The 144,179-nt window shown below is 41.5% G+C and overlaps 4 protein-coding genes across 7 annotated transcripts; 3 read left to right on the top strand and 1 right to left on the bottom strand.

The window, feature by feature from the left end:
• The first annotated feature begins 41,956 nt into the window (after positions 1-41,956).
• dab1b (DAB adaptor protein 1b) lies at positions 41,957-92,443 on the top strand. Of its 3 annotated transcripts, none has more exons than XM_063461421.1 (15): positions 41,958-42,394; positions 64,022-64,646; positions 74,177-74,316; positions 78,057-78,155; positions 79,928-80,059; positions 80,415-80,534; positions 81,050-81,088; positions 83,671-83,736; positions 84,890-84,949; positions 86,931-86,978; positions 87,197-87,305; positions 88,254-88,892; positions 89,763-89,890; positions 90,316-90,400; positions 90,750-92,443. In XM_063461421.1, exons 2-14 carry the CDS (start codon positions 64,577-64,579, stop codon positions 90,385-90,387), a joined length of 1,722 nt encoding a protein of 573 aa, XP_063317491.1. In that variant the 5' UTR covers positions 41,958-42,394; positions 64,022-64,576; the 3' UTR covers positions 90,388-90,400; positions 90,750-92,443. The 3 variants fall into 3 exon arrangements, with proteins under 3 accessions (XP_063317494.1, XP_063317491.1, XP_063317493.1); XM_063461423.1 differs by lacking the exon at positions 41,958-42,394 and adding an exon at positions 43,015-43,304; XM_063461424.1 differs by lacking the exons at positions 83,671-83,736; positions 84,890-84,949 and having other exon boundaries at positions 41,957-42,394.
• A 1,762-nt stretch (positions 92,444-94,205) lies between these two features.
• c8b (complement component 8, beta polypeptide) lies at positions 94,206-101,192 on the top strand. The gene is made up of 12 exons (XM_065469552.1): positions 94,206-94,288; positions 94,570-94,717; positions 95,811-95,958; positions 96,756-96,897; positions 97,042-97,174; positions 98,519-98,716; positions 98,878-99,118; positions 99,327-99,455; positions 99,541-99,704; positions 100,373-100,526; positions 100,810-100,881; positions 101,005-101,192. Exons 1-12 carry the CDS (start codon positions 94,206-94,208, stop codon positions 101,157-101,159), a joined length of 1,767 nt encoding a protein of 588 aa, XP_065325624.1. The 3' UTR covers positions 101,160-101,192.
• Positions 101,193-102,530: 1,338 nt separating this feature from the next.
• c8a (complement component 8, alpha polypeptide) lies at positions 102,531-109,773 on the bottom strand. Its single transcript, XM_063462710.1, has 11 exons — positions 109,664-109,773; positions 109,447-109,540; positions 108,965-109,112; positions 108,670-108,817; positions 106,896-107,085; positions 106,641-106,823; positions 104,870-105,110; positions 104,641-104,772; positions 104,338-104,495; positions 103,934-104,159; positions 102,531-102,682 (listed from the first exon to the last, which is right to left on the bottom strand). The coding sequence occupies exons 1-11, from the start codon at positions 109,771-109,773 to the stop codon at positions 102,531-102,533; spliced, it is 1,782 nt and encodes a 593-aa protein (XP_063318780.1).
• Positions 109,774-120,424: 10,651 nt separating this feature from the next.
• LOC134616680 (phospholipid phosphatase 3-like) lies at positions 120,425-133,094 on the top strand. Of its 2 annotated transcripts, none has more exons than XM_063461620.1 (6): positions 120,425-120,762; positions 126,551-126,708; positions 129,941-130,221; positions 130,331-130,388; positions 130,481-130,657; positions 131,502-133,094. In XM_063461620.1, exons 1-6 carry the CDS (start codon positions 120,624-120,626, stop codon positions 131,628-131,630), a joined length of 942 nt encoding a protein of 313 aa, XP_063317690.1. In that variant the 5' UTR covers positions 120,425-120,623; the 3' UTR covers positions 131,631-133,094. The 2 variants fall into 2 exon arrangements, with proteins under 2 accessions (XP_063317690.1, XP_063317691.1); XM_063461621.1 differs by lacking the exon at positions 126,551-126,708 and adding an exon at positions 125,554-125,708.
• Positions 133,095-144,179: the final 11,085 nt, after the last annotated feature.

The following is a 144,179-nucleotide window of genomic DNA, read 5'->3' as shown; positions in this document are numbered from 1 at the left end:
TTGTCCCGGACTTCAACTACAATGAAAAAGACACAAAGCTGGATTTGTTCTGTCGTTACGCTGCACAGCTGCCTCTTCTTCTCTCATTCTCCCCCCCTCCATCTCATGTTGCTACTTCAATCATGAAACGATCAATGATCAGCTGATCGGCTTTTCTCTCTTGTTTATTTATCGCCCACTTTGCGCCAGAAAGAGGAAACCAGCGGATGTCGCGTTAAACAACAGCAGCACGTTTAAGCTTGATCAGCTGTTGTTAGAATTTATTTAATATTAATTTCTAGTATCAGCTGATGTTTGCTGGAGCCACAGCTGTAAAGCTGCTGGTCATGATGGTTTGTATATCTGGTGAGAAGGAAACATGAAGATGAAACCAGGAGATGTCCTTACTGAATCATCAGAGCTGAACAGGTGATGGAGAAACAGGTTTACCTTTTAGGTGACATGAATGAGTTGAAGGGAAGTTATGAACTGTTTCTGAGAGACAAATAACACCACGATCCTTTTCTAAGTAGCTGACAGCTGGTAACTGTGCAGGGGCGGGTCTAGCAAAGTTTTGCCAGGGGGCCAGGTGGGGCATTAACAGGGAAAGGGGGGCACAAAGAAATACTTTCTTATTCTCATTTAAAATCACTGGCTGTTTTATCTGACATAAAATGTATAGAAATCATACATATAACATCGAAGTAGCTGGAATCCACAGCTGTGCGTGTTCATGGAGCTTGCATTGTCACCTGCTGGACATCACTACCTGACAAATTTAACTGTCTTCAGAACATTGCAGAGGCCTTATTGACAGTGTTTGGCTCTACATATCTGTGTGAGCAGATTTTCTATCACATGAGTGTCCTCGGGTAGCCTCTGAATGCTGGACACTCGGAGAACTGTGTCTCTGAGTGGGAGACCAGAGATCATATTAACATGTGTATCTCTGTATTAACAAACATGCCATATTGGCCCAGTTTATTTTTCTTATCATTGTTGTGAGGAGACCATAAATAGCATTTTTATTTTCTGTATTTGCTGTTATGGAGTTCTTGTTATGGATAAAAAGTGTCTTTTTTTTGTTTCAAAATAGCTGATAACTATTTGCTGATAGCTGCCAACATCTGTGAACAAATATAATTCTATAAAGTGGTTCTATATAGTGTGTAACTGTTAGTATAGAGCGTTATTAAATTTATTGCTAATGCAATCATATGGCACACTGACTTCTGAGGAAATTTTAAATGGCACTCGCCATCAGAAAGGTTGCCTACCCCTGTACTAGACTATTTTGGTAAATGTAGCATTTCTGATGTGTTTCGGCCTTTCAGGCCATACTGCAGAATGAGCTTCTAAAAGTGTCCTTCCAGGGTCAAGATGATCTGCATTTAAATGTGGACAAGGAAAACATCTGAGGCGTGCACCTTTATCTGCTTTTCTGATGTCAGACTGTGCACCGTGTTGTTATTAGTTGGTTTTTTATGGGTCAACATTTCTAAATAGTTATATTCATAGCGCCACCTGTCGCTTTGGCATGCTCTTGACAGCAATTTTTTTTTTGAAGAATAAAATTCTCTGACCCACACTCACACAGCTCAGCTCAATGTCTTGTTTATTGCATCCAAAAATGAGGCTACGAGATGTTCACGGATCGAGCCCGAATCAGTGCTCAGCACATGGCTTATTTAGCAAATCACAAATGCGCAAACAGGAGCACAGATTACAAGTTTTACAGTTTTACCACTTTTGTCCTGCACTTCCACCATCTTGGATGGTTAAGTCAGGGTTAGCGGGGGTGCCTCAACTTTCCGATTTGGAAATCTGACTTGATGGGATGTTCTGGTGGAATAGGCTGACTTGGAAGTTGAGATTTCTGATTTTTGAGTATAAATGGTGTGAAGAATTAGTCATGCCCCTACAGCTACCTGTTAAAATTCCCAGCTTTGCAGCACAAATGTATGGAAGCTTGTTTACGCCACAGATTTTTCTCTTTTTTTCCATCCATAAGTCAGAATTACTTAAATTTATTAAGTACATTTTTGAGGTACAAACTTTAAGAATTAATTAAAAAATAAATTAAAAATTCAGTTGAGGATGCAAAGTTCTGCTTCACATAACTAAACGCCCCCTTCATATTGATATAGGGGATGCACTTGACTAATTCAAGTCACTGAATCACACTTCTTGGTCTGGCTAGTGCCTTCTGTTAGCATTTTAAAAGCATTAACATTTTCCTTTTTAATCAAACAGACCAACCAGTTCATCCATGTTAGTACTTTCTTACCATTCATTTTGTAAATATGTGTGTATGCACTGGACACATCTTGTTTATGGATTCATTATCCTGGCTCCTGCTTCTGTAAACTTGTGTAGACCCTGGGTGTCAAACGTTAGGCCTGGGGGCCAGAATCAGGCTGGTATGCTGGATGGCTCGGAAAAAATATGAAGGAGGGCATACATTTGGGACTTTTAACTGTATTTTTACATTTTTACAGCTTTTCTTGCTAATAACCTACATACACACACACACCCACCCACACCATTCATACTACACATAGTCAATGAATAGATAAACACCTCATTTACAGAAAACCTCTTGGTTTGTTTTGGGTTGTTTCTTTTTTGGCGGCGTGGGGAGGTCTTTTACTACTATAAAAATTTTGGCAAAAAATTGAATTTTTTTTTTTAAATCAACAAAAACTTTGACACTGAGTTTCACTCGTATTGCCTACAGTTGTCACAGTTGGCTGACACTTCTGTTTTCAGCTGTATTTTCCAAGATGCATTTACAGAAAAAGTGAACTAGCGCCAAAGAGAACTAAAGTGTCAGAAAAAAAAGCAGCAGTGTAGGTTTCAGTATCCTCAGGTGTGGTTTTAGTGCCTTATTTTAATCTTTGGAGGCTTATGGTTGTCTAAACTAGCCTTAATTTTTATTCATAAAGGGAAGTGAGAGCGTGTGCAGGTGCATGTCTGGTCTCTGTGCGCTCTCATTTCTATTAATTCCTTCTGCCAGCCCGCAATCACACCTGGGCTGGGTTTAGTTACTCATCCATCTGTGGACGAAGAGGATACAAGATCCCACACGCGTCAACGTGACTATATGGGTGTGACATTAGGAAATTCAGTTCAATTCAGTCCAATTTTATCTATATACTGCCAAAAAGCAAAGGCCCTCTGAATGAATAGATTGAGAGAAAGACGGGATAAAGACACACCTTGAACGAGAGCCAGACACCGGCTTCATGGACAGATGAAGTTGGGTGTCATCTGCATAGAAGTGAAAATATATGCTTTGCCTTCTAATTATACTGCCTAAGGAAGGCACGTATAATGTAAACAGCATTGGTCCTAGCATGGAACCCTGTGGAACTCCATAATTAACCTTAGTGTGTGAAGAGAACTCTCCATTTACATGAAGACTTTGGAGTCTGTTAGATTTAATTCAAGCCACTGCAGCGCAGTACCTTAAATAGCTACAGCATGCTCTAATCGTTGTAAGAAATTATTATGGTCAACAGTATCAAATGCTGCACTGAAGTCTAGCAGGACAAACACAGAGATAAGTCCACTGTCAGAGGACATAACAAGATCATTTGTAACCTTCACTACAGCTGTTTCTGTGCTGTGATGAGCTCTGTAACCTGACAGAAACTCTTCAAATTAGCCATTCCTCTGCAAATGATAAGTTACCAGTTTTACAGCTACTCTTTCAGGAATTTTGAGATAAAAGGTTGGAGATTGGCCTATAATTAGCTAAGTCAGCCTGGTCAAGTGATGGCCTACTGCCAGCTTGAAGGCCCGTGGTACATAGCCGATTAATAGAGATAGGTGGATTGTATTTAAGATTAATGAACAGAATATAGAAAGGTGTTTGGCGGTTAGACTCCAATGGCCCATCTCGGCAGAACGGAACCCCAGCTGTGAAAGGCATTAGAGCAGGACCCCCTGGAGCCTAGACGCTGGTGGTGGAGATGAAGGTAGCTTGAATGGAGCTTGAGTGATAAGAGGTGGAGATGGGGAGGAGGTTGGTTGCACAAAGGCGCCTGCGAAGGAGAATGACAGATGCGCAGTGAGATTTAGTACGCGACATTACTGCTTATTGGCCTGGAGAAGGGTGGGAGAAGGTGATTGGACTAGACCTGTCATGACACAAAGAGCTTGACAGCGTGGAAAAGTGGGAGTGATATAGCTTAGATTTAGCAGGCAACACCTGGGAGCGGACAGATGTGAGGCCATAGATCTTCCCAGCCTGTTGCCCTACGATGACAAAGGACTCCTTTCCACATGCTAACAGATCAATATGGTTGAGCACTGGTTTTACGCAGAGCTTTGAAGGGTTCATTCGCCAGGTGACTATCAGTGTGCCAGTGACAGTAATGTGGAGCAACTGGTCTCTTAGCTAGTTAATAGAGAAAGAACTTTTTTGTAGTGAAATTATACAGTCTTAAAAACAGTGTAACTTGTCCACTATCTAAGAATCCCATGCTGCTTTTTTGGTTTTCATTACTGTTGCTTCTTCCTCTTCGTAGTGAACACCCCATCCCCAATCCCCATTCACTTACAAACAACTGTATGAATAATTTTAGCTCATTGTATAGATCATATATTTATATACCAGTCAGTCTTCAGAGCCAACCATAGTCCTACAACAGCTCTCATAACTGTAATGAATGCCTTTAAGATCAAAAGTGACTCACAGAGAACTTTAATTTTAGCGTCTCTTGATCTCACGGCTGCCATCGACACTGTTGTTCATGACATTTTAATTCAAAGGCTTCATGTTTCAGTTGGCTTAGCAGTTCCTGTTAGCTGGTTTTCATTCTAATTAATGAAGAGTTGCTTTTATGTTTCAGTAGGTAGCTTTAAATGTGTCGTAACAAAGATTCTCTCTGGGGTTCCACAAAGGTTAGTCCTTGCTCCACTGCTGTTCAACCTACACGTGCTTCCGCTTGGTATCATCGACATGCACACGGCACAGGGCTGTTCATCTGTGTTTCCCCCGATGATCTTAGTTGTGTTAACGTACAGCTTAGCCTCTTGTTGTTGGTCAGATGAAATGTACCATTATTGTGAGGTGAAACTGAAAAATTTATTGCAAAGCAAAGCAAGTATTGTGAGGTAAGGCAAAAGTAGTGTTTAAAACATTTCTCTAATTTTTTTTTCTTTTTGGGGGGGAGGCTCAGTAACTCAGAAATCAGAGAGTGTGTTGAGCATCCTCCTTGTCTGTGCCCTAAGAATGATAAATAATGGCTAACCTACAATAATCACATTAACTGGCATCCACGGGAAAATAATGCACATTGCAGATAATGAAAACTATAAGAAAACCCACATAAGCAAAGCGAAGAATCTGGATTTTCACTTCAGCTCAAAATGTGTGCCAGAATCCAATAACATGCACACTGGAACTCTACATGACACCTGTCAAGTCCGGGAAATGGCTCTTTTCTGTTTTCCAGTCCCCCCGCTCCTTCAGGATGGCCTTGTTCGTTTTCTCACTGTAGAGACAGACGATCACAGGCGCTTCTTCTTCTTACATCTCTCTTTCATTTTCACCCTCTCTTATTTCTGCACTTTTCCTCTTTCTCTTGCACTCTCACGTCTCTCTTTCATTCGCCACGCTTCTGTCTTGACTCCTAGCTCTTTCCTCCGTCTTGCACTCCGTTGCTTCTGGTCTCTTTTTTGTTTTCTGAGCTTACTCTTTGTCTTTCAGGCCTTCCCCTCCTTCCTCGCAGCTGAGCTGCTGCTCTGGGATTATCCCAGATCATTTGACATCAAAATATCTTCTCCTCAGTGTTGCCCTGTGTTCCCCTCATCTAGACCATGTAATATTAAAGTCAGAGGGGACACCCTTGCTGCTTTCAGTGAGAGCTTGTTTGCAGCAGAGGAAAAGAGACCAGGAGCAGGAGTGAGGAAAGCGATGTCACCCACAGCAGAGCCAGCGAGATGAATGCACTTTGACTAAATCTTCCCTTTAGCCACTTATTATTATTCAGAGAGTCCAAACCCTGCTCTACTGCAGCTCTAAAAATGCATATAAAATATGAAGGATGCATTTGTCCACAGTCAACACACAATGCTTTTTAAGGCAAGGTTGAGACTGAGAACACGCCTTCCTGACTGATTATGCACATAGATTAGTGCTGTACAGCTGCCACAAAAGTCATTGATCAGTCATTGAATTTAATGCTTCTCCTTGACGGGTGGCCAACTGTTTTGGAACTAAATGAACCATAAACATTCACCTATCAAGAAAGCCGTAGGGGACTTTTACTGTGGGCCCCGCTGTTGTGCAGCCCGCCAATGAGGCTACATAGCAGCACATGTGCAATTAACACAGGACAGATGGTCCAAGTTCACATCAAATCAATGCCGAAGATGAAGTGAAGGGGAGGGAAGCCCGACTAGCCTCATGGGGCCCCCACGGCTTCACTGTCACTGATGCGTGGTTCAAATTGACATGTTTGATCAGGTGACTCCATGAGAGCGTGTTCACTTTGAAAGTAAAATGTTTGCCAGAGAATATTTACAGTACCCCTCTGTGTTTTGTAACACAGGTGGATCCGCTTTACGGAATCTGTCATTTCAGATTACTGTCATACATTATGCATGTGACGTGCCATTAGTAAAGACAGTTAGGGGCAGAGCAGAGCCAGGGGGGTCTTAATGAATTTTTCAGATTATGATGATAGGAGGATTTGCATTTGCGGTGGGCGACATTGCGTTTATTCTGGAAAATTGGCTGAGATTAAGGTTCATGGTTACGGTGTCCCTGGTACCTGCTTAATACTATTACAAAGAGCAGCGAATAACAGGCCGTGTGTTTTGTGTGTTCCTTGTATTTGGTTAAATGAATTAATCTCTGTAGTAATCCTGACCTTGTTATGTTAATTTCCATGTAATACAGTTTACCATTGATTAAATCCAAGGGTGACAGTGTTTGCCACACAGCACCGTTCACATTATGTTTGACCATATTATCAGGTTGTTGGTTATTGCATTTCACTTGTTATTTTCATGGTATTATATGATCATCATACATTTCAAGGTTAAACACACTGTTAAAAGCCATTTCAAATCTCATCTCAGTATTACATGAAATATGGTCAGCTGTCAGGAACACAGTTTTCTTAAGCTTGGTGATATTGAAATCTTTGAAAATGGGGTCTAGGAACCACTGCAAAATTTGACAATTCATATGGGAACAAAATTAAAGTGAAGCAGTAATTTGGTGTGGGTTATATGCACACCCCATAGTTGCAAAACTCATATTGTATCACATCCCAACGGTGAGATGATCTGAGTTTTGAGGAATGCTGCTTTATCTACCTGGAAGCAACCATCAGAAGATGGGGTGGTTGTAAAGGGATAGACATGGTCAGCAATAATACATTTAATCAAGGATCAGTTGGGGCTGAAAGTGTGCCGAGAAAATATTCCTCACTCCATTACACTACCACCAGTGGATCCATGCTTTCATGTAGGTTACAACAATTTAATTCTACCATCCAAATGTTACCAGATCAGACAACATTTTGTTGTCTGATCGTTGTAAACTATAGCCTCCGTTCCCTGTTCTTAGATGGCAGGAGTGACACCCACTGTGGTCTGCTGCTGCTGCTTCATCTGTTTTAAGGTTCAACTTGACACCCATGTGTGCTCTTCTGCAAACCTTGGCTGTAGCAGGTAATTATTTGAGTTATTATTGGCTTCCCATTTTTCTGAGATTTTGATCTGTGCTGACATGACACATCACACAGTTGCTCCAGGTTTGTTGGCAGATTTGTTGGCTCCTGTGCTATCACATCTCGACAGGTGCCCAAAGCAGGCTGGCCATTCTTCTCTGACCTCTGGCATCAACAAGGCACGTTCACCAAGAGAACTGCTGCTCACTGCATCATTTCTCTTGTTCAGACTATTCTCTATAAACCCTAAACATGGTTGTGTGGGGAAAAATCCCAGTAAATCAGCAGCTTCTGAAATGTTCAGACCTGGTTTATGGTTGAACAATGCTTATGATAGTACTTATAGGGAAAAGGAAAACAATCCTCATCACATTTTTAAATGTAAGATAAGAGGACAGTTGAATAGTGTATCATACATGATCTGCACCAATATAATACAAATAAAAATATAAAAAGGCAAGATAAAGCCACTATATAGCACTTTTCTACTCTGAGCACTCAAAGCCCTTTGCACAACTTGCCTCATTCACACAAGTACTTTTTCTATGCTCTTTCTACGTAAGTGCTTTCTATCTAACATGCATACGCATTCATACTATGATGAATGCATTGGAGAGCAACTTGGGATTAGTATTTTGCCCAAGGATATTGGGCATGCAGATAGGAGGGATCGAACCACTAACCTTTAGATTAGCAGATAACCTTTTCTACCACCTTATATCTACCACTAAAGCCTCTTTTCCATTAGTACCTACTCGGTTTGACTTGACTCGACTCTACTGGGTTTTGGTCATTTTCCATTACAACTGTGTACCACCAATGTACACATGGTATCTATACCGACTTGACCAAAAGTCCCAGGATGTCATTTGTATGCAACACAAATACAGCAGAACAATGGAGGACGCTGAGGCAATTGTATACCTGCTGCTTGGTGTATGGCTTTCTGTCAGACTCGGGGATCACGGTGTTGGTTTGCGTGTAGCCATTTCCCTGCTTGCAAGGTTTCAACAATGGCGGTTTTGATTTTTGTGAAGGAGTCACTCATGACTCATCGAGCGATGCCACTGACTGGCCAATCAGTGGCATGCAGGCTGACGTCACATTCTCAGATCGCTTGGAACCCTGGTGTACTAGGTACTCACCTAATTAAAACCCTAAAAACTGAGTCGAGCCAAGCCGAGTAGGTACTAGTGGGGAAAAGGGCTATAAGCATTTGTAAATAAATAAATATAATTCCAGTGTAATTTCAGACAAAATACATGGAAGTTCCATTTAATACAGGATAATTACACCCTTCCTCACATTTTATATTATAAAGTGTTACCACATTTGATAATTAGCACTAAGATACAGCTGAGGGTAGTTGAGATGTCACTGGTTTTGCATATATTTGTTTGGGTTAAGAGGTCAAAAGAATTTATTTAGAGAGCATGAATTTCCTTGCAGTGAAGTCAGTAATTGTTCAAATGACATCCCAAGAACCACACTGCCCGACTAAAATGTTAATATCTGATTTATTTGACACAACATAGATTTTATTTAGACATAATAAAGAGGAGGCACATTTTGTAAGTTGATTTATTATTATGCTTCTTTAAGTTCAGCGATTTATAACTGCAAATTAATTTAAAACCTAAACTAGGATGCTAAATATTTCAGACTGACTTTAAATTTCAGCCTCTGTCGGTCAAAGATTTGTTGATGATAATGATGTAGTTTTTTTGTTTTTTTTTTGCTTCAACTCTGAAAAAGACAGGTCATAAACTGTTTTCTCCATTTGCTGTGGTCTGTTAATATTGTACCAGAGGCTGTGGTTTAAACTCAAACAGTCTTCACCAAGCAGAACAGAATATTTATATTTCACGCTCTGGCTCTACAACATCAATGCAGAGCAGCCGTGATTATAACTGAAGTGTTGCGATAATGACCTTGCTTCGGGCACATAACAAAATATTAATTAGACTTTGCTGTGTTTATGAGTCAGCTGTGGTCGTTATGCAACCCAGGGAAGCAAAACAGCGAACAGTTTTTGATGTAAATTCAAACACAAATCCGCGCCTTGTCTTTGTGAGCGAAATGAAGCTGCAACAGAAACAGTGGCACTATTACCCAGAGCAACGATTTCTTGACACATATTCATCAATAATGAAGGCTATGCAATGAAAAATCAATACGGCATAAATAAAGTGGCAGTTTTAATAGAAAGCTTCTTGCACGATTTCCTTCAGCACCTGCAGAAGAAAAAGGAAGCTGTTTGCAGGGGAGGGGAGGCACAGCACAGATAGCATTATAAGCATCCTTGCTAATTAACTGCTTCTATTTCCCTAACCAAAGCCTGCAGTCTCTCTCCTTTGCTCTATCATTCCCTCCCGTCCTCTTGTTTGACAGCCCAGTCTGATTTGTATTCAGGTGGCTGCCTCTCCTGCTTGTGTGTGACTCTGCAGAGCAGGTGTCCATGGCTGTGGCTCAGACAATGATAGCCCACTGATAAGCTGCCTCACACAGGCTCAAAGACAGGCAGAGACCCTGTGTTTTCCTCTAACAAGACAGATATGCTTTCAACTGATATTTTGTTGAAGATTATAGAGATTATATACCTTTTGGGGGAACAAAAGCTAAGCCTAAATAAATGTATTAAGGCAGTTTCTGTTTCTATCTGTATAGTCTACAGGACTTTTTAATTCAAACCTGAGCTAAATTGACGCAAATGTCTCATTGCAGGCCTGCGTGGAATGGCTAGCAGCCTGTTAGCTTACCTTAGCTTATCCTAAAAAGGGTAAAACAGTTAGCCTGGCTCTGTCAGAAGGTAAGAGAAGTGCTTCTAAACAGAGATGCAAACTCTCATTTAGACTATGTGTGGATTTTTTTTACACTGTTTTCATTGCTGCTCAGCTTTACTGAAGAGTTTATAATGTTAATGATATTAATACTATTTAACCGTGTGACTACAGTCATCACAAAGTTGTACTTTTATTGATGTCACAAGCTGTAATAAATGTGAAGTTGTAGAAAAATATAAATGAGGCTAAGCTTAACAAGCATAATTGAGTGTTTTGCTATTTTTGGAGGAGCCTTAATCAACTGTTTGTAGACACGTGGTAGTACTTAAATGTACTTATGTATTCTTCTAAAACATAATTATTAATCAATAATTAATTTATATTAAACCCGTACTACTAAGATATGAGCAAGAAACATAGGCCTAGCATATAGCATATTCCTTTCTGAGCATATTAGTTTATCTATAGTTGCCTGTGAGTAATCGTATCACTATTAGCAGCTGTATCCAATTCCTTCTCCTGGTTTTGTGGTGTTTTGATTCATGACAATGTGTGTGCATCACAAAATGCACCTTCAAGCCCTCTGAAACCATGCATGGCCGGAGGTGCATTGTTATCTTTTAACGATTGTTCGACATATGGCAAGATCCCACAGGTCGAAGCCGTCTAGTATTCCCCAGGAGAACTCTTTTGTATGATGATATTGTGCTGCCTGACCCCAGCATCCGGCATGATACCACAACGATTATCTCCTGTAATCTTTAATAACATTCCAGGAAGGAAGGAAGGAGGAAGAGGGAGTGCAATAAACTGCATCTGCTGCTACAGGCCCTGGACAAGCAAAGCAAGAGAGAGAGGGGGGGAGAGAGAGATGTAGTGTGAAGCACTGACCTGCATAGTTTGGCCTCAGCTCAAGTTTAAACTACTTGCACACAGTAATGGAAATTTTGCCTAGAAGCTGGGCATCCAAATTCGTTTCTGTCCAGCAATTAAACTGGTACAAAAGTCATTTAGTGTTGCTAAATGTCATGTTTAAAAGTTCAGTTGGAGTTAATATTAAAGTCTTCTTTTAAAAATTGATTTGTAATAAACAAAGTAACTTTGTGACTTTGCTCACAGGAGCAATGTTTATGCTTAAGTTTCCTTAACAAATGGGGCCTAAGGGTATTTCACTCCCCGCTGAGCTGCAGCGTTAATGTCAGTGTGTGCATCTGGGTGTATAATTGAAAAATAAATACATATAAATTAAGGATGCCAAAGTAACAACATGGTAATGCGATGTAAATGGAAAGCGAAATAAAAGGAGCAAAAGACTGAAATACTAACAAACTGAGCCTAAATTACATCAGCCAACTATCTTTGGAGAAGTTTATTGATGAAACTGATTGAGAGAAGATGCTGAGCAGCTGATCTAACTGAGGCTTCTTGTTCAAAACGCAGACTATAGAGTAAATATTCTAAAGGGAACTAAATATAGTTTTCCATTAGTCATGTATCAAATGTCAGTGACTGGTATTGTGACGAGTGCCACTCAAGGGTTAAAGTGGGTGGGAATGATCCAGAACAGCGTTTCAGCACCTTCAGTTAATGAGCAATTAAATCAGATAGGCAAGTTAATGCATATGACTGTGGAATAAGTTCATTTTTCTTGTGCTGCAGCCTGGGATTGCTTCCAGTGACATCACGGACATACTTGCTCAGTAACAAGAAAATAATGACACCACATGAACCACTTACACCTTCATTACATCTGTATTTATGGTGCAGATTAAGTAAAGCTGTGGTCAGGGTACTTCAGGAGGAGAGGCGTACACTACGTTTGAGTCATTTAAAGGTTGCATGAAAACATTAGGCAGTTTAGCAAAGGTAAAACTACTTAGCTTGCGGTACTGTGTTGCATTATGTTACACTGATGCTAAGTGATCAATGTTAGGTTCCATCAAGGGTAGCAAGCATCCGTTTTAGGTGATGGTGCTGATCATATTCTCTCACTGAATTCCACCTTTTATACAAGCTTTATAATGTCTAGTGGTTGGAGCTCAGCCATGTCGGGTTTGAAACATCTGCCCGTATCTTGTTGAATTCAGCAGGCGAAAATTGAAGTAAGAGCATGAAGAAAATGAACTGGAGCTCACAAAATAAGATCCTATGTGAATTATATTTGTGTGTTTTTTGGGGGGGGGTTTTTGGGGGCGGGGGGGGGGGGGGGGGGGGGTTCCCCCACACTGCATCACTTTAACCAATCCTGACAAATCATTCATTTTGTATGAATCATGGAGGATTCATACAAAATTATTACCCAACCTTCCTTATCCCTGATACATTTCAGAGTGTTTTTGTAGGCCTCTACCTCACTGTTAAGACACACTCTCTCCACTTTTGTCAATTTTGTTTGTTCCTGATGTAGCAAAAAGCATTTCTTCCTGTAAAAACAACTGAACAGAGCAGTTGAGCAACTTTGTGAACACAGTTGATCACTTAGCAGCTAAAGAGCTAGATATTTCATCAGAATTTGGTGACGATCAAATCAAAAGTTGACAGAATAATAGAGCTAAAGTTGTATGTGGACATAATGACATTTTTTATTCATCATCTCAATTTTTTTATCTAACTTTTGCACTTGTATATGTGTGTGTAAACCCCCAGAGGACTTGGTAATAACAGCAGGCCTTGTGCACTGGCTATCAACCTGTGCAGTGGGGGGGAAAAGATGGTCCGACAATCAAGGACAAGCACTAAACTGACCGTATCAATCGTACATTTCGTGGAGGGGTACGAAGCTCAAGGTGGCATTTTCGGGTGATGGCGATGTTTGCCGCCTGTGATCATGGCTGAAGATTCATGGTGGCCGCGGATGCTCCATGTCTGCCTGAATCCAGGAAGGATATTTATGTTGACAGCGCTCCTTCTCCCACCAAGCCCAGGAGGAGGATCACACAACCCGTCACTCAGATTGATGTCTCCCCTGACGGCATAAGTTAAAAGGAAAAGGGGGAGAAGGTAATGAAGAGAGGATAGGGGGAGCTGAATGCTCCTAGGGTTAGAAATGGATGGATATGATCTCTTGCTGCTTCATCATCGGTATTCAATTCACTGCATTGACATTCACACATGTACACAAATTATATGTACTGGGAGTTGTACCCAGAGCAGCGTTATGTAGAGCAAAGCTGCTCTGTTTCACAGAGGATTTGTTGAATATGCCTTTGATGTGTTGCCTGTTGGTGAGAGGAGGAGAAAAAGCGTGTAAAAGGGAGATACTGTATCAAATAAAAAGGAAATAAAAAGACAAAATGAAATATCCTCCATGTGATCTTATTGTATATCGCCGTAATATTTATTTGGGATATAGCACTGCGTATCTAGCCACATCGTCTTTGAAATGGGATGTTTTGTGTGTGTGTGTGTGTGTGTGTGTGTGTGTGTTTTTTCCAGGTATGTTATTCAGCCATAGCCAAGAATGAATTTTTCAATCTCTGCATTCTTTGATATTAGAGGCGATTTGTTTTCGTATCATAGCCGCGCATTGTGCAACAGAGAATTTTCTTTGCACGGTGAGTGCCTCTACATAATGATGAGAGGAAACATAATCTAATTTCAACTTTCATTTACAGGACAGATTGTTCAAATAGAGTAATAACCATCTCCTCTGCCCCGCGCTGCCTCTGCTCCTCTCTCTCTCATCCTCGCCCTCGTTCTCTTGCTCTCTGCCTATTTCGGGCCCTATTCATTCCTTGAAGAATGCATTTGAAACCGTGCAAATGAGAACAAGTGAACAAATGAATGTTTCATGAATGTTTTCATGATGAGAAAATGCAAATGAGGATGGGTGAATGAATGAATGTTTAATGAACGCTTGTTTAATGAAAAGGACTTATTAACTAGAGTGCTGACTTAGCACTGTGCCACAGCCCCAACCAACCATGCATGAAAGGCTGATACATTTAGATGAATAAGCGCTGCCTATCAGTTGGACCTGATTGACAGGACAGAGACGTACTGAATAAGTGTTTAACTGTCACTTTCCCTTGCCCACCCCTATGTGTTTTAAACAGTGCTGCACAAATATACAATATGATGTGGTAAAACTGGGCTGTGCCAGTTGAGCTATATTTCTGGCTCAACTGGCACAACCCAGTTTTGGTTGAACCTTGGATATCGGCCCACACAGATACCCAGTTTACTTCCCTTATTAGTCCACGGCACAGGAAGAAGGTTCCTGGTTTCTTTGTGGAGCTTGTATGTTTTCCCTGTGCCAGTGTGGGTTTCCTCCCGGTCACAATCCAAAGGTATGTGTGTTAACTGATGTTTCTGTAATTGCGATGTGAGGTGGGTAAAGTGGTTCAAGTCAATAAAGCATACTAATGTCAGTTGTCTAGAGTGCGTTGGGGGGGTCAGTGCTGAGGTTAGGGTGGGTGTATATACAGGTATTTTTTTGCTCCTTTACACCACAGTGGATTCTAATCCGAACAATCAAGCTTTGATTGAAGTGTAGACTCCCAGCTTTAATTCAAAATGTTGCATTAACTGTTTAGAAATTACAGATCTTTGTTTACTCAGGACACATTTTTTGAAGCTCAAAGTTAAACAAATTTTTTAAATACAAGGATTGTATTCAATATGTCTCAACCCATTAATATCTACAAATACTGCATTCCCCCCTTTAAATGTTTGCCTTCAGTTTAGGACCCAGTAACTTAAAAGTGTGCTCTGTTGGGTTGAGACAGGGAGACTGATTTGGCCATTGAAGAATTTTGTGAAAGATTTATTTTGCCTTGAAGTGCTTGGATTGCACAGCTGAAAATGCATCTATTCAGACAGACGTTTGGATAATGGTTCTGTGTATTATGTTGTTTTTGTGTGATAGTTTCATTTAACTGTATTTTTAAAATCATTGTAAAGGACTTTGTAATGGTGTCCTGTCTTGAAAATTGCTATAGAAATAAATTAGACTTACTTACATTATCAGTTTGTACTATGAAGTCTGTACAGTCTGAACAGTCTTGCAGCTTTTGTCTGAATCTGATAAGAGAATATGGCCCTGTTAACTCCATAATTCATTCTGGTACTTCTATCAGCAGTCACATCATCAATAAACACTAAAGGCCTTGATTGTAGACAGACACCTAGCTCAAGAGTATTCTTGACTTGATGTTCAGAGGTTGTTTTTCTTAACCATGGAAATATTTCTTTCATCATCCACTTTGTGGACTTTGTGATGTCTTCTGCAGTCTTTGGGGACTGTTGCTGTTTCTGAGCTGGCTAGTGGATTCCTTCTATTTAACTTCTATTTAACTGGACTGTTAATTTGATCACTCAGGGGTTTTGCCATCAAGCAAAAATTGTGCCTTGGTCCAAAAAATTGTGGACGTAACTGCTCCTGTGAGTTCATTTCAAATCCATGTCAGCCTGTGTGTCTATGAAAGCTAGTGCAAAAGAAAATAAAATGTCAGGAATTACAAGGAAAGTGACCCAAATGAAGGATTTCGAAAATAGTCAAGAATAACCCCCCAAAAAAACAAAAACACCAAAAAAGATTGAGTTCCAGAATATGTCCACAGGCAAAGTCTAGATGACAGCAGGGTAGATAAACATCACAGTCTCAAAACTGAAGAAGAAGGTGATCAAGGAACGGCAGAACATAATCAAGGAAGAGGACAGACAGGAAGTCAGTTTCAGATAAGAAACAGGAAGTAGCTAACCGCAGAGGCAAAAATGCATAGTATACACCGGGGGTGTCGAACTCCAGGCCTCGAGGGCCGGTGTCCTGCAGGTTTTAGATCTCACCCTGGGTCAACACACCTGAATCAAATGATTAGTTCATTATCAGGCCTCTGGAGAACTTCAAGACATGTTGAGGAGGTAATGTAGCCATTTAAATCAGCTGTGTTGGATCAAGGACACATCTAAAACACTGGCACTTGAGGGCTGGAGTTGGTTACCCCTGCTCTAAGCCCTAATCAGAATACTAATGGAACTAAACAGGAAACACTCAACCAAGCAATTATGACAACAAAGCTCAAGAGCCTCAAAACAACTGACAGAAAATCTCCAAATTATCTGAAAACTCAACAAAAGCACAGAATCCACAGACCAAGACACCAAATTCTTGTTTGTACGTGATGAATGTATGCCGTTGTTTGTTTCCAAGTTTGTTTGTGCATTTGGCTCTATTTAAAAGTGTCTTTATGGGATCTCCCTGCTGCCACCATTATGCTGCCAACCAACCACCATGGCAAACCTGGAAGAAATGACTGTCCTGCAAATTGGAACTAAAAAGGTAAGACCACAAGATATTTGTGCAGCTTGGCTTTAATATTAAAATGAGCACCTGAGATGTTATATCAGTAGTACATTGCATTTTAATTCACAAACACATTGAATTTAATGTAACCTAGCACACACAAATGCCTATAAAATGAGAAACTTTCATTCAGACATTCTGATCTTGCTATTTGATAATTGAGTAATCTGTGTCTGGTGTTGATTTTAAAACAGGTTTTCTTTCCATTAAAAATAAAATGGCACTGAATTTTGCGTCATCGATGCTAATAGACTTTTTTGAGAAGGTTTTTAAGCTCAGAGCTTCTAATTTGTTTGAGGGGTGTTTTGTTGCTTTACACCAAAAACAAACAACGAAAAAAAAAACTAAATAAATTAAAAACCACCAGCCTAATACTGTTCAGGTTCTTGTAGTAACTCAGCACCAGACGCTGATCGTTTCAGTTCTGTGGTTTGCAGGGTGGGGCATAGTAGGCAGGGTATTTGCAAAGTACATAATAATTATAAGAAACACTTTTGGTTCAGATGACTGTCATGGTGTAAACAAACATGTTTACACCATGACAAAATGGTGAAGCAAACATCGCCATTATCAGTGTTGGGTGTTGTTAAAACAAATAATGCAACCAGTAGTTAAGTGTTTTATTTACTTTTGCAAATCTGCATGACCACAGTTCAATTTTTCTCATGTTTCTCATGCCAAAAAATAAATAAAATAAAAAAATCCCAGTGTCTTTACACTCCGCGTCACAAAGCCATTTACTAGTTGAAAGTATTGCACCTTTGTAGTAAATATGAACCCTACCCCTCATTAAATCCAAGTTGTAAAACATCCATGAAGAAACGCTAATGTCATTCATACTTTAGGTTTAATCTGTCTGATGATTCTTTCTGAATGTATTTACCTCCACCAAGGTGGTCGTGTTTTTGGTAGTATTTGGGTGCGTGCATTTCATTCTGTCTGTCAGTAAATACAACAGCTCAAAAAGTTTTGAATGAATTTTGATAAGACTCTGTAGGGGTGTAGAGTTGGGTCATGCTAACAATCCATTAAAATCTGGCTTACATTCACCAAGGTTTTCAAGGTCAACTCAATGATTTATTGGTAGAAAATTGACAAAAAGCCTTATAACTTAGAAACTATGATTCTTACAAATGTGGTGTGTATTGAAAGATTTAAGCTATCGTGTTGCATTTGACATAAAAAGTAATAAAAATTAATTATACTTAAAATGATATCAAGTATATTGAAATGGGTTTCAACAGTCCGAATAAACTACTACTACTTATTTTTAGAAACTTCTTAAAAACTTCTTAGTTACAGTTAAAAAGAACAAAAGGAACAAAATGAAAATATATAAAACACAGAACTATTTCCTTAAAAGTGGGGGAAAAAAGTGAGTTGGCTGCCTTGGCTGCGCTCTCAGAGTGCTTCTTGTTATGAATGATTCTGTGTTAATATTCTTGAAGCAGTCAGGCAGTTCATCAGCTGACAGGCCAGTATGTCACTTCCTTCAGGCCAGCCAGCAGATGTAAAAAACAAACAAACAAACAAAAAAAAACCCCCAAAACAACAACAAAAAAACAGGGCTCATCATGTCGTGGCAGAGTGGCACAGTTTTATAATCCCTAAATGAATTCAAGTATTTCAGCTCTAAACCGAACCATATTATTCCAGTAACTGTCATCGTATTAACTTGGCAGAGAAAACATGCCAAATGGCATGGGCCACTCAGTCTCCTGTTTGACCTTCTACACCCACACTCCCTGCATATGCTGCTTCACTCTCTGTCTCTTTCCCCTCCATCCCCAAGCCCTTGCCTCTATCTCGCCATCTCCTCTCTCTCTCCCCCGTTGCTACAGTTGTGTTAGAGGGAAATGGGGCTTAACAAAAATATTGTCAAACTGCCTGGAAAGCCGAGGGGAGGAAGCTGGGCGAGCATATCCAAATAGCCTTCATTTGAATTGCTAATTTGAGCTCCAAAACATAAAAAAGTGTTGACAGAGAGAGCAGAGCAGAGGAGAGTAGGTCCTTAATCAAGCAACAGTTTTAACTCTTGGGTGAGCAGCTTCAGAGTGATCAAAGCATTTTAAAACAGGGCAGACTTAAGCTTCTTCAAGGGACCTTTCTCACACATAGGCACCTCTCTCTCAGTTTCCCACTAATTCTGTCCCTTCGGTCGCTAGCCTCAACAATCCCCTTTTTTCACAGCTTGGGCTTTTGGATGAGAACTGCTTCTTCCTCAAAGAGCATGCAAATGTGCAAATGTATGTGCAACAGAGACAGAGCGCTGCAGAGAGGAGAGGGAGGAAGAAGGCAAGCTTTGTTAGAAATGTCTAAATTTGGTTGCCTTTGTGCAAATCCACTGATCTCTTTCAAATGAAAAGCAAAGAGCGCTTTTGTCCCACTAATAGGCTGTCCACATACCATGAAAACGCTTGCGTTGCGTCTGCACGCACACATGTGTGTGTCAGTGACGAGGACTCTACACGTGGGTTTACATGTGCAGCCCAGTCTGCGGTCTGCAGATGCATGCAGGTCAGACAGGAGGGAGCTGCACATCAAATCACATAGTTACTCATGTGTAAGAGGATTCAGTCACTAGAGGAGACACACAAACGCGACTGATTTTAAAAACACACCTTTAACACACATCTTTAACTTGAGGTTTCTTGCTCAAAGAAATTGATGTTAAGTGAGCAGTTTTGAATTCTGTTTCATGTTAATTATTGCATCATGGATGTAATAGAGATGAAAACATTTTCCCCACCTGGTCCTTGCTTCACGTGTCGGTTTTCTTCGGTTACTCTGGTTTCCTCCCACAGCCCAAAAAATGCATGTTGGGTTAATTGGTGATTGTAAACTGGCCATGGTTGTGAATGTGAACATGACATCAATCGCTACGCGTTTCTCTGTTAGCTCTGTTCTGAGCTGACAACCTGTCCAGGCTGTGCCCTTCCTCTCCCAGTGCCACTTGAGATTAGGTAGGTATAGCTAAATGGATGGATAGCTGGAGGGGCCATTCTTCACCAGAAGAGTGGGGATAGTGTAAGAGTATGCTTACACCATGCCAATGTAAGCACGGATAAAAAAATAAGCAGTGTTGAGCGTCGCATGTCACTGTAATCACGTTCCATTTTTCAGTAACGCGTTGCTTTACTTAATTCAGTAATTACCTTATTGTTACATTTATGTTGTGACTCACGCTACAATGGCTCTTCAGTTATCTGCACGCTTGGTAGATGAGTGATGAGTGCAGATATGGACATAAGTAATTTTCATATCAACAGTAAAGTGCAAACTGCATCCAGGATAGGAAGACCACATTATACTGCTAACTAAACTTCTGCTCTTTGTGAGCATCTGCACAGACAGCATGGTAACACAAAGATAGCCAAGAACCCAGTGTGATGATAAAGTTGAGTGCATGCTAACCCGAGCACAGCAGCCAGAGTCTGAAGTTAGTGATGAGCCGTCAGGTATGCAGCCTCTGTTTCTATCTATTCATGTTTCTGCAGTAGAATCTCTGTGGTGTCTCTTTGGGCTGGTTTTCAACTTTGCATTGTGCTGCTGGCTTTGTGCTCATATGTAAACACTAACAGAAAGATTGTACATCATTAGGATGGGGATCTGTGTCAGGGTGTGGGACTCTAGCCTCAGGATTATATTCTTAAATGGGTCATTATGTGACAATGCGGTTCAGATCATTTTATGGAATAACAAGAGAATGGGAATAAAGAGCAGTGTAACAAATGACTTTCTCTGGCAAGTAATTACATAGCGTACTACATTACTACTTACTTTTCTTAAAAGTAATGTAATGCATTACTTTTTGAAAATACGAGCCCTCAAACATATTTTTCATATTAATTTCAAGTCAGTTTGAGTAATTGGAAACTGCTGTATAATAAACCTTGCACACTTATTTAGGACAACTACGATTAAGATGGACAACCAACAGAAAGTAGCAACAGTGGTTGCGATGTCAGTTTGACATAAGCTTTTTCATACACTTAGCAAGCCGCTGGACGGCGTGTATAATGGGGTCCTTACCTTCTATCTTTATTGGCTTACCTCCTCCTCATTCCACTTTTCCAGTGCATCCTACAATTTAGTCTTTTGTACTAACTGTGACACCAGTCTTAGATACTTTAGGTAGGAGCAGGGGCCAGTGTTATTTAGATCATCTGTCATGTATGGAGGCCCTACAAGAGCAAGATGAGATATCTGAAGGTTAACTTTGTGTTATCTCTCAAAAACATCGACAATACTTCACAATACTTCTGCTACTAAATCTGTTAAAGGTGTCAAAATGTCTCTACTACTGAAATTACAAAAGGAGTGTAACACACAAACACACACAGAGATCTTCTGGAGGCATCAAACTGAATAAACACTGTATTTCATTTTCAGCAATGTCATAAAAGTTTGTGCAGTTGACTATATAAAATGTGTAAATAAAGGTGCTAAATTAAAGGACTAGTTCACACATACATGTGTGAAACAAGATTTTGCAGACATCTCGACCAAAATGAGCCAAATATTCCACACATGATCCATCTATCCATCCGTCTTTTTCCACTTATCCAATTCAGGGTCACTGGGAATAATTCAACCATGCATATTTCTTTCTGTTGTAACAAACTGAAACCCGCAACCATTTCTTCACTCTGTCTTCCCCCTTTCAGAGCCACATATTACAACCAAAAGAAACTGCTGTCGGATCAAACAGAATACACTGCGTTTAACCACAACACGACTTGAGATTAGACCGATCTTTGCTCTATGAATAAGTAAGGCTGCTCACATTTCACTCTGCGGCTGTAGGAAACCCATGAGTTTGGATCGTGGCCATGGCAAGGATGAAAATATTTTACAGGGTTCAGTCAGAGAAAGAACAAAGAGGCTTGTGACGTTTTCTTTTTAAAAAAATTTTTTAAATCACTTAATTTTTCTTTTTTTGGAAATGTATTCTTTTTTATAGCGTGAATGAAAGTCCCCCACCTCTTCCACTTGAGTAGTAGTTCAGTGATCCCAAGCACAGCAGCAGAATGTCTGAAAAAGAAAAGAATCGAGGTGTTGCAATGACCCAGTCAGTGTTCACACCTCAACTGGACTGAAATGCTGTGGCTGTGCATAAATGAATGGCTGCAAACCTCAATAAACTGAAGCAATGTTACAAAGAAGAATGGAATTAAGTTGCTCCACAGCAAAATCATAAAGAAAATGCTTACTTCAAGTTATTGTTGGTAGATATATCTACAAGCTACAGAATTATGGGGTGTACCTTCTTTTCCACATGACTGTGTTCCACACCTTTTTCTGCCATTTATCTTGATCCGTGTTGTGGGTACAGCAGTCGTAACGGACCTCTGCGACCTCTGTCTCTCCAGCCACCTGCCCCAGCTCCTATTGGGGGATACAGAGTCATTCCCAGGCCAGCCAAGAGACATAATCTCTCCCTCATGTCCTAGGTCTGCTATGACATCTCCTCCCAGTTGGACATGCCCAAAATCGAGTCCAAAACAAAATGGTCTCAAAAGACACAGGAGCACAGAGAACAGTCTAAAGCAAGTCAGGTGTCAGGAGTTCAAAACATAGGGCCAACAGCTCAATAGTCCATCACAGAGCACCGGAGCCCAGAGAACAGGCCTAAACAGAACAGTGAGCGCAGTGAGTCCAAAAATCGGCTGCGCGGAAGGCAGCAGCGGTGTGGAAGCAGGTCCGGAGGCTGGCCGCGCGGAAGGCAGCGGCAGCGGCAGCAACAGCAACAGCAACAGCGACAGAGCAGATCAGGAGGCCGACCGCGAAGCCAGCGGTGGCAACGGGGTTCAGAAAGCCGTCCACGACAACGAAGAAGTCCAGCCAATGGCCTGGAAAGTGGCCGGTGAAAGCAAGGTGGTTCAGGCCGAGCTGGATCAGATCGTGGTGTACCAACGGCAGGACCAGACGGTGGCGTGACAGCTGCAGGCGACGGAGCAGGTGGTGGCTCTGCAGGCAACGGCGTGGAAGCCGCTGATGGTGGCTGAACAGACTCACCAGAACCCCCAGCTGACGTGGCATGATGCTGGCCGGGTTCTCCAGAACCCCCAGCTGACGTGGCGTGATGCTGGCCGGGCTCCTCGGACCCTCCAGCTAACTTGACATGATGGTGGCTGGGTTCTCCTGAACCCCAAGCTGGAACAGATGCAAGGCCAGGGAAACCCCTGGCTGAGGCGAAGCTAGCTTGAGCTGCGTGAGACAGCCAGTTCGGGTTTGCTTTCAGGCTGCAGCAACACATAGTCCATTGTGGGCTGGATAAGCTTGCCTGAGCCCTCAGTGAAGGCTGCTGCAGACTGTGGGGACAGCTCGCACGAGCTCTCAGCAGAGACAGGAGGCTGAGACAACCCGGCAGAGCTCTGAGTGGAAGCTACTGTGGACCGCTGGGAAGGGTCGCACAGGCGCTCGGCAGAGACGGAACACTGAGACGGCCCGGCAGAGCTCCCAGGGGAAGCAGCTGAGGGAGGCGGAGAGAGTTCAAACCTCTCAGCTGATGAACACAGTGACAGAACAGGTGGTTTAACACAAGACAGAGCTATTGACAAAACGGTAGCCTGAACTGAAGACTGAGCTAACAGTTGAGCTGATGGTTAAGTTAATAGCTGAACCATACACTGGGGAGAAGGCTGAACTGCAACCTGAGCTGATGGCTGCTGGGCGGCTAACTGGGCTACCGGTCGGGCGGCTAACTGGGCTACAGGCTGGGCGGCTAACTGGGCTACAGGCTGGGCGGCTAACTGGGCTACAGGCCGGGCGGCTAACTGGGCTACAGGCCGGGTGGCTAAGAAATTTGAAAATTAGACCTAATGAGACAGAGGAAACTAGAAACACTGACATAAGACATAAACCTTCAAATAAAACAGGAAACAATTCACAAAGACGCAGACTTGACACTGAACTAAACACGAGGGCACAAGAACTAAACCTAAGAACTAAACCCTTAATCAGAATAAAGTGAAACAGAGATTTATAATAATGATCAACAAAGCACAACAAGGGAATCAGAATACAACCCATAAACCAAAACGTAAGAACTCTAAATGCTGGGTCAAAATGACCAAGAACCGTGACAGTATTTATGATAAAGTAACAGGAATTAATGGGATTACATGAAATCTTATTAGAAGTATTTGTTACTGAAATTGTGATATACAAGTTATTATTTCTGTACACAAATTTAAAATATACAGGTGCATTAAATGTGCATTCAAACTACAAAAAGAAGAGAAAAGAAGCTCAGATTTGTATTTTTTTTTCACTAGCGATAAGTGCATTACCAAAAGAAGTCAGCATTCCTCATCAGTTATTTGGAGTACAAGAGTGCTGCAGCTCATGGATGTGCTTTTTAAAACTCTGTCTAGAGACTGCTGTGTACTGAAGTGTAGCTCATCCCGGCTATGTGGAGTATAATGTAGGTCAGATGTGTGAGCTGCAGTGCCAGTTCACAGCGATGACCCAGTAACGAGCCCTCTGTCCTGCTTGCTGTCAGCCCACCTTACCTGGCACAGAAGGTTAGGCTAGTCCCTCTGTGTCATGCAGGAACATCCAGCTGTCTGATCATCTGCTGGATCAGCAGATGAAGGCATCCAGGATGTCATCGTGTTGACAGCTGGTTTACCAGTGTAAGGTCCAAAAGGAGGGGGAGAACAGCAGCCGTTGATGATTTTCATTAAATCAAATAATTATTCATTAAAGACTTTTTTTTTTTTTAGGGTTGAGGCTGTGGCTGTGGTGATATTTTACCCGACATAAGCAAGTTGCGGGAGCTTTTAATTATTATGATAAACCAGTGAAGCAAAAACAAAACAAACAAAAAATCTGGACTAATCAAAACCATAGTCTGTACATAAAAGATGGACATAGCTACTGTGGTGTGACACATTCTGAATCACTCTTTCAGTGTTTCAGCTAGGTCTGCAAATAATTGATATGTAATTTATAAACAGATTTGCCAGCATGTTGCAATCAGTCTGAGTCATTCTGCACCAGTTAGCTCAACTTGTCTCTTTGCAATAGGGAACTTGACTTAACTGGTTGTCAGCTGGTTGTATTCTGGTTATATTAGTAAATAAAAGCAAGGTTGCAGAGTGCTCATGGAGTTAAATCACAACTATGCCAATATGTGTGGAGGAATTTCTGAATTTCTGTTACAGGTCTATGAAGTCTGTGGATGTAGATAGCAGTAGATTTGCAGTTTTCACCAGTTTATCATAAGATCCGCTCTTGCCTTTTTATCGCCATCTTGACACACTAAAGTCGCTTTGAATACAGCAGTATTTCTGTCCCCGAGTTCGAAGCAAAGACAGTCACATGACTGCAATAATTTTAGTCATGCTGTGGCCTCCAACCAAAGACAATAATTATTTAATTATTTTCCCAAAGCCAATCAGAAGCTTCCTTTAGTAATAGAAGTGTAGCTAGAAAGTTGTGGTTCAGTTCAGTTGAAAAAAAAAATTAAACTCCTATCAAGAGAAAAATCCACTGACTGATTTCTCACAAAGGCTGAAAACAGCTTGGTCCTTTAATTAATTAAAGCTGCAGCTACAACAGTGTAATATAACCGCTCCGATCAAACTATTTGAGCCAGGGTTGCACTAGTCAAACCTGTCCCAATTTTCAGAAGGAACATAAAAAAAGAGAGGCTTCTTCTGTCGCACACGTATCTGCTGCTTTGATTTCACAGGAGGACCTTAGTTGCTTTAATTAAGTGCAAGAATAAACAAATTCGTACGTAGACCAGTTCATAAGGTTTACATATGAATTTGTGTATGATATAAGGTCTACAGTGTAGCTTAAGCTGGTGACTCAGATGAATTTATCCTCAGCGGCACAGAAATCCAGGGCCGATATGCGCAGCTGTGAAACCTAATGTCTCGAAAAAGGTCATCCTCCGAACATTGCAGTAAAAAATGTAGATGTGGGGGGTCTGTGTGTCCTTTTCGTCACACCTGTTTTTTCTCCTGTGATAAATTGAATTAGCAGGTGGTACATTAAGCATCTTATGTTTAGTTTATGATGATAACACTCCCCCCCTCAGTCTTCAGTCCCACTTTTTCTAGAGGATGTTTAGTCTCTTCCCTTTGCTCCACCTTACTCCTGTACCTGCCTACAAGGCTCCACGGTGGCTCTGTGTGTCTGTCGACTTAACACTGAAGCAAGGCTCTAATCTGCCATTAAAACGGGGGTGGTGGGGCGGGGGGCTTACTGGTGTTTCTCTTACAAATCCACTTCCAGAAAACCCTGGCAGAAATGCTGCACCGCATCCCAATGGATTAGCAGTGGGGCTACTGCGGGAAAGAGAGGAGAGGAGACAGGATATAAGAGAGAGAGAGAGGAAGGAAGACAGAAGAGGTGTGGAAAGAAGAAGAAGGAAAGAGAGGAGAGGAAATGGTTTGAGAGAAGGAACTTAGAGGACAGGAAAACGAGGGGATGGGAGATTAAAGGAGGAACAAAGGTCAAAATGGAATGATGTGATGGAGGAAAGGTGAAAATAAAAAGACAGGTGGACAGGTAGACAGCTGCAAGGACAGCTGAAAGACAGACGGAGGACCAGGAGAACCTGAGTGTGAAAATGAAAGTGTGGGGTTTTTTTGTTGTTTTTTGTCCAAACGCATCATTTGTGTGCGTGCTTACGTGGGAATGCTCAAGAGGGAGAAGTGAAAAGGAAAATGACACAGAAGGGTGTAAGAGCACAACACGGAGGACAAAAGGTAGAACAGGGAGTGAGAGAGATGGTGGTGCTGCGTGGGTGTGCTGGTTGTACAATGACAGTTGTGAGCTGTAACGTTTAATATCTGGTATCCACACAGCGTTTACTTAATGTTGTGGGCAAATATCAGTTACCGAGAGCTCCCTGCTCTGCGTCTTAACCCCTCTCAACCTGTTCAAATATAAAACACATTTACTCTTGCGTTACTCCTCCGCTCTACCTTTTTTCTTCACTCTGCTTTTGGTTTAGCGACGGTCAGGCTGCCCGGCCCTCCCGGTGTCACAGCCTAGGCATGGGTGACACCTTTCTGAAGGTTGTCCATCTGTGGTGGGAACACCGGAGATCCAGAGCAGGGGGCTGAAATGAAGCGCTCCTGACAGGCAGATGGCTCAGCTCCTCTGTGCCAGGACTGTGCCCAGTTTCCTCCAACCTCACCCCACCCCACTCCCATAAGTCACCCCCTCTTGGCTCAGCCCATCTGTGGATTGGAGTTGAGGGGGCAGGAAGGTGTCCTTACCTGGGCTGACCACCCAATATGCACGGTGCTCATTTTGTTCTGGTTCTTTTTAATATGTTAGAGGTCGGTCGCAGCCTAAATCACACGCAAAACCACCCACGCACATCCAAGTAGCTGCCCTTCTAAAGGTAAGCGAAAGGTCTTTCTTTTTTTTCTTTTTTTTTTCTTTTCTACCCAACACTCTTGGCTTTCCGTGGGCAGTTGCCATGGCTACGCCAAAGTAAGCGACCACCTGTGGGCTCGCTTCTGATGTAAAACGACGGGAAAAAAAGGCAAAAAGAGACAAATCACCAGACTGCAGACTGATTGACCGAGAGTACCCTGGAATGAATCCAACATCTTCTCTGATGTTTCAGTACATTCAAGCAGGCAGATTTAAAAAAAAAAAAAACACACAAAAAACAAAAACAACCCAAACATCTTGATTCAGCAGACAGCAGAGTCCGCCGATCAATCAGATAGGAGCTCAGACACAGTGGGCACGGCCAGCAGATTTTTCAGCCCGGGTCAAAGCAGCCCGAACCCCCCAGAGCAACTCACTCCACAGATTCTTCTCCTGCTGGACATCAATCTTCAGAGCTGCTGTCTTGGCAAAGAGCAGATTTGATTTCTCCACTGAACAGTACTCAACCCTTGACCTCCCTCCCCTCAAAGGCATGGTACTTCCAAGTAGTTGCTATGGTTACTGTAAATCGGGTGGTGGTAACGGTTGCAGCCCTGCAGGATGCAGAGCCACTGTGAACATTACAGGAATGGATATAAATTTGTACAAACCCCTTGCGAAGTGTAATTGAATGTAGTCAGTGAACCCACCCCCTGCCAATAAATTACCTGTTTATTTCTGGCCTTGAACAAGGTGACTGCCTGCAATATGTGCCAGTGTTCTGTGCAGCACGATGCTCCCAGCCTGGTCAGGGGTTGGATCCTGTTTAAAAACTCAGTCATGTCTGAGTGCTCTGCAGTCCCGTGCAGACGCAGCGTGTTTTTCTGTGCACGCGTGTCCACGGGAGCGTGTGCTCTGTGTGTACGTACATGTGTCCAGGCGTGCGAGTATGTGTTGACTTGGTGCCAGTGGGTTCCTCGTGCCAGCACCGCAGTCTGGTGAGGTAGAGCGGCATGTCGGCTGCACAGCTGTGCGCGGCCAGCTCCCATTGGTTGAGGTTAACGAGGTAGAGAGCACATCTGCATCGGAGCAGGCCACGGATGAGTGAGAATGCAGCGAAGGCTGTTTTAGTCTCTCGCTCTAACTAGACTGTGTGGTTTTTTGTTTTTTTTGTTTTTTATGTGCGTGAGAACGTGCATGACTGTGGATTTATTTTTATACCAGGAAGGGTGGAAATGTGTGAATGGAGTGAAAATATATTTTATTCCAGTACAGGATTCAAAACATTCACTGCATGTGCAAACAGATATTCTGTAACAGCGTGTCATGTCACGTAAAGACCTTATAGCAGGAATAGATCAAAAGTTTCCATCATATAAAAACTTGAATTAGTTTGGCTGATACACGTTGAATGTGTGTACACTTTCCTTACAGGATGGGAACTTCCAGCAAGTTGGGTCACTGCACCATTTTCTGTGATCTGTGGCGCTGCATCGTCTGGTCAGGTTATACACCAATAATGCATAATATTATGGTGGGTGTTCATGGATCGGACTTGATTGTCGAGCACATCTTGTTGCTGTGCTCCTCAAACCATTCCTGAACCACTTTTGCTTTTGGCAGGGAGAATTATCCTGCTGAAAGAGGCCATATACCTGCAGGGAATAAATGGCCTGCAACAATGCTTAGGCACATGGTACGTGTCAAAGTAACATCCACCATATTGTAAAAGAAAAGGAGCTTCATCAGACCAGGCCACCTTTGCGTATTGCTCATTGGTCCAGTTCTCATGCTGAAATTCTCATTTTTTATGCTTTGGTAGTGCACAGGGGTCAGCATAGGGACCCTGACTAGTTTGCAGCCATGCAGCCCTATTAGCAGCAAACTGTGATGCTCTGTGTATTCTGACATTCTATCAGATCCAACCATACGGGCCAGCCTTCCCTCCCCATGTGCATCAGTGGGCCCTGGGCGCCCTTGACTCTGTCCTTGGTTCACCACTGTTCCTTCCTTGGCCCACTTTTCATAGATACTGACTGCTGCAGATAGGGAACACCCCACAACTGCTGCAATTTTGGAGATGCTCTAGCCATCACAGCGTGGCCCTTGTTAAACGTGCTCAAATCTTTATGCCCATTTTTCCTGCTTGAAAAAAGTCAACTTTGAAGACAAATGTTCACTTGCTCTCTAATGTTTCCCACCGACTAACAGGGGCAACAATGAAGAGATAACCAGTGTTACTCACTTCACTGGCAGTGCTCATAATGTTATGCCTGATCAGTATATATCAGCAGTTTTTAAAAAGTCACTTGCAATATGAGTTGCAATCAAAAAGTTCAGGGGCTTACTAGTAAAAATCAAAAACCTTACCTTATTTAAATTTCCTTATACCTTCTGGTATACCTTCCTTTTGGCCTGGTTTTGCTTATATTTCTTCATGAAAGTCCTCTTCTGATCAGTAGTGCGTATCCAATTTCACCCAGGAACTCAAAGTTCAGCAGAGAACAAGCAACCTCTGTCTCAATGTGACCCAGGTTTCACCTGCAGGATCGTCAGCATAGTTCAGCTGCTGTTAGGTGTTCTTCTGCAACCCAGCAGGTGTCATTAGATTTCAGTTTGAGACTGAAAGTAGCCCAGCCCTTTTTTTACCTGGAGTGGCACATCAGGTCAGAAACATTGTTCTTTTCCAGCATGATGGTTGTATACTGTGAATTTGTCACCCAAGGTCAGACTAAGTTCTAGTTTAATGCCCCCAAGGCATACGAGCGAGTACATTCATCAAAAGAAGCTGAACTGTGGTATTATCATGTGCTGGTACACTATATAATTTTGAGGTCAAACCAACAAAATCATGAAAGGAGATCCAGCACACATCACAGAAGCACAACAATACAAATGAGGACTTTCACAGTCCTTATCCTTAAAACAAAGAGGGATGGGATGTAAAAGAGCCAAAAACACATACTGTATGTAAACCGTAAGGAGCCCCAATAATGTGGAATTTAAGTTATAACTGTATCATATATATAAAAATTGGCCCTGATCGAATTCAAAATCACACTGAAAAACTTTTGTGCAAGAATTTTAAACACAAGAAGTCACTCCTGGAATTACATGTGCATCAGACAACTCAGCTTATCACAGCAAGAGGTGCAGTCATGCAAAGGGAATCGTTTAAGTGAGCAATGACTGCTCGACAAACATGACGAAGAACTCCTTGCATTGTTACTGAACATTTTTGGGAAGCTTCAGCTTAAAGATGAAACTTTTGCAGAGCCATTGCCCCGTATCCCGCAACTATTGACGCAAAAAAAGTGGGTTGAATGACTGTACTCTGGCGTGCCCCTCCTCATCTGTGAACTGATCTGCATGAGAGTTCACGCTTGTTTCTGCATGTGCTGTCCTGTGCACTCACTACTACGTGCAAGCATGATTGTGAGTGCACTCGGTCATGAATAAATATGCTTTTGTGCTTAATGGTGCTGCAGCACACAGTAGTATCTATCTAGGACAGTAGCATGTCGTGATTGTTGTTTACACAGCCTATTTACATTAGAAAGCCCCGTAACAATAAGCAGTCTCACCATGTAGAGCCGATAGCCGGGGGTTTTCACGTTGAAGCCCATCGTCCTTATTGTCTGCCTCACCCAGGGAGTGTAGAATTAACAGATTAGCCAACTGGAGGGGTGGGGTGGGGGGGCTGGTGGAGGAGAAGAAAATGCCTGCATCTGCTGTTTGATTTCGAAAAGGAAAGGCAGCAGTGATTGTTTGAGCGTGCATGTATGAATTCATATGTCTATTTGAGGATAATGACTGAAATCGTATGCGCACGGCACCTGATGAATGTAAGCAGGCCTTGATAATGTGCTAAGCCAAGTGTCTTCCGATCTGTCTTGACTATTTGGGATTTATTTTTCAGTCTGTGTGTGTGTATTTGTGAACTGACACACTATGAAGTGACGTGTGTGTGTATGAGACGGGGAATTAGATGGAGAGAGCAAGCATGGAGATGTGAAGAGAGAGGGCAAACATATTCTTCTTTACCTTGGATCCACTGGCTGAGTCACTGCAGATGGAGGGCATTTTTCATGCTGCATTGCTACACAGTTCCCTTTACTGCGTTATTTTTTATGACAATCCTCCCCAAGGATGCTGGAGTCTTAAGGAGGCCTCTGACTGTGATTAATATAACAGCCTTCCGTTGCTGCCTGACATTTGAGATCTTCTCGTACATCAATGCACATCTGTCTCATTCTTCACCGGGCGGGTGATGGCGACAGCCTCGCGTCATGCTAGGGGAGGCACGGTGGTTAGCAGAATATTCAAACCTCCATCTGGCTCTTTTTGTCTTTCTTCCATTTTACCTCCACTGTCTTATTCTTTTGCCTCTCTTCCTGTCATTCACTGCTTCCCTCAGATTCGGTTTATCTCACTTCCTTTAAACACACAGGTAGTGTCTCTCCCGCTCCTGCTGATTTTTCACGTGCTTCTGATGCTTCTGTTCCCAGGGGGTTCTAGGTATCACTCTTGGTTGGCCAGCTTAAATAAAACTCAGCCATCAATTATCAAACAACACTTGTTTGTCCCGGGAAACTTGCTGGCGTAATTATATAGCAGGCGTTGGAATCCAAGGGGTATTTTACTGCAATGTATCACAGGAACACCCCCCCGTAGAAGAAATCAAAACTGGGTCAGAGCTTCAAAATATCAAAAGAGGAGCCTTATTATCATTTCTGTGTATTGTTAAGCTTCGTATTCTGCCAGAGAAGAACTCTCTAAACAATAGGATAGCACATCTAGGATGGAAATTAGGATACAGTGGGAGGAGAGGGATACCAAGACTCCAGATGTCAGGGAAGAAGGCTCTGTCGTGGTGTGTGTGCGTGTGTCCAAAGCAGCCTATCGCTTTTAACACACATTCAACGTTTCAGTGGCTCCTGCATGACGTTTAAAGCCTTCAAACCTCGGTCCCTGCACCGTTTACCTCCAGAATCTTCAGGGAATATCTTGGACCTGTGTACGTGCAACAGATCTATGAGGGTAACACATATCTCTGTGTGTATATGTGTATCATGTAAAGTGCACGTTGGTGGTTAAATATATATGTCAGTTAGACACAAGCAATGTGCAGCAGCTGCACCCATTTGACTGCTTGTGCTGAGGAGTGTGATGATGCAAAGATGTGTATAGTGCCTGTCAGTGCAGTGAAAGGGATGTCTGAAGGCATTTGGATTGTCTTGATGGAAAATCAAATGTTCCCCCGTCTCTCTCCTCCTTCACCTCTACTTTCTGCAGTTTTCTTAAAAGGCAGGAAAATTGACCAATCCCAGGGCCTCACTTATCTGGGATCGAGTCTTTTTAAGTTTGATGTTTAGTCAAAAACAATGTATATAAATATACAGTGACTTATTTATTTATCAGTAAAAAACATGGATGTAGCTTCCAGGTTCCAAAAATGAAGCCAATCCACAAGTTGCTTACAGCTGCATTCTATTTGAAGGCCAGGAGATGGCAACACCTGTGGTTGCAAAAAGACCTCTGGTCCTAAAGAGTCTATGGAAAAACAGCTTTCTGTCTTGACCTGTGTACACACTTTCCTTTTGAGTTTATAGGCTCAGTCACTCACTTTAGGACATACTGAACAAAAATTAAGTCTATTTTGAAAATTTCGGTCATGCTGCGTTTCAGAATGTAAAATTGTCCTTGGTATGAAACCACAAGCTCACTGGCTAGTAATCACAAGTCAGTAGCCAATGAGTGTGTGGTTTCACAATCAGACTATATCTTTTTTGCAATCAAGATGGCAGAAATGCCCATCCTAAGGCTTCAAAACAGAACTTCAGAAACCAGTGGGTGATGTCGCCATAGCTACATCCATCTTTTACACTGTCTGTGATGCTGAGTCATTGGCTACACTAACAGGCTTGACTGGCAGAGTGCATCCCTAGACTGTATGGAGGAAAGGGAGAGACACAGATACCTATAAACTACACATGAGTATTAAATTACTACAATTTGGAGGTCACACTTCTCAGCACAGATGCTAACAGACCAATTATACAGGAAGACATGAGTGAGGTATAATTATTAATAATGCTCTAAAAAGTACCAAAACCACAAACAAGATTGAAGCTGTCAATCAAAGCAACCATGCTGCTAATAGTGCATAAACTAAGGCCTTACTAGAAGTCTACTGCACCACCAGGTTAGCACTGTTGCCTCACAGCAAGAAGGTTGGAATCCATTGGCCAGCTCTGACCTTTCTGTGTGGTGTTTGCATGTTTTCTCCAGGAACTCTGCCTTCCTCCCAAGACCCTGCATTTTAACCTGTGTTGGGGAGTAACGGAATACAAGTATTGACATTACGTATTTAACCTCCTAGGACCTGGTGTCCACATGTGTGGACATCACATTTTGGGTTGTCTAGACCAAAATACTACATTTTGCTCTACAAGGGCCTGACATCCACTTACGAGGACATTATATTGCCACTGTTCTATTGAAATTTTAAACAAATATCCTCATATGTGAATATCATTTTTCTCAGAAACAAAAATTAGGTAAAAATATCTGGTAGTTCTTTGGCACCTGATGAATGTAAAAACAATCGGCCCAAATATCAAAGATAAATTTAAAATACATACCATGGAAGAGTTCGGGTCTTAGGAGGTTAAAATACAAAATATGAGTTACTGTTACAGTTACTGTTTAAAACGGTGATAATTAGAATACAGTTACTTTCTTGGAATTATTGGATTATACTGCGGTCTTTCCGTGTCATATGTTAGGCTATCCCCTCTCTAATTTTGGTAATTCCACGCATTGCCAGAAACCCAAACAAAACACAAAATAAGAGGCTTTAATGTAAGCGTCCTGTTAATGTTGGTGGCGTCAATTACACAATGGACCCGGAACCGGCACAAAAGATCCAGCAGTGCACGGGCAGGAATGCATTTCTTGGAAATTCCGACACCACTTCACATTTAAAGAAAGGAATGGGCAAAATCTGACCGTGCAATGCAAACTCTGTTTGCCAGCAACCAAGTTGCTCTCAGCGTCAAAAGACTCCACCTCCAACCTAAAGAAACATCTGGAAGTAAGTTCTTTTAAAAACTAACATTAGCCTACTGCAACTACCTTGTTTTAGTTGTGGTAGCTACCTGGGTTATGTACCACTTCAGTATCTTCGATGTACTATTGCTGTGTGATTTATTACTGTTACTGAAGGCTACTCGCCACCGAGCTAACATTGTTAGCTGGCGTTAGCTGAGGTTAGTTCATAGACTGCAGACTGTTAGACTTGATGGATAACATTAAAAACCTGCTAGCTGCAAATAATCATGTGCAGTTGTGAAAGCAGTCTAACCCCAGCTAACGCCAGCTAACAATGTTAGCTCAGTGGCGAGTAGCCTTCAGTAATAGTAATAAATCACACAGCGATAGTACATTCATGTAGTTGGAAAAAGCATGACAATATAGTAAGTGATCCAAAGTATTTAGAATACGTTACAAACTAAATTTTGGGGCATGTATTCTGTAATCTGTAGTGGAATACATTTTAAAAGGTTACTTTTAAAATGTCAACATTAGCATAGTCTTCATTTTTCAGCCAAAACTTCATGTCATGAACCAAATCACATTTAAGACAAAAAAGGAACGTCATACAGGGAATTGTATTGTGAGGTTAACTATTCAGTGTAGATTTAATTCTATTTGAACACCTATATCAGTATTGCAGTGAGAGTGTGGATGCAGATAAGTGGAAATGCCTGCCAAAAAAAGGTCAATCAAAGAAAACAAAAGCCTAACTACACACCAATCAAACACCTGCCTGCTGGAGAGGATGGAGTGAGTCATATTTTGTTAGCAATATTTGATCTTTTAAGTATCACTGTGATCACTGTGGAATCCATGTCCCGAACAAGGATTGTCTGAATCAAAAACAAGTCAAATCTCCAAACTACAGACACTTTTTTCCCTTCCCACTGGCTTCAAAGACCAAAGGTCTCATCAAGGTGGACATTTTTGCTGTGAAGTAATGGCACACGCGGCAGGCAGTGTGGGAGGTTTATTTCCAAAAGGGGAAAGGCACAAGTTTATCTGTGGTTCCCTTTGGTCCTGTAATTGCTGTCTGCAGTTAGTCCTTCTCTGATGCATTGCTTTAAAAGGCATCAGGGAAACCTCTCTCTCTCTCTCTCTCTCTCTCTCTCTCTCTCTCTCTCTCTCTCTCTCTCTCTCTCTCTCTCTCTCTCTCTCTCTCTCTCTCTCTCTCTCTCTCTCTCTCTCTCTCTCTCTCTCTCTGTGGATTCAATTGACACTAGTTTGTGTGTCTTGGGATTTTCGGCATGTGCAATACACACAAACCCACATACACACGACCTAAAAAAGCGTATCCGCGCACACTCTGAGCCACACGAGGTGGAACACACATATACAAACACACCCCCTCTATGCAGCGCAGTAAACACAGTGATTTTGGCTCCATTTTCTCCAGGGTGGTGACAAGTCTCTTCCCCCCCCCCTCTCACATGGTTGAAATGAAATCCAATTATATCCGTAATGCCTCTTCAACTGTTCTTCTGCTTTGAAGGAGTCAGCTTCCTTGAGTCACCACTGCTGGACCCGAATGTGCTCGGCAAACCAGTGATGCAAATGTGCAGTGGAGACAGATGTATTGCGTGTGTGTGAAACAGCGGCAGAATTCTTCTGTTTAAGTCAACTATCATTCAGAAGTGGCTTAACTCCCCGTCAAACTTTGTTACTCTGGTAAGTGTGTCGCGTTGTTAGTGGGAATGGCTGTCTATTTGCATATTTTAATTAAATAGCAGGAATTTAGAATTAATCACTTTCTAAATTTATGGGCTAATTATATGGTTTTTGTCCTTGACATGTCAGCGTCACCCACCCGTGAATAAATTCATCACGGCCAAAGTTACGCTGACACCTGCAAACTTTGCTTCCTTCACTTACCCCTCAATTAGCCTCTTTTATGCTCTCTTCTGACACAATAAATCACATACTGTCACATTGTCTCTGTCATAGCGCCCCTGTGACAGCCCGATCGCGGAGATGAGTGGGCGGAAAATGCACATACGGTGTGTGCGCATGTGCCCACGCATGTGCACGTAAAGCGACTTCTGAACACCCAGTGCACTCGCTAAAACAAAAGCAAATAAATAAAATCAAATACAGGCCTTCTTTGATGAACTGGACATGGACGAGGTCTCGCGTGTTTCCATGCCCCCCTCCCCGAAGGAGATGCTGTGTGCTTGGGGTTGCCGATTGAGCAAAGAGCGCGTTGTGTTACTTTTTCACAAATAGCGCTTAAAATGACATGAAAGGGAGATCACCCTTTTTGTCAGTTTAAAGAGAAAAGTGATCAAACTTGTGCAGATGAGGCTATTAAACGTGCACAGCTTAGTTTGTATGTAAACACGTGACATCTGCAGTGTCTGCGCTTCATTTACACATCATTTGCACACAGCAAACAACCAAATTGGTGCTTGATGTGCACGTCTCCCCGCGCTGTATAATGCCGTGAAACAACAAGAACTCGGCGGGGGATGCAGAAGCAAGAAAAAGGAATGCAAATGGCCCAGAGTGGAGCCAAATTTCTGCTACAGTCAAGATGTTCACCGCAAATAAGTGACATAAGATGTGTCTGCACGCTAGCCTGTATCCGAGCAGTGTACAGAGGCAATGTATCCACATTGCGCTTTTAATTAAGAATGCGAGTTTGGCAGATGGGTGTAAATCCAAGTTCCTTTTCCAACCCAAAATGCAAACTGGCACTTGTCATTGTCCATCTGCTTTATTTCCTGTTCTTGGGATTTAATATCAGCGGCTAATAAACCCTCACACCTTGAGCTTGAGCTCCGACCATGTGTATCCTGAAGCTAGACTAACTGCTTCCATGCTGCCACTTGTTATTCTGCATACAGTATGCTCCAGTGTTTTTCAAGTGATGGCTGGATATAAATTCCAGCAGCATCACAAAAATCCTCAAATCCCCCCTACCACCCCACCCATCCACTTCACTGCTGATAGTTTAAAATTCAATATTCATGCACGGTGGGAAAAAAATAAAAAATCCAAGGTTAGTTAGAAAACACAGACGCCTTGTTACACTGACACTAATATAAAGCTACGATATGTAGAGCTTCTTTCGACCTAGATAGAAATCGAAGACGGGGTTTCATCCTCACAAATTAGTGCGTGCATCTGGATTTGCATGGTCTGATTATTTCAAGATTTATCAGCAAGATTTTCTCCAGACCTCTTTGACCTTGAAAAGACAGCTGCTCCGACTGCACGAGATTAACAAGCCGGTGTTGTGGTGTTCTTGGTTGAGAAACAAAAATGGCAAGACAACAAGGGTAAAGGTGTGGCACGATACTGAAACAAAGTTAAAGCCCCCCTGAGCATCGGCACTGCATCTGTTCAGTTGCATGAATCCTAATGCTGATTCACTACCTTTTTGTGGCTTTTCATTTCTTGACTGCTGCTTCAAGGTCACAACACTTAATCCTTTGAGACTGAAAGATCCGGTAATACTAAAGCAGTATTAACTGATTTTTTTTTTTCCTGTTTGTTTTGAGCAATATAGGGCAGTGGAGCAAGCTGTTTTCAGCAATGACATAAAACGTGGATATGTCACAGATGTTAGCAAACAGCTGCCTTTTGAAAGCACACAAAATTTAATTTGGAGACATGCTGGCATGCAAATGTTTCCGCTCAAGCCAAAGAAGAAGTGCTTAAAGAGCGTTTCCTGCCTCCCATTTCCCCTTGTGGTCTCAGTATGATTGTGTTGAATAGGACCATACTCAGTATAATCTCAGTCAATAAGTTATGATTTTTAAAAGTTTCTGGGTCTACATTGATGGAAAGTTGTGGACTTGAACAAATAGTTGACTTGCATGCAATTCCATACTATACTTCCCAACAGAAGCACTACTTCCAAAGACATGCTAACTACCACAAAACAAAAAAAAAAAAACCCAAAACACTATTATAAAATGGTATTAGAGGATGGATGAGTCCATTTAATACAGCCATTTTTATGCACACTTTCTCACGTACTTATGCATTCAGTCTTGTATTTAATAACTCTATCGGGTTGAGATCCAGTGACGGACTTGGCCATTGAAGAATATCCCACGTCCTTCCTTTGAGAAACTCCTGGGTTGCTTTTTTCCATATGCTTTGGCTCATTATCCACTTTTGTGACATGCTGTCTGATCACTTTTGAATCTGAGCAGAGAGTGCAGAACTGTACACTTCACATTTCATCCTGCTACTTCTATCAGCAATCACATCATTAGCAGCCATATATTCCCATGCCATATTACTGCCTCCACCATGTTTGACAGATGATGCGCTATACTTAAAGTCATGAGTTGTTTCTCACCGTCTCCATGCTTTTGTCTTCCTATCATTTTGGTTATGCATAAATAAAAGTATGGTTTCATCTTTCCAGAACTGTGTCAGCTCTTTGGATGTTTCTTTTAGATTTTGCTTTTCATTTCAAAAATGTACCAAATTCTTGATTTGACAGTCTGTGTATAAAAATGGCTGTAATTCCTAAACAGTTAATTCACTATTTTTATAAATCCACTTCAATTAAAGTTGAAAGTCTCGCCTTCAATCACACCATGGTTTTTTGATTCAAAATCCACCGTGAAAGCGTGCAGAGGCAAAACTAGAAAAAAATGTGCCTTTGAGCAAAAAGCTATTGACCTAACTACAGTAGCAGTGCAGTCCCAGCTCATATACACAATAAATGATAGTCACATTGAACAACTTGTTCATTTCCTTCAATAATAAATATGAGCACTACCACAGGTGTTCTGTCTCAGTCCCCTGAGAAGTGTGCCCCCTAGACCCACAGCCGATGGAGTACATCATGATTACCCGTGGTACCGGAAATGAAGTGGCCCGGGGTGAGAGCGATAAAAGGAGTGGAACTTCTCAGCAGCCGGAGTAGTCAGAGTCAGGGGTCACATGTCATTTATCGATGTCAGGCTTTGCCCCGCCGTGCCTCTCTGAATGCTAATCGCTCACGCTCTGCTGTGACAATACGATTAGACTTGATTAAAACAGTCTATTAGCATAGAACCCACAGGCTGGGCAAACATCCTTCTTTCCTGGAAAACATGCTCACTCTGAGTGTCGAAACTGCAACTGACTGGATGTGCACTTACTGTTCGTGTTTTTGGCAACCTTCATGCGCAGAATCAGAGGCAAATCAGCACTGAGTTTGTACAATAACCTCTTTCTTTGTCCTTGAAGTACACATCGTGACCCTGAAGCTGCCGCTCTGACTCAAACCGGGAACTAATTATTGATCAGCTTTCATGCAGAGGTTTTGCAAGGTAGCCACCAGTTACCCATCTCCCCTTAGGGAGCTGACTAATCATTTGCCAGGGTGCGGCGATGAGAATTTGACTTAACTACTCTCTGGATTGAATGGAGATTAACCACCACGTGGGGTGACGGCTCTCCTCTTTGTCTTTTTTGTCTGGACGGGGATCTGTTCTTCTTATCTTATCACCCTGCCTCATTTCTCCGGGGCAGTTCCCTGCCGTTATCAATGTGGCTCCATCTACATGGAAATCAAAGCCTTTCCAGAAGTGGAATACGATTAGGGAGGGGGAGAAAAGTCTAATCTTTCCCCTTTTGGTTTATGCCACCAAAAAACCTACGATGAGCCAAGCAAATGAACGACAACAAACACTTCCTGTTATTCTTAATTTAGGGACTGTGTGCGTATTTGCCTAAAGAGAGCCTGTGGAGAGGGGTTTGTTAATGCTGACTGGTTGACAATGGTTGGGAACAGGGAATTGGGGAATTGACAATGGCTGCAGTGGACCCTCTAATCATTTGTAACTCTCAGTTTCACTTCAGCTCTTTATATAACTTCACTCTTCTCTGTGAATGACTGACGGGCCATCAATAACACAAACAATAGTTGCCCACAGACCAGTTGTACCACATATTTTTGACATTTCCCCCATCTGATAACATGTGCTCGCTGCAGGTGGACATTCAACCCACAGCTGCCAATGCGCTGAACCATAATTTCCCCTTTACAGTGGAGGTGGATGGATGGGTGAACAAGGTGGCACAAAAGTGACGAGTTCCTGCGTAACTCGCGAAGCATTTCATCTGCGAGGCTCCTTTTTGTCTCTGGGCCTTGGAAATGAGGATTAACTCTCGCCTCACAGGACACAGCTGCCTGATTCCACTCCTGACACTGACCTCCTTTGTTTCTTTTTAATGACCAAAGAGTAGATGAGTGTGTGTGTGTGTGTGTGTGTGTGTGTGTGTGTGTGTGTGTATTTGTGTGCTTGTTTGTGTGTGTGTGTGTGTCCAGTAGCAGGGGTGTCCGATAAAGAGGGAGGTTTACAGAGGGGATTAGAACCCAAACAGCAGCTTCTCTCCCTGGTAAACAAAAGTACATGGGGATGTGCAGTGTGTGTGTGTGTGTGTGTGTGTGTGTGTGTGTGTGTGTGTGTGTGTGTGTGTGTGTGTGTGTGTGTGCCACCAGACAAAAAGAGGAAGACTGAGTCCATCTGTGAAAGCAGCAGGATTAAGCTGTGCTCAAGCCAGGAGCTACACGTCAATCAACTGCTAAGTGTTTGTGCGTGTTCTTGTGCCAATGTGTGTTTGTGTGTGTGTGTGTGTGTGTGTGTCTGTGTCACATGCACAACTGTACACCCACATACATGTGCTCTTCTGATCCCACAGCAAGGACCCCAACTTTGCTGAATTCGTTCGTAATCTGTGGGATGGAGCGAAGCCAGCGATACGTCAGTCACCCAACATAAAAAAAGAGAAAAACTTTATTTTTTGTGAAATGTGTGAACTCAGTTGGCACCCGAGCATGAATCGTATGTGGCTGACATCTCCTTCAAACTGTAATGTGGGATGAAGACGATGCTTTAAAGTGCTTCAAAAACAAGTTTGACAACAAGAGGGCTGACAAAGTAACTAAATAATAATAATAAAATAACATAAATTCATTCTGCAGGAATGTTCTACATCATGAGTGTGCAGTCAGTCCCCCCAACACAGGTCACCCCCTCTCAATGGTCGCTGGTGCTCTGTCTCTCTTTGAGAAGCTTGTTGTCTCCCTGTCAGGACCCCCGACTGTTTGCCCATAATGCACCAGCACTCCTGCATGGCACCCTGTGAGGGGTGGTGGTGGAGGGCAAGTCAGAAACCTTCAATGCGCGGGCCACAAAGACCAAAGGTAGGCGTGTGCTTGGAGAGGTGGGGGGGCTTGACCTGGATGTTCCTCAATAAAAGGACCTTGAAGGCAGGGGGTCATTACGTCTGCATGAGCTGGTGAGCGAACCTGGCTTTCTCCCCTTGACAATCTGAAGGGGTAAATTAAAATCAATACAGCCTATGATGAGGCGACTGCGGTGAGACAGGGGTGAGGGAAGGTAGGAGGTGGGAGAGAGAGAGAGAGAGAGCTTGGACTTGATGGATGGCTGGTTAAAGGGGGATGATCAATTACCCTGATGGATTGCTTTTTGGGGATCTCTGAAATGAGACGGATCTCTGCTCTTTAAAGGCAAATTCAGAAGGAATGGAAGCTCCACTCTAGTTTGCATGAGAGCCCTGCAAGGCAGGAATATTATTCACTTACATCTTTGTTGTTGTGAGAAGTGGCAACTGGTCCCTCCTCCTCTCCAGAATCCTTTATTTTTCGAAAATGTTTAATCCCCTTCGTCCCCTCCCCCCTCCACACATTCTCCCTCCAACGGATCCCCTCTCTACATTATTCTCTGTGCATTTTAATTTTTTTTCCCCTTCTTCTGTCACCGGGGGCCCAGTTTTTCCCCGCCTACTCTCCTCATTTAAGCTTGAAACTAGAATACTGGAGCCAAGAAATAGTTAATCTCTCCGGCTGCTGCTATGATTGGCCGCTGTATGCAGCGCTTCAGCCTCCTTGAATGAGAAATAGGGGTAACCAAGCAACTTCAGTGCTGGAGAGAAGAAGATAAAAAAAGCAAAAAGATGATAGGGCTTTACGGGATTTTCACAATGATGGAAGAATTTTGAAGCTGTTAACAGAAGAAAGAAAAAAAGAGGCAGAGGCAATGTGATTTCACCTTGAGTGTCCGGCAAATGGAATTAACAAATGGATTTTCTTAAACGCGCTTCCTCCCTCTCTCTCCCTCTCTCGCTCATTGAGGGGGGGAAATAGAGCGCTCAAATGAAGGAGACACAGATGTGGATTAAAACGCACAAATGGGACACTTCAGAAAAGCATCCACTGAGAAAAGGTGAGTAACATCTCAGCTTTTCTTTCTTTCTTTTTTTTTTTGAGGGGTGTGGGGTGAAGAGGTGCTTCAGCATTAAACTGTGAAACTACAGAGCTGTTTAAGGATGCAAGGCAGCTCAGCGACATGTCAAGATTTATGGATAGGATGCGTTGAATGAAAATGGGTTGTGAACCAGTCCGCTGTGGATGACCGGGATACAAACACATACAGAGTGGAAAAAAATAAAGAAAAAGGGAAAGAGAAACAAATGTGATCATGAAGCTGTGAACCTGATCGTCGGTGCTGCTTTGATGGATTTGAATGTGGAGTCCTCTGAAGCGCAAACGCCGGTCGCCTGTCACATAACCCGCTGTCCCACGTCAAATTGCGCATAAATTACAAAGTGACGTTTGGGTTTTGATCGTTTTTAAACGATTTCAGCGCGTTAGCTGCTCATAGGGGCTTTTGGCTGTAGGATTTCGTGTAAAGGAACAAGTGTGAGAACAGGCGAAATCTTTTTTTTCTCCCCACCACGTCTGTTGCTCTCCCTCTCTCCACAATATTCAAATGAAGAGATGTTCTGCTGCAACAGCAGTAAGTCATCCTCAAACGAGTGCGTGTTAGCCCGCTCCGATGCTGAGCGAATGGATGAATGATGACGCATATGTTGATAAATGTATTGATTTCTGTGCGGAAGCGGTCAGGGAATGCTCGGCGGGCTGCAGTAGTAGGGGCTGAGTACCTGTGGATGAACGGTTGGATGGGAGCGCACAGCGCACAACGGCACCGGTCTGTCCGGCAGCGGTGAGCAAAAATGTGCCAGAAAAACCAGTGCGTGGGCCTTCAGTGTGAGTCCCCCGGTCAGCAGCGACGTTCGTGGGTCAGTGTGGAGGTGGAAGCATTCCAGTTAGTCTTGGAAGACGTGGATGAGGTGGGTGGGTGGGGGTGGGGGGTAGCGTGAGACACGACTTCCATTTGCGTCATTTTTTTTTTTTTTTTTTTTATGTTGATTTTTAATATACGTCTGGATTTGTAGGACTTACTTGCGTTGTATAAGCATGGCTAAACTTTGGTTATTTTATTTTTTTTAAAGTCTGTTATCATTCTTGGTTCTATATTTAAAGATATCCCTAGACAACAAGGTGCATCCCTAGTCCAGAGGCATTTCCTTATTAATTAAAAAGAGCCAAATATTGACAAAAATATAGTTTTTTCTGTTAAATCATTCAATAGAACAGGCTACTGTCCTGGCTGTTTATTATTTTGTTTTTCCCAATCATAACCTCTCAAACCCAACCCCCCTCCCCCTTTCGGTAAAATTGAATTGGAGCCAGTGTTACCAGTTCAAATGCAAAGTTCATTACTGGACCATATGTCAGTCATGATGCTCTGTGTTTTCTACATGGGTGCTTGTATGAGAGCAGCTGTAAATGATGGGAAATGAGCACTGTAGTGGAAATGTAGTAACACAGCAGCCATCAGCTACAGATCAGGGTGCTGCTGAAGCACTGTGGCTCACCTGCATCTTGTTCATGCTGTGGTTTGGTGGGATAAAAGCGAAGGTCTGGGGCTAGGATTCTCATGCTGGTGCCAAAGTTCACTGGCGATTTCTGCAAGTCGCCCAAACTATCCTTCGTAATCTCCTTAGTGAGGATGCTCTGCAACAGAGCCTAAGCTGTGCTCAGTAGCTCGATCGTGGGATGGATGTGTTACCACTCTCACACACACATGCTATAATTTCCGGTTGTCACCCCCAGACATTTCTTTGCAGCCCAGTGTGAATTGTGGGGCTTAAGATAGAGCTCAACAAAACACTAGAGAGCATTAACTTCTCCAGTAAGGCCTTCTTTGTTGGGTCTCCCAGTGGAATCAAGGCGCTTCATTTAGCTCCTGAAAGCGAAAGCAGCCGGTGCATATGGTGGATATAGCTTATCCAATTAAGACCATAATGAATTTTCCCCTTTTGCATTTGGAGGAAAGGTGGTTTGGGTATTTCTTCTCTGTGTTAACTCTTCACGATTGCATTGCAGCAGTGTTGGAGCATTTTCAGCCTGTTGTTGTTTTGCACTTCTTAAATCTTTGGGCTTTTTCACCCCCTTGCTGTACCGTGCACACTCTGCTTCACTTCTTTTGTTTCTGCTGAAAGCCTGGTGGATTATCGCATTTGTAGTTTCTCTTCGTCTCGCAGCGGCATTACCTCAACATGAACTACCAAGTGTTCTGAGGTAATGCATCTAACGAACAGGGCCTCGCACTGACACTAATGCAGAGTTTCAGACTCAGACACACGACTCCTGGAGTGGCCTGAATCTTTTATAAAAAAGTAGCTTTAATGAGCAAGATTGTGCCTAAGTTCTGATTTTTGCTGGCGGCCTTATCACATTTAGTCTGTTCATTAATAAAGATGTGGCCCCTGGCAGAGGCAGGTCAGAGGTGACCTCGCTTGCCGGAGTTGAACAAAAGCGGGGAGATTGCTCCGATAGCGGTGTATTGTAGAAAGCTGAATGATGCACACGTTCGCCCCCCCACCCGCCACCCTCCTGGGAGTGTAATCACCATGACAGGTGCAGGGAGGGTTGGGGCAACTTAATGTGTCAGAAGCAAGAACTCAGGCTACATGGTGTGAAATCAAAGAGCAAAAAAACAGCTTTCCATTTTACAGGGTGCCATGTGCTGCACTAGGTTTTGGGATGAGTAACTTTGTTGAGTTTACATCAGCAAACTGGCACCATCTTCAAGTAGTCCAACACAACCCCCCATTAAATTGTTTTGTTTTCTGCTATTTTGATGAACAAACAAAGTGCTTAATACTAAACTTACTAAATACTAAAGGTATTGGAAGGAATAGCAAGTATAAGTTGGTTGTCACATTACACCGTGGAATCTGTCAGTATCACACATCTGACCTGACAATATGTCCATTTTTGCTGTGGTCAGTTTGTGGAAAACACAAACTTTGAGGGGAGGACACATTTTGTGATTTTCTTGGGTCAGAGTTTTCATGTTGTTGTTTCTGTATTAAAAAATCATACAATATTAGGCATTTAAACTGGACTTTTATTAAAAAGTTGAAGGTAATAGCTTTGATTTGATTTCTTCACTACCCAACCAAAACCATTTGGTAGCTAGGTCTCACTGTTACTCTGTGGTTGATTCTTTGTTGACAGAATGGTTTTTGTTGAGCCATAAACCAAAGGAAGTATGGCTTTGTTGTGTTGTCTGCTAAAACTGATCTCACAAAGACTTTATCCCTGAAAAACAGAGGTATATGTTTGTCATGACTGACTTGTGTGATGCTGAGTGATGTATAGGCTTGCTAAATCACAACAAGCAACCTTAAAATGGAGATCCCAGAAACTTTCCTTACCTGGTTGATCGAGCATGCATAAGGACTTAAATGGAGAGCAGTCAGTTTGATATTGATGCAGTTCATTTTTCTTCTCACGTTTACACCACCTTGCTCACTATTGCTCTGTTCAATTCATGCAAGAGCAAAAAGTGTAACAACAAACCCTGGTCTACCCTACTAGCTGTTTGGCTAATGAGGAACTTGGATAGCACCACAAAGTAGTGCCTTCCTTTTTTGTTTTATAGTTGCAGAGTTGAGAGTTGCATATGGTCACTAATAGAGATTCATTCCATCCATCATTGTGACTAACAAAGAGCAAAGCATGAGTTTTTAAGTCTTCATTCCCGCGCCGGATAAACTTCTGTGCTAACAAGCTAGTGTGCAGCCAGTGGAGCCAAGCTAAAGCTAGCTGTTGCTGTTTGGTTTGAGTCTTTATGCTAAGCTGAGCTCACAGGCTGCTGGCTCCAGCGTCTCATGCAGTTTAAGGTCATGTTGCCCTTATTGATTTTTTCATCTAACTCTCAGCATGAAAGCTGTTTTTAAAGTCCTCTAGGACAGCCATCCTGCTAAGAACCAAAATATCCAGCTTGGACAGACTTCACATCAGCAATATCATGGTAACAGGACTCGCTTATTGAACAATCTCTCAGTAGCATCAGCAAGCAGTCATGCAGAATATAAAATGCGAAACTGGAAAATGTTCAAATGAAAATACTCTTTTTGGACCTGTTTCAGTATAAAAATTGGAAATAGTCCACACTTTACATCCTCCACAGGACAGAGGCTGTACTGCCTTGCAAGTTTCTGTCTTTCGCTTCATGAAGAGTATCTGAATGGAAAATCTAATTCTGTTTATGCCTTATTAATACATATGTTAAGTTGTTTCCAATTAAGCTATTATATCCAAAATTAAACAAAGGCTGAAGATATTAAGCAAATAAAACCACTCACATTTACAAACAATCAAACTTATAAACTTCTCCATCCAAAATGATCTCATTGTGATTTAGACAATTGTAGATAAATATGTACATTCTGCAAAAACAGCAATCGAGTACTGCTTTCCTAACCTCATGTCACTTATCGCACTGATCCTGTTGAGCTGACAATGAGGCAGTGACCCTAACGCTATAAACAGTTTCACTGGAGTCAGATGGGGAAGTGAATTACCAGTCAGTCATACAGTTATTTCCATTGTGCAGAGGCGGGTGGCTAGTAATCCCTGTGCCTTGGCCTGTAACATCTGGTGAGTGAGTGAAGTGTTCAATGTGAAGCCAGCAGTGTCAGCCTGCCTCCTCTGTTCAACCGGGGCAGCCATCACTGCCCGCTTCACTTCCAGAGGACTGGGCAACTTCAATGCATCAATGACACCAGCCATCACAAGGGACATGTAGCATGCCAAACCAATGATTCATTAGGACTCAATTAGCTGGGAGGCATGGGGCGCCCTGCCATATGCCTCGAGGTTCAACAGCAATCTGTACCCACTCCCCGTTACTATAATCTCAACTGTATTTTGGTACTGTACAGTCTGTACATGTGTGCTGTATCAGTGGTGTACAGTAGCAGCACAAGGGCTGCAGTCTGCTCCTTTCCGCAGAGGCATCGTCTTTGTGCTATTAAAACAAGTCAGTAGCAGAGTTTTAGCAGCTCTGTTTCCAGCCGCCCAGCTTTTGAGCTGGAAATGAGTCACAATGACCTTCAGCTCAACTCATGTTGCGCCAGTTGGCACCGTATGAAATACTCATCCATCTACTGAAGTATGAGACTGTGGAGCTCCAGATACTGTAAATCTTAGGAGGTAAGAAAGGCCCTCGCTCAGTATCGACTTCTCTTCCCTTGCCAAGAGGCGGCATGCGCTGCAGACAAGATCTATCCGCCCTCAAATCTAGTTTGTCTTCTTATCTGTGCCAAGGTAAAGGACCCCCTCACCTCATTCCACATGCCCCCGCCACCTAATCAAAGTCTTCCATAAACAGAAATAAATGAAATCAGATAGGAGCAGGAGGCAACCCCTTCAGGGTAAAAAAATCCATTAATCATCAACACTTTTGAGATTTGAAAAGCAAATGCTCATAATTTGCTCTATTTTACACTGATTTGTAGAAATTTTAGGTCAGACGTCCTTGAAGGAATGGCTGAAGCAGGTGTAGGGTTTTCTTTAGCATATATATTTAAAGTGAAACCTCCCGTGCACATAGGGAAATTAATATTGGCCACACGCCTCCCTCCCTCTATATCTCCAGTGTTTTCCGGCATATGATGGGACAGCTTAGCTGCTCATCCAAATCACATTTGATTGGATAAATTTATATGTAGGGCAGTGAAAGCAGGATGAGTCACTGAAAACACTTAACAAGAAAGGGATTTTGGTAAGGCAGTGTTCTCCACACAAACAGGTTTGCATCTCATGTGAACATCTTTAGCGGAAACCGGCCATCGTTCAGGAGGTTCTGTTGGTTTAGCTTTTGAATTTTCACATTTTAATTTGTGAAGCCTTTTTTTGAAGCAAGAAGTAGAAAATGAATGCACTTTTTTGCTCATTAAAGGCCTAACATTTCAATAATGCCAGCAATGAGTGAGGATACAGGCAAAGGAAGTCAAGTCGGAGCCACTCTGCCCCAGTTGTAAGCACGTGCAGCCACCCAACTGCACTCCTCCAGCGTTTTCACCGCATTACCCAGAAACGCTGCTTTCGCGTGACCCAATTTATCAGTCTCTCCTCCCCATTCATCTGCTCTCACAGATGCACTACAGGAGGCTCCATAAGAACATCCATCACCTCAGAGTAGTGAGATCCTTCAGTTTCATCCCGCTGGCCCGTTCTACAACCCTGTTCCCAACAGGCAGGACAGCGGGTCCATATGTGGCTGACGATTATAACAGAGTGCCAGGCTGGCAGCAGCAGCCTCGTGTTTCAGTTTGTAAAATATGTAATCAAATATAAGCTTAGCCGTGTTTTTCTTCCACTGACAGTCAATTTAAATATTGTCTCTGCCACATCTCCTTACTGCTGTACTTCTTCAGCCCCCTGGAGATAATTGGGATGTTTAGTTCAGCCCGGAGGAGCTATCAGATTAAGTTTTCATGTGATTTCATCTCCCCCAGATTCATGTCTTTTTTTTGTTGTTTTCCTAAGTGCTGCCATTTCAATCATTTACAATTTTGGAGTATCCGAGAAGCTAATTTTTTTCAATTCACAAAAAGGAGAACTTTATGCCTCTTATGGGAGGCTGTAGTTTGTGTTTCCAATACTCGGGATGCCCTCATTGGTATAAAAAAGGGAATCCTCACTCATCTAAAGAAGTTTCAGCAGCAAAGGCTACGTTACAGCATAACCTTCAGGATTCACCGGAAAGCTGGTGTATTAGACTGCATTAGTATCTTTTTGTAGCGGATAAACTGACTAGTGAGTGTAGAATGTCTTTCATGTGGCCAAGCTGGAGGAGAAGCAGAAAAAAAAATAGAAAAAACATAATTTTTTTTTCTATTTGCTACACCGTAAAGATGTAGAAAAGCATAAACAGCATAAATAGATGCTGTAAAACTGCTGTAGCTCTTGCTGAGATCAAAAGAGAAATCTTCAAAAACCCAAAGTTCTCATTCTACCCTTAAAAAACAAAAAAGAAAGAAAGACAGAATTTATATTCATGCGATCGAAAGTGCGGGGAATGAGAGTACCACCTGAGTTATGCTTTTATTTTATCAGCGTACCGCGTGTTTTAATAACCAAGTCTGCTAAATTAAAAGATGCTGGTGCAGAACGTCTCGTAGCAGCGCCTGCAGGGAAGAGCCTCTGTATTTTTTAAAAAATTTTTTTGATGTGGAGTTGCAGCGAGCAGCGAGCATCTGGCACAGCAGCGGCGGTCAGCATGACGCCTTCTGACGAGACCCTTTAGATCACTTCTCATCAGAGCGTCGCAGTTGGAGACCACCCTGATACTTTGCTCTAATCAGCCGTCAAGTGTCATATTCAGAAGGCTTCACTCAGGCTTGTATCCAGCCTCCACTTTTGGTTTATACAAAACAACACCAAACACCGAAGGAGCAGCTCCTTAGAGAGAGAGACGACACTGGTGTTGCTTGTGTGTGCATGATGTTTTTTTGGGGAGGGGGGTGTTTTCGCGATCTGTGCGAGATCCTGACCTTGCGACGCCATTGTAATGAGAGGCAGTGGAATATTTCACTTATCATTAGCAGCATGATTAGCTGCCAATGGGCTGTGCCTGACGTGGTTTAATCCTCCCAGTCTCCAGAGTGCGATAACATATGAGATGACAACAGTTTCACACCCAGTTTCACACCTCCCGTGGTTCCATACGTCGCAGCAGCCTAATCACTCATGTGAGATTAATGAGAGACGTTGAGGTGTGGTGGGAGATTCACTAATTACACCCGCGCATGCTGTAATGTAGTCGGGGGACTGGAGAGTTTGTGTGTCGAGTGTATGTGTGTGGGTTTCTTAAGCTCCTTTTAATGTACAGTTTTATGAGATACCTGTTACTCCTTAGTGGGCGAGGGTGAGCTACAACAAAGGTGACCTCGAGAGGAAAGAAGAAATAGCTGTGTGGAGAAGTGGAGTAACAAAGTCAAATCACTGCAAAATATCTTTAAACCTGGAATGTTAACAAGTTGTAGTGTAGAGTTATTAAAGGTGCAGTTAGTAATTTGGGGTGGGGGTGATTTCAAAGAAAAAAGATTGTTGCACTGATGAATATGTGTGTAATTACGCCTTCAACAATTTGATGCATTCACATAGAAAATGCACAGGAGCGAGTGCAGGTTTGAGGAAGCTGCTAAGTTCCTAGCATATTTCAATACAGTGGCTAGGAGGGCATCTACCTTCTGATTAATCACATTTCACATATGTGGTTGTTAGAAACATATGTAGTACGCAAAGGAGAAGAAAAGTTGTGTAGCCACTTGTAGGGACATAAAATTCATGTCTGCGTGAAGGTTCATAGCTACGTTTTATTGTTAGAGACAGGGTCCCCTTTAGCAAAGAAGCAAAAAATGAAAAGAAAATGCAAAGAAAAAGAGACAACACCACTAGCATCACACACTCACATGTGCATAAACATGTTTGTTTATTCCCATACTGTCGCACTTACTTATTGTCAGCAGATTAGATTAGATTAGACACGTGACTGTTCAGGCTCTGGACTAGATTATAAATAATAAACTGATTATAAGTTAACATTATGCCAGCTAATTTTATGCTCAAATGTCCTAAAATCACACTTTCACTCTGATAAACTTTATTTACTAACCATTAGATTCCAATCTTAGATCTACTTCAAAGGCAGTTTTGCTAATGCTGGCTAACAGCAGCAAAAACAGCAACGCTTACCAACAGAAAAGTTCAACATATCCTCATCAACTCACCTCAGTATTGCTGTTATTGGTCAGAACTGAGCTTCACTGACTAATCAACTCATGTATGACTCTTTTACAAAGGTTCATAACCTCTTTCAGTGTAAATAAAGGTGGCTGTTTCCCACCCAGCATTGATAGTGGACTGACAGCCTACATAACAGGAAAAACCTCAAAGGCAAATCTGGTTGGTCACTTTGCTATCTCAGTACACACATTACAGACAAATGGCAGCCACAGTTTTTAATTTAACTGGTTTGATTTAAGCGTTGATATTATTTAAATAAACTCATTACAAAAGTAAGGGAATTTGTGCGTTGTTACAGCAATTATTTTGTTGCTGTAATGATTGTTCAGCAGAGTTGAGTATGTGGGCTGAATAACTGACCTGGAAAACTTCTCCGTTATCCAGGTCATGATTGTTTAAGGAGCTTGGAAAGACAGAGTATGGACTACTTTAAGTTTCTTGAAGATGTTTTTTTACCTCTCATCCAAGAGACTATGTCAGTTCTAAAACCAAATGGTGGAGCTTCCGAGATCTTTAAATCCTGGGACTGTCCACCATTTGGTTTTAGAACTGAGGAAGCCCCTCGAGTGAGAGGTGAAACATCTTCAGGACAACTTAAAGAGATCTAGACGCTTTCTTTCCAAGCTCCTCAATCTGCTATTGAACCCACAGATGCATTAAAAATGTGGCACAATTTAAGTGGAAATAAACAGGCATTCCAACACAGTAAGATTTATTGCCAACAAATACTGGTGGATTATTTCTTTGTTGTAACAAACTCAATTTCCTTACTTTTTGTGCTAAGTTAAAGTAAAAATATGGTGTGTACAAAATGTATTTTTATACCAACAGAAAGAAACACACCAGCTGGTTGCAGTCATTATGGAGAAGTCGTAATTTAACGTTTTTGATCTCTCTTGGCTGACTAAACCACACCATAGCTAGGATTATGCATTTGAATTAGGAAGAAGAAAATAAAACTTAGTTGACTGCAATCTGCAATCTACTGACATATATTGGTGAAACTTTACATACTGTAATCACAGGAATCTTTTGGGCAGGAAATTTGGAGATTCACCCAAATTAATTGCGACACTTTTAAAGCAGAAGAAGGAATGTTTCAGAATCAGAATTCAGTTCCACCAGCTTGATATGCCATAAAAGTGACGCGTTCGTGTGGAAGTGATTCATAGTATTTGCGTTGGTAAGAAATACCAGACCCTCAAACTCAATACTAATACACAAGAAAACACTCAACACTGCTTTTCAGACCACAAAGTGGAAAATGACACAACCAATGACATCAATGATAAAATCTAATCTAATTATTAAAAAATCAAATCAATCCCAGACTTAAGGAGAAATCACTTTTTAGACACAAATAATTGTGTTATCCTGTTAAATCACACTTTCTGTTAATGTTATAGACAGGCAGGACTGATACGATTTACTGCCCAGCTCTCATTTTAGCATTGCTCTTTTATTATTAGCCAAAGCTGCTAGCGTCTATCTGAATGATAACCTAACTGGCAGCTAATAAGGCTATGCTAATAGCACTGGTCTTTTGTTTGCTACTGGGAATTTCAGACCAGCTTAGTTTTTCTTTTCTACATTGATTTCTGCTATGAAATTCAATTTAAGCTTGCATGACATGTTTTTGAGATACATATCAACAACATTTTGACACTTTTGAATATTAACATATATGGAATTTTAGCAATTTCCCACCGAAATTGTTGAAATGTGTTTAATCTAAAAACAGAGCAGAAGATGACACTAGAGATCCGTTAAAACATATTTCTGTCTATTTAACTTAAAGTAAAATTAGGTCAGCGTGCTAAAAAATGTTTGAGGCACTTGCTTTTGTCCTTGTACTGCACATCCATCTCTCGTTGCAAGCACCAGCGGTAGCCACCTCATCATACTCGGATCAAATGTTCACTGATATCGGTTTTTCGTCGTGTTTATATCTGAATGAGATCTTTCCCTGCGTTCATTGCTGACATCGCCCAGATTTGGTGAAAAAAAGTTGAGATGAGAATGTAAAAAGTGGCATTCTGGGACTCATTAGCTGGTACACGTTCAGCATGCTATCACAAGCTCAGCGTAACTCTCTGCTCTGTGATTGCCAAGAAAATTCTGGGCAACCTGCACAAATGTTTCCCATGCTTCTTTTCTTTTGAACTCATCATGAAGAATCAGTTCAGATTTCAGTAAAAACAAACACCTTCCTTAATTTTGATGTCACTCTTCTCGAGATCAAAGTTTTTTTCTTAAATGCTGAAACGGATCGCCGTTTCTGTCCAGTCATCCTAGCTGTCTAACACTTGGATTATCATAACAGTTACTGAACTTTCCAGGAAGAGAAGACGGCTCTGTTGGTCAGATGATTACTATCTGATTACCTAATCAGATGCTAATTTTTAGAATCAGCTAGAATCTGAGTAACATTTTTTTACCACCCTGGTTTGCATATAAAAATTGTCTTTCACTTGCTTCGCTTTCAGCAGCTTAGATAAGCCAAATCAGAATTTAGATTGAGATTTCATCTCGCATCCAGCAAATGAAAGTCCAACAAATACTCTTTTCTAGCTCTAATTCAGTTCTCCACCACTCGAAATGGCAAGTTGCTACCTGTTTCTTTCTTTTTTTTGGTCTGCTTGATGCTGAGACATTAGAGTATAGTGGGATTTTCCAAGCACACTTCTGTGCTGTAACTAAAAATTGCACTATGGCTGTTTTCACACATGAACTTCGGAGGTCAAGATATTGTTTGGAGTAGTCCTTTCTCAAATCTAAGATACCTTCTCACTTCTGAACATACCTCCTTTTGTTGTGGCTCCTGGTTGACTATTCAGACATGTTCTCACATAAAACTCCTTCTGGTAATATAAAATTTGGGGCTATGGCGCATGTGTGAAAATGGCTTGTGAGAATGGTGAGAGTGGAGCAAAAAGATAAACCGTTTAAATCTCAGTAAAGCTGACAGAGCTGCAGGTTTAGCTCATAATTCTCTGCAGGCAGATCTCTATGAGAAACCCACCTTCACAATATTATTTTATGGTATTTTTGAAATGTAGACAATACTACTTTGTGACTAATATTATTAATCTACACCTGTTAGAGATCTGAAGAAACTTTCAACAAATCTTTCACACATCTGTTGCTAATTTATTTAGATCTATACAAGGATGTGCAAATAATATTCCACATTACTACGAATCACTTCCACACGAATGCGTCACTTTTATGGCCGAACACGAAGATGGTGAAAAGGAATTCTGGTTAAACATTTCTTTCTTCTTTAAAAGAAAGTGCCACAATTTATTTTGGTGCCCCTCCAAATTTCCTGCCCAATAGATTCCTGTGATTGAAGTGTGTAAAGCTTTCACCGCTATTGCAGTCAACTAATTTCCGTTTTCTTACCCCTCCTAATTCAAATGCATAATCCTAGCTATGGTGTCTTCTATAGGACACCCAGTGTTGGGAAGGTTACTTTTAAAATGTATTCCACTACAGATTACAGAATACATGGCCCAAAATGTATTTTGTAACGTATTCCGTTACGTTACTCAATGAGAGTAACATATTCTATATAAAAGTATATAATATATAATATAAAGCGCCTTGAGGCGACTTTTGTTGTGATTTGGCACTATATAAATAAAATTGAATTGAATATTCTGAATACTTTGGATTACTTAATATGTTATCATGCTTTTTACAACTACATGAATGTACGATTGCTGTGTGATGTATTGCTATTATTGAAGGTTATTCGAAATACGAATACCAACTAGATTTTTAAATCTTAATATAAAATGAGTAACAGTATAATGGACATTAGGTAAGGCTGCACTTTTTGCAGCGATCTCGTATATAAAGCAGGTCCACGGCTCCAAACCGTAGTAAAGGGACCTATGGCTAATACGCCGGGTTCGTGTCGGGCTCGTAGCCGAAAACTAGCTTTACTTTGTTGTCTGGGTCAACTTTGCTTGCGAGAGACAGAGAGAGGCGTTGAAAGGCTGCTTCAACAGAACTTATTGTTTCAGAGGAAAACACGAACACAGTGTACAGTCGAGTCTTAATAGCTTACTTACAACTGGACTACACTGCCCATGAGGTTACATTCTTCAGGGCTATGCCTGTAACACTCTGCCTATTGCCTTCATATTAAATAATTTTTTGAACAATAATTTTAAAAAATATTTCTTCACATCATTATGCGGGCTGCAAGTAGAGTTGACATGGGCCGTGAGATTGAGACACAGGCATTAGAGCCTCTGCGTGTTTTGTTTGGGTTTCCACCGGCGTGGAATTCCCAAAAATACAGAGGGGACAGACTAACATATGAAACAGGAAAAGACCGCAGTGTAATCATTTATTTCAAGAAAGTAGCTGTATTCTGAATACCACCTTTTTAAACGGTAACTGTAACGGAATACAGTTACGGAATATTTTGTATTTTAAATACGTAATGGCGGTACATGTATTCTGTTACTCCCCAACACTGAGGACAAGCAAGTTTAAGTTAGCCAAGGGAGCTTAAAAACATTAAATTAATGCTACTCTATAATGACTGAGGTCAGCCGGTGTGTTCCTATTACTGCTGGTGTAAAAATACATTTGATTCATGTTTTTTTTGCCATTTCAATCTTCCCCGCAAAAGTCTCAAAAATGGTGTTGAATATTTTCTTGGGTATTCGTATTGACTTTGAAGTTCTGTTACTGTGCCAATCCTAATGGAGCCAGAACTATTGTTTTCTATGTGCCCATCTCAACATAGGCTTTAGCAAAATGGTGTGACAACAAGTAGAAACACTAAAAACTTTCATTTCAAGATGGATGTTTTGGGTTTCCCCCCAAGTTCATTAATGTTTTCTGGCAGACCACAGGTAAGGCTTTTGTGCTTGATCATAAGCACTTTAATCTCTGCTACACAGGACTGTTGTTGGGAGTACTCCTCATATACCTGTCAATGATTCTGCATTAAACGTGCATCTTTTAAGATGCGAATAGTTGGAACAACAAACCGTGAAACTGTAATTCACTGTCAAGTTTCATGAAGAAGCTGCTTGTGTATCTTAATTATACCCATGACCCGTGTGTAATTAAAGAGGACACCTTTTGGCTATTTATTTAGTTCAAAGAGAACACAGAGGGAAGAGGGGGAAAAAGCCCTAATTGTCTCATTAATTACTCTCCACATGAAATAATGACCAAACCAAGGTATCCACAGCTCTTTTGTAACTGACAAAAGAGAGCAGAGGAGGGGTGGCAGCAAAATAAAACATGCTTTAACTTCTTTTCACAAACAGGCATTGTGTTGGAAGAGAGGGAGACAAAGAAAAGGAGGGCAAATGAGATCAGGGGCAGGAGGGAGGGGGGAAAAGAGGTAAATACGCAATTGAAAGAATAAAAAAGGCTGAGATTGAAAATTATAAATACAGAGCAAATCAAAGAGAGGGAAGCGAGACAGAAGGAGAAAATATTGGCTGTGAGGTATCGTGGTGTTTGTCCAGGCTTTCTGGACTCTGCCCAGTTCTCTCTCCCACCGAACATGGTAAATAGGCTGTTTTAACACACTGTTCAGGCACTGAGACACAAACAAACCAAATCAACACTAAATTAAAGACTCCTCGGGGAGACCACAGACTAACATCAGAGGGGGTGCTTTGGAAAGCCAGATTCAGCAATTAAGTGTTCCAAGAGAGGTCCTGGAGTCTCGCGCCAGTTTCCAGACCTGCTATATTGCCATGGCTGTAATTAGATGAATAAGAGAGGAAATGTAGTGTAGCTTGTTTTCTTGCTTTTGTTTACTGCTACCATTGGGAGCAAGTGACACTTTACTAGCCTGAATATGTCTTTTATTGAGGCAGTAGAGGCCTAAGAAATGAAAACTTCCCAAATAAACCCCATTAATATTTGCATCTTGAGACCTATGCTGTGAGTGTATTTCTTTATTTATGTCATGAGATAGACACAGAGACACACACACTCACCCCCTCCTCATACTTGTTTGATCTAAAATGGGCCCAATATCCTCCAGCTAAGCTGGTCAAAAGGATAATGCAGGGGCACTTTGAAGGGCAGCTTCTCACTGCCCTTTGCTTGCCAGCCACGAACGTGCTGGAGCCACGCCTTACTGAGTGCACAGCTCAGAGCCCTTTACGGGCAAACTTTAAATCTGCACAGCCAAGCAGCTGCGTGACAACGCTTATTTATACCCTCAACTGAATTTTTTGTATGTATTTTCTTCCCCCTACTTCACAGCTCACACACTTCACTATTTTATCATCAGAGGCCCTCAGTCTTGTCAGAGAGAGGTGAACTAATGGGCCGCGGCTGAGCAGCCTGAGCTCAGAGGCTATCAGTTCCCCCTGGAAGGCCAGGAAGGCAGAGAAAAGGAGAAAGGGGAGGTCCTTCTGTTCTTTAGCCACTATATTTCTTCTTCTTTTCTTCTTCTCCTTGGGATCACCAACTGACCTCAGTCTGTTGGTTATCCCTTCCACCACACTGGGCCTTGCTGTCTTTAGAGCAGGGAAATTGGGACCGTTTGGGGAGGTTAGCTTATAAAGACATAAAATTAATATTGATCAGAATTGTAACTATGGTTAAGGAAGTGATTCCTCCACTTGTATCTTCTGTAATGCTATGTCCCAACACGATGCAAAGCAGGTTTCTCAACTCTACTCCCACAGAGGTCCATTATCTTGTGACTAGTGTTATATCCTCATAATACTGTGGCTTATCTGAAAAAGAAGGCAAGCAATAACAGTTGCTTAAGCAGCTGATAACATGAAAGTTAGAGGAAATGGTCTTGCACTCATTTAGAAGGTCTTATTTTGGCCTCTATTAAAGAAGCCCTCTGTAAAGCTGGAACATCTTTATATTTGTCACCGACTGAGAAAAACGGTAGCTGTTCAGCACTGTAAATAGAGCTCTGTTGAACCAAGTATTCCTTTAACCTTAACTAGAAATGGCTTTATGAATTTCTGCACAGGTAAAATTTTAACCATTAGAGATAAAATATTAACAGCCGTCCCACAGATGTGCCTTTAGGTACAGCAAGTCTAATAACTACTGATTCTACTTGGATTCTTTCGCTCTGATCAGTCTGCATTATTTTCAATAATGTCTTCCTTTAAATCATTAATATGCATTTTAGACCCCATTCCTAAAAGACTGGTCAGGTTTCACCATTAATTAATGCTTCAAATGCATCTATCTTTATTAACAGACTACATAGCAGGCTTTTAAGGTGGCAGTAATTATACAAATACTTAAAAAGGCATCACTTGATTTAGCTGCCTTACCTAATTATAGACAGATTTCTAACCCTTCCATTTATTTCAAAAAAATGCTGAACGAGTAGGTGTAAAACAGTTAACTGATCATTTATAGAGGATTTGATTATTCAGTCAGGATTTCGAGTCTTCTTTACACACAAAGGTTTATTATGGAGTTCCACAGGGTTCTGTGCTAGGACCAATTCATTTTACATTATGCATGCTTTCTTAGGCAATATTTTTAGAAAACACTGTATACATTTTGATTGCTGAACAGATAACACCCAGCTTTATTTATCCGAAGCCAGATGAGACAAATTAACTAGTTAAACTACAGGCATGTCCTAAAGACATCAAGGCCTGGATGACCTCTGATTTCTAAATTCAGATGTAATACTCAATCCTAGCTGGGACTAGAAAATGAGAGCATATTTCTCCCCTATTAGCTCATCTTTAATGACTCACTGTTAAATTCAGAAATGAATTTAAAACCCTTCTCTTTATATGCAAAATCTTGAATAATCAATCATATCTTAAAGACCTCGTAATCCTACCTCATTACCTTAACAGTTCAATATCCTAACATAGAACTTCACTCACAGACAGCATGCTTACTTGTGGTTCCTAAAGTTATCAGAAGTAGAATGGGAGGCAAAGCCTTCAGCTATCAGGACAGACGTAGGCTTAAAACTTGCCTTTTTGTTAAAGGGTCTTGATGCATTCTCAATCATCCAGGAAAGTAAATCTCCAAAAGTTGATTCTGTTCATCTGGACGTAGCGTTTTGTAGGAGAAACGTTCCGTCACTCATCCAAGTGACTTCTTCAGTCTCAGCTGACTGCAGGTTTCCCCAATCTTATAAACAGTACATTTGCATAATGACTGAAACCAGCCCAGTGAAGGAACAATGGGCTGGGAGGTCAGTTCCTTAATCATAATTATGCAAATTCTCATGACCATTGATCAACAACCACTGACCAAAACCCACTGATCAAAGACCACTGATCAATGGCCATGAGCACCATTCACAGAGAGTTGGGGAATGGCTGCAATCACAGCATTGTAAGATGGCGAAAGATGTACCCTTAGGCCCCCTCCTCGATTCAGAGATGGGCTGAGATGGGCTTCAGTGGGCTGGTTTCAGTCATTATGCAAATATACTGTTTATAAGATTGGGGAAACCTGCAGTCAGCTGAGACTGAAGAAGTCACTTGGATGAGTGACGAAACGTTTCTCCCACAAAACGCTACGTCCAGATGAACAGAATCAACTTTTGGAGACTTTTTGTTAAAGCTTATAGCTAGGGCTGGATCAGGTGACCCTGAACCATCCCTTAGTTATGGCCTAGGCTGCTGGAGGGCTTCCCATAATGCACTGAGCATTGTTTTTTTTCAGTCACTACTTCTCGTTGTCTATGTGTTTATACAGCACTCTGCATTTAATGATTAGTAATTATTAAACTCTGGCTTTCCCTCCTGTAGTCTGCCTTTTTTCCTCTCTCTATAAAGTCCTTAAAGTACAGCATTGTAGAACTATTTCTATGGTGGACCATTACTCTGAAATGCTAACTTTGAAATCTTTAAACATTTTCTCAGTGGCCTTACAGCCATAACTAAGTTCAATGTGATTAACCCTATGAAACCCCTGAAACACATGGTCAGAAATGTTAATAGATGCCATGCTACCATGAAGACCCACGTACCAATGAACCACTCGCTAATCAGGAATCTAATTTGTCCAACAAATTCAAATTAACGTTATCATAGATTAAAGGGCCATCAGACTAGGATGACCTTATTGTTGATTGTGAACCTGTGATAAGGCCTCTTTCAGAATAGAATAAAACGTCCAAATAAAAATTTTCCAGCAGAAACAGTCGGTCGGTCTGTACGACCGTAGATAACACAAGTTAGCACAGCAAGGCTATTCTGAGAGGAGCTTTCCTAGGCCAGGTTGTGACAGTTGTGTCCCACTCCATAAGCTGGAGGCCATTTAGTAACAAAGATGACCAGCGCGAGGTGCCAGAGCCGGTCTGTCGAACAAATGCTCCACAAGCCCCGGGCCATGCTAGGCTCAGCTAAGAACAGACAGAGATGGTCCTGGGGACGGGGCCTCCCCGCTCCTCAGCTTCAACGTGCAAGCTGGAGTGCAGGCTGCACCTTCCGTCGGGACCACTGTGAATAGAGGTGTAATTGGCCATATCCAGTGATAGATGGGTGTTCAACCTTTGTTGCTCATCAGTGGCAGGATACACAGAGGCTTGTCTCACAATATGAGGTTGATTGTGCAGTCTATTAAATACCAGTCTCAGGAGGAAGTGTTTGTCCTTGGAATGCTGGAGCTTAGAAGAATCTCCAGAAAGATCTGATTTAAAAATCGGCTCATGCTCAGTGATTGCCTATTATATCCCAGAGACAGTAAACATGATTTAAAAATTGATCACGCTTAATTAATTGCTTTCCTCAGCAGAGACGACTAAAGAACTAGACTCAGTAAAATTGTTAGAAAATCACAACCTTTTGTTTCTCAGAAGCATAAATCAAAGCTGTAAATTATAGTTTTTATTTCATTCCAAACCAATTATCATGTTATGCAAATTTCTGGTTGTATGATACATGCAATAATTATGTAATTATGGAAAGCATTTCATCCTAATACAAAGAGTCTGCATGACAAGATACAGACACCTGCATGTCGCCCAGAGGGTCTTTTTGAAGAGAAGGTAAATGTTCATATTCCTGTTGAAACTAGAAGGGCTGAATACATTGTGAGCGTCGTGTTAAAGAAGAGTCAACCACACAGTAGGTTTGTGATGTTGATTTCTATAAACCATTTCTATAAACCAACAGGGTGAAAATTGAGACACAAACAGGTGATGCACATTTCAAGAACAGAGTTTTGAAATTCAGGCAGATAGAAAAAATGCCAGCAGTGGGTTAGTGGAGGAAAATAAAGACATGCATGAAGAAATGAAATTGACTTTGCTCAAGGAAGTTTCCCTTTACACGTGAGAGCAGCAGAACAAAAATGAACAAATTAATAAATAAGTGGTGGCTTTTGTCGAGGGCTTTTAACATCCCCTAACAGTTGAGAGAAGCAGGAAAAATGAGCGATGCTCGTTAACTCTGACCCAAATCCTAAGAGACAGTGGGAGCTGTTAAAACACGGAGCAGATTGGGGAGTCTGCGTGACCTAGATAGCATTGGTTTTGAAAAGCAGCCGTACTTCACATTAAATCGCTCCTACGTCTAATATAATGAGGCATATCTCCCTGGTCGGTAATGAAAATTACATTCTGATAAGGTTCTTTGTGACATAGAAAATACCTCTCCCACCACTGACACTCCGAGGCTCTGTCTGAGAGGCAGTTGGTAAAGTGCGCCTTCGTCTGGACTTGGGTGGCATTATCTGGCTCATAAGCGCACATGAATTGTGACACATGGGCTAGACATCCAGAAGAGAAGCGGTAGTGATGAGACAGCCAGTGGCCAACTGTTGTTTAAAGACATTATGTGTCTACAACTGACTTTGGAGACTAGTGGATTAATGCTACACTCACACTGGGAAAAACAGTGATTGGAAGCCATGGTATGACCAAAAGTATTACAGCTGTGTGCAGTGAACTTGTGTAAAGTTGCATATCAAGGGACTATATGTGACCAGTCGCAGTCACCTACCATCTTCAAAGCATCTTTGGCGTGATGGTAGTAACACAGGAATAAGACAGAGTCAGTCTGCTCTCAGTTTGTGGTCAGATCAGGTCAAGTTGGTAAATGGACTGGTTCTTATATAGCGCTTTTCTACTCTTTCTGAGCACTCAAAGCGCTTTATACAACTAACTCATTCACCCAAGCACTTTTTTCTGACTCTTAAGTGCTAAGTATCTACCATTCATACACATTCACACTCCGATGAACGCATCGGAGAGCAACATGGGGTTAGTATCTTGCCCAAGGATATTTGGCATGCAGACACGAGCAGCCTGGGATCGAACCACCAACCTTCTGGTTAGTAGCTGACCTGCTCTGCCACCTGAGCTACAGCCACCAAGTTGGTGATTATATACAATCTATTTGTGATAATATGGTAACTGACTGTAACAAAGTCCAGCCAAATAGTGATAGATAGTGATGTGGTTGCTGCAGGGCAGCAATTTAACTACAAAATGACATAGGTTTTTACTTTTACATAGGAATATAATCATAATACAACCTCTTAGCAACCAATAGAGCCAGGTCCCATGCTGCAAAGAGATGTGTTGCAAATGAGTTGTGCTTGTCAATGTAGACTGACTCAATTCAGTTCATTTCAGTTCAATTTTATGTATGTAGCCCCAAATCACAACAACAACCACCTCAATGTGCTTTATATTGTACGAAGAACCCCAACAATCAGACAACCCCCAATGAGAAAGCACTTGGTGACAGTGGGGAGGAGAAACTCCCTTTTAACAGGAAAAAACCTCTGGCAGAATCAGGTAGCCATCTGCCATGACCAGCTGGGGGTGAGGGGAGGAAGACTTATACTGATTTGCAATGTGTGGGCAATCTGTCTGTGTTTATGAATAAGAAGGTAATTATTTGCAAACCTTAGCCAGTCTGTCTGAAAGTGTTTGCATTTGAACTGTTGCAGTACTAGAGATGTATTTCATAGATAAAGCTGTTTTATTGAGCTTGTGGGCAGACAGGAAACACCTCTAGGCTCAGACAGCACTTATATAAAACAAATTTAAATATTTATTTTCTAGATTGGACATGAAAGATGGACACTGTGACTGTGCCACTCATGCGGCAGTATTGCATATATTAGAAGGCAAAATTTGTCCACTGGATACATTGTCTATCCAGGTATGATGATTAATAAATAGTATGAAATGTTTTGAAGTTAATCATAAAATGACTCACTGATCACACTCCTACTACACAGACTCACAATGTCACACAATGTCACGCGGGACAATGTGTGGCCGGTGCTCGATGGGCTGCATCTCTTTTCAGGACAGCGTAGGCTCAAGGCCTCTTTCTCCAACAATGGCACGTCACCATGCCAACAGAAGCGGTGCCAGCCACAGCGTCAGCTTGGCACAGCCACCGTGTTAGCAGTGGATGATTCAAGGGCATTAAAGCACAGTGTGTGTGTGTGTGTGGGGGGGGGGGGGGGGGGGGTGTTCTAGTGTATTGGTGGCTGTGCCAGGATTCCCACCACAGTTTGCTCTGAAACAGCCTGTCATTCATTGCTTTCCACTACTTCCCCTCCTCTCGTGCTGTTGGCCCGAGCTGGGAGCATTACCAATCCATCTTCTTGAAATTTGTTTTGCATGCACAGAAGCACCGGTCATGCTCTAATGTACTATATTTACTCAGAAGCAGAACATAAAAACAAGAACATCAAATATTTCCCCACAGGTCTTCTTCAAGGGTGGGCGCCGAACAGCAAGCATTTGCTGCACTCTCATTACGGACTGATGATCCAGAAGAGATAATAACATCTTTGTTGATTTGTTAAATTAGTTCCTGCCATTTCATATCTTAAATTAATGTTTTAATGAGTGATCAAGGGGCATGTGTCTTTTTAAGTTCTTACCACCTCCATCTTAAAATTAACCATCACCCCCTGTCTCCTTGTCTTGCAGCGCTCAGTGCAAGTGACTGTGATGGGCTGTCAAACCACATCTAAAGTACTCTACCAAAGAATAATATCCACTCCTGACCTACTCTGAAGAAAAATATTTCATTCGATCAATGTCGCAGTCTCCCCCGCAGGGGAATTACTCTTGAACAATAGGTGAACCCTAAGAAAAGAGCAACACTGGACCATGTGATACTTGACCTTCAAAGAAAGAACTCAGGTGCACTCCAGAAGATGTCAAATCGGATCTGAAGCAGCTCTCGGGAGGATCGCCCAGCTCATAATTCAAGCACTTTTTCATGTTTTGTTTTATCATTACTCAAACACCATGGGCCAAAAGTGACAGAACGTAGTTATTTTTGCTGGATCTTCATCTAATGAGGAGTACCAGACATCTCACCATGGATTTGAAGGAGATTTTCTTCACCAAAGAGCAACAGTGAGAAACATCAGAGTGGGGGGGGGGGGATTGGACACTGGAGGCTTGGAGGATTAGCTAGAGTGCTGCTAACCCATGGTGGATCTGCTGTGAGTGGGGAAAGGGACTCAGCGGTGGAGGATGTCAGCAGAGGCCGAACTCCAGCCGGGTGTCAAAACCAGCCAGCGAAAGGAGTCCAGGAGGATCAAAGGTATGTTCTTACCTTTGCAACACCAGACAGTCTGTAACATAGATGCTTGTAATATATCAGGCTTTATTATGTTTGTTTGTCAAATGAGATAAAGGTCTGAGATATAAAGTTAAGGGAAAAGTACTCAAAAGACACGAAACGTGACAGGACGAAATGGGAACCTGAAAGCTTTCTTATCTTCATCAGGTGGTGAACGTAACTTTTCACCTCATCTTGGATAGAGTTAAATAACACTGGGCTGCACGGAAAAGGCTTCACTCAGTCAGGTTTGCCGAGAGGCTCCCTGTCTCATCCCGGGGATCCAGATGTAGTAACAGCTATTCCATGTAGCCCCAGGCTTCGGTAGCGACGTGATTTAGGTGTCATGGACAGGGTAATTCGCACTCTGTCGCTTTGATGAACAGCATAAGTGAAGTAATAGGACGAGGCATTCTCAGAATGTTCACTGGGAGATTGAAATGGGATTGAAAAGGCTGAGAGGGGGGAGGAACGAGGAGATAGAGGGGCAGAGAGAGTGGGATTCACAGGGAGGGAGAGGAAAGTGAGGAAGAAAAGGATGCTTTCTCTTTCTTCTTCCCCCATCTTCATTTTGGCTTTTTTGTTCTCATTTCTCTGTCCACAAATAAAGCCACTCCCAGCTAGTCCAGTAAATCTGGCTTCTGCGGGCTCGCTGTAACGAGGCCACGGGGCCGGGTCCTCTGCGGCTGTTTCACTGGCTCTGTCGACTTGCTCAGATAAATGGCCCGCTGGAGGAGGGCCCATCGATTTGAGTTAAGTGGAGGGGGTGAGCAGAGCGAGGGGGCAGTTGCACACGTGGCCATGTGGCTTATTGGTGGGAACTATCAGCACAGGCTATCAGCCCCTGACTTTACCATGCTAATCACATGTTAGGGACTATTATCACAATCAGCAAACATGCTATTTAGATCCATATAAATGGAAATCAGGCAACATGAATACAAGCAGACTGTCAAGCAGCATGGTGACTTTGAGCCAGCTGGGGCGAGGTGAAGGGCACTATCAAGAATCAGGCTGATGACATACAGAGGAGGGGAGAATTATTGGCCACCATGTACGTGTCATTTTTTTAATAAGTATTTCCGAAGTGCTGTTAAACAGAGCAAGGAATTTTTAACACAGCTTGTCCAAACATCATGGTTTTATTTTGGATGCTTGCATTATTTAGTTTACACACAAACAGAATAATGTCACAAAACCCCCAAACTACAGGTCAACAGGTCAAAATAATTAGCCCTCTTCATGCTAAAAGTCAGTTATGTGGCCTACTTGCTGGATAACAACCTCCAGTCATTTGTTGTAATTTTCTTACAAGTCTTTCATACGCCTCCTGATCAGCCTATTCCTCTTTGGTGAATTTCTCTAAGTTGTCCAGATTTTAAGGGTCTTCTGCCACAGACCGTAGTCTTCAGTTCATCCTGCAGATTTTTAAGTCAGAGCTTTGTGCGGGCCAGTCAACAACTTTCTCTTTGGTCTTCTGTTTTGGGTTGTTGTCACGTTGGAAGACAAAGTGATGACCCGGACCCAATTTTGGTGCTGACTGCTGGAGGTTTTCTTTCAAAATCCTTACCTATCCTTTATTTTTCCGGTGCCTTTTTAGTGTGTGAGCAGGCAGCCACATGCCAAATGGTTAGCACGCAGCGGTCCGGGTTTGAGTCTCCCCCCGTGGCCCTTTGCTGCATGTCTTGCTCTCTCTTTTCCCCTCATTTCCTGTCTATTTCAATTTACTATCCAATAAAAAAGGCCAAAATTAAAACTATTTATCCTTCTTTCTTTATGATTCCTTCCACCTTGACAAGATTCCCAGTTCCTGACGCACTGAAGCATACCCACAGCATTATACTCCCACCACCGTGTTTCAGTGTGAGGATAATGTTCTTTAGGTGTAACTGATCTCCCATCTTTCTCCAAGAGTCTCTGTGACCAAAGATCTCTAGTTTCATCCCATCTGACCAAAGGACGTGCTCCCAGTATGCATAATCTCTCTCCAGGTTGTCCTTCCTGTAGTTGTTCTGGGTCTTTAGAAACATCTCTCTCAAGTTTTCTTTCCAGAGTCTTTGAAATCTTTTGTTTCCTAGCTCTGTATATACTCTGTATCTGGAAAATAACACAGGGGAATAATAATATTGACCCTGGTTATTTTGGAGTTTTATCTGAAATAATTTTGTTATTGTGTGTAAATAGAAATAATGAATGTTTTCTAAAGAAAAGTAGAAATACTGTGTTGAAAATCCGTTGCTCTTTTAAAAAAAAACACATGGGAAACTTTTGACAAAAACTTTCAATTTCATAGGGTGGCTAATAATTTAGATTTTATCTGTATATTGATTGATGCATTGTTTATATCCAAGGGAATATGTAATGAAATTTATGAGTTTAAAGCAGATGGCTGTGATTATTTCATGTTTCTTTTTTGCAAAAAAGTTCACTTTAAAAGACAAGTTCAAAAAACACTACAAAAACATTAGGATACTGAACGAAGAATTCATTCATGGTGGTTTAGCATTTGTCCCACCTGTACAGCACCTGACCAGCGGCGAATGAAAAGAAGTAAATGATTCAATGTCAATGTTACAGGAACAATATTGTAAAATAACGTAAAACTGCAGTTCTATCAGTTAATGAGTCTGGTACCTAAATGTATTCTCATAACAACAAACTTAAATGAATAGATTTGAATTTCAAAAGATAAACTTATTTGCCTTTTTTTCTATGAGTTAATTAGAAAGGGTTGTTTGTTTGTTGTTTTAATGAGCCTACTCTTAAGGGCTATATACACTCACCAACCAGGTACACCTGTTCAGCTGCTCATTAACACAAATATCTGAATAGTCATTCACATGTAGACAACTCAATGCATTTAGGCATGTAGTCATGCGCAAAATGACCTGCTGAAGTTCAAACTGACATCAGAATATAGAAGAAAGGTGAATTAAGTTACTTTCAGCGTGGCATGGTTGTTGGTGCCAGACACGCTGATCTGAGCATTTCACACAGTGTCGATCTCCTACTCACACAACCGGCTGTACGGTTCACCTAGATTGAACTGAAAAAGAGATGATATCTAGTGAGCAGCAGTTCTCTGTGTGAAAATGCTTTGATAATGTCAGAGGTCAGAAGAGAATGGCCAGACTGTTTCCAATAGGAAGGAGAAGCTAACTCAAATACTCACTTGTTACTACCAAGCTATGCAGAAGAGCATCTCTGAACAGAAGACCTCATCACATGTCATGGGTTACAGTTTATTCGGACTCAACAAAATTGGACAACAGAAGACTGGAAAATGTTGCCTGCTCTGATGAGTCTCAATTTTGGCTGCAATATTGAAATAGGCTCAGAATTTTGGGTAAAACAACATGAAAGCATGGATCCATCCTGTCTTGTATCAATGATTTTGGCTGGTGGTGGTGCAATAATTGTGTAGGGAAAATTTTCCTGTGACACTCTGGGGCCTTTGTGCCAACTGAGCATTGTTTAAGCACCACGGCTTACCTGAGTGTTGTTGCTGACCATCTCTTTTTGACCACAGTGTACCCATCTTCTGATTGTTGCTTCCAGCAGGATAACCCGCCATGTCACAAAGCTTAGATCAAATTGGTTTCTCGAACATGACAGTGAGTTCAATGTACTCAAATGGCCTCCAGATCTTGATCCAATACAGCACCTTTGGGGTGTGGTGGAAGGTGTGATTCACATCATGGATGTGCAGCAAACTTATCTGCAGCAGCTGTGTGAGATTCTATCATGTCAATATGGACCGAAATCCCTGAGGAATGTTTCCAGCAACTTGTTGAATCTATGCCACGAATAGCAAATAGTAATAGTTGTACCTAATAAAGTTTGTGGTGAGTGTCTGTTTATGTTGATATTGGATAAAATATCTAATCCAGCTTCATTCTGGACCTGGAACCACAAGAGGGCATGACAGTGACAGCCTCATTTGTATTTACTGCTCCCCTTCTGCTTTCCCATTCCCATCAAGTTAAGCTTATTTGCAGACTGTTGGACAGATGGACAACGTCTTGCTTTCTTTTCAAGATTGTAAGTAGAACTTTAGAAGTGAATTTAATGAAAGGAAATGACAGAAAAGTAACGTTTTGGTCAGTAAGAGCAAGAGCTGCAAGCCATGGGCAGAAAGACAGACAAAATATTGTGTTTTTAGTTAATGACCTTGATGATGTTGTTGTTTTTTAGCAGCTTTGAATTCATTTTATTATTTTTCCTCATCTAGCACCTATGTTCCAAGTGCTATTTCCCTGAATTGTGCAAGGACAGGTTTAATAGGCTGTTAGCTTTAACACTAGGTTAAAAAAAAAGGAAAGAAAGAAATATTTTGCTATGAAACAAGAGAATAAATGTTCCTATTTAGCCTTTCAGAGACATGATTCATTCCAAAAAAGTCTCATGGCAGTTTATGACATCTCATCTGCAGAATTACGTTCCTACTGCCCGACCATTCGGTGGTGACCTGGCAAACTACTAGGGGTGCAACAATACACAAAATTCACGGTTCGGTTCGATACTTTGGTGTCATGGTTCGATATTTTTTCGATACAAAAAAATGTTCATGCCTTTTTAATTTGTCATTTATTAAAATTACAAATATATATTTTAACTCAAAAGTGCAGTTTTTAAATTTAATGTTGCTGAAACAACAAAGTAATAAAATAAATAAATCTATCTGATCGAGGAATCACTCATCTTTGGAAAAGAGAGTTTATTACAGAGAAATGGCTCTTTCCAAAATAAAAGCTATACTATACGCTTCTTCTGGGGTATATTCTCAGAAGCATATTAAACATATCAGGTCCCCATAAGGAGAATCATGTGCTAACGGCTGTCTAAATGACTCGGGTAAAGTCTGTAGCATGCGTGCTTGTTGTTTTTGTCTGCTTCCACTTGTCTTTGCACTAGGATGATGTCGGCGTAAATGTGCAGTCATATTCGTTGTGTTCCCACTAGTGCTGTCAGCGTTAATCTCGTTAAAATGACATTAATGCCATAATGCGGCAAATCTCCGTTAACGAGTTACCGCGGATCGCCCTGTGCATGGGGCTGGACGGCGTCAACACGTTAACAAGCTAACTGCGCTAACGCACTAGTTCCCACCAATTGAGCATTGCGTGGCACATCCGACATACTGTTTTACTTTTGTCCATGACGCGCTTACCATCAGGGTCATGCTTCACATGAAAACCAAGATAGTTCCAAACGCCAGATCTGAATGAGGGTGGGGGAGGTTCAATTTCGGGTAGCGTTGAGGCAGTTGCCATGTTGCAACGAGCTTAGCTTCTGTCTTGCTAGCTTGCGCTGCGCTCAGTGGATCTGCACTGACAGTGCAGCCTAGGCGGAGTAGTCGAACGCAGATCCACTGAGCGCTCAACACAGACAGCATCGTCAGAAGAAAAGTTGATAAAATAAATAAAAAAATTTGTATTGTTCGATACATATGCGTACCGAACCGAAAGCACTGTATCGAACGGTTCAATATCGATACGAGTATCGTTGCACCCCTACAAACTACATCAAGTCGTATATTATGGATGCAAAAATAGGGAAAATTTTTGAATCCTTTCAAAATGCCACAAGATTGCCACTCACAGAATAGAAATAAATTGGAGATAAGCTGCCCATTACAACATAAAAAGATTTGCCCCCTTAGTCATGTCCTGGTTCATCCTCTAATGCATCATCGGCCACTTATTATTTAATTGCTTCTGTATCATTTTCATAAAATTCTGATGCATTTGTGATGAATGCAAAACAATTTAGGGTGAACTTGGTTTTTTGCTTGTCGGTTTTGGTTTTGGCATGCACTCATATCACTCTTCATTCTTCTCAAAACGGTGAGGAAAAATTCAAACCTGATTGCAGCAAAGTCTGCCGTCATAAAAACCAAAGCTCCCCTCTACCCATCGTCAGAATTGCTTTACATGCGTGACTTTACTCTATCTCCATAGCAACTGTTGCTCTTCCAGTGTAATCTGTGCACCAAAAAAGAGAAAGAAAGCAAAAAAGATTCATTTCAAAAAGAAAAGCATGGAGTTGAGGACATGGAAGACACTGAGAGCAGGGGAGAAAAGGGCAGAGAGCAGCTAGTAGACAAGCAGAGTAAATCACTGGTCGCCTCCCATGCTCTAAGAGGCAATACAAATACTACCCATTCAAATCTATTCAAAAACTATTTGCCAAGTCATTTGCAGGTATGCTTTTTCCTAACTGTGTCTTGATGTTGCGTCCCCATCAGCTTGGTAATAGTATCATGGAGCCCCCCCTTCCTAAAGTATAATCCCCACAAAATGCCAGCCAGCACACACCGTCTCCTGTGTGTGACTCCACAGCTAGTCACTGATCTATCCAGTGCATTGACAATTTGCACAATAGCCTTCATTAACTCTGAAACTGCTTTATTGATCAGCCGTTTAACCAAACCCTCAATGCTGCGTTTAGTGCCAAAGTTTGGTCGAGGAATTTTCAATGTATTTGTTTATTTTTACATCAGTGAGGGCTGGACGGGGAGAGCACGCACCGCTGTTGAGATTTGTAAATGTGCTTCTGTGTGTTTGCTGAGGCTTGTGAAATTTCTTTTGCGCACATGGGGGGAGGCAGATGGCGCGGACAGATTTTGCTTTTCTCAGACGAGCATTCTCTTCGCTGCTACTTCAGCCTCCTGCGCTAACAGGAAATACCTGTCTTTTCATTTCAGAGAAAATATCGGCTGCTATTGCATATTTCATTATAGCTCGGAGGATGGTGTGTGTGCGTGTGGATGTGTGTGTGGCTACTGGCAAACAGCGACTTTAAAGGAAAAGGACAGGAAGGCACAGATACACACCCAGAGAGGTTCAAAGGTTAAGCTGCCTCTATGCCCAGATCCCCAACAAAAAGTTTCTTGTTGCCAAGTCCTTATATCTGGAGGGGCACTTCTGACTCTCCATCTGCCGCCATCTGTCCCTTTGCTGTCCCCATTCTAGTGTGGCAAGAAGACGGATGCAACACTGTGATCAGAGATGAGCCCTGAAACAGTATGGAGCAGGGCGAACAGTAATTGTTCTCTCCATGGTCCTGGTGCAGAGCCTGCGTGTCACGTGGGAGGATTGGAGCGTTTGATTTAAAGCCTCTGACATCCTGGATTTTAATGCCCGACTCAGTTTTTAAAAAAAATAAAATCTTTGTAAGACTACTGAGAAGCAAGGGATTTGGGAAATATTGGGAAGCAGGAGACGAGGTCTAAATTTTAACCCTGGACACATGCACTTCAGACCACCAGGCAGCAGGACCGCCCCCTTCCCGCTACCCATAAATGGTAGGACTGTTGTGCCAGGATACATAGAGACAAACAATACACAATACTTCAGGCAATCCACTGTCAGAAAAATTATGAGCATCAGCCTTACGGGCCAGAATCATTGTGAGGACCATTCAACCTTGGGTAATTGTAAATCCAGAAAGCCAGAGGAATATGTGTCACCTCCCGTCACGAACCCATACACACACACGCACACACACCTTCTCGCTTCTCCTCTCTTACAGTGTGTAACAACATGAAACGGCATGCCCCTCAGCTCTTTAGTTTTCAAATACAGCACACTCGCTCATCTGGATCTGAACCCAGAGCACGTAGTGAACAAGTTATGCCACTGACTCAAGACTCTCATTTGGTATGCAAGGCCTATTTTTTGGGGGGGAGGGATCTGTGCATAAATCTCTAAATCCTTCCTGAAGTGTGAGGAGGGCCGTATGCGGTGTATAAAGAAACAAATGGCACAAAACATCTGGTTACAGCTCATCTGAGAGAGTTGCACTGAATTGGACCGATTGTATTTAAAATGCATCTGGAGCAGCATGTATTTTACATTACATTACAGAGTATATGAGTCAGTAAAATCAGGGTGGAATGCATAATACTGTGTGAACAACCTGCGGTCGCTTTGTGAGGAACGATAATTACCTTCCGGGATTTAGCAAATAGCACATGTGTGGCTACAGTTTGTATTTTTAGGGAGTTCGTCACTAAATCTGAGCGTCCGTTTCTTCATGCGCTGCGGTTGATGTTCAGATGTGCCCATTAGCTGTATAACTCCTCTGGCAATGAAATAAGTCTAAATTAGACCCAGATTTGACAGTCGCTTGCTTAGAGACTTTAATGACTTTAGCATCCTCAAGCCCTTCCCCCTTTTAGAGAATTGTGCCCTCATGAATTAGTGAAGGAGTGTGCACAGCCAAGACAAGCACTTACATTTCACTAAGATGGGGTGGTGGTGGTGGTGGTGGTGGGGAAACGCTTTTTAATCTGCCCTTTTCCGTTGTTTCCAATTTTTTCTTTATGGTTTTGACTTGGAAATTGCAGAAACGGAAGACGGGAATTTGGTTAGATGTGGCAGGCAATGGCATTTCTGGGTGGAATAAGCTGATTTTGGCATAAATGTGACTTTGGAGCACAGCCTGACAGCCTCTGTTAAGGATGTTACACCTTGTCTCGTTGTCGCCCACAGCTTAGCCAGCCCCTTTAATGTGCTGCTAACTGATGTACTGCATGGTCTCCTGACCTAGATTTGAATGAGGAAGAGACTTGAAACTGTTAAATTCTCCAAGGTGCCGGTGACCTTGATTCGAAATCCCTACTATCTCTTTGTGCGACTGCTGCAGGGAGCCGGTGTTTTGCGAGTCACAAAGACCGCACAGGTTATACAATGTAGACCTACGAGATGACGCTTGAGGCTTGAACCCACATAATCAAAACAGCGAGCGATGAGACAAAATGAGAAAGGTGTTGGTATCAAGGAGATGTCAGGGTGGCTGGAGAGACAGAATAATCAGGAACAAGGAGGGGAGGGGATGACAGTATAAAGCCTGAGGCCATCCAGACACACACGTGAACACCCCCCACTGGCCCCAGCGGCTCACACCATCAGCCCGCCACCTTCTTGCCACCACCCTACATCCATCACACAGAGAGGGCTTGGGTGGATTGTGGGTGAGCGCTGGACCGAGAAGATTCCTCTCAATAGGAGCCATTCAGGCTGCTTTGTCGCTACCAATAGCACCCATGGGAACTCCAACCATGGGTAGCAACACTGGAGTAAGCACCCCCTCCCTTCAGTCCTGCCTTTGTGTGTGAATGCCCTACAATGCTCTGCGACAGGTGACTGTGGCGCTGACTGTTTTTGATGTTCCAGTTGTTTTCTCATTTAGTGCACCGGCTTTATCCAACTTCATTTTCAATTTCAAGTTCAATTTTCTTTCCATTTTTGCTCGCCGCTGCTAATTTTCTATTCTTTCTGCGTTTCCTATTCCATAAATATTAATACCGGAGCAGAGAGACACACACGCGCGCAAATACGCACGCACCTACGCACAGACACCGCACGCAGAAGCCCACGTACCCTCGAGACGGGCACGATACCAAACGTGTTCAATTCAGTTGAGCTCACACGTCCTCATTTCCTGTAATCACTCTCTCGTTCTTATTTCTCCGACTCTTGTCTGTTTCTCTTTCTCTTCCTCTGCAGGTCAGGACCGCAGTGAGGCGGGGCTTATTAAGCGTTTCCGCGGAGATGGCGTGCGCTACAAGGCCAAGCTGATTGGGATTGATGAGGTGACAGCCGCACGCGGGGACAAGCTGTGCCAGGACTCCATGATGAAGCTGAAGGTGCAGACTTCTTTGTGTGTGTGTCTGAGTCTGTGTGGACATCACTGAGCATCTTCAATCATCTCAGTCAGATTTGGAAAAAGCATGCTCAGACATGGCTGTATTGTCTGTTGTTGAATGAATCACGGGAGCTTGTCTTATCCTGTGTATGACTCACTGAAGGTCTGTTTGAACTGACCAGATGGAACAAATGAAAGTCCAGCCTTATTATTCCACAGCTCTGTGTCCTATAGAAAGCTACTGTAAGGTTGGCTTGTGCAAAATGGAAGCAGCTTTGTACTTTATTTTAATAGCCTGCTTTATTTTTAGTGTTGCTCAAAGCTCTTCGCATTTATTCATGCCCCTTTTTTTTTCTTTACCTCCGGGGCAAACTGGCTCCCTATTCTGAGAAATACTTAAATCAGTATATCAGTTAAATAAGAGAATTTTCACTTTTCCGCATGTGCGAGGAGAGTACCCATCCCATCCCCCCACCCTGATCTGTCTCCTGTATGTTTTCTCGTGTCACTCACACTCTATTTTTACAACCAATTTCATGATGTTACACTTGTGGCACATATGCAAACTGCGATAACATGACCCAGATAATACTTCAGCCAGTTTTCCTTGCGAAATATTGAAAGTAAACTAGATCAAATTCAGCCCCAGAGACAGAGAGAAAATGCCTGCATAAAAAGTGGTGGATGAACGAGTTGGGTATTCTTAAACTTACTACATCATCTGTGAGTTGTTTCCATTGTTTTTAAATGGGAAAAAGTGTCAGAGAAGTAAGGTAAATGGTGGGGCTGTGGAGAAGGCTTTATTGGGGATCAGGGGCAGCTTCTGGGCTGAAATCCCCCCCACCTACAAGCAAGAGGAGAGCGCAGCAGGAGTGAGGCAAATGAAGGGGAGGGTGTGGGACACAAGAAGCAACAACAAACAGGTATGAAGGGCAGCGAGGATTATGATAGGAAGGAGACAGTTTGATGTATGAACTTCTACTTAAAAGGAATTACCTCTATTAAGTCACCTTTCATGAGCTTCTCTCCTCTAAGTGACTGAGCCTGCACATACTGGATAGACAGATTGGTGAAAATGCTGCCTCTGTTTAGGTTTGTCGATTTAATTTCATGTAAAAGACATAGTAATAAAGACAGAGTACAGAGTAATTCATGTCTATCATTATAATCAGATGCTTAAATCAGGTCTATTTTATTTTTCAGCTTTGTTTTGAATTTTTAGACCGTGGACAGCTTTAGCTTTTGTGGCTCCTGTTGTTGTTGTTTTTTGTTTATTTATTTGTTTGCAGCCAGAAAAAGTGATTATAATCACATGAGTTGTAGTGGCTATTAGCTGACGCTAGCTTGGTTATCAAAGTCTATGTGCATCACACAGACTTGGGTATCTGCCAATGATAATAAGGTTCAATAAAAAAATTATAATTTTACTCAGTAAAAGTGTAACAAAGACTCTTCGGATGGGCTCTTAGTACTCTTAACATTTCAGCGAGCCATCTTTTTTGGTCAGATAATTAGATTGAAAAATATCTCAGAAAGCATCAACACCACAAATGCAGTTAAGAGGTCCAGTTCAGTGTTGTATATTAGCTGAGCTGAAGCCTGGCAGACAGCTTGCAGCAGCAGCTGTCTGTCCACCTGCCATTCAAAATGGCCACAAATTAGAAGAGTTATTTACAATTCTTCCCATGCCCAATAACTATACCGGGTGAAATAAGGTAATAAGATATTTGAAAGAGACAAAAGGAAATCTTATAGAAGGCTGGAAATGCAGTATTATTTTGCTTTAAAGTGTGGCATTTTTGGACAATATTAATGTCTTTGGGGACTGATTCACTATCGAGCCATTGAGTTCTGTTTGAAGAAGTTTAGTTTTTGGTATCATTTCATTGGCTTCTTGTCTGTTTTTAGCGCTGAAAGTTGCTGTTTCTTTGAATTTGGCAATTACAGTGATCTGTTTTGGGGGAAACTGCAGCAATTAAACATTTTGAACTGCCTGATGATTTTAAGATTCACACCTCTGATGTGATTCTTATCTTTGGTAATGGTCTTATACAAAATTGATGAATAAAACCTGGCTTCTCAGAGACAAAGACAATGTACTCTATTGAGGGTGTACTGCAAATAGACCGTTTTAATGTAAACCTGTATCATAAAGGCTCTAGTTTTACATTTAAAAGAATAAGACAAATGAATGGCAAGTGATATTTATCAGTTGTGCAAAGAAGCGGCGCACAAGCATCACTGCAGTAATTGGCTACAGGATAATGCAGATGAACTGTAAATGCATATTCTCAATGACTTTCCTAGAGCTTAAATGTGTGGGAAGCCCCACTGGAAAAGCAGTATAGCCAGAAGGCAAAACCTCTCATTGCTCATACCCTTTTCAAATGATACAGTACTTCTAATAAAGCAACTTTTTCACTGCTTTGATCAGACATTTCTGCAGTGCCCTCCATATGACTCCGGTAGTCACCAGCTCCCAGCCAGTTACAGTCAATGGAGCAGTCGATACAGAACTGCTATTATCTGGACAGGGGATAGAGAGGGGGTACAGGTCTCTATTGAGCTGCTGTGCGGACTAATCCGCCAAATGGGGATGCCGATGACTGATTGACAACATCCATTGACTCTCCTGCCCACCTGCCTCTTTCTCATTTGCTTTATCTCTTGCCTGCTCCTGTTGCTGTTCTGCTCTTTATCCTTCTCCCTCCTCCTTTATGTACTGTTATTCCTTCAGCTTTTTACTGTATAGTTATTTAAAGCTAGCTCGAAGGTGATTACTGCGAGTCAGGGTTTGTGGTTGTGTTATCAGGTAGGCTTTCAAAGAACTTCTCCTCCCCCTCACATGCCCCACCAGTCGTAGCAGATGGCTCCCCTACCCCGAGCCTGGTTCTGCCGAAGGTTTCTTCCTGTTAAAAGGGAGTTTTTCCTTCCCACTGTTGCCAAGTGCTTACTCATAGGGGCCCATCTGATTGGGGTTTTCTCTGTGTTATTGTAGAGTCTTTACCTTGCAATTGCCATTGTGATTTGGTGCTATATAAATGAACCTGAACTGAATTGAATTGAATAGCATTGATGCAGTTTTTCCAGACATACTGAGCTCAAAAGGCAAGCTTTTTCTACCCTTATCTCATCTTCCCTTTTCTCCTCTCTTCTATTTTCTCCCAGGCGTTGTTCTGTGAAAGACATGTCAAGCACACAGGTCGCATCAAAGTGAACACGGTGGAAATTTTAATTGTTTTCTTTATCAGAGCTGAGAATATGAGGAAAAAGGAGCTGGTGAGATCCATGGGAAAAAACATACTTCAAAGGCTGGATTGGGTGTTCAGTCAGCACTATGTGAAGTTGCCGAAGCGAGCTGACGTCGGTCAGTGGCGCGATCCGTTCTGTCAGCAGATCTCACCTTATTGTTGTTAGCTAGCACTTGTGTATTGCCACGTTGAGGTGCAGCACACTTACTTCAAAAAAAAGGGAGAGAAAAATGGTTCTAAAGGGGGAAATGGCAATAATAATATAACTCGCTGCACAAGGCGATGTGTGAATTCCTCTGAGAGTGAAGCTTCAAGAAAAAAAGAGCGCATGAAAGAACATCCTGTCCTATCACACTTTATGTAACTCCTGTCACCCTGCCCCCAATCTCTACCCCACATCTCCCACTGCCACACTCACCTGAGTCGGAATAGAGGAAGGCTTCATCATCTCCTTTTATCTCCTCATGTCGTTCCCTTTAATCTCCTGCAGGGAATGGCTTCCTCGGCACGTTCCAAAGGGGAGCACAAGCAGAGAGTCTTCTTGACGGTCTCTTTCGGCGGGATCAAGATTTACTGTGAAAGATCAGGGGTGAGTAGCACATTAGCAAATAGGCCCGGCTTGGCAGGGCTGCACTGCCAACCTCTGTGCCAGTTGCTGTACCGTGAACCTACAGTGCAGGACATCCAGAGGGCAGACGCTCGTACGGCTCAGTTCACAACGGCTGCTCGGGCCGCCATCTTATAAGCCTGACTCCCACAGTTGACATATTCTTGCAGCTGGATTACCTGTAACACATCTTTCAGTGCGTTGACCATATTTCAATCTCTTCTCCAAATGTCAACAGAAATCACAAAATAGCATGATTCATACAGGACAGTTTGCCCTTTAGCCCCTAAAAGTTAAACTTGACAGAACTGGATTGTGGGCCTTGCATTTGCTATACAACCCAAAGCCAAGTGGTTTACTCCAGTGCGATTAGGGGAGTGCTGCAGGACCTACTTAAGATCACTCAGGCCCTGTCTGTGTGCTAATGATAGTGCAGTGAGCAGTGTTATGGCGATGATATGAAATGGGCTGTTTCCGCCTGCATCCTGGCTTCCACCCCCACCCGGCGGACTCAGAGGCCTGCTGTTCCATTACAGGATGATCAAGGGGCTCGCTTCTCCCCCGTCCCGCGGCGTAGTGTTGGCTAGATAGGCCCACTCTGCTCATCAGCGCTAACCGATAATTAGCACTCAGTTCCACCCCTTAATGATCATTGCCGCTAATGCTAATTACACCGCCGGCTCCACCTCAGCTGTCATTAGAGCTAAACTGATAATTATGCAACAGCGCTTGTCCCGTGGCTGCCAGCTCCCGCCCGACCACCAACAGCCTACCCCTCACCCCACCAAACAAAAAAACCCCTCATCTTTTTGATAATATCTCTTTTCAATGTGACTGGTGGTGATAGTAGTGCGTCTTTCGCCTCTAATGAAAAAGAGCATTAAGCCTCCTGCCACGACCCGCGCAGCTCACCAGCTTTTTGACATGCTCATTTGTTGCTCGGAAATCATGCCCCCTAATGCTCCTCTTTTTATTTACTGATTACTGGCAGTAAATAACACTCCACACTTAATACCCCTCTTGACTTATTTAGGTGGAAATGGGGATCGCCAGAGCACAGGCTGTGTCAGCGAGCATTTAGATGGAAATGCTTCACGTAAAGCTGATGTGATTCGCCACTGAATTGAGTGCCCGAGTCGTATTAGTTTTGTATTTTACATTAATCTGAGGCATTACCGGCGACACACGGCGCCGAATATCGGCTAATATTCAAACAAACGCTCCTCCCTGGTGTCTAAGCACATATCTTCTAAGAGAGGAGGAAGCAGATGGGTGTGAAGAGCTGAGTTACTCCTATATACTTACAACCCAAAGTATAGTTTTGCAACTGCTAATATCTCTTGCTTGCTAATTTGGTGTTTTTTCGTCGAACGGCAACTCGAGTCTTGCTGACATCACAAAACAGCACAAAGCTAAAATCATGCCACTGGTTTATATCTTTAATGAATGCTAGTTCTGTAGCTACATTATCCATAAAGTTATATGCAGAGATGAGAGCGCTCTTTGAAGCACACTCTGTGTTGTGTTGCATTTGGCTCAACAATATGCAAAGATGTTTTAAGTAGCTTTGACCTACTTTGTCTCCCAGCACAGTTTACAGTACTCTGGTCTTTTTTTTAAGGGAGGGTTTTAAATCATACATCAGGCTTTCATTTCTGCATCTTAAAGTAGAAGAAGACAAATAGGACACGTGGCACAGAAGACCTTTTTTTGTTTAGTTTTAGCTAACACTTTCATCTTCTTTTGCCATCAAGGTGCTCCTTCATCACCACTCGGTCCATGAGATCAGCTACATTGCCAAGGATACCCGGGATCATCGCGCCTTTGGCTATGTCTGTGGGAAGGAGGGCCACCACAGGTTTGTGGCCATCAAGACCGCGCAGTCTGTGAGTACTTTTCCCCATTTGACGAATATTTTAATTCTGAGTTATATTCTTTACATTTGGCAGAAAAGAGAATAAGGTTGACTTTGACTCTGACATGTTAGTTGATTAACTTGCCTACAACTCTGTTTAAGTTCTCAGATTATGAACAGTGTAAAGTTTGATTTCTTTCATATTTTAAGTACTCCATCATCCATAACAATTTCTTCTAGTTATGGATGATGGAGTACTATTAGTACTATAGTATATATATATATATATATATAATACTATAGGTGAGACTTTGATTATATACCATCTATTGCTAACCTTTTCTTAATTCAGTCCTTCACCATCATATTCCAATGCTCTCATCCAGGCGGAGCCTCTCATCATTGACCTGCGTGACCTCTTCACACTCATCTACGATATAAAACAGCGGGAGGAGATGGAGAAGAAGGCCCAGAAGGACAAACAGTGTGAGCAGGCAGTGTACCAGGTAGGATTTCCTGCGTGAAGTCTTTGCGGGGTTTTTTTGGTGTTGTTTTCCCCTCAGTTTCATTTCTAATTCGGAGGTGAGATCACACGTTATAACTCCGCCTGCAATTCATTCACACAACAAATATCTTAACACATTGGAGCTTCCTTTAAAGTGCGATGGTGTTTTGTGTGTTTGTCTGGACCATTGATTTCTGTTCTGAATATCTAACTACAATGGAAAAGCAACAGGTTTTGCTGGTTTGATTTTATCATTATTATTATTATTATTAATGTCACTTCTAGGAAATATGTGTTGTTTTGTCTGTGATGTGCCAAATTACTGTTTGATTAAAAAGCAACGTGCTGTCAGTCTATAATTGTGCCTGCTTGCAGGAAATGTCACGCTGCGATGAGTGTATTTTTTTGTTGTTGTTGCTGGTGGTGATGGGTTTTTTTTATCATCTTCTCTCAATTTATTCTCTAATGAGACTGAAAAACAAAATGTGTCATCTGCCTTCTGTTCCGCACACACAGACTATCCTGGAAGATGAAGTGGATGATCCAGTTTACCAGGTAGGTCCGCAGGCACTCAAAGCGGGAGCAAAACACTGCTGACTTTGATGCTTTCTAGCTGTTTTCACTTTTTAAGCTTGGAATAAATATATAAACAAATAATCCTTAATTTATATCAGCCACTGACATGCTTGAATTAATGATTCATAAATATTGCACCATTCCAGTAATACACAGTAGACCATCTAGTGGACAGTTTTGTTCAACCATTCAACACCCATTTGCCAGTGCAGTGTTGTAAAACCATATTTTTTCAGTTGATCTGTGTCAATGTTCTGATTTCTTCCAAAGACATGCCCCCCTCCCCTTGACTGGTTGTTATTCCCGTCCCTTTTGCCCTGTGCATTTATTTGGCTCAACATTTTTTTTCTCTGTGTTTGCTCACACTGAATACAGACAACACTAACTCTTACTCTGAATGCTATGTTCAGTGATACGTCCAACCACCTCCCAGTTCACCTCTGTTCTTTGCTCTTCAAGTATGTTTTCACGTATGATCATTCCATTTGCAGCTTTCAATTTATGTTGATGTTGGTTGACAAAACTCCAGCCTGCTCCCAGAAGGAACTGTTTGACATCTGGGGAAACGTGCTTAATTGATTTCTTGCGAAGAGTTAGATAAGTGGACCAGTGCAACTCTCATGTCTGTATCACAGACAGTGTAAAAGCTAGACTTAGCAAACATGACTTCATTCATTGGTTCCTAAAGCCTTAGGATCAGTTTTACGAATGCGTTGTGCCAGCACAAATTGGGTTTAGGTGTAAAAACAAAAGGTACTGTTGGCATTTACAAAGACATCACAGTGACAAGATTGCATGCAAGAGGTGGGAACTATACTTGTTGCACATGTAGTTCTCAAGATGCAAAATATAGGGACACAAATATTTAAATCAAGTGCACAAAATTATGTATTAATGTTTGTGACATGCAAATTATTGCTAAGTGTGCTAATATTTATGGGTTTAGAGAGCAGCGCAACTTTTGTAATTCCCCTGAACAACTAAGCACACCTATAAATGCTATTTGGGCATTGTGCTCATGAGCTACTTTACCCCATTTAGTTAATCTGGCCCTTGGTTTTGAAGCCTTGAGGTTGGTGTTCTCACCATCACGATATTGGTTTAAAAAAACCCACTAACAACGATATGACGAGAGGGGCAGGTCTCATTGTGAACCTGCTCACTCACTGGCTAAAAAAACTTGTAAGTCATTAGCCAATAAGCACAATACTGATAGTCCTCCATTCTGAAACACAGTATAACCAATATGACCTGAAATGAGCGACTCAGCCCATAATGTCATCAGGAAAGACTTTGCAGGCGCATAACAGCTAAAGACTTAACTTGTTGGCCCTTTTGGTCACACTGTAGGGTTACTGTTTATAAGAGGAAAACCTGGTAGCTGGGGTTTGATGTTGCGTTTGTTGAGGTTGCTTATTCTCTCACGACCAATGGTTTCATGTCCTGTAGTTTCAACATCACTTTTGAGCATTGTGGGCTTCAAATCACACGAGAAGCCAATATAGGCTCTGTAGTCTTTTTGCAACCACAGCCATCTGGTGGCCTTCTGATAGAATGTAGCTTTAAAGCACTTCCACTGCCTTCTCAGATTCAGAGGATACATCCATGTGTTATCCTGCCTATGGTCTGAAAACGGTACCCAAACATGGAACTACAAGCCAGTTAGCTTAGCATAAATAACTAATAGCTAGCCTAACAACCTGGCTGGGTCTAAAGAAAATAAATTAAGCTTACTAGCACCTCTTAAGCTCCCTTTTAAAAAGTAAATTTTGTGTTTTTAGCCCTTGGAAAAATCAAAGGGTAAAAATGACATTTTTGCTCATTTTTCCTCTTCGCTAACTTTGCTAACTTTCTTGAGGTGCTGTCCACCAAAAAACATCCTAGATTTTTTTTTATTATTCAGTAATTGATATAATACATACTACATAACTTACATCATTAATTAATGTGCTTGTTGCTTAGCTAGCTCTTTTCTGGTCTATATGATAAGCTAATTAGCTGGTTTCAGCTAAGTATTTACAATTGCCAGTGTGATAAAGTAGCAGTTCTCTCATCTTACTCTACACGCAAGATGACTAAGCACATGTCCCAAGACGTGAAACACTTCTTAAACGTTAAAGGAATTAATGACAGATTTTAAGACTTCATTAAAGGATCTCAAAGAAAATATTCAGACCAGTAGGTCTGTTTTCTCTGGAAGAGGTGGAGCATTTCTGAGGTTGAAGTAAGACCTCAAGCTAAAACCTCTACATTGCCTTGAACTATTGCCTGACCTGTTATACTTGTGCTCTTTCCTCTTCACACCTCACTCTTTTTTTCTTCCTCCTTTCATCTTCCCCATTCCTTTTTCCTATGCCCTATTTTTATACACTTCATATTCCTATCTCATTTCATTTCCCACTTGACGCCATCCTCACTCCTGTGTGCTTTCATGTATTCTTGTCATGTTTCACTACCTCTATCTTTCTGTTTTATATACCAATCTGTCTCTCTCTGCTCTCTCTCTTCCATCTCATTATTCTCTGCACCTATACACCTTGCCCACTACTTCTGTTCTTTAGTACATAGTGTTTGAGGCTGGACACGAACCCCTCCGTGGCCCCCAGTCAGAGGAGAGCGTTTATCAGGTACAAAGACAAACATTGCCCCCCATTCTTCCTCCCTCTTCATACCCTGTGATAGATAATACAAACAGTGCTAATATTATAACTTCGTAGCACATCTTAAAGAATTAAAAAATGCCAAACTTTCATAAGTACATCAAGCTAATGTTCCTGACGAGGAAATTCTGTAGTAAAATTTCATGCAAACAAAAAAAAACTTTCATGCTGAATATCATTACACAATGAGCACCAGCAGATCATATTAAAGATGGTTACCTTGCAAACAATGATATCTACTAAATGGTAAAGGCTAACGCTGAAAAGTATCATAAAGATGATGAATAATGTTGAAAATCTCGAGGGTGGCATTGAAAAGGCATCAGCTCTACGTTAAAAAAATGATGTCAGAGTCAAGGTCAGTTGTTTAGTCTGAATAGTTCACCCACAGCCTGTATAACATTCTGCTTTTATATATCCAATACGATGACCTTTTGGTTTTAGACCATTTGAAGCTCCAACTAGGACTCCAGGGAGCTGTCGTATGGTTTAATCCAACCCCCCAGCCTCCCTTCTCTTTCGCCCTCTCTTCTCTTCCTCCTCCTCTTTTTGCCTCTCTGTATCTTGCCTTCTTCTGAAGATGAAAGATGCAGAGAGAGTGAGAGATTAATCACTTGCCATGCCATTTGATCTCAGAGTGAAACAAGATCAATAGACTCGGGGAAAAAACGTAACCAAAAGTTAACCAGTCGAAGGAGCGTGGAGGAGTGGGGGGGTGTGACAGATGAGTTTAAGAGCAACAGATAGTTTGGATAATTGTGAACGAAATAAACAGAACAGGCCAGAGCTCAGGAGGTTTTTTTCTTTATATATAGCCAGATAAACTAGTTGAGATGTGCTGTTGCCGATTAACAAATACTCACGAGCCCAGCACACACCTTTCTCAGGCACTGTTTGCAATCGATATTGATTTAAGTAGAATTGATTCGGTGCCGCAACTTTAAAATCTGCATAATCCTATTGCGCTAAACGATGAAAACGCATCTAAATAAATGGCCCAGATAGAAATTGATTCAGACATGTTTCAGCTCTTGTAAGTTCTTGTTCTTAAAAACTCAGCCAAGAAAAAAAAAGGTGTTGAATGTGACTTACGTTTGACTCGACCTCCAATCCAATGCAGGTCCCAACCAGTCAGCAGAAGGAAGGGATCTATGATGTCCCAAAACGCCATTTCATGACTGTAGGTGTTTTGTTTTTTTGAATTATTATTTACTTTTCCTATTTTTCTACTTGCAAACCTCTCCTTAAGATCCTCTTGAAGGAAGTGCCTTAAGCCACCATCCATTTCTAGTAATTTAATCTGCTGTTATCTAATGGTTTCAGTTATGAATTACAGCCGACAGGCTTTTAAAAACAAACTTCTCGAGACAAGGACGAGTCACACAGGGGTGTATGTGTGTGTCTGCGTCTGGTTTTTTTCTGTGACAACAAAGCTACTGATCATGATAAGCATGCTTAAAGAATCGAAACTAATTGATTTGTCAACCAAAAGCATGCATGTCAGCAATTTCACACAACATTAGAGGATGGGTCTCTTAGCCAAAACCTGAATCTTTGCACAATCTGATTCATGTCAAGACAAAGAGTCTGTTTGCTGGTCCCAACTGACTGGTGCAGGGGGCTGATTAGATAAACAAAGGAGTGGCTGCTTCATCTTCCTCAGAGGTCGAGGACGAGAGGTTTGTAGGTGGGGGTGGGTGTCGGGTTGAGCTGCATGAGGTGTAGTCACAGTTACATACAATCCAAGGCCGCCAAACACTCATAAAAGCTTTACTTTAACAAATAGCATCTGACCAGAGAACGGCATTAAAAAAAAGAAATGCACTTTTGACCCCCATCCCCTTGCCATGTCATCTAACTGAAAATATATTTCATCTCATCTTGCTAGGCTTTATGAGTTCCTCACCGCCATGCAGTGACTACGCTGTTACATCTCTCAAGTCGCTTGTAAAGAATAAAAAACATTTATTCAAACCAATTTTGTCAAGCATTAACCCAGTAAGAACCTCCATGTAACCTCTGAAAACAGCTGCGGCAAAGTGCTCTTCTTCTCCTCCTTCTCCTCGCTGTTTCTGTGCTTGTTGCTCAGCCTATCAGATAGATAAACTGTCCCAGCCCCTGTTGCTATCTCACCTGAACAGCCCATGCCAGTATATTAAGTAGCAGCGCTTCCATATCTCTAAGTGTTACTGCTTGTCTGTTCATTCAGTTGGAGCTTTCTGAGAGCCTCGAGCTCCCCTGATGTGTGTCGGTGCCGGCGGGCAGAGATCTCTGTGTACAGTGTTTACCTCGCTCCAAATTCTGACTCATTCTGTCCCCCTCGATGGTTTCGAAATGCAGTTACAATCGGTTATGTCCCAGCTTATCGGAGGAGGACATAAACGCCCTGTCCGCAGCAACGTGGATTGCTGTGATTCCTCCCCCTTTTCCTTTCTTTTGTTTGACCACGTTGTGTTTGTGTGTTTGTCTGTTTCTTTTACAGCATGTAAATCCTGTGTGTTTCTGTGCATTTTATGGTGAATCATTGTCTGCTTGTGCATGGCCCCCCCTCCCCTCAGAGACATTTCACGCAACTTAGCTATCTCATAGTCTCTCCCATAGCTAGGTCTCCTCTCCTTTAAGTAGTGTGAGTGCAGGACAGAGGGGACTAGAGCAGAGGTCACATCTGCCTATAGGGTGAGGTGGCCTCATTGCCTCGGTCGGGTGGTTCCAGGAGCTTCTTCCTTCATTCATTTGATGATATAAACACAGTCCCCCCGTGTATGTGCTCACAGAGGGAAATCAGCATGATAAAGCAGCCCGAGCTCTCATGGGAGGGGTGGGAGTGGGGGGGCTCTTGATTGGCGCACATAAGAATATCTAATCAGAGTCTGCTTTACAGGGCTGAATAGCCTTTTACCCACTCAATTATAGCGAGCTACGAAAGATTCATTTTAGATCCATTTTCTGATAATGAATCGAGGGGACAGTTGTTTCTTGCCATCCGCGGCACAAACTGCCTTTGTGAGTAACATTCACTTCCCCGCACCTACCCACCCATGCAACCACCGTACCCTATCCGGAGATGAATTTAAGGCTTCATGGTTGTGCAAGTCTCATATGCGTGATGTTTCACTGGCCTTTGTCTTTCTCTCTACCTCATTCCTCGGTTCGACTGACAGAATATCAACCACTTTGATCTTTTCGGCGACATGTCAACTCCTCCTTCGGTGAGTACTATAACACAAACCCTCTTCTTTCTTTTTTTAGCTCCAACATGTAATGTCATTTAATTTCATTAGGTTATTCATTGAGATCTAAATGACCTGAATATGTGGCAGACACTGCAGCCAAAGATATTGTGACTTTTAGGTGACTTTGATAGCACGGTGACATCTGTGCGTGTGTGTGTGTGTGTGTGTGTGTGTGTGTATGCATTTCCTCCCAGATGCCCCCATCACCTGCCAACACACTGGACCCTAGCAGGAGCAGCCGCCAGCAACAACACACTCCTGCTGAGCTGTACGCCCCCTTCAGCCCCACCTCTGTGCCATCAGGTATCCATACCCAGGCTGAAACGCTTCATCGTTTTCCACAATGCGAGAAAAAATAAAGAACGCCGGTGGCAACGTGGGTCTTTGATGTTCAGTTCATGAAAAATCTTGCCAAGATTTAGCAGCGAGCGAATTTAGGGACCGCACACTGAGATGCAGTTTAATTAGGCTGTAAACCTGTGACGAGATACAGCAAAGTGGTGTTACTTGAAGGACCGCTACAGTGATTTTGCATACTTTACTGAAACAACTGGCATTGTAAAAAACTGAAGAAAAAAAGATATATCATTTAAAACAGCAGCTCGCTGAAGAGCAAACATCCTTTTAGATGCAAGAAACAACAACCTTCACAATCATTCTTTTCAGTGTGTCTGTCTATGATAACAGCGCGTATAATATGAAGTCAGCAGGCCTCATGCAGGAACATTGTTGTAGTTCTTATTTATACTACATGTGCAGCACTGGTTTCCAACTGGATTGTACATTGATTGTACCCCTGTATGTTCCCTAATATCCATTTATAGCCAGCCATCTGTCCGACTTTGACTTGGTTTCATTCACAGTAAGATTTAAAGAGTAAGAAGGAAAAATGAAATTTAAGTCATTCTGATGACTTGGAGCACTACAGCAGTAAACCATTTTCAAACAAGTTTGTGACTGTACTATCACAAATAATAGCATAAATGTGACAAAAATATGATTTGGAAAGATTATAGTGTCAAAATGAGGTCGACAAGAAAAGTCCCTGTGCTGAATCTAAGACTGTAAAAAGAATGATCTCCTCAAGTGCATCTCTTCTGCTTATGTTCAGAATTAAATAGCTCATTTTTAAAGATTGGAAGTATTTATAGATGAGTATCTGTCATTTTAATAATGTGCACTGAATTGGTAACCACGGAGACCTTTAATCGCTTCCTTTTCTTTTCTCTGTCACTCTTGTTGCTGTTTCAGGTTATATGACCATGGGCCCTGTGCAGGCAGCACAGTGGGCTCAGCAGCCATTTCCCGCCCAGGCTCAGACTCTGGCCTTCCCTGTGCAGGCACCTCTGCAGGTGGCTCAGGTCCTCCCCAGTGGTCAGCCGGTCATCTGGAGCCAGGCCAACATTTTCCCTGCTACACAGCAGCAGTGGGCAGCTATGGCAGCCTACATGCCGGCCCAGACAGTGGGCGTGGGGGGCCACGCCATCCCGGCCGCCATGCTCCAGGGCTTAGTACCCATAACCACAATGTGCCCCCAGGCCTGCGACCTATCAGCCCCGTCCTCAGCCATCACCAGCCCCCAGCATACGGCCGACCCCACCCTGCTCCAGAAGCAACTCAGCCTGGGTAAAGAAGGCTTCGACTCAGATGCAGGTGAGGGTCCTTCCACATCAGGAGCAGCTGTATCAGTAGAACCTGGTGCTGTATCAGCAGGGGTGAGCAGGTGCGGCACCCCAGGCCTCATGAGTGTACCGGACACACTGGCCTGCAGTCAGCTCCTGCCACCTCCAGCTGCTGCGACCCAGGAAGAAGAAGGGAGCTGTAGCGACCTTGATCTCTCTAGGATGACTCTGAGCCCAGGTACATCGACTTCACCGTCTACTGAGTCTCGTAAGTGTTTTTTATTATTTACCTTCTATATAATTACTCAAACCAGCATCTGTGCCACTTTATATGACTAGCTCAACGCATTTTTTCATCTTCTCAATCCCCTTTTGAAAAAGGTCAACACTTTGGACAACAGTGGGCTTACAAATGTTTGATTTAGTTCTGTGCAGATATTCCTCCATAGAGAGTGACTGAATAGAAGTATTGTCTAAATCCACCAGGCGTGTGCAACGACTTGGCTAACATTAGCTAAGGACTTGTCATTCGCAAGTCATTAATCAATGAAAATACCACATATAATTGCACATTTTGTAACTTAGTATGACCAAAATTTACAAAACACTTGTACATGTTTTATATTCACTGTGGTACAAATCAACACCCAGGCTAATTAGCAATTAGCTACTTAGTTAGCTAATTAATTAGCAATTAGCAACTGGGCTAATGAGCAAATGTTAGCACACTAACATTGCTGTACACCTACTAAAAATCAAAAAGCTAATATATTAGCATGCAGACATTAGCATTCACCTCAGTTTTATATAGCCTACATAATGTCACAAAACTACTAGCGTGTCTGTACATCTTGCCCTGTGTCTTTACAGCTTTAACCGAAAAACTCTGTTAACCTTAAGAAGAGGGTTGTCCTTTGTTTTATAGAATGTCAAGTACATTAGATAAAAAGGATAGGTGATGACAAGCAATAAAGGTCATAGTTTTAAACTTACTGCTTCCCTATAAGCACATCCATGCTACCAGCCACGGTGCCAGAATACTCACAGAGTAGATTAGCACAAAATCCATCTAAAAGTCCTTTTACTGTGTTCTGTGAATATTTTTCTTTCATCTTTATGATTATGTTCTTTTCCTTAGCATCCACTCCAGCCCCACAGCAGAACTCATCTTCAGACTGCCCCCCTTCCCAAGGCAGTGACCCACCCACAGATCACTCCCCTGTTGACCCTGAGGGCAACTCCAGCAACGCTAAGGAGGAACAATCGGTGAGGACGGCCCCTCTGGGGGTCATGTCAGTCATTTAGATTCATAGATTTTTCATAGAACAGCTGACTAGCATGATGCTACAATCCATTACTGCCACATGGGTGACCTATTCTCAATTATGTAACATGTAATTACGCAGATTAGAATGTCGTGATTATTATGGCCAAATTCGATGGGAGTTTAACCTTTTTTCTAGAAAAATGTCAAGTCAATTAAACACGAAAGGTCAAAAATGATTTAAGTGCTTTGATTAGATCATGTATAATAAGGCAAAAATTTCAAGGTAATTAAACTCGATGTCACTTTCCTAAATGTTTTCCTGTTTTTCGGGGGAAGTGCAGGAGGTTTAACAAGCTGAGGATCGCCTGATCTTGACAAACACGTCACGTCTAAAGGAGAAATTTTATTGTGTTTTCTCTCTCAGGGCTCTGCCGTTGTGCCCAGTGAAGCTGCTGATCCTCCACAGGATCAGACATGTCCACAGGAAGACAGCTAGAGAACATCAGACAGTGAGTTGGTATTTCATGGTTTCCTTCTTTCTCTGATTTTCTCAGTTAAATATCAGCTGTCTTCACATTGTTGCATTTGGGTCCTCTCTCCCCAGCTCCTTTCATCCTGCTCTTCCCTCTCGCTGTCTCTTTTATTATCCTTGTATTTTCACCTGTCAGTATATCTCCTTTTTCCGTGTGAATGAGTGGCCAGTTGAGAAAGGGCCTTGGTTTAAATTCTGTTTCTGTCCTCCAGCACTCTGCCTTGTCCCAGAAATAAGGAAGGCACAATGTTGCCACCTTGTGACGAGAGTTGTAACAGCACTAGTGCTGCTAAGTGATTTTGAAATTATTGCTGTTTGTCTTTTAGGGTGATGGAAGCTCTAAAGGCCGAAACATGAGCTCACGAGAAAAAGAAGAAAAGAGAGATGAGCGACTGTGAGCAGCAGCATCTCACAGCCTGAAACACAGACTGCTGGGTTTTTTTTTCAACCTTTAAAGGATATTTTGGCAGTTATGTAATAGCTGGCTATCCTAGGATCTGCTTTCCTCCAGAGGCCACTAACTGTACTGTACTGTACTCCAGACTTTGGCTTCATCGTCCAATCAATTGACCTTTCAACCAGGAAGTGACCTTTTATCTTTGACCGAAACTGACAACAGGAGGTGATTGCGTCCTCCTGTTCTGGATTAATGACTTTATATCTGCAATGATGTAAAAGACAAAAGAAAAAAACAACATGGTTACACTGATGATGCAAATTATTTTTTGGAAAAGAGAGAGGAGCAGCGTCCTACTGGATGTGGTTGACCTTCAAGTTCGTCAGCTGCCACCAGCAAACACTGTGCACAGCAGGAAGATTTGCCAAATGTTCTCATAGCGTCGCTCCACCGACTCAGCCATTTGCATGAACAGACCTAACGTGGGTTCAGCGGACTCGGCTGTGAGCAGAGCTGATCTCCGCAGCTTCCTTCTAGGCCTGCAACAAATTTTAAAAAAAAGAAAGGTTATTTCATTTTTGTTTTTATTTTATAAGCTGTGAATTCTCGGTTGATGACGCTGAGTCACTGCAGATATCCACATGACTCTGAGGCATCAGCATGGAAATCAAGATTTGCCAAACATCTATTTTGTAAATAAGAATCTTCCCACTCCCCCACACCCGAGCCTCTGTGCCATAAGATAGCTCTCTGCCTCTTGGATGCCAACTACCTGTGTTTCTCTCAAACAATGCCCTACCAGCACCTCCTTCTTCTTTTTTTTTCTTTTTTTTTTGACATCTGGACATTTGTTTCGCCTTTTTCTTTTCTTTTTTTAAATTTCAAAAACTGTCTTCTGTTCAGTTAGTGAGAAATGAACTGTGAATCTGTGTTACATTGTCATTAAAAATAAAATTAAAAAAACCTACTAGACCCAGTTTTTGCTCATTTTGAACTTGAAAAATGACACAAGCGACGGGGCCGAAACAACAACTGCTTTTTCTTTTTTGTTGTAGTGATAGGACGCTTTGCTTTTTAGATATTTGACATTTCCAACTGAGGTCACGTTGTTTACACTTTGCCTGTCATCTAACCGTATCTCTGGTTTAATAGGCGAGCAGAATCAACTCATCCTGCACTGACGTGGCTCGATCACGCCAAGCTCGGAGACGGTCGATAGCGTTCCGATGCCTTATCAGGTTTCTTTTTATCATCTTTTATTGTTTTCTCTTTCATTTGTCGGTGTATACAGTAAGCAGGTCATTGTTGTGACAAAGCACTTAGGCATACTGTAGGTCTGCTCCACTGAAGTAAGATGGTTGAAAAGACAGGCAACTTTATATAATATGAACAATAGAGATATCACTATTAACTGCTAGACTTACAAAAACAAATGGTAACTGTACCCCTGCTTGTGTAAGAAAAATGAGAAATAGTCCCAAAATATTTTGTAAATTTTATTTATGGAATTAAGAATTGTCATGAAAAAGGAAAAAAAAAAGGACTTTTGTACGTCTATGACTTCCCCCATACACTGTACCCATGCCACTGTTCAGTCACAAATAAAATACCATGTGATTCCCACCTTTGCCTCTGCTGTTTTTTTTATTAGTGTGTGTGTATGAAAAACTACATCTCCAGATTTTTACAGATTTATCCACATTTAAGCAAGAATTTTAGAGGGGAAAACCTTTTGCCGAAACTGCAAAAAACTCATTGTCATCTGCTTTTCGAAAAGTGGTGACTGTTTTAGTGACAAATCAAAAAGTTGCTATTGTGCAGTTTGGTGTATCCGAGTTTTTTCTCCTTGTTTCCCTTCGTTAATAGTGGCTTCCTGACAGCCACCCTCCCACTGAGGCCATTTCTGATTAAAATTCAGTGAACAGTAAATAGATCAGCTGAAGATTCAGACGCGTCTGTCATGACCTGTGTCGGGTCTTTCTGGGATTTTTCCCCCAGCGTGACTTTCAGATACTGTTCGTCACTTTCTTCTGTCTTCTATTTGTCCAGTTTCCTCAAATTTTTGAATGACACACTGCACACCATGCTAAGCTAAGATGTGCCATTTTTTGCTGCTTCTTATTGGTGCAAAAGTATGTCTGTAAAACTGTACTTTGGCATTTTTCATAGATGCAACTAAAGAAATGGGAACAAAATGTCATTTAAATGCATTGGTTATTGGTTATGTGTGGACACAACACTGGTTTTATTCCTTGTTAGGTGCCTTCTAATGCTTGAAATATCCATAGGTCAGTCTTAAGTGGTTTAACAACAACAACAACGACAACAACGACGACGACGACAACAAAGCCACTAATGTGAAAATTATCAGGTACATAGACAGGACTGAAAATAAGTGGAAAAGTAACCAATGTAAGAAAATGTCTAAAGACACAATTTAATTTGTTAGGTCCTGTTATTCTAGCCCAGTTTGAATGAGTAATAGGTCAGTGTTAGTGGCTCAACAAACAAACAGAAAACATTCCTGTAAAAATGGCCAGAAACATGGACTGGACTGAAAATGAGGAGAAAGAAGAAGAACTTTGAAAGACCTTTGGAAAGCCTGGAGAACTATCGCTCAAGACCACTTTAAAACATTACAACAAAATCTGGCTCCTTCAAAACAAAATAGAAAGAAATTAGGGGTGGCTCAAGACTTTTGCACAGGAGTGTATGTACTTTAGTACTGTACTTAAATGTCTGTGTATGACTTAGCTTCTACCACTACTATCTTTACAAAGCAGAAGCCTAAATTTTGAATGTATAACATGACAAAGCAGCCGTTGCAGACTCAGTGTGAGTAATGGCAGTTTCATTACTTTCATTGCTTTTCACTAAGTACAGCTGACTCCTGTGGTTGTGTCATTCTGTGAAATCCCGCAAACTAGTCAAGATAAATAAAGCTTAAAGGTCACACGTAGGGAAACATGATTCAAATGACTTTGCTGGAATTTTCTTCATTACAAACTCTTGATATTTCACCACTGGCATATTTTAATGTGTTTGAATAGGAAATACTTTATAGGCATCCAGATTCATTGATTCCTACAGATTATACAGACTAAGGTTTATGAAAACTAAAAATACATCCATATATTTTGGGCTGACCTAACCTGCAAGCTCTGCAAATTCTATAATGTTTAAGTAAACTTGAGGTATGTGTCCCAGCCACACAGACAACACCATAACACTGGCTTTGTGGCCCTGAATGCCTGCAGTATTCCAGCTCCACGTCTGACTTTAATGGCAGCAGTGAGTTCATATACAGTCCATTATTGATCAGGCTGTGTTTACATAGAGAGCAGAGTGTCTTCTCCTCATTCACAGTCAGTCACAACACACAAACATGCTTTCTGTGGTGATACAGAGCAGTGCAATCAATTTGCACAGTTGTCTACTCCACGTTACTTTGAGTTTGGTGTTGCTAAGGTAGGAGATTTATTTTTTTTTTAACTGCAATGAATTGATAAGCGTATTTTTCATTTGCTGAGTAGGTTCCACAGGAATTAATTGTTGTAACTATTTATCTGTCAAAGACCAGCTGACAAACTAGGAAGTTTAGAAACACCTCATTTGACACTTAAATCTGTATTCCTTTCACAAGCTATTATATTTTGATCAGATGCTTTTGAAAAAAACACATGACCTTTGCTCCCAGTGCCGCATTGCTCTATTTGTTTTGATGTGGGTTTTTAATCTGCATGTAACAGTAACGTTGCAGTGGCCACAGGAAGCAATGAAGACCCTAGCAGTCGTCAAGCCCGGTCAGTGGGTGACCCAGTGGTAATTCACCCAGTGGATTGCATTTTGTCAGAGTGGAGCGCATGGTCACGTTGTGACATCTGTCAAAAGAAGAAAGTAAGTATAATGGCTATGAGATGTTAGTTAAATCAACAAGAACATACGGTAAAATCTGCAGAAATATGACTGGATCTCATCAGACAATCTGATTCATGCAGCTGTGCATAAGCAAAGCGTGTGCTGCCTCACAGAGCAGCTGACCAGTGGCCTAATACAAGCAGAACTTTAGTCTGAATGCAATGCTTTAATAAAAAATTAGAAAAAAATACAGTCATTGTTAGTCCAAGAATGTGGAACAGCCTCTGATTCAGCCTGATGTGAATTTACCCCCAACAATGGTTGGTCATTGGTTCATTGTAGACTGCTTTAGAGATAGGGCAAACAAAAAGAGGTATTAAAGACTATTTAAAAGAATTTGTTTGAAAGTAGATGAGCAGAGCGTACTATTCTCAAGTCTGAACCATGATTATGAAGCTTCAGGCAGCAGTCGGCTAATAGTAGATCATCTACAGTGGAAATGGCTTGCCTGGTTTAGTCCAAATGTAGAATTTGCCTAGAAGACCTATATATTTTAAAAATAAATCTGCTAAATTATGCTAAATATAAAATGCTAAATTAGCCTGCGAGCTATCTTAGCAGAGTTTCAATGGGAATTTTTGGCAAAAGGCAAATAAAATATACTTCCTAAAATATCAAAAGTTAAAACAAAATCTTTCATCTCAAACTCAGAAATTAAGCAATACTATTTTTAGTTGATCTAACCCACAGAATTACTAGCCAGATAAACTTCTTAAATCAAATGTTACATTTCCACAGTCAGATTAGCTTAATTTAGCGTAGTTTAGACTGGATGAATCATTCCTATGGGGCTAGGATTGAGAGCTAAATCTGGAGCATTCTACATTTTGACACTTGTGACCTGTTTTTGTGAAAGCTGAGAGCTCAGTGTCTGGTGAAGGACTCAGCTGATATACTTCAGTGCTCTATTTTATCCACTTTACAAGTAAAGGGATTAATAACCTTGACATGACAAAGTGGAAAGAGTCCGCTAATGTGATTTCAGCTGATAGCTCCCCGGGAGCAGTTTTCAGGCCGCCGTTATTGGATACTGGCAAAATCTCTTGTGTTTCTGTGACCCGCAACATCACAGTATCGCTATGCTAAAGTGGAGCAGCATTCTCAGTTTGGAGGGGAACAGTGCAATTCCCATGCCAGGGAGGAGGAGGCCTGTAATGTTCCAGCCCGCTACACTTGTGACAGTGTTCCTCTCTGTGAGGGCTACCTCTGCACCCAAACAGGTAACTCCAACACTAGTCGGAATAGAAACCACACAGCAGTAGTTTTTCAATGTTTAAGAACATTGCATGGACGTTACTGTTATGTGTTTGATATAATCAAATCTTCTTTCCAGTCAGAAAATTTCAAATTATCTAGCAATTTTACTTTTACTGGGTTCAGCCACTATATAATCTTAAATTATCTAATTTTAAACAAAATTTTTGACTGTGAAACCTAGATACAACTTAAATTTTACTGATTGATCTATTTTCTGAGTGACTAGAAGAACAAGATTGCAGCACAAATGAGCATCCTCCAAAGGGTGACAGTGGGTGGGTCAGCAGGGTCTTGAAAAAGAGCGGCTAGTCCTCCAGGATGCAAGGAGCCAGTTGAGGTGGTTGAGACATCTAATCAGGATACGTCCTGAGTGCCTCCTAGGTGAGGTGTTCTGGGAAGAGGCCCCAGGGAAGACCCAGGATTCACTGGAGAGATTACATTTTGGGAATAAGTTGTGACTTTCTGGAGTCAAGATTCTTTATTTGGAACAGAGTCCAACTTGCTTTATTCCCTAAGCTTAGCAAACTGATGACCACCACTTGACACTGAGACATGTTGAGAATCAAATCAACTCTTCATCTTATTCTTATCTAACTCTTCACTTGAAAGTAAAGATCCACTTTTGAAACAAATTTTTTGATTTTATGTTACAGATAATTTTGCAAAATGGATCCAGTTCTGCAAACATACTTATTCTGCACACTGCCTGTCTGGAAAGAAGTCGTGTTTTAACACCATATATTCCTCTACTCTCTGTCAGGTCGCTGTATTCCTAGAACTCTGCAGTGTAATGGGGAGGATGACTGTGGGGACATGTCAGATGAAAATGGCTGCAGGAAGGTTCCCAAGCCCTGCAGGCAGGAGGCTGAGGAGTACTGGGGAATTGAAAACCTTGCCAAAGGGTGAGCTATGTTTCCACTAGTCTGTCTCTTGTGCAAGTCCAAATTATTGTTATTATTTGTGTTTTATGTACTTTTTATCTATCCAAGCATGTTACTCTTCTAAATCCAATCCATGCACAGTTAGAATTATTGCTGTTCTTTCAGAATAAACATCTTGAACAGTAACCTGGAAGGAGTGGTGCTTGATAACAGATACTATGCAGGCAGCTGCCTGCCCCACTACATCCAGGATGTCAGATTCAGGAAGCCCTACAACTTACAACAGTATACCTTTCAGGTGAAAAAAGCAGACAAACACACTTCTGTCCAGTATTGTGGTCTAGTATTCATAAACGAATTCATTTATTAATGGTTTATTGAAGTTTTAAAACAAAATTGTTGCCATGTTGCCATGTTGCTATGCCATTGTTATATCATTGCAGTATCATCTGTGTTCAAAGTACTCTTAATATGACTATTTGTTTTAAGTTTTTATTATTTTTGAACATTTAAAGAAACAGACATGTTTCTTTAAATGTTGGGGTGATTATAAATAAACAATTGCTCACACAAAACACTTAATTCAGACCATATCTCATATTATCATCATGCTGTAGACCCATAAAAACAAAAACTGTCCCATTATTCTGTTACAGTCTCTGTTTTGCTGCTCAGTCTTCCCAGCATTTTCTCACATGCTGCATTTTCAGTCATTCTCTCCTTCCACCTTTTCAGGGTTAGGGTCCGAGGCTCTTCCCAAAGTGTTAAAATAAGACGATCACAGGTCACAAGCCCAGTGTTTAACACTGAAGCCTGCTTTTTCTAGCTCTGGCACCTCGCCTCTGTCCCCCAATAGGCACAGTCTTGGTGATCTAGGAAACTTAAATTTCACCCAGCCCTCCATATATTTTAAAACATTTTCCCATATTGGGGAGACCAGTGGACATTCCCACATAGCATGCACTAGCTTACCCTTTGCTTTTTATGCACTTCCAACACAAGTCATCTTTACTAATTTTATAAAGTCGCATCTGTGTGTAATAGTACCTGTTGAGAATTTTATATTGGATAAATTTGCCTCTAGCTTCCCTTATGTAAAACCCATTTTCAGAGATGATTGAATCCCATGTTCCCTTATCAAAGCAACAATCCAGATCTTTTTGTAAGTAAGGGTGTAAGTAAAAGGAAATTCTCTATAAGATTTGTCTCCTGAGACAGCTTTATTTTATCTTTCAAACAATCTCTAATTTGCAAATATTGCCAGAAATGGCCGGGTCCTTCCAAATTAAACTTTACTGTCAGATCGTTAAAAGACATGAGCGTGTTCTCTTCATTTAAATCACTTTTTTGTGCCATTGTGGCCAGTAAATTGTTTGTTTACCTTTTTTAATTTTGGGGTTGTGCCACAGGGGTGCATATTTTTGAAAGTATGGGGACAGATTACAGCTCTTGTGAACCTCTTGTCACACCATTTTTGAAAACTTTAAAATAGGGTTTTCTACTCTATTCCCTTTGTTGTCTTGTTTTTGAGCTAACACCTCAATGGGGGTGAACAGAAAGGCCAGTTCACACTTAATATGACTAATTATCCATTAACATTTAGTTTTCACACATAACATTTAAATGGTTTTTCTGTCCACAGACGAGAGGCTCCTATGATTTTAGCCTGCAGGCTTTTGAATCCTACTCCGACTACATGGACTACACCATGAAGGAGCGCACGAGCAAAACCGTTGTTTCCTTCGGCTTTGGCATTCCAGGAATTTTCGAGTTTGGCTTCAACTACAATGATAACAAATACAGCAAGTCAGTTAAGAAAATTCGCAGTGCCTCTGGGAAGGTGAGGTGTCATGTTTTGGGGTTTTTTAATGCGTGTAGATCTCTTTACGTCACCTTGAACCTCTCACTCTGTTTTCAAATATCCACATATTCAAAATGTATGTTGTATTCTTAACACAGTAGGCATTGTGGTAACTTTGACCTGCATTCTCTGATGCCCAGACAAACAGCTTTGTGAGGGCCAGGGCAGAGCTGGAGTTGGCCCAGTACATGCTGAAGCCGGATGATTTAATGCTACACCCCGAGTTTCTGCGGCGCTTACGCTCCCTGCCGCAGACTTATGATTATGGGGAATACAGGCAGATTTACAGGGACTATGGCACCCACTATGTCACCGAGGCTGCCCTCGGAGGAGACTATGAGTACACCATTATTTTGGACAAAGAGAAGCTTGCAAAGACAGGTAGGAGTCCTCAATAAGCTTTAGTTAGGCATGCTCAGTCAGTTGTTTCCATATTTAGATGACATGACAAGAAATCCTAGACCGTTATTTTGATCAGATCATGAAATTCCTAGAAATAAGCTGTCAACACTTTAAGACTGTTTGAACTAGTCTTTGCTTTATTTGGTGAAATAAACAGTCTCTGAGTGTTTTTTTCTCTTTATCCCAGAATATTCTTTAGAAGACTACAAGAACTGCGTACAGGCAGGTTTAAAGGTTGGCGCAAACATATACGGTGTCTATGTATCAGTGGGGTTTCAGGGGGGATCCTGTGATGGCCTGCTGAACGAGATGGGAGGTGGGGTCTCCTGTTTGATCATAGTTCTGTCAGTCTGTCTTACATTGAGCAGATAAGCTTAAGTAAGTAATTTGTCTCTTTCCAGAGGAGAAAGGGACTGACAGTGAGGTGGAAGACTTTGTTGCTATTGTAAGAGGTGGAAGTAGCGAATCCGTCTCTGCTTTGTTGTCCAAGAAGCTTCCCACCCCTGAACTAATGAGGCTATGGGGTGAAGGTGTGCGGTTCAACCCCGACTTCATTCGCCAAACGGTGAGTTCAGTTCATTTCAGTTCAATTAAATTTTATTTATATAGCACCAAATCACAGTAACAGATGCCTCAGTGGTCTTTCTATTGTAAGGGGATGATATTAAAATTACACTGAGAAAACAACAACAATCAGATGAACTTTTATAAGCAAGGAAGAGCCTGGCTCAGGAAGGGCAGCCAGCCTGGGAACCCCCCAGCAGCCTAGGCCTATTGCAGTTTTTCTGTCTATTGCTTCTATTTTGGCTGTGCTACATGCTGGAGTCTCACACATAATACTCTACAATTGGTGTGTTTGTTTTCGCCTATATTTTTTTTTACATGAATGCAGTAAATACTTAATTTTGTTCATTTTTTTAAATATTTCTCAGCTTCAGCTCAAAAATGTGATGGAATTATCCACACGGCATCTGACCTCAGTAATTGATGCATGACAAGCACTGGCACAATCACACAGAGTCAAAGTACAAACTGAGCTGATCAATGGCAAGAGCAAACACAAACTGGTGCCAAATAGCAAGTGTGCCAAAGACAAATAGGCTGCTTTGCTGCAGCGCAGTCAGGTTTCAGCACTTGTGGAGCTTCCCAGTAAGCTCAATACAAAAAAAGGAGAGAATTTTATTTGGACAGTAAAAAGATCCTGGATTTAAAACAGTATTTATGTCTTATTAGACACGGCCACTCTATGAGCTGGTGACCTCCAGAGACTTTTCCCATCATGCTATCCTGAAAAGAAACCTGAAGAGAGCCCTGTCAGAGTACCTGGCAGAGGCTAGTCCGTGCCGGTGTGCTCCCTGTCGCAACAATGGAGTGGCTGTTCTGAAAGGTAACCCAGAGGATAGTTGTTGTTGTTGAGCAACAGCTATTAACATGGAGTGATTCCTTTGTTCCATCTCCATCATTTATTCACAGAAAGCTCAATACACTACTTTGTATCATAAGCTACTTATGATAGCTTTACTTTGATTTAATAAGAATGTGTCTTTCATCAAAGACTCAAGAAGTAATTGCAACATATCTTATTACAATCCCATTTTTCTAGTGTTTTGTTTAAGTTTCAGCTGGCAAATAGTGACAGTGAAGGAAATATCTTTTTTCCTTCTTAACAGGTACAAAGTGTGACTGTGTGTGTCCTGTTGGCTATACTGGAAGCGCCTGTGAGATCACTAATAGGAAAAAAGGTTAAGACAACTTTAAATAATAATAATAATAATAATCTGGTAACAGTGTTTTATTTGTTTTATTTATGTCCAATAATTGTGCTGAGACACTGATATGAGGTATGTTATGATCCGTTCTGACAGAAATAGCCATTGATGGCAACTGGAGCTGCTGGGGTGCGTGGTCATCCTGCAGCGGAGGGCAAAAGATGAGGAGTCGACAGTGCAGCAACCCTCTACCCAGCAATGGAGGCATGGCATGCACAGGACTGCAGCAGGAGTCTACTGCCTGCTTTTAAAATCCCCTGTCAAAGATGCCATAAAGATTTATAAAAGAGATGTTCAGTGTCTGGTACATTTGTCTTGTATTTGACTGTCCCATGTGACATGATGATTCTCCTTGACAATGCTTCATCTCCCTATGCAAGTATTAAAAAAATGTTAACCCCAATGGATTATGTCTTGATTCTAGGTCTCGTCTTTATTTCAGATACTTAGCTTCTGTTAACACGATTCGACCGTCAGATTTAAAGTAATTCACAAAACTGTCACATAAAGTACAGTACTGTGCAGCCGGAGGTGCTGGGGTGCGTGGTCATTCTGCAGTGGAGGGCAAAAGACAAGGAGAGAAGTGGTAAATGGACTGCTTCTTATAAAGTGCTTTTAAAAAATAAAAATATATTTATTTATTTATTTTTACCCTACTTGAGCACTCAAAGAGCCTTTTACAACATGTCTCATTCATCGATTCATGAAAGCACTTTTCTCTACGTCTAACACTCACAAACATTAACACTCAAATGGAACCATTTGAAATAATTTGGGGTTCAGCATTTTGTCCAAGGATACTTTGGCATGCAGGCTGGAGCAGCTCAGGATCAAACCCCCATCCTTCCATTTGGTAGATGATCTGCTTCTACCTCCTGAGCCAAAAAACACCCCACAGTGGAAAATAGGTGCAGAGGTTTATTGAAACATATGAAAGGATCATAATAAATACAGTATGTAAGGCAAAAACAGAGTTTGGACAGTGGTAACAACCATTTCTCATTGGCGAGGATCAAATGGCATGTCTTTCAGATACTTTTCATTTGCTGTAGATAGTCTTTCAGGCAAGTTACTTTTTCATTTTTCCTCCACTTGTCTAGTTTCCTCTAATTTTTTATTGACACACTGCACACTGTGGCAAGCTATGGCAATTTTGGGAATCAGCTTGTTGGTGCAAAAATACCATTTTATGCCTGTCAACTTGTGTTGTCTTTGATATTCTTCATCAAATTGAAAAAAAATTAAACAAAAGAAAAGAGAACAAATTAAATGTTTTTGTGACAGGCTGCCAGTAACAGTAGGGTGCCTAATTTATCATTTAAAATTTGTTCTTTCATCCTAAATTTTAATAACGTTTCATCCCTTGAGTTAGGCGTCTTTTTTTGCTTAAATGACTCATAGGTCAGTGTTAAGTGGCTCAGCAAACAATAAAGCCTTCCTGTGAAAATGCTCGGGTACAAGGACTGGACACAAAATCTGCGTAAACATATATTTATTCGGAAATACAGAAATTCCAATTTTCTCTTTTATTTGTGAGCACTCCAATGTTTACAAAGGAATACAAAAAATGCTCACTAAGTAGTTAACACATCTTCACTCAGCAATCTGAAAGAAACTTGTGTTTAACAGGGCCAAGTCTGAGAAGCAGAGCCCAAGCAGGTGGCTCCGCCATTCTGAGGTGGAGGATTATTACACACTCTTGTCCTGGTCTTCCTCCTCGATGTACAGGGTGACCAGGCCCCCCAGCAGGACCACGATCCATCTGCCTTGGTTTCTGTTGATAAAAATTAAAGGTGTTGATTATGAACTGTAGGGTGTAGATCCATTAACAGCTCAATTTTTGAGTTTCACTAAAAACAGATTAGATGACTATTTGAATATGAATGTTGAATCAGTGGAGAACTATCACCGCAATCGGTTCACTCTAGCTCAGCTATTATGTTGCTTTGGGCTACAAAAGGCAACAGTCTGCAGTAAAGAGGAGCCGCTCCCTTTTTTTCCAAGGGGCCACTACAGCAGATGGACCCACATATTTTGATTTGGCAAAGATTGCGTGCCAGATGCTCTTCCTGACACAACCCTGCCATCTAACTGGGCTTGATGACTGGCACTAAGAGCACATTAGCTTGTGATCCTCCTGAGGCAGGGTTTGTGTTTCCTTCCCTTCTGGAACCGGGGAGCTTTTGGATTTAAGGTGAATGTGTTAACCACTACACCATGGAGCCACACAACAGTCACGGTACTGGGTCGTGTGACCCAGTGTTTAAGTTTTATTGTATTTTGTTATTCATTTATGTTCTAGTTTCAGTTTAGTTTATCGAATTAATTTCTACAATGCCCAGGTTGCTGTTCTAGTCCTTTGTTTGTGTTTGTTTCTCCTGCTAAACAGGTGAAAATAGATTCAGGAGCAACAGGACTTAGTGCTACTAAATCTTTGATTTTATTTATTTTTTGCCGTGTTTTACTTGCATCTATTTGAAAGAGTGAGTGTAAACACAAAAAATTATTTTATATCATGGAATATGCAGAAAATTGGTTTAAATGTTAAACAAATTCCTTCAAATCAAAGAATGTTATATATAATTTAATTTTTGATGCAATGTGTATAAAGTTAAAAGATTCAAACTAATAAAACAAGGATTTAAAAGAGACTTTTTCATTTGATTCAGTTTTATATGATGGATTATTCAGAAAATAGAATTGGGCTGAAAGGTCTGTTGCTTTATTACCATGTTTTTAAAAAAGTAACTAGGTAATGAAGTAACTAATTACTTTTGAAAATAAGTAATCAGTAAAGTAACAGGATTACGTTCTCGAAAAAGTAATCCGTAATTAGTAACTAATTACTATTTTCAAGTTACTTGACCAACACTGGTCATATACAAGTGAAGCTTGTCTGCTGAATGTTAAAAAATTACGACTACAATATTTGTCACAGTTGTATCTTTACTTGTTTCTAATATGTTTTTTGAAATACTGTGTGTGATTTGAACATGTTCAGCTTGTTTCTGTTTCTTCTTCTCACCTCTTCGGTTGGTGTTTTCGCAGGCGTACCCCTGGTAGCCTGAGCTACAGATGCAATTACAAGAAGTGCCTGAGAGGACAGGAATCCCATTGTTGCTGCAGGGGGCACAGCGGCACGGGTCAAACTGCTGCAGATACTCATCAAAGGCTCGCTGCAAGTTGGCCAGTCTGTCACCTACGTGGTCAGCAGCTGTGCTGATACGTACAAGCTCATGAATAGGCATGATCTAGTTTACAGGGCATGTGGGACAGAGACAGGACGAGAAGAAAGAGGAAAGTTCATTACAAGAAGATGTCAGCAGTGTGTTGAGATAAATGACACTCAGATTTATAACATTTGTTGAAGAGCAAGATATATAATTCATCTTGATTCATACATAATTTTACTTATTTTTACTGAGTTACCTCATAATCAATGAGTGTTGGGTTATATTTAAGAGATAACCCCCACTTCCGGTACATGTCAGGGTTCCTGATGGCCCTCAAACCAGCGCTGCTGTCTGTGATTCCTCCGCTTACTTTTGTGACAACGTCCTGAATAATAGCTGAACTACCTCTTCTATCTGCGCGTACAAAAACAAATCAAAAGAAACTTTAACCCTGTTTTTATAAGAAATGGAAAAGTTACAAATAAAGCAAATACAAAATTGCATTTTATTAAGAATTTAACTAGCTAATTTAGATAAAGACAGAATTTCCATTTTTCACCTTCACTGAAATGTCCGCCTTTATTGCATAATTGCCCTGACAGCTTGGGCTCTATTGCTGCACTGCTGCCGACTGGAATACTCAAACCAAACGAGGCACCAAAGCATGAACCAGCTTCATCAGCATTAATATCTGTAAACGTTGGGGAAAAGACAAAACAAGGGTTACTTTACATCACATGTGATAATGTGGTAGGGCACTCTGATTACAAAATGGAAAACTCCAGTACTTAAGTTTCTCAGTGTTGTTTTGTTGACAATCACGACATGTTCCAGGGTTCCCCCCATGGTTCCCTCTGTGATATAGTGGGTGCCAAATGTGTTGAAGAAGCGAGAGTACATCCCAAAGTCGTATTCCTCTGGGAGCTCCATGAGTGAAACATAGAAATCTTCATGAAGCATCAGCTTATTAGTTCTCATCTTGAAGCGAGCGGTTTGCACTTCTGAATTAAGCCGAATGAAACCTAAATCCTGAGGGGGGAAAAAACAAAAACCAATATAACAACTAGATTTTGCACTTTGAATGTGAAACAACAAATATACAAAGAAACAAAGTGTGCCACCCTTCAGTTCTTTAAATTTTGTTTGTGTGGCAAAGGGGTCTGGGCCAGACTTGAACCCAAGGTGCTCCATTGAACCTTTTGGTTGAACATAAAATAGTGTTGTTGGTTTTTTTTTTTTTACTAATCAGGTGATTGCCAAAGTGCTTTTAGTTGATAACTTTTTCAGTGTGTCCTTAAAAAAATAAAAAAACTGGAGGAAGAAGTTTCAGGTTAAAAAAAAGAAAGAAAAAACTACACAGATGAACAATGTCTGAAAGTTATCTTCCCAAGAAATAGAAAAATCCAGCAAAATACGCAGAGCTGAAAGATGCATCTTCACTAGATCCATTTGGATCTTGTTGAAAATGATGGAATTATGAACACAGACAAGTACCATCATATTTTGAGCTACCACACAATACCATCTGGGAAGCATCTGATTGGTAACAGGTTCATTGTTCAGCATGACAATGATCCCAAACACACAGTCTTAATATAACATAACATAATAACATATGTGAATTCTGACCAGTCACAAGAGACAGTTTCACATTGACCTAAGTAACAATTTCATGGTTTAAAGAGTGTACCACTCAGTCTCTTTTTTTTTCTTGCTTTGTCTCACCAATATGACAGAAACCATATGAATAAGATGACATTTCCTTAATTACACTTTGGATCTCACATTTAAATGAATGGAACGCTTACTTTGGTCTTCACAGTTCACAGCCAAAAATAATAATGATAGCTTTTGAATTGTTTTCTTAATTTGTACATGCGTGTGCTTCTGTAATTATGAGGCTCAGCCCAAACTACTTTGGTCCATTAAAAACCAGAATCCTGACGGGATGCCTGCCTGAACGTTAACATCACTGAAGCAGTGTGGGATAATTTTGACCATTTTCCTTTGAACGTCCTTCCAGAAGCCTGGAACTATTCCTGAAAACTACTCAAAGACATCTTGCTTAGAGAGTTTAGACTATGTTAAAGAGCAAATGGTAGTCATACCAAATCTTGACTTTCAGACTGATTTGAATTGTATACATTCAGTTGACATATTTACCATTTTAATACCAAAATATATAGAAATGAAGAGGAGCTCAATAGTTCCACACAGTACTGTACAATCTTGCTGACAATATTCTTGTTTGATCACTGAAGCTAATGCTAGGTAGCTTAAAAGTTCTTAGCGTAAGGCACCTGTTGAGCTAGCTAGCTCAAGCCAGTTGGATTGAATGTGACCTCTTATAAACAATCTAGTTAGCCATAGGTTAATTATTTGCTGGTAGCCTCAGTAGCTAGAAATAAGCTATTTAACTCTAAATTATTTAATGCTAAATTAAAAACGAATTAGCAGTGATTTCAAATAATTAACATTAATATATTTTAACACAACAACAATATCAACAGTAATTGTTTTCATTTAAAACATTTTAATATTCGGGTGAAAAGAATATACCTGGCTTTTAAACTGTGTTATGTTATTGAGAAATGATTTTTCACTGCTGCCACTCAGTCCCACTTCCACATGGTAGATTCCAACTGTGAAGCCACCGTTGGACGATGACATTGTTTTCCTTGCTTTCAGCAGGCTCACCATGTCATCAAAATATCCAGAAGAGCCCTTTGATGATGCTTGGGCCTGTAACAGGTTAGATACGTTAAAATATTTTTGTAGAATAAAATAAAACAAAAAATCAGAACATTACAGTACCATAAAATGGTAAGTATGGTAGTTGTATGGTTTTCTGTAGTTTTTTTCATCTTCATTGTAGTGCAGGTTCTCGCAGAATGCATCATACGTGAATTTTCTCCATTCGCCATTATAGACATATTCACACTCTCCTCCAAAATATCTTGGGTCAAGTACATGATCCATTAATTCTCCACTTAAAACACTATAGCTACAAGAAAGAAGAACAGTGCAAATTAAGAAATTACATTTAGATACAGATCTATCCTTTTTTCAAGACAAAGAAATAGTGTGATATGAATGCATATCAAAGGTGCAATTGGACCGGCATTTTGCAGCTAAAACTGTTTCTGGAGCAAAGTATTTTGTTTTGGGGGGGTCACAGGGGTGCCTGCCAGCAAGAAGGTCCTGGGTTAAAATTCAGGCAGAAGTTTCTGTTTGCATGTCATCCATGCCAGCATAGGTTCTCTCTGGGTGCTCCAGCTTCCTCTCACAGTCCAGAGTATGGGATAGGTTTATTGTCCACAAGTGGGAATGTGAATGGCTGTCTATCTCTCTATGTTATGTATACCTTGCTTCTCATCCTATGACTGCTAGGAGAAGCTCTAGCGCCCCTGTGACCCTGAAATGGATAAGTAGAAAAAAAGGGATGGCGGAGTAAAATAGTCACAATTTTAGATCAAAGTAAAAGATATGTCTTTTCTTTTTTGCTGACATTGTTTGACAACTCCTTCATAAAAAAAGCAAAAAATGCTTTTATTGTGGCAGGGTCATTTTAATGCAGTTATTTTATTTATAAGGTCTTGAAACAGCTTTGCATTTTATTATTCACACAAAATATATTATGACTTGAGGTGGCAAAACTGAGTTCTTTTTTTAAAATACACACTCAAAGAATCTGCTAACAATCTTTTTACTTGCTGTTATATTTTAGGTCCTATTTTATAGCAACTTCAAAAGGTGCAACTTTTACTTTGAAGGCAAAATGTCAGTTTCTGATATGCATCGCATGTGTTTTTTCTTTTTTCTTTAATTAGTTTACAGATAATTGAATAACTAATGGTTCAGTGAATGGTAATCCACATCTTCATCCAAAACAAAAAGGAAGGAAAACTTTAGAGTGACAATTTTCCTCAAGCTACTGGTTGTGATTAAAAAAATAAATAAAAATCTTAGTATAATACAGAAACTTTCTGTTTGCGTGTTTGTTTCTTTGGCCACCAACTCGTCCTACACAATCAGGAGTTGAGTCACCAAACTTGGCGCACAGGTAGAAATTAGGCCCCTGAGGTTTTAATCAATAGCAGATATTATGCTTCATCGTGTTGCCTAGCAACTACCCAGCAGCATGGGTAAAATGTTGCTGGGTAGTTTTTCGCATTTATGCACCTAGAATATTTTGTAAAAACATGACATTATTTTTATTTTACCACAATTTACCACATTTATAGCCATAAAGGGTGAATTATAAATTGTACAGTGTCATGTTGCCTGGCAACCACCTAGCAATGAGCTAAAATTACCTATTTTTTTTACATTTATGCACCAAAAAAACCTTATAAATGCATTTTAATCATTTAAATCTTAGGCCACAAGCAGGCCAAACAATACTGAAAGGTGGCTTTCACCAGGGTCACAGCGGTATGCAGGTTTCGAGGCATAACAATAGACAATATAAAAGATGGCTGTAGCCACTGAGATGCCACTGACTGCTAATGAAGTCCCATATTATACAACTTTCCATAGGTGATGTAAACTACATGTGCATGTGCATTCATCACCTCACATTATTTACCCTTGCGTGCCACGCTCCGCACCAGGGATCGGTATGAGGGTGGAACACTTGTCGTTTCTCTGGTTAAAATTTTCACATCCATCCTCATCAGAAAAATCATCACAGTCTGACTCTCCATTACATTGAAGCGAACGGCTGATGCAACGCCCTAGAAACAAAGTAAGTAAGGACGCACATTTATCAGAATTGACTTCCTGACACACAAATGCTTGCAGCATGCCATGCATGTTAGTGAAAAGACATAGAGAAATCACCTTCAGCATTTGTTGCCTGAATGGTCGTAGATGGTCCTTACCTGTTTCTTTGCAGGTGAAGCTCTCTTCACAGTAATCTGGGACCAGACACGGCGTGGTTGATGTGGGACACATCTCCCTCCTCCAGAGTATATCAATACACTCAGTCCCACCAAACTGTGAAGGTTTCTCTAAGTATCGGAAACTGAACTAAAACCAAGTTCAAAATGAGTTAAATTCTCTGAATTCATCCATTCATGCTCATAGTAGAAGAATCGTAAAATTAAAATTGTACAACATTTGATATTTATTGATGAGTTATAAAGTTATAAGAGAGCTTCCAGGAACATCGAGGACAGAGTACAGCCACGGCCCACTTTATTGACTCTCCTGATGTGATCTGAGTTACTTTGCAAAACAAACTGTGAAATGTCAGTGTTTGGAAGAAAGTTGCAGTAGCGAAGTATTGCACAAGCCAGCCATACCAAACACTGTGAACAACATTAATCATATTTAAATGTTTAGTGAAAAAAAGCATAATCACCTTTTTGTCTGTGCAGGAGTCACATGGTGTCCAAGGTGACCAGCTCCCCAGTCTACAGTCGATAGGTGTCGGTTTGTTCACAGCTCTGGCTCTCCTGACCCACATAATTATTATTATTATCTTAGTTCCATTTGTAAATCCCATTGTGCATGGGATATGATAAATAAAAGCTATTAAGGTGTAAATGCAAGAAGTGGTGAGGTGAAAAATACTGTACCTGTTTTTAGCTGTTGTCCATGGCGTCCTGGATGCGTCAACAATTGTGTCAGAACTGACAAACAGATGCAGTGTGCATAAACCAAGGAGTAAACGAACGAATGTCCCCATAGTGAAAATAAACAGCGATTCCTAAAGACTCAGAGCCACATCACAAATCAGATATTGTGATCCTGAAGGGGTCCTGAGGGGACTCTTGACACTGTTGTCTTGATCAGCCACAGTAAATGATTGATCAAGAGTAAACACATGCGATTACAACAGTTAGGAAAGTTTTTCTCTGCCTTTTTTAAATCATCTATTACAAACTTTTTCTATGACACACTTTACAAATGTGAAACTGAACCTTCACTGTGTGCAATGTTGATATCCATTTATTTAAATTATGATATGTAATGAAATTTTCCGATACCTCACCGAATTTCATGAATCTTCTTGGAGAGGTGAGAGGTTGATATGGACAAAAGAAGAAGCGTTAAAATTAAAAACTGTAAGTGGAAAATTAGTTATCATTATCAAAATAATTCCCTATCCACACACGTTGCGCCTTCGACGCTCCTGATTCGTTGATCAAGGAAACGTGAACGCGCACGCAGGTCGAGTGCAGCACGCAGGTGCGTCATTCAGCGGCTCTTTCAAATTGTTTGTTTTAGCCTTCACCGTGATTAACCAAAGCTGTTAGGTCGCTGTTTAAAAAAAAAAAGTAAACAGCGTCTCGGTATTAAAATTGAAACCGTTTTTCAAATGCTCGGTCCTTAACAGTGATGACAGACAGAAGCTACAATGGAAGAGGTAAAGTTACAAGGCTTTTAAAGCAGGTTTAATTAGCTAAAGGGCAGTTGAATAGAAAGCTAATTTACTTGTATTGCTTTTCTTTCTGCTAATGTGCTGCTGCTGCTTTACTCTTTCTAACACATGAGTATGGCTTACTTGATTAACTGACAGAACTGGGTAAAAAATACTTTTGAAATAACAAATGTATCATTTTTACGACCAACCCAGTTAAATATATGAAAGTCGTTTCGGTGCTCACAGTGATAGCAGTTTTTCTTTTGATCGCTTTTGAGAAACATAGATGTCTTAAATTTTCTACATCTATTATTGATTAAAACAATATATGAAGGCTTAATCTGTTCAGTAGCATCTTAATTAACCAACAAACACTTGGGTTTTAAATGGCTGGTCATTTAAAACCCTTGTGACTTGTGAAAAAAAAGCCTCGCAATTACCAAAAGGGTGTAGTTTTGTTTTTTTGAAAAGAAAAGAAAAGAAAGAAAGCTTAAACCAGAGAAATTAAATTTAGGTGAGCGGATTACTACTTTAAACTCTGCAGTTAGAAAAATAGTTTTAAAGTACCAAGAAAAGGTACCTTCACGTGTCATTTGTATGATTGATAGGTAAGGTAGGATTGGAAACTTAGAAAGTTTATTTTCATTCCTGTTTCTCAGCATATGCAAGCATTACCTATTGAATTATAGGAATTTTGTTGGACAGATGGAACGTAAAATTATTTCTGTATCACTTTCAGGGGAGTAATTGAGGAAAAAACGTGTTTTGTCATTTTTGTAGGCTTATCTCTTTACCCCTTGAATGCTGAGCAGCAGCAACCCTTGAAGCTTTTTTTTTTTTCTAAACTGAGCAGTTTCTGTCATATTTCGGGCCTGCTTATAGAAAAAATGACTGGGTTTGTATCAGAAGTTAGTGAGGGTGGTCTCTGCCCATGTAGCTGTCCTTGGAAAAAGACAAACTCTTCAATTGGTTGTCACACCATGTCTTTATGGATATATACTGAGGTGTCAGCGCTCGTCATTAAGGGTTCAGAGGAGGTCATCAAACCTTGTCTTTATGAGGGAAAAGAGTTAAACTGACCATATAACATCTATATACTTGTGTGCTTTCTTTTACTTACGTTTTTTTTTTTTTTTTTCTCAGGAGGGACCAATCAACTTCAAAGCACTGAGGGCCAAATTTCAGGAAGAGGCTCTCCTGGCTCAATCCAAAACCAGCCGTCCAGCTGTTGCTGAAAAACCCAAACAGATTCTTCCACCTGGAGGTCACTGCACTGTGGTTAGCAGTATTAATACTGCTGCAGAAAACAAGACTCCAGCGCTTCCTCGTGTCATTTTCAGAGATGCACTGCGACTGTCTGGAGGCAAGAGGCCGATTTCCTTTCCGCTGCAACCTCAGCGGACCTCCCCGTCATCTCAGCTTACTAATGGAGACGGCACAGCAAGGCATTCTCGGTACATGCCCCTGGTGCTTCCTGTCCTGCCCGCAAAAGATCAGAAGACAGAAACACCAGTCAGAAGAGAGTACAAACCCGAACCAGAGTCGGGGAAGGAAGCCTTGCCACAAACTAAAATCAAGAAGAAGGCTTTGCTGCTTCCATTCAAATCAGTCAAAGCATCAAAGGTCAGTGCGGAAAGCGGAGATGAGCCCACATATGGTGATTTGACCACCAGACCGTGTAGCGCTCCTGGTGAGTTGCCATCAGTGGAAAAACAAACCACAGAGGATGGGGCTTCACTCCAAAGTGACCAATCAAACAGTGAATACCCCCTCTCCAGTCCAGATGTCCCAGTCACCCCTCCTTCAGCAGAGACCACAGTCGATTCCGACAATAAAATTATGAGCACTTTGGAGAGGGCCAAGAAGAAATTCTCACGCCGAAACATGTTGATCTCTTCCAAACCCAAGAGCTTGCATTCCCCTGACAACACAGGCAAGGAGTTCACTCCACCACCGAGGACCACTGACAGCCTTGGGACTGATCTGCCCACCCCCCCACCAGTGTGTCTTTCACATCTGGCTTGTATCTCAGCCCGGCCTTTCTTCAAAACCAACAACGCTTTATGCAGTAAGCTATATGCAGAGTGTCAAGAGTGACAAATGTCAAAATCTGCAGTTTCATCATGTGTGTTAATGTTATAACATAAATTATTATATACATTGCTAGTACTATTCATATTTAATGCTTTTTCCCCCCTCAAGAATCAGCACTGGATAAGCAGCTTGGCAGAGAGAAATCTGAAAATCTGCCAGTGAAGACTGTTGAACTTCATCCACCATGTGTCCCACTAAAGAAGCCTCTGCCTGATCTGAGAACACTGGGGCCAGTGCCGGCAAAGCCCCTCAGACCTCCATTAGTAGATCTCAGCTATTACCATGTGCCTCTGTTTACTGGTATGAGAGTCTCAGCAAGTCTACAGACATGGCCACTGGGAGTAATAGCAGAGAATAGATTTGTGTTAAAAACCTATTAGAAAATGTCAGCGAAGGTTAGCTGATGCGTTTTAGCAAATTCTGTCCTCCTCTTGCTGTCGCGTAGACAGTTTACCTGCATCTCAAATTGCGCATTAGGTGTTGGAATAATTGGACAAATGACTTGGGCTGCGATCAGTCATATTAGAAAACATAGTTGACAACAAAAGGTTTCTTGATCTTAAGAAAAACCTGATTAATGTTGGAAAAATAGGAAAAATGTATGTTTTATTTTATTTTAGGTTTTAACATCAGCTGCTGTCTATATAGCGTCAGTTAGAATGCTTATTTATTAGCAGTACTCCTAATAACATCTCAGGTTAAACAGATGCATGTTGGAAAGGGCTATCAGTCTGTTTATAGAGATTAATGTTTCATTTCTTCTTTTTTTTCCTCTTATTGCATCTTCAGTTCTGTGGCCACAGTTCATGTGCTTAGGCATCAGTGACTTAGCATTATCCTCTCTGCAGTTCACATTATTCCTCTTTTTGTGGTGAGGCCTAACATCTGTTCAAATACTGCTTTTACTTTCTTATTATAGTGGTGTCACCAAGCGTTAGCCAAGCAGAGTCTGAGCACCCACCCGTCTCCAACCCTCTGCTGGATGCCCCAGAGTTTCCAGACTTTGAAAATACAGAGATGGAAACAGCAGAAAGTGGAGGTGTTGATGTTGCTGCACTAGAACTGGAGGCCTTAGACTTAGTCAGCGCTAACCCTCACACAGCTGTCGACGCTGAGCATCCACAAGCTGACTTGTCAGCGCATGATCCTGCGGGGCCCGGTGTGAGCTCCATCATCCAAGATCTGAACCTTGGCAGTGAAAACATAATACCCCTTGATCCAGCCAGCTTCCCTGAACCAATAAACTTGTTAGAGTTCCCAGAGCCTGCTATACCACAGCAGAGGTCCCAGAGCAAAGAGGTGCTTGTCGATTCTTTTCCTAAATCTCCGTCTGATGAAACTGATGTGGGAGTTGCTGAGTGTCAGTCTTTCCCAGAGGAAAAAGAGCTTAGTAGCCACTCATGGTAAGTTTTATACTAACTGGAATCAGTTTTTTTTTCTTCTTCATATAACAGTGTGCTCTTTATACATTCCCCTTACAGTGGACATCAACAGGACAGTTACTATGAAACGTATACTAACATATATGAAGATGTTGAGAATATGAACAAATTCACTTTGAGCCAAAACTCCACTAAAAGAAAAGGCGGGCTGAAGAGTAAGTACTTAACACACATTTTATTCTTAAAATAAAACCATTTGCAGACATTTATTCTCATTTATAATCACTGTTTTTGTTTTTGTTTTTTACAGATCCATACGCGGACCACCAGCCAAAGGTAACTCATTTTTAAATCAGAGTATATAATCATCTTAGCGACTTTAAAAAGTGTATTTTAGGGTGTATTTTGTATCTAGTGTTGTCTTGTTTGTTTGTTTTTTCCTCAAAAGGAGTCGTCATGTGTTAAAAGGCAAAAGAATCCATGGTATGCTTTTTCTTTTTTCCCTTCCTTCATTCCCTCCTTCCCTTCTCGTAAACGTAATACCTTTGTTCTGTCATTGACACTGTGACATCCATTCCCTTCCTATGGTTATCAAACTGCAGGGTTTGTGTATCAGGTGAACATTTGGCCCATAATCATATGCACAGGTATGTCAGACATGTAAATCTTTTTACTGAACATGTGATTTTAAAAAAACAAACAAGCTACTCCTATACCTAATCCCTTTTTTCACATTTTTCTTAGCATGATGAACACTCCCAACCCCGCTGACCATAAAGAACAGAAGAAGCGGGAGAAACAACGATTGGAAAAGGAAAAAAAGGAGCAAAAAGAGAGGGAGAAGAAGGAAAATGAAATGAAAAAGAAGTTCAAAGTAAGGGGGGTGATTTGTTTTGAGATGATGACTTTTGATTTTAGTTTCCTTTGGTTACTGTTTATTCAGCTTTTCTAAGTCATCAGTTGGTTGGGAAATGTTACTTCCTGAATTTTAATTTTTTTAATAAAACTTCAAACATGGAATCAATGCAGCATCTCTTCAAAGATGTAAAACATTTTTGTGCTTTACTTTTTTTGCTGCTTAGGTGTTTGTAAGACAGTGCAGCTCATTGCTAAGATGTGACTCCTATAATGTATAACAGATGGATGTGGCTTTAGTCTCTGAAAAAGTACCATATACTTTTCTTTCTAATAGCCAGCAGAGGGTGACACCTCTGTTTTTTGGAAATAAAAAAAAATCCTTTCATCTGTAACCTCAGTAAATGTGTCCCTGATGTGATCGATTTCACTAACTAGAAGTCTAATTTCAAGTCTTTATGAATACAACAAAACAAATATTTGTTTTCGCAGTTTGCCAGCCTGTGAGTGTGTGACATCCAGGGACAGCTTCTGAAAATGAAACCAATGCAGAAAGTGTTAAAAACTCCAGTACCTGTAGGAATTCCCATAGTCTCATGTTAAAATGTCCAACTTTACAGCATTAAAAAGCTTGTTTACAACCTGGTACAAAAAACAGTTTTCACTGCTGTGCATAGTTCACTTGCTCATAACAACTCTGAGTGGCTAAGTTGATTTTACAGGTGTTCAGACACCGACAGCTGAAGCTGATGAGTAAGTGCTTTGTAATCTTAGCAATAATTACTAGGTGTGTGTGTGTACGTTGCAGCCGCAGGGTTTATGAATGCAGCTTGCTCTCCAAGCTTGCAAGCATTAGCAGATTAATTGGCACTCCAGCCTCCGTCAATCCAAAGAGAAAAAAGACAGGGCAGTGGTCAAAATCTTAATATTGAACCTTAAAACTCTAACATCATTGTGGATATGTCCATCGTTTACATACAGTCTTTTACGTGACCTCGTAGGTGACTGGGGACGAAGAGCCGATGTACCATGCCAAGGTGATGGTGGCCAGTAAAGTCCGCAAGAATGATCTGCCTGTGAAGAGCGGGGACACGGTCAGCATCATCCGCACCACCAACTGCCCCAAAGGCAAATGGTTGGCCCGAGACGCCAACAACAAGTGTGAGTTCACTTTTGTGTTATTTGTAAGTATGAAATAAGAATGGCTTAATAACATCTGGACTTTAAAACCATAGCATGGATACAACAGATGTTGATATAACAGGAGTGTTTCCACATTTGGTGTCATTACTTTGCTGCTCTCTCCTTGCCCTTTGCAGATGGTTATATTTCAGTGATGAATGTGGAGCTAAATATCAAGGAGATGCTGGAACTCGGCAAGAAGGCTCAAGCAGCAGGGCGAGGAGGCAACATGGAGGGAGATAACATAAGTATTGGAAGCAGGTACTGGGTAGCACACTGATCACATTTTATTTTCTCAATTTAAAAAAAACAAAACAAAAAAACAGTGTGTCATGATTCATTTTTTTCTTTGTTTTTCAGATCATCAAACCAGCCTGTTCTAACAAGCAGTTGTAAGTTTCAGGAGGCTCTGCATGACTGACAGAGTGCTGCTGCACTGAGGCTGGATTCCAGCCAGTGTCACTTAACTGCTGTCATCTGCTTTACGGCCGGGTGTTATTTTCTGATACTGATGGAATTCATGGGCTTTCATTAGCATGCTTGTCAGGCTTAATTGTTTATTTTATTCCTTTTTCCTTCTTCACACAGTCACAGATGACAGTGAGGAGTGGGCCTATGAAGATGAGACCCTCTCACCATTCAGTGAGAGCCAGTAAGATGTTTGGCATTTATTCAAAGCAGCTTTTTGATCAGTGTCACTTCTAAAAATGAGAAATGAACACTAAATATTCTTTCTCTTCAATTTGGGTAGCAGCTTTTCTCAGCAGACGGCTTCAGTGCCCGAGACGTGTGAGTACATTTTTATGTCCCGTCCTTTTGAAGTTGAAACGGGCCAACAGAAGATGCCTACCCCCACCCCCACTCTCTCCTGTTTAAAGGGAACTCTGGTTGTTTTATGCAATGGCAGACTGTAGCAGGGCTTTGATGTGCACTTTTACCATATGTTTTTCTTACTTCCTCCCTCTTCAGTCTGCGTTTTAACTAACCCCGTTCCTGTCTCGCCCTTCCACTTACACCTCTGCCCTTCATTTGTTCACTTTGACAGCATGTGTTCATGCTGGTGCCCAGAACACACCGAATGACGCCAACCTGGAAGACCTGCACTCGCAGTAAGTCTCAAACACACGGATGTCAGAGCAGACACATTATTTCCCTTTCCAACCCTTCATAAACATTACTGCACTGCTTCTTAGCAAGTGTATATATGCTGTGTTGTGGACTAATTTATGATCACTTACTGTGATAATGAGCAAGTAAATATTAAAGGTGGAAGAGAAGCAAAAACAATATTGGGACACATTTTACAAGGTCCTTGAAGCTGTAGCGATACAGGGAGTGTTTCTAGAGACCTCTACTGATTACAGGAGAGACTAAAGACTATCATTGCCACACTGGATGATAAACTTAAAAATCTTAGCTGATTAAGTCTGCCTGAGAAAGGCGAATCACCAGACCGAGAAACTGGCTAACTGCTGGGTTCTCTTTTTGTTAACCTGTTACCTGCGTATGAGTTTTTTCTTGATTGGCATAATTTTCTTTTACAAAATGATTAAAAACTCCAATTATAATCATCTGTGAGGTATTCCAGTTTATTCTTTTGTGCGAGCAACTGCATAAATCTAAAAGCTATTCAATTTGTAATCACATCCAACAAAGGGAGGGCACCAGCTGGTAAAATATTGGCCAATTTACTTGAAATTTAAGCGAAACAATGAATCAGAAGTGAGAAAAGCTGCTGATTGTCTAAGTGAGCAAAGCTTGAAGTCCAAAATATTGAGATATTTTAAATCCTAAGTGGCAGAGATGGTTAAATAACCAACGCTTGCTGTTTTATTTAACCTACTTATCGACATCTTACTAACACACAAAGGATGGACACTATTAGTTTTTGGGGTTTTTTTAACAGTGGATTTGTAACATAAGTGGGGTTTTTTGCTGTTGTTCTTGTTTTGTTTTGTTTTTTAAGTTTTTTTTTTTTTATGGTACACTGAGTTTAGGTTAAGCCTAAAACTAAATTATAAAAATTGACTTTGATAGCATTGCCTTGAAGGCTTTTACCTTAGCTGAAGGAAGCTTTTTGAGCCTTTTATCACCAGGCTTTTACTTTGAAATCTCAGGCCAATACAAATTTACTAAAACGTTTTGTCTTCTGTTCCAGGAAGTACAAAAAGTAGCCTTTAATAAAAAGCTCTGCTTCAAGGACTTTAGTCAAGGTGGTGTTGTGGTTGGGTTCTACTCACCCTGCACAGTCTTGTTTCTGTGTAAGAATTTGGAAGCTGGACAAAATAAAACAACTAAATTTGCAACATTACTGCTGCTCTTCAGAATTAAGCATGAAGCCCTGCAGAAGTTGGCAGTCTTCTTTCACCAGACCAAAGATGAACTTGGTGATGTCCATGATGATGATGATGATGATGATGATGGAGCAAAGTTTACAAGGTTTTATTTTTGTAACCTTTAACCTCAGAAACTATTTATGCAAACTTGTCGTGTTTCTAGCTGCTTGTCTTTATATTCAACAGCACTGTTCTTTCCTCTTCTTGTGTCCTGTTTAGCCATGAACCTCAGAGTAAGTAGTTTTTGTTTTTCCCCTCCCCTTCTCTGCCATGGCTCCACTATGTCACCACATGTCGCCCTCACTGATAATGGTGAAGCTAAACACGGGGTACTCATACACACTGGAGACTTTTTCCCTAATGGAAAATAACTTGAGAAACCTTTATCTGCTTTAAATGACCTGGAGTCATGCTGCTGTTAGTTATTTTGCGTTGCTGGTTGTTCAAAGCTGACGTGACACTTGTATCCGTTCGTCTTTATCTAGACTTCTTGAGTGCGGTTGAGGAGCCTCCATATCCGTAAGTGTTGCCTGTTTCCTTCTGATCAGAAAGCCTAACTTTGTTATTATGACAAACAATAAACTGAGTACCCATAGAAGCATGTACTGTAATACTCAGGGTTGGGTAAGATGTTCTTTGCCATCTTTCTCATAAACTGTTGTAATGCCCTGTGTTGTTCTTCTTGACAGTGAACAAGAAGTTGACTTCACAGAGCTGGAACTTCTTCCTCCCCCACCGCTATATGCTGACACCTAATTATCACTCTGTGGAGCTTGATATTATGACTTTGACCCTCTGCTGTGAAGAAAAAACCCACCATGAATACTAATTGAACTGTGATATCACCTACTTGTTGCGAATAGTAGTCGGGGTTTTTTTTGTTTGTTTTCATTACTCTGGAAGTCACTGAAATGAGTAGATGGTGCACATATTAAACTGTTACACTTTGTCTAAATACCAGTAACAGTAGTTAAGTGTTCACTTGTGGTTGCTTAGTTATGACTGTTTCCAGAAATGTTGTTTACATTTCTCTTTCTTTTTTTTGTTGTTGTTTCAGTGTAACATCTAATAAATAGTTGACATTGAGTTATGCTTTTATGACACTGTTTGGTTTTCCTATGCTGTTTGTGTACAGTCTTTTCTTATGACTGAGTTTGAGGCAGTGGTGGGGGAACTCCAGACCTCAAGGGCCGGTGTCCTGCAGCTTTTAGATGTGTCCTTGATCCAACACAGCTGATTCAAATTGCTAAATTACCTCAACATGTTTTGAAGATCTCCAGAGGCCTGGTAAAAAACGAATCATTTGCACCCTGGGTCAACACACCTGAATCAATCTAAAATATGCAGGACACTGTCACATGAGACCTGGAGTTCCCCCCCCCCCCCCGTGTTAAAGCATCCCAGTACTGAGGCTGTGCTTATCAGGGTTACAAATGATATCTTAAGAACATATGATATGGCTGGGTGTTCTATCCTTGTATTACTTCACAAATGTGTTCTTTACCTCACTCTGGGTACTCTGGCGTCCTCAGTCCAAAGACATGCACGCTGGAGTGAATTGCTCTCTGTGTTCATTGATATAAATGAATAATCTGGGCTGGATTTAGGTGGTGGCTGTGGCTCAGTAAGTTAATTTTGTCAACTGTAATTAACTTGCATCTATTGCAGTGTATTTAAGAGCATGTCAGGCGTAGGTTAAAAGTACTTTTAATGAATGTTTGTGTAAATAGGTGAATGAGGATGGTACCAAGAAAGCACTTTGAGTGCGCAAATTGCTTCAGTCCAACCGCAACCCTGAATTGGATGAGCAGAAGAAAGTGGATGAGCAGAAAGTCTGCAAAATCAAGGAAATTTTCCTACTGGTTTTTCCCTCCATCTATGAGTTATTTAAAGTGGAAAATGAGAACTTGCTCCAGAATTTGAAGGAGAAAAAAAAAGTTTCTTTTTCTTTGCTTTGTTGCTGCTGTGTTGACTGGGGCCCCCTCAGCCCTGAGAGGTGAGTGGGGTGGGGGGAGTCCCCACCGGGCACATGGAATTAATTGAAAGAGGAGGAGCCGGAGGAGGGGTTTTCTTGAAAGGCTGTGACAGGACCTATCCCTGCAGAAACGAGTAAAGGATGGTTAGAGGAAGGTGAGCCAGTAGTGAGGAGCGAGTAGTTTCCACAGTGTTTTCCAGCTGACCAAAGATACTCGCGTGACCGCTCCTACTTAGGATTCCTGTAGAGACACGTGTTGTAGACCGAGAAATAAACTCCAACAGCTACCAGTTCATTTTTATTCTGCTCCCTCCTCCTTTTTTTAACCAAACACGCAAAACGCTTTAAATGCAACGCTGTCTGATCTATGAGAAAGCCATGGCAGCTGACACGAAGAACGGCGGGAGTTCGCTCAACAACAATAACTGCAAAGACCACAGCAGGAGGAAGCTGCTGGTCGGAGTGGATCTGTTCTGCCTGTTTTTAGGTAAGAGCCCGAAAAATCACTTTAGCCGCGTCACGTTACTGTGGGAACGTTTGGCGGGAAGTTTGCGGCTTCTTGCTGGTTTCATTGTTACTTCTGGTGTGTTACAAATGGACCGTGTGTGGCTGCCCCGGCTTATACTCGATACCAGGGATGCCGAACTCGTTTGATGTCGTGACACTCACTTTCTTTAAGAGAAAAGTAGTTTTTTACTGCACATTTCATTCCCGACGCTTCTCAATATAAGAAAAAGAAGTGCAGTTTCACGTAGAAATGCTGCATCATGTTAGTGGAAGAAAGTGGACTCTGCAAGACTCTTTGGGCGGAAATTGTAAGAAATAAATGTGTGAAAGTCTGCCCAGGCTGTCCTGTATTAATAAAGCTAAAATTTTTGGTAATTCATTCATTGTATTTATTTATTTTCTGTGTATAGGCGTAAAAAGAACAGGCATGTAGATTGTGGAAAAAACGGAACTTTACTGTCATTTAATGATTTATCTGTTGCTTCATTACTGTAGTATGAATGGCTGTGGGGGAAAGTCTTAATCAGTAAAAAAAAATAATTCTGAATATGTAGTTTAAAGGTCAAAATGTGTTCCTTATTTTCCAAGACATCCAGGGGGCCAGATTAAAGTCCTTGCCAGGCCGACTCTAGTCCTCAGACCATATGTTTGACACCACTGAGTAATAATATAAATGTATTTTTCCTGTAGTTCATTTGTGATATTAAAACACTGCATTTGCATTACCTTTTTTCTTCATGTCTGCTGTAAAAATGTGTATTAAATAATGAGACAAAAAGTGATAATATCACATGTGATTCTGCCACAACAGCTTTCACAAACTTTGTAACTAAAGCAAAGCATTGGCTACTCTGGCCTGTTTATTTAGCTATTAAAGTACATGTGGTTTTCCAAAAATTACATTAGCCTAACCCCTAAAAAATGCAGTTCAAGTGGAAAGAAATTAATAAAGTGCTCCAGGAGGGATATACGTTTCTTTGGTCTCCACCCACACCTGTATGGACTTCTGCTTTGACTGTTCATTTTATTTTCCAGAATGGCCCACATTCCAAAGCAGCAGGAATTCTTCAGATCTGAACATCTGGCATAATATTTCTGTGTGTGTGGTGTAATTAAGGGAAGTGGTGAAAAGGTCAGAGCTGAGTGTGTGTGTGTGTGTGGATCCGTTCTGGTCCTGTGATGTTCAGCAGCTGCACACACTGGGTGAAACGTTCAGAACATGAAAGTCCCAGTTTTAAAAGTGGGGAGGGTGCTGTGTGGTTCAGACCTTTGACTTCTTTTTCTGCTGTGATACAACCACATGTTTGCATTGTGTTGTTCAGTGGAATATTGGTGTAAAGTCATGATTGCAAACACCGCAGCAGTGGTAAGATAAAGCCGCATCTATACTGGATACCAGTTAAGCTATTGTTAACAGTGGTTTAGACTATAAACAATCTTTCTTTGACAAGCTATATTTAGTTTAAGTGTAATTTTACTTTTTGTATCTCTGTGGAGGGTAAATCCCCGTCATTTCTTCTGTATGTACATAACTTCCCACAGAGGAGCTTGTCAACAAACCAAGAGTGTTTTTTCTGGCTAAAGATGTGGCTTGAACAGAGCAACCACAAGGAGGAAACGTCGGGCCAGCGCTGGTTAATCACCACTTCTCCTTCATTCTCACACACTGATTTGTACTTCTGGGGAAAACTGCATCCCAGGATATTGCTCCCCAGCTCTGTCATGCACTTTGAGTGAATGTGCTCCCCATGGACCCGCCAGTGCATGTAAAGATAACAACAGGGGGAGTCGTCTGGATGAGAAAGTCATGCTGATTCAGTGTTGACTGGAACTGAATTGGGAGAAGGAAAAAGAAAGAAATGCCCCTCAATCAGCCCCGGGGCGAGGGGGTGATTGGGTTCACATTTACTCTAAGCTGTAGCAACTGACTCTCCAGTTAATCGCCTGATCACGTTTACCCGTGCCTTTGCCCAGCTTCACAACTAAACTGGTGATTGGCGGCTAATGGGTAACACTCTGAATTTTTTACCACACCTCGCACAGATTTAGGAGAATTATGCTGGTTTTTGTTTTTTTGTTTTGTTTTGTTTTTTTAAATCCCTTAAGGCCTGCTCACCAGAATGAGGAAAAACAGAGAACCTCACTTTCGTAATGTGTTTCATTACTAATTGTAATTGGATGCGTTGGAGGCCAACACAAGCCTCTACAAGCAAAACTAAAAGTGTCTTTACTTTGGGAGTAGTAAACATGAGCTTGGTTTCTTTCTGAAACGAGTTATTTCCAGTTAATCCAGTTCTCTTTCCAGGAACTCGTAGGCTCCTAGATTCCTTCTTGTGACACAGTTTTCATAAAAACAGCTTAACCCACAGACCTTTCAGAAAAGAGAAAAGCACTGAGGTGTTCCAGTTTAATAAATGTTTGTGTTAAACCTGTCAAATGATATTGTTAGTCCAGTGTAGCAGTCAAGATGTAAGATTCACATTTGATTTCACTGGGATTTTCATTAAAACCCAAGCAGGCAGACCTGCGCCAACCCTGAATGACTGTGTGTGGGGTGAAAACAACTTCATCTGTGTATATGCCACAGCTGCCTCAGACATGTATGTATACATTTCTAGGCCAGCAGACAGTGAGGGATCCCTGCAAGTGGAAAATGTGCGTCTGTTTGTTTTTAATAGCCGTGTTTGGCGTATTGGCGAATGCCTCCCGGAGTATAGTGAGGATTGAATTCGGAGTGTGTGTTTACTACATATTTATTCTAGTTTCCACAAGGTGTGGCTGCATGGAGCTGTCAGATCTTGATGATGAGTCTTCTGCCGTGTTTTGACATTACGCCGCGCTCATTCGTGAGCTGGAAAAGTCATCATCGGTCTTCGTTTACGGGGTTTGCTTATTTTCACATTTGGTCTCCTCAGTTGTTTTGGAGAAGACGTGCGAGAAGGAGATCATGAAGAAAAATCTTCCAACATTCTGCTTGGTTTTTTTTTTTTTTTATTGTCTTTGGGCCGATGCTGCTAGCGCGAATGGCAGACTCGCGCCTGCTGACTGGTGTTGTTGTTGGCAGTGATGAGAACACCCTCCACCCCCTCGCCCTCCCCGCTGACTTTTAGATGAGGGGAAAAAGAGGAAGGAGGGGAGGGAAAATCCCAAGATGCCGCACTCACTGCTGATGCTGCAGCTCTGTTTCGGATGCAGGGGGTCAAAGGACTGTGGAAGAAAAACCTGAGGCAAGCAGGGGTCACATTTTTTTTTTTTTTTTTTTTTTTTTTTTTTTCCAATCACCGCTTTGGAACCGTTGACCTCACGCTGGTTCCTCAAAAGCTGTGTCCTCCTAAGTTCATCAGGCCGTTTGCCATCCACTGGTTTCTTTCATCAGTCTCTGGCCTTGTGGTTTGTGGGTTTGTGAATGTGTTTGGATGCGGTCACAGGGGTCAGAGCTCTCAGGTCAATGTGTTTCACATGTAGCATTTTGAGCTTCTGTGCCTTTTTTATTTTTTCCCTCCCTAAATCCTTTGTATCAGCAGTTTGAACAGACTAAGTCCCTGCTTTGGAAAGGCTCATGTTGCTCTTTTCATAGCCAGACTAACCAAACTGAAGGGATCAGACATGCAGGATTTAGCAGACTTTAAACTGCAGTGTATTTTTACAGTTCCAGAGCTGTTAATGTCCCACCCTGCTCTTTTTCTTTTTTCTTCTTCTTCACTGGACCTGCTTCACAGCCGCTCCATCCAGGTGTTTGTTTGAAGAACAACAGTGAAAGCGAGAGAATTAATAATGTGAATCCTGCTGAATGTGGCAGGACTTACCCCAGCATTCAGAGTGCCAGAGTTCTGTCTGTAACCTGAGCCCAGCCCACAGCTGGACCTTCAAAGGCACCCCCGAGTCAGCTGTATGTTTGTGTGTGTGTGTGTGTGTGTGTGTGTGTGTGTGTGTGTGTGTGTGTGTGTGTGTGTGTGTGTGTGTGTGTGTGTGTGTGGATGTAAAGGGGCTCAGCAGTGACTGGAGCATGTGTTGACATTTATTTTGAGAAATTGTACCCGCTCCCCCCCCAAAACGACCACCAGTCTGCTTGTTTTTCTTTGTGTCTGCAGATCGCGGACGTCTTCAGAGAGTGGCTCGAAAGCTAAACGTTGCTTTGAAGTCGTTTGAAATTGCGTTTTCCAAATTCTGTCCGAGATTTGAGGCCTCCCCCTGGGTACCCTCGAATATCAAAGTCCTCGCTGAAGTCTTTTAGGAAATTGACGGGGAAAATAAGTTGTTGTTTTGGGGGGGTTGGCTTGCATCTTAGCTACACCCACTCTCTGTTTGTTGTCGGAGAATAAATAAGATCTTTTTGGCACTTTTGCCGAAAAACACTCAATCTATCGGACACAAACACCTCCCCCGAGGCGTCTTTTAAAAGGGCCTTTTTAGGAGTACTTGAAAGCCTCGGCAGGAAAGGAAGGAGGACTGATAGCGTGTGTTTTTTCTTGTCAGTTAACAGCAGCGTTGCCTCCTAAGAACAGGGCCCATCTTACCGTCTTAATGGGAACTTGAAATCATTTGATGCTATTCTCAGCTCAAGCGGTTCACTTAAGTCAAGTGCAAAATGGTGATGATTTGATTTAATGGTTATCATTTTTTCTTCTTTTTACGATAACGCGCAACCGGGATGCGATAAGCTCGTAAACTTACTGTAAATGTTTTGAATGTGTTTTGTTTTGTTTGTTTTTTCTCTCTGTTGATCCAACATGTCTGTCTTTGTGGTCCTGTTGTCTGCCCAACCATGCAGTGACGCTCGTTGCCCTGCTGTTGCACAAATCTCCCTTCCCGCCTTACCAGAGAGGATTCTCCTGCAGTGACAGCAGCATCAATCTGCCCTATAAGAACAGCACAGTGTCCACCGCGGTGCTCACGGCAGTGGGCTTCACTGTGCCTGTGGTCTCAGTAAGTTCCTGCGCGGTGAAGTAAGAAAACGAGAGAACACGTCGGGACGCTCTCAGTTCATTACCGGCTGTACCGTGACACTTTAAGGGGGGGGGTCTGATTGGTTCAGCAGCCTCTCGCTCACTCTCAGTGGTTTTGTCTCATTGACTGTAAATCATGTACATTACCGCCAACCATTTTCCACTGCGCGGTATCGTTAACTTTCAGATTTAATTGCTACCCTTCAGGCTGCCTCGGTTTCCATTTATTTCACTGCTTCAATAAAATTAAATATTTTACACTTTAGAAATGGGACTATATAATAAATCCCTAAGATGATCAAAGAGTCATCTAGTCTATGAAATCTTAAATGATCCTAAAAACACACACACAGTTTCCCACACTCTTGCTTATGTACGTTTTTAAAAAAAGATTTTCAATTCACTAAATTTTCTGTCATCTGCTTGGATTTGGATATATGCGTTATCCCAAAATACAGATATCTGAGCTTGTTTTTCTGTCAGAGAGAATAAGTCAGTTTTCAGCTGGCTTGGAGAGTTACAGATAAGTCTGAAAGCAGTGATCACATGGATTGTCCAAAATCCGTCTTAAAACGGGTTGTAGGTTAACAAAACGAATAATTTCTCCATCGGTCGCGGATAGCAGCCACAGAATGAACTGAGCCGGTCCCACGTGTTCGCTCGTTACCTCTTGCTTGTATCCGCGTCCTCCTGTAATTTGCGTGTCATTAACCCAGCACCTCCGTCTCTCTTTCTCTCTCTCTCCCTCTCCCTTTCTTCTCCATCACCCATCTCCACCAACCCTCCTTTCTCTCTGTGCCACTCGCTGCTTCTTCACACTAGCCGGCCTGCCTTTCTTGGTCACTGAGTCCAAGGCAGTTCATCCTTACCCTAGAGGGTTTTACTGCGACGATGAGTCCATCAAGTATCCGGCCAAAAACGGAGACACCATTAGCGACGGTGTGCTTAGCGCTGCTGGCATTCTAATCACCATCCTCTCTGTAAGTCCTCTCACCCTGACCACTAATGTCATCACCTCCTCTCATGTTTTCGCACCTTGCCCATATACTAGCAGCACCGTTGAACTGCAGTTAATGTTAACCACATCCTTTGTCATCATCCATCAGTCTTTATTCATTGTTACAGCCACGTGTCCAGGACAGACGATTTGTAGTAACGCTGTTACACTTTTCCAGCTGTTAGATTAGTAACAGTTGTGTTTTCCACCAAGTAAACCCACAATCTTCTCTGTGGGCTTTACTGTATGTGCTGAGAAATGCGGGGTTTATCGCTGGGCTTTATCTTACGGTTGATGTGTTCTGGCCATAAACTGAGATTGTCCTGGGAGATGGCTGGAACGACGACTCCTCATACCTGCACTATCACACCTTATTATTAGTTTCACCCCATTCTGGATAACAGCCAGTCAACATTTTCTCAGGGCTTTCCCTTGGGGGATGGGGGCTTAAGAGGATTCAGGTGATTGCAGCAAAAGGAAAGCACTGAGTAGGTTTTTGGAAATTCCTGTGAGAAAGCGATGACGACGAACCTGTGCACATTTCCTGTAAATCAAATCAAATTTTTATTTGCCACGATGATGAAGCCCAACAGCTCTTTCTGCTCCAGATAATGTTGCTGCTTCAGGTTTCAGGTGGCCATCACCGGGCCCTGTAGAGAGAAGCCTAACATTTCACAAACACCTCAGAGTGCACAGCTGCACTGAGGATCAAAATAATCCACGCGTGTAAAACATGTTGATGCGAGTATAGGTGTATAACAATCCTCGATAGTGTTTAGACCACAGTTTTACTTGACAATTTCATTTGTACAGCAAAAAAATGGAAAAATATTCATTTTACGAGAGGCCTGGTGATGTGTTGATGATCCAGTTATAAATACAGTCAACACCTGGTATTCGCGGAGGTTAGGGATCACAGCTGCCACGAAAAGCTAAAATCCACGAATACTTGAGACCACGTCTAAAAACGCTTATAACTGCATATTTTAATAGTGCAAGCACTAAATATATCTTAAGCTATCATCCTTATGAAAATAAGGAGCAAATATTTTTAGATATCCTTTCTGAAAAAAATCCATGAATAGTTTGGAATTGGGGTCCACAGAAAAATCCCCAAATAGGCGGAAGGTAGACTGTGAAGATTAATTCTATTGTTCTAGTGCATTTCCAGTTCACTAGTTACGTAAACGGTTATTAAACATTACGTCTCAGCAAACTACAAACCTTCAGCATGCATTAAAGGCCTCACACTGGTAATCACGGTAAAGGAACTGTGGTAAGATACCGTAGATTCTTTGATCGTGGTTTTAGAATTGCGACAGGATGAATGCACACACAGTATTTTAAACAAATACCACTGACATGCAAGAAAGTGAGCACAAACATCCAAATCACATGCAATAACGGATAAATAAGACTAAAATAAATGGACAGCAAGGTAACACAGGCACTTTCTTAACTACGTGCAAACCCATTATTCTTACATTTATAGTCTCGTCCCTCAAAAGCCCATTCTCAGCCAAGAAACGCCCTGAAATACTCACAGTATGTATACATTACAGGTTGTCATTTTCCAAATGATTTATGTAATGGGTTTGTCAATAAGACAACATCAGACATCATTGAAAAATCTGTGATTTTTCACACGGATGCATTGACATTTCTATGCGATGCTGCAGCCTGGACAGGAACATGGAGCACACACACATTAATGATAATAATAATAATAATAATAATAATAGTGATGATGATGATAATTCTGCTCAGTGCTGCTGCAGCACATGCTGTCACCTGACAGAGCGACATGTCGCCGGCTGTCATCGTCTCGCCCTGCAGTCACCAGTGCAGACTCTGGGCCCTCAGGGGCTTTTAATGGTGAGGAGACCTGGCTGTGCAATTATGGTTGATGCAATGGTTGTTTGGTTAAATACTGTAATTGCTGGGGTGGAATTGTGGCGAAAGCCCCAAACAAGAAGGCTGTGCCAAATATCGCATTTTCCCCTGGCGCAACATGACTTTAAAATCCACATTTTCTTTTTTTTTCTTCCCCCCCCCCGGAGCGTTCTGGCCAACCTGTGTTTTCTGAACCAGCAGGCGCAAACATTAAGCCATTTAGTGCTTCATTTCCCACTATAGAACTAGAATCCAATGTGTCGTAAATGATTTATGCCCAACTTTATTAGAAGGGAAGAAAACACTGTGTCACTTTGGAAATGCGAAACTTTCGACATAAGCCACAAATCAGTGTCCTGCCCCACGATTATCTTTGAGGTTTCAGCGCAACAGCCATAGATTCTCGAATGCCAGCTCGTTCGCAAAGTATAAAACAAAACAAAAATCTCTCGAAGGAGAACCAGATGTGTTTTGTCCCCCTTCCCCTCTTTCCCATGAAAGCCGCTGAGCTGTGTCGAGCCGGCTCTAAAGGCCTGAATGGTGGGAAAATGACACGCTCGCACTATCAGCTTGTTAAATCTTCTTAAGGGGCTATCCCTCTGCAGAGAGACTTTCCCAGAATCCGACTTATTTCTGTGCCGCTCGAAAGAATTTCTTATGAAGCTGAGACACTAACATGAAAACAACCCACACGTCCCTTGTGAAATCTGAGCTGTTTCGGTAAGGCGGCCAGCGGAGGGGAAAAACAAACGTGCCCCCGATGTGCGCCTGTGGAGTCTGGCCACCAGAATCAGACACAGCGCCCAGCTCAGCGATTCTCCTGATTAGAACCACCGGGGCCCGGCCCCTCCTCCGATGCTGTTGCTCTGACTTCCATCCTTCCACTCTCGAGCTGAGACAACAGCGGATGAGGAGGAAGGGGAGGAGGGAGACTGAGGGGGGGTTGCAAGGCGTTTTTGAGCTTCAGCAGCTGTTTTGAGTTACCTCCTCCTAAACACGCCTCACTCCATCAGTCGCTGGTTTAGACTGCTGTCTATTTACACACTTCTAGAAAACTATACAAGGTGGACTCGGTCTGACACCCCCCCCCCCCCCCCCCCCCCCCGTCGTCTCACTGTTTTCATAGTTGTAGAATGGCACAGGTAAACACTTCAAACTCTAAACAAGCTCTTCTCGAGCCCCTTCTCAAAGAAATCACTGCATTCTCTTGTAGCTGTAATAACAACATCTATGGTCTTAATAGTTAATAGTGTGTTCATTATTTATTTGTTCTGATATTTAAAATATAAATGAATAAAAACTTTCCCGTCTCTCCCCCTCAGATTATAATTGGTGAGAGCTACAGGATCTACTTTTTGAATGAAGGCTCCAAGTCTTTTGTGGGGAACCCGTACATTTCTGCTCTGTACAAGCAGGTCGGGGTGTTCATGTTCGGCTGTGCAGTCAGCCATTCCTTCACCAATATCGCCAAAGTGTCAGTGGGCCGTCTGCGTCCTCACTTTCTTGACGTGTGCGATCCTGACTTCTCCACAGTCAACTGCTCTCTGGGCTACATCACTGACTACCAGTGTCGGGGCCCGGAGAGCAAAGTTCAAGAGGCCAGGTAAAACGGGCAAAGCTCAAAATGTTCTAAATATCCCAAATAAAATGCTTGATTGGCCGCTGTGTTTTTAAGCCGTTTCCAAATGCTGACTGCCATCTGCTCTCCTCAGGAAGTCTTTCTTCTCTGGACATGCGTCCTTCTCCATGTACACGATGCTTTATTTGGTGGTAAGTTTCTGACCTTGTTATTCTCGTACCATCTTACTCATCCTGTTATTCTCTGCATGAATACTCAGTATGTCAACGTCTCTCTCTTGCAGTTTTACCTCCAGTCTCGCTTTACTTGGCATGGAGCCCGTCTGCTTCGCCCTTTAACCCAGTTCACCCTCATCATGATGTCTTTCTACACCGGCTTGTCCCGCGTGTCTGATCACCAGCACCACCCCACTGACGTGCTGGCTGGTTTCGTACAAGGAGCCCTGGTGGCTTACTGCATAGTGAGTGGCTGTGTTGCAAACTAGTGCACTAGATTTGTTCAGAAATCGAAGAGAGCACAGGCTAAATCTTTCTAATAGAATGATGCCATTCTAGTGGACAATCCCCTCGCTTTTATTTTGAAAGTTCAGTCGCTGCTAACCAAAAAGCCCACCTTGCGTTTCTTTAGTGGCTTCTTTGCCCACCAGGTTGGTGTTGTGGATGTCCTCACTCTCATTAAGCTACTTAACAAGAGGGGATCTTGTCCAATCATTAGATTTTCTCCAACTACTATCCTACTCCTGCATCACCAAAAATGTTTATCTGTTGAAAATGATGCTTTTTTTGTGTGTGGATGCTGTTGGGGTCTATGTTAAGTCTTAGGATGACAGTGAGCATTATCTATGGAGTGTAAACGAAAGGTTTCCATATCAGTATGTAAGAAAATGACAATGGTAATGATGTTCTATATTGGGTGAGACTGTGACTTGTAAATGATGAAAAGATTTTTTCCTTTCATCATTTAAACGCACAGTCGGTTTATAATTTATGTTGCAAAAAGCATGTTTACAAGTGGAAAAAGCAAAGGGACCACATACAGACCCTGAGGAACACCAAACTATTTCTAAAGGACAGAAAGTACGAGTGAAAGTGGGAGGAATAAGACTTTAAATGGGAGGAAAAAAATAAAATGCACCTTCTCTACATTTGTCAAGTACTGACATACTCATAAAAATCCCTCCATGTAAACAATGCATTGTCTATTTTCTATCTTACATTCTTAATGTTATTTGATTACATTTTTAACATTTTGCCCCTTTGCGATGCTCAGACGTTAAAGGAGTTTTCTCTCTATGCTCTCCACAGGTCTTCTTTGTGTCAGACTTGTTCAAGCCCAAAGGAAGACGCTCTACTTTGTCTTCAACCCCTCTGAAGAAAGAACTTGTTCCCGCCGTAGACATCAGAGAGCGGAGCAACCACCTCATCATAGCATAGAGAAGGCTGCAGAGTGACTGTATATAACCCTGACCTGTGCCTTTTTTTTCCTTTTTTTTTTTTAAATCACAACTACAGCCACTAGTCAATACTGGATAATGGAAACTTCAAAGATCTGGAAAATGCAGACAAATCTGGAGTCTTGAACATCTCACTGGATGAGAAGACGCTGCGGAAAAGCAGTTAAGCGACTTTAGCTTTCTGAATGGAAATTTGTCTTTATTTCCCCTCTGATTCACCAGACAATCTCAGAGTGGAAAAGAGAGCTGACCTCCTTTTGATTAAGAGATCCTTGTCCCTGTTTTGTGTTATGAAGATGGAGATGTCAACTGTCAGCTTAGAAATGGCAGCTTTAAACAAAGCTGTGTGCGGCTTTCTTGCCTCAGCTGCATCTATGAGTGCCGGGCGCCACTCTGCTCCTGCCACTCGCTCACTGTGTGACCTGTCCTAACAAACCATGGCAACCAAACAAATTCCTTAATTTCAGGAAGGATGTTGTTTTCGTTTGGTTTGATTGCAACACAAGCAGTCTGTATGATTTATAGCACTAAACTCAGTATTCTTTGTCACCACTTGAATGACATAAAGTGAAGCTTTTGGAAAGCTTTGTAAGCCGTCAAGTTTAAAAAAAAAAAAAAATGTGCACGATGTAATGTTGCTTAGAAGCTGCACATAAGTAACAGTAGTTGGAAAGTACAGTGAAGGCGTATGTTTTGGATGTGGGCCTGTTTCTGCAGGGTAGGACAAGCCCCCACTGAGCCATTTAATGAAATGCCTGTTGTATGTACCAAACGGGTACTCACAAGTGTTAGAGGTGTGTGTGTGTGTGTGTGTGTGTGTGTGTGTGGCCTTTATGGCCAGTGTACCTTAATGTCAAGTTTGTATATCTCAGTGTTTATAGCCTACTCTCCAGCCAGAGAACAAGCACCTGCTCCAACTGACACAACTCAAAACAGGAGCACTGTTGCTCTGTACTATTACTAATCTTGGTGATGATTCCCATGATGACAAATCCTGTGATGTATTGGATTCTATACAGGTGTGTGTGTGTTTGTGTGTGTATATATGTTCAGTACATCTACTGTATATGCACACATACACCTAAAAAAACAACAAGACGCGCACTCATAGAGCAGCAGCTACCTGTTTCAGTACCAAAGCACAATTTAGTCATTATTTTCAGCACATTTTAAATAACTCAAAGTCATGTAAAGTAACACAAAAGGGCTAGCAACAAGCTAGGGCTAGCTCTGCATTATATAATAGACGACCATTTTATAATGATGCCAGTATATTTGTATGTTTTTAATGTAATTACCTAGCACAATGATAACTGTAACCACTGGGTGAAATATCAAAATGTCATCCTAACTCGACGGAGTTGAAACTTTAGTCTGATGTGTTTATAAATGTACTTTATATAGAATCTGAGCATTCTTGTGTGTGTGTGTGTGTGTGTGTATATGTGTGTATGTGTATGTATGTATGTATATATATATATATATATATATATATATATATATATATATATATATATATATATATATATATATATATATATAAAAAATTCCCCCCCCCCCCACATGTTGTTTCGTGCTGTGCGTGTGTACAGCAGGCATTTTGGTGAAATGTCCACTATGACTCTGACACCTGTGTAAATGGAATACGAGCTTCTTGAAGAGGCAGAGCATGAATATTAAGTTTTATAAAAAAAAACACAAAGCTCTCTAAGCAGACAGCTTCAGTACTTTTTTTTTTTTTTTTTTTAAGAGTGAGTATTTTTCTAACTTTGTGAAATTTTGTACGATGAAACTGTGTGATTATATCAAAAATAAAAATGTCTTTAATAAAACGCCTAAAACCAAGACCGAGAGTGTGTTTGGTTATGTTATTTTACTTGAAGACAAAAAAGAAATTCTCAGTTTTTCTTTATATCTCGGTAGTCGCTGGCAAGCCAGTGCGTGTGATGGAGCGATTTTTGGGTGTGGGGCGATACTAGACTTCCATGCGCAGCTTCCTGTGGGGGAAATGGTGTACATTCCAGGCTTTAACCCCTCTCCCCAATGGCTCTCTGGAATAATATAGAGTCCACACAGAAACTATGGCAGAGCGGTAAAATACATTCACATGTGAAAACGCTTGGAGGCTATATAGTTTGCCTGCCCTTATATACTTCTATGTTGCCCGTAAACGTATATGTTATCCACAGGTTGTGCTGTTTAACTGTACGTTTCTTTATGTGCCAGCATGTTCTCCTGAGCTGCTGAGGCACGGCGCCCAGAGGGAGACCAGAACTGATTAGTTTAATAAGCTGCAAAATGTGCTTTGTTTATATGACTATGTCAGGAGTAATGCTATTGTGCACCAGCTGCCTTGTGTTATGACTACTACTAAATTACTGTTTCCAGTGTCTTAATTTGCCACGAGACTACACCCTACTGTGTGTTTGTGTGTGTGTGTGTGTGTGTGTGTGTGTGTGTCCGCTCTGAGCTAGGCTACATTATGGGTTATTTTTAGGTATTCTATCTGGAGCACAGTCCAAAACAAAACATCTCAACAATTCCTGAATGGATTCACATAGCTGCAGTACAGACCTTTTTTGTACACTTCCTAGGTTTCCTCCTTAAAACCTCAAGTTACCCTACACTGCCTTCTCTGTCCCACTGATACTCGCTTCTGCAGATCTGGCAGAAGCTGGTTCATGTAAAAAGCATTACTACAGCTGTGTTATTGTCACCAGAAACTCTGCATTTAAAAATCAGGCATATTTAGATGCTGATGGGATTAATAACAGCGTTAAGGGCTTAAATGTAACAGACGTCTGTTTTCACGTAAATGTTCAGCACTCCAACTTTGAATTACATTTATTCTCTATAGAGAATGAACCCAGTTGTTTATGGTGGTGATCATCACAGTGTAAAACAAAGGCAGGAATCATAAGCCATTATGATACCATTTCATCAGTTTTGCTACAAATGAAAGTGACAAGTGCACTGGAGAGGCAACAAAAAGACCCCCTGTCAAGAAAGGAAACAGTTCCCCTTTCTTAAATATTGCAGATTTGTTGACTGCACATCCATGATGAAAATCTCCCATTCCAAAGGTGCACAGGCACCTGTCAGCATCCAAATGTTGCAGCAGAAATTGAGCCTCATCAGACCAGGCAATGTTTTTCCAGTCTTCTACTGTGCAATTGTGGTGTGTGATCTATGACCTCAGGTTCCCTTCCTTAGCTGACAGGAGTGGTACCTGGTGTGGTCTTCTGCTGCTGTACCCCCACTGCTTCGAGGTTTGACGTGTCACATGATCATAGATGCACTTTTGCATGCCCTGGTTGTAACAAGTGGTTATTTCACTTACTGTTGCCTTCCTATCAGCTGGAAGCAGTCTGGCCATTCTCCTCTGACCTCAACGAGGCATTCTTGTCCATAGAATATTTTCTTTTTTCATGGGCCATTCTCTGTAAACTCCCAGTAGATCAGCAGTTTCTGAGATACTCAGATACCCGCCCTGTCTGGCACCGACAACCACGCCACATTCAAAGTCAGTTAAATCACCTTTCTTCCCCATTCTGCTGCTCAGTTTAAACTTCAGCAGGTCGTCTTGGCCTAAACAAATTGAGTTGCTGCCATGCGACCACTTGATTACATATTTGTATCTGAAAGCAGTCGAATGGGTTCACCTGATAAAGTGTCATACAGCCTGCACCTTTTTCATTAATTATTGTACCTTTCAAAATAAAGGAGTAAGAAAAAGTGTGTCAGACTTCAGCAATCACACTATTTCATTTGGGACGCTGTGGTTACATTAGACACGCCCGACTAAAGTATTCAAATTTTAGTGTCTCACTGCCTTTGTGTAATTGAAAAAACAAGACGCTGTGAAAGAATACCAGCTGAATGTATTTGAGTTGTTAAAATAAGAACTTTATGCGTAACATGTGTGGTGTAATCAACGCGTTTAAATCCTGAAGACATTTCACTTTTAGTTTAATCAACTGTTGGAAGTTTACAACGTGCCAAATATGGCAGCATCTTCAAACCCAAGACGCAGAGTCGCATTCTCTCTTCAACAAATGCGCACATCCAATGGCACAAGCTTGACGCAGTGTTTCTGTTTGTGACCCGGTCCTGAACCACTTCATTAAATCATCAGTGGTGCGAGATGTGCTCAAAGCTGTGCTCGTATCAACAGCTGTTGCTGAAGGCGACAGGGGCTGTGTGCAGAGTACATTTTTACGAGTCACCGCACCAACAAACAAAGTCCTGTTCTGTTTTTTTTGTTTGTTTGTTTCTTTGTTTTCCACTTTTTTTCTTTCCTGAATGTGATTCAGAGGCTTTCTTAATCAGCAGCTCTCAGCACTGAAATACTGAAATCCTTTTCATGTGGTTTGGAGGGGACAAAAAAAAAAAGAGAAGTTGCTGCTGTGTTTTCCCACTGTGGTTTAACCCCTGTTATTTGTGAAGTAATTACTCTGTGTGACTTACAAATTCTTCCCATGAACTCTGCGGCACTGTTGTGGTTGGTCTGATGTCTTGCTTCTTTGTTGTTTGCCCCCTGCACACACAGAGACTTTAAAAGCCATCTAAGATTATTTGCCATGCAACTCTTATTAGCGATGGTGTTTCTCGTCATGCGTGCACAATGTTCCGAGGGCATCCTTTCAGATGTTTTTTGGTAGTTTGGACAGAAAAGAAAAACAGCATTTGTGTAGTTGTAGTTTTTTAATTAATGCAGTTAGAAGAAAACGAGACCTGGTCTATTCTTCGACAAAGTTTGGCCTTGCTGCTCCTTCCGTCAACTTTGAAGCCTGTCGTGGAGTTTGACGCCACATGATATTATTGGCAGGACTTGCTGAGGTCACTGGTCCTCTCCCTCTGACAGATGGAGGGATGCTGAGAGGAAGCGTGGCACACCCTCCGAGTGCCCTCGCTGATAAGTGACCTCATTACGGCTCCGCTGGGCATGTTTTTCTTATTCACAGAACAGAATGATGACGGCTGGCTCCTCGGGGGACCTCGGCTTTTGAGCTGTGCCAAGTTTTCTGACTTTCTGAGAGTTTTTCTCTTCTTGGCGTATGGCTCACAATTAGTTTCAAAGACAATCAATACCAGGCTGAAATACTCACATTACACAGAAACACATCGCGTTATGTGATGTCCCTATACCAGCAGCTTGTGAGAACATATAAAGACCAGGTGTTTTTAACATGTTATTATGTAAGCTTATTTTATCCGCTCCATCACTCATGCTAATACAATACAAGCTAACGCCCCTTCTGAAACCTCTAAGCGCTAATGTTAGCCATAATATGTTGCGTCCATGCCCAGAAGCTCTTATTCTTGGCAGAATCTTGGGGTTAAGTTCTGCTGCTGTAAGCAGTTTTCTGAATACGTGTCTCTTTCCTCTCTCCTCGTTTCTCTCTTTGTTCTCCTTGTACCTGCAGAATGTAAACATCAGGAGGAAGGCCAAATTTCTGCCATAACATTTGCTATATCAGGACCCTCAGCCTAAAACACTCTGAAATATATAGACTGCTTAGAGTTAGTAATGTTAGGATTGTACAGACACTACTGCTTGTTCCTGAAGTTTTGGAGACATCTCTCTTTGTCTGTGGAAGACACGTCACGTGTGGATGGCCAGCAATGATTTTTTTTTTTGATAGTGTCTTTTATTGCTTGTGATGGGGTGCTGATGATGATCGAACTATTGATCTGAGACATTTGTCTCAGATTCTGACATGTCCCAGCCTCAAAAGCCAGGGATCAGACCGACTGGGCCTCCGTCTTTGAATGCTTTGAAAAGGAATCAGTTGACATGATTCGGGCATTTTACACGAATGCCTCCTGGACACCTCGTGGGTGAGGTGTTCCATGCATGTCTTAATGGAGGCCCTAGGGTAGACCCAGGATAAGCAGGGGAGATTATATCTCTCGGCTGTCTTGGGAGCACCTTGGTGTAAGCGGGAGGAGGTGGCTGGGGAGAGAAAGTTCTGGGCTTCTTTTCTTAGGCTGCTGCCCCCGTGACCCTTGCCCCGGATAAGCTGGAGAAAATGGACGGATGGATTCTGACATCACAACAACCTCTGGGGAACTTTATTTCGGTCCTCAGAGCATTCCTAACTATTATAATGACCTTTTGCCTGTTTGAACAGCCAAGTTCTCTCTTAAAAAAACTGGATTTCCTGACAGTAAAAGCTTTTCATTTAGTTATAGTATTGATTTTTATACTGTTTTCCCCCACACATTACATAATGTAAAAGAGTGATTACCATAATACATGGTGCATGTAATGACATTACTCAGATTATCATTCTGTTGATGGTCATATGTTAATGGAAGAGAGAAAAATGACCAAGATTTCCTCCAAGTTAATGTCTGCATTAATGTGTGCTCAAATATGGGACTTTGCAGGAGTCCTGGATTATTTTTTTTTTCCAGATTTTAACTCGCCGGTTCTCTAAGATTTTTTTTTTTATGTATCTTTCCTAAATTTCAGATCCTGATTCATGTTGATGGTGAGGAAAAGCAGATTTCAGAAAAAGGTTCTGAAAGTGTGTTGAGGGACCAGTATTTGATATATGATGCTAACATTTCACAGCATTCATTATGGAAGTTTTGTACCATTATTTTTTATGCAGATCAGAGACGGTCGAGCAGAACAACACTGATTTGAGTTGGAATGACCCACATTCAGATTCTTCGAGGGATGATCTGTTTCAAATTTGATAGCATGATTATGAGGTGGACTTTGCAGTTTTAGCTACCCTAAAAACTACAACACTAATAGAAGGTATGGTGAAAACTTAGAGACGATTGTAAGTTTTATTTAGTGGGAATTTTACTTTACTTTTACTACTTTCTATCAAGCCAAATATATTGACCTCCATAAAATCTCAATACCCAAGCAACATGTTACTCAAAGCCATTAGTCACAGAAAACCTGCCTCTACGTACCCCAGAAACATATTCCATCCCAGCCCCAACTCCTCAAACTGATTTCCCAGTCCCAAATCCCAAGGCCATGTACTCCCTCTTATTTCTTTCTCCGCTGAAGAATTTGAACAAATTACCTCCATATGTGTCTGAAGGAGTCCCATGGGAGGAGGGCCAAGAAGAATATAGTGCTGACAGAACACAAACACTGACTTCATCAAACATTGCAAGCATGCTCTGATGCTCACCATATGCTCACCTGGCACTAGCAGGCATTTGCTGACAGCACAGCAGCATCTCACCAGTGAGGTTCTTTATCTTCTTCTGCCACATGTTCAGTATCTGAGGAGCGGAGGCGCGCGGAGGCTGGTCATGGTAGCTGCTATCACCGCTGAGGCAAAACATCACCACACAGAGGAGGGTCTGTGTTTACACAAGCCTTCGAATGATAAGTTAACAGTGAGATAGCAAAGATTGAAAATGTCAATCAAATTTCAATATTTCTTGTGTACATTAACAAAATCGCTCTCTGTGGAGCCTCAAAGAAGCAGAGGGGAAGACAGAGTATACGTTTCCGTGTGTGACTGACTTTACACCTCAGGTACTGCACTCAATCTCACTGAAACCTGTATTTCCACTGGCACCTGGCCAGAGGCTTTTGACCTTGTTCACTTTCGTTCTCATGCCACTTGGCGGTGACCTTTCAGGCAATGAAAAGCATGCCTCTGGAGAAATATCGCTTACAGAAAGCCTTCGCTGGTTTTAAAGAGAAAAGTCACCTAATTAAGCGCAGCAGTAATTCATACAATCATCAATGTGTCTGGAGCTACGGTCCTCCCTCTGCGCTGACCTCCACCATTAGGAATGTGTGATTCAGCAGGGGAGAGAAAAGTGGACTGCTCCTATCTACTGAGCGCCAAGCTGTGCTGTAACAGAGCTATGGGCTGATCCAGAGGGACTCCATCAGCGGGCTCTGCCTCCTCCCAGGCATCTTTAACAGCACAATATGCACAGATAGATTGAGGGGGAGGATCTTTAAGGATTTGGCAATAACAGCCTTTCTGAGTACCAAAAGTGCTATTGCACTGAACGTTGTTTTATTGTGTAGTATTCCATTTGGACCCTCTGCTCAGCTGTTCGACTTGTTATTTGATGGTGGTTAGAGATCCTTATTAGAAATCCAACAACACTGGGTGCTGGTTTAGCTCAGTGGGTGAGCAGGCGACCATGTGCCGGGTTTGAGTCTGATCTGCATGCCTTCCCATTTCTCTCTCCGTGCTTTCCTGTCTATCTTCACTGTTTCTATTCAATGAAGGCAACAAAAAAAAAATAGAAATCCAACAACACATTCCACATAAGACTGAACAGTTATATAAGGTACCTTATTGCTGTTCTGGTGGACAACACTCACAAGAAAGCACTGATTGCTAAAGTCACCCCATGGGAGGCCAGCAGGTTGGAATCAGTGACTCTGAGCACACTGGAATTTTGATTTCTTTGCTCTGATCATCTAAACCTAGCATCAGCGTCTTTTTACTGGAGGAGGTAGACAAAATTCTGACAAAGCAACATGTGAGTCAAGTCATGCAGCTGACTCACATCTGGGAAAAGAGATGGAAGGTGATGACTTAAGCCTTGGAAATGAAAGTAGCTGCCAAAGCATGCGATAGCCTCAGTCTCTTCTCGTAACCAGCGCTTATTACTGACAATGGGTCGAACGTGTGATGTGAAAGTGGTCACTTTCAGTGGAAAACCCACAGGAGATTGTGTCCATCAGCTAAATGGTGTGATTCTCTTAATCTGATTATTTTGGTTTTAAAACCCACAACTTTACACTTCACTGTCCTCGGTTCACCCTCCCTGCTCTCGTTGGCTCTGTTTGCAGCTTTTAAAACCTAATGCACTCTACAGGCAAACCTTAGCAGCTAAAAAGCCAGACGTAACCCTCGGCACTCGACGAAGAGTCAAACAGAGCAAAAGGGAGAGAATACTGGACATCGTTTACAGACAGCTCACAATCAATGACAATGTCGGCATTCCCACGAGTGGCCAAAAAAATCAATAAATGCAGTTAGAAAAAAATAATAATACAAGAGGTGGGGATATTGATAGTTTTTCTGAAATGAGATGCTATATGTATTGATCAACTGGCGGTAGCAATATTGATTAAGTTGTTCATCAATATTTCTGTTGTTGTACATCTATTAGTGTAGCCTCCTTTAGTCTATACATGCATGTAATCTTGTTTATTGCTTATTTAATTAAGCTAGTAATAAAATAAGTATAATACATATGGATTAGTGCTTTGGTAATCTTCTGTGGACAGTATATTGATAAGTTTGGTGACTTGATGTCTATAATGATGGATTTACTGCATTATATTCTTTGGAACAACACCGACAGAATCACTTTGTCTACACAGCCTGAAAATTAAAGTGTAATTGTGGAGCTGTTTCATGAAACCAATACCAATAATGGTAAGTAAATAAAGGTAAAATGGAAGAATTATGTTTCATAGTCTAGTAAGTTCTATTGTTTCCGTTCACCAGCTGAGGCAGGGTAGTTGGTTTTGGTACTGTGGGATCCTGGCTTGGATTAAACAGTAACACACCTGCGGAAAGGGCCGCTTTATCTGACTTATAAATAAAGTATTCCTAAAAGAGTTCAGCACCCACCATTAAGTATACATCACTAAATCGAATGAAAAAAGCAGAAATGTAGAAGTAAATGTCCAATTTCTATTATGAATTAGCTAATATGTCAGCAGATACAGCAGTATTTGCAAGTAAAAAGTAAGTGCAATTTTGCAATTTCATTAGTGCAGCATCCATTTCAAGAGAAACATCCCAAAGTGTTTCACAACAAAATGCTGGAGCATAGAAAAAGTTAACCAATGGCAAGTCTAAATGTTAAAGGGTCTAATGCTGGACTTCATTGGACTGTGTTGGTTTTAGCACAGTGTACCCAGTAAACTGTACTGCAAAAAGTAGTATCAGAAGGGACATCAAACCAAAATATCTGAAATTCTTTCATGTGTTGGAACTCGCATGTGTTGGTTTAAACGTTTTCTTGGGAAGGATAGGAAAATCTTTCCTCTGTGCACTGGATTCTCCAGCTCCTCCTTACTCCAGGCGGTAGAGATCCCTGAGTGATGCCTGGCCTTTCTCCGGAGCTCTGGGAGGAAAATCCTGTTTAATGTCTCCACAATAACATTCCCTGGGGTTATTTATTCAGGAATGTTAATGTACTTAGAATCTACTAGCCAGTATGGCCTCTGACACAGGCTCCTCTGGGTTTTCCTATCAAGCATTCAATCAGGCGCAGCACTAGCTCTTTGGTGCCGCTGCCATCTGTTTAAACAACAAAGATTGATGCAGCAGGAATCTATTGATGATCCTGCAGTCAGACAGTGCGGCCTATCAGTGTGTGCACAAGCCTGCCCCGATGCTCATCCACACAGTGTGCGCTTCTGCCTGTGCTTTGCTTCAGTCTGACATTGTAACGTGCAGCAGGAAACAGAAGCAGTTTAATGTTTGCGAGGCCTTCTGTAACAAAAAAATTCATGGACTACTTAGCATGCCTGTCATGCATTGTAAATGCTGTGTCCTCTTCCAGGATTTGTGCTTTATGTCATGGTTTGACTGAACACAACGCCATTACAGGATGTAAATGGGCCTCTCTTTACATGTGAGATTCATTACTTTTCCACATTCATTTAATCTCTCTGTAGGTCCCTAAGTGGAAACAGATGCACAGAGCAGCGTGATTGCTTAACTAAAAATTCATGCACTGCAGGAGTTATTAACTAACAGTTCCCCTCTTTACACTGCACCTTTATTTTACAGTGTTTAGGCTTACTGTGAAATCCATAAAATAAATGTTTTCAAACACACACTTACTTGACTTCTGTCAGCATCAATGAGAAGATCAACAATGCTTTCATATCTGCTATAAGGCGCCTCCAGCAGTGAGGCAAAATATCAATGATGCCATATCAATATAGGCTAATGTTGTAATTCTTTTTTTTTCTTTTTTTTTTAAATGTAGTTGCACAAAACAAACACCACAACAATTTGACTTACCGTCGTGGGGGCAGTTTTAAAATCAGTGAGACTAAAGAGAATGAAAGTTTACACACTTGTAGTTAAGGAGAAGGTGTGGACAAGAAATGATAAATTGAAATAAAGCATTATGAAAATTGAATTTTTATGATATACAGTAGTAGGCACATTTTTTTGAGCCACCCCAAATTTCTTTATATATGCTAGGAAAATCTCTACAATTTATGAGCATATAATGGAGGCAAGAGGGTGTACAACAACGTATGTAAAACTGAAGTGGCAGAGAGAGTTGGGAGTGAACGTAGCTGATGAGGAATGGTCACAAATCTGGAAAAAAACAGCAGGCAACAACATCATCACGGGTCTGAAGATTACATTGCTGGAAAAATGTAATTAGATTTTTTATAACACCCAAAATTAGGAACAAACACACTTCATTACCACAACCGTGTTGGAGAAGCTGTGGAGATGTAAATGTGAATCATTCCCATGTGTTCTGGTTCTGTCCCAAGATCGCAAACTTTTGGGAAGATGTTCATTTAGTGATAGGTAAAATTGTGGGTTATGCTGTATCTAAGTCTTGTACATTATTATATCTTGGTGTCATTATGGGAAATGTGTTGAAAGAACATAGATACATATTGAAAATTATGATTGCAGCCTGTAAAAAGCCAATCACAAGAAAATGGTACAAGATAGACCCACCATCGCAGGATGAATGGATCAAAATTATGGACGAAATAATACTGTTAATAATGTACTGTTTATAAGATTGGGGAAACCTGCAGTCAGCTGAGACTGAAGAAGTCACTTGGATGAGTGACGAAACGTTTCTCCCACAAAACGCTACGTCCAGATGAACAGATTCAACTTTTGGAGATTTACTTTCCTGGATGATTGAGAATGCATCAAGACGTCTTTTTCCTCCACTTGTTTAGTTTCCTTACATTATTATGACAAATTATGGAGGCCTGTTGGAGGCTTGGTCACAGCAGATGGCCCCGCCCCTCCCTGAGCCTGGTTCTGCCGGAGGTTTCTTCCTGTGAAAAGGGAGTTTTTCCTTCCCACTGTCAAAGTGCTTGCTTATAGGGGGTCATGTGATTGTTGGGTTTTTCTCTTTATGTATTATTGCAGGGTCTACCTTGCAATATAAAGTGCCTTAAGGCAACTGTTATAATTTGGCGCTGTATAAATAAAATTGAACTGAACAGAATTGTAAATTATGCATTAAGACTTGTGTACAGCACACCTACATTATCAAGGGGCCATTTTCTTCTCCCTCACCTACACAGATGTCATTATGTATCATAGCTGATTGCAATGCATGAAGTATCTGTGCAATGTTTCTTTGTTTTCACCAAAGCTCACCAGATAAAGTCCCAACCTCTGTGCTAAGCTAAACAAGAAGAAGCTTAATATGTGCAGATGTCAGAGTGGCATTAATCTTCTCATTTAAATTCAAAACTAAGGGAAATATACATTTTTTCCACAAAAATGTTGAACTTTTCCTCCCCAACATTAGGATTTTACAGTCTTCTTAAATATCTTCTATA

Source organism: Pelmatolapia mariae, linkage group LG18 (genome assembly GCF_036321145.2).
Source record: "Pelmatolapia mariae isolate MD_Pm_ZW linkage group LG18, Pm_UMD_F_2, whole genome shotgun sequence".
Lineage (NCBI taxonomy): Eukaryota > Metazoa > Chordata > Actinopteri > Cichliformes > Cichlidae > Pelmatolapia > Pelmatolapia mariae.
The sequence above is the reverse complement of the archived record's forward strand: the minus strand, read 5'-3'. Positions and strand labels throughout refer to the sequence as shown.

Bases quoted from the DNA above. Each gene is read 5' to 3' on its own strand.
- LOC134616680 (XM_063461620.1), top strand. From the start codon at position 120,624: ATGCAACGCTGTCTGATCTATGAGAAAGCCATGGCAGCTGACACGAAG. The intron at 120,763-126,550 runs GTAAGAGCCCGA...TCTTCACACTAG, and splicing joins TCTGTTCTGCCTGTTTTTAG to CCGGCCTGCCTTTCTTGGTC. The intron at 130,658-131,501 runs GTGAGTGGCTGT...TGCTCTCCACAG, and splicing joins CCCTGGTGGCTTACTGCATA to GTCTTCTTTGTGTCAGACTT.
- c8a (XM_063462710.1), bottom strand. From the start codon at position 109,773: ATGGGGACATTCGTTCGTTTACTCCTTGGTTTATGCACACTGCATCTG. The intron at 108,818-108,964 runs GTAAGGACCATC...CTTTGTTTCTAG, and splicing joins CTTCACCTGCAAAGAAACAG to GGCGTTGCATCAGCCGTTCG. The intron at 104,160-104,337 runs GTAACTCAGTAA...CCTGTAAACTAG, and splicing joins CAACACTCATTGATTATGAG to ATCATGCCTATTCATGAGCT.
- dab1b (XM_063461421.1), top strand. From the start codon at position 64,577: ATGTCAGCAGAGGCCGAACTCCAGCCGGGTGTCAAAACCAGCCAGCGA. The intron at 78,156-79,927 runs GTGAGTAGCACA...TTTGCCATCAAG, and splicing joins TTTACTGTGAAAGATCAGGG to GTGCTCCTTCATCACCACTC. The intron at 89,891-90,315 runs GTGAGGACGGCC...TTTCTCTCTCAG, and splicing joins ACGCTAAGGAGGAACAATCG to GGCTCTGCCGTTGTGCCCAG.
- c8b (XM_065469552.1), top strand. From the start codon at position 94,206: ATGCTTTCTGTGGTGATACAGAGCAGTGCAATCAATTTGCACAGTTGT. The intron at 95,959-96,755 runs GTAACTCCAACA...ACTCTCTGTCAG, and splicing joins CTACCTCTGCACCCAAACAG to GTCGCTGTATTCCTAGAACT. The intron at 96,898-97,041 runs GTGAGCTATGTT...CTGTTCTTTCAG, and splicing joins ATTGAAAACCTTGCCAAAGG to AATAAACATCTTGAACAGTA.